This window comes from Arvicanthis niloticus, chromosome 6 (assembly GCF_011762505.2).
Source record: "Arvicanthis niloticus isolate mArvNil1 chromosome 6, mArvNil1.pat.X, whole genome shotgun sequence".
Taxonomy (NCBI): Eukaryota; Metazoa; Chordata; class Mammalia; order Rodentia; family Muridae; genus Arvicanthis; species Arvicanthis niloticus.
Genome location: NC_047663.1, coordinates 61,555,902 through 61,697,538, shown reverse-complemented (window position 1 = coordinate 61,697,538; position 141,637 = coordinate 61,555,902). Strand labels below are relative to the sequence as shown.

At 46.6% G+C, this 141,637-nt stretch overlaps 5 protein-coding genes and 1 long non-coding RNA gene across 22 annotated transcripts in view; 3 read left to right on the top strand and 3 right to left on the bottom strand.

The window, feature by feature from the left end:
• Nucleotides 1–21,346, top strand: part of Mprip (myosin phosphatase Rho interacting protein) — a 124,709-nt gene extending 103,363 nt beyond the window's left edge. For 6 of the 11 annotated variants that reach the window (XM_076936734.1, XM_076936736.1, XM_034504916.2 and 3 more), the window contains 9 exons: nt 1–1,934; nt 5,261–5,408; nt 6,324–6,441; nt 7,461–7,620; nt 8,966–9,085; nt 10,268–10,354; nt 10,941–11,103; nt 12,615–12,700; nt 16,113–21,346. The exon at nt 1–1,934 is cut by the window's left edge and continues 1,867 nt beyond it. In XM_076936734.1, the coding sequence (XP_076792849.1) occupies nt 1–1,934; nt 5,261–5,408; nt 6,324–6,441; nt 7,461–7,620; nt 8,966–9,085; nt 10,268–10,354; nt 10,941–11,103; nt 12,615–12,700; nt 16,113–16,184 (2,888 nt within the window). In that variant the 3' untranslated portion in view covers nt 16,185–21,346. Of the gene's footprint in view, nt 1,935–5,260; nt 5,409–6,323; nt 6,442–7,460; nt 7,621–8,965; nt 9,086–10,267; nt 10,355–10,940; nt 11,104–12,614; nt 12,701–13,134; nt 13,201–16,112 lie in introns of all 11 variants that reach the window. The other 5 variants (XM_076936735.1, XM_076936732.1, XM_076936733.1 and 2 more) reach the window with 4 other exon arrangements.
• A 1,935-nt stretch (nt 21,347–23,281) lies between these two features.
• Pld6 (phospholipase D family member 6) lies at nt 23,282–28,657 on the bottom strand. 2 transcript variants are annotated; one of them, XM_034504910.2, is made up of 2 exons: nt 28,087–28,654; nt 23,282–26,099 (listed from the first exon to the last, which is right to left on the bottom strand). In XM_034504910.2, exons 1-2 carry the CDS (start codon nt 28,538–28,540, stop codon nt 25,852–25,854), a joined length of 702 nt encoding a protein of 233 aa, XP_034360801.2. In that variant the 5' UTR covers nt 28,541–28,654; the 3' UTR covers nt 23,282–25,851. The 2 variants fall into 2 exon arrangements, with proteins under 2 accessions (XP_034360801.2, XP_034360802.2); XM_034504911.2 differs by having other exon boundaries at nt 25,924–26,099; nt 28,091–28,657.
• Nucleotides 28,658–33,875: 5,218 nt separating this feature from the next.
• On the bottom strand, nt 33,876–53,852 carry Flcn (folliculin). Its single transcript, XM_034506549.2, has 13 exons — nt 53,537–53,852; nt 50,150–50,262; nt 46,834–47,104; nt 45,895–46,041; nt 44,621–44,842; nt 43,507–43,667; nt 42,097–42,188; nt 40,401–40,591; nt 37,657–37,770; nt 37,023–37,146; nt 36,153–36,284; nt 35,963–36,068; nt 33,876–34,926 (listed from the first exon to the last, which is right to left on the bottom strand). Exons 3-13 carry the CDS (start codon nt 47,080–47,082, stop codon nt 34,725–34,727), a joined length of 1,740 nt encoding a protein of 579 aa, XP_034362440.1. The 5' UTR covers nt 47,083–47,104; nt 50,150–50,262; nt 53,537–53,852; the 3' UTR covers nt 33,876–34,724.
• An 8,380-nt stretch (nt 53,853–62,232) lies between these two features.
• Cops3 (COP9 signalosome subunit 3) lies at nt 62,233–84,688 on the bottom strand. Of its 4 annotated transcripts, XM_034504490.2 has the most exons (12): nt 84,521–84,684; nt 81,927–82,056; nt 78,616–78,728; nt 78,471–78,520; nt 75,823–75,915; nt 73,761–73,940; nt 72,104–72,244; nt 70,063–70,236; nt 67,004–67,090; nt 64,434–64,547; nt 62,833–62,913; nt 62,233–62,541 (listed from the first exon to the last, which is right to left on the bottom strand). In XM_034504490.2, exons 1-12 carry the CDS (start codon nt 84,573–84,575, stop codon nt 62,488–62,490), a joined length of 1,272 nt encoding a protein of 423 aa, XP_034360381.1. In that variant the 5' UTR covers nt 84,576–84,684; the 3' UTR covers nt 62,233–62,487. The 4 variants fall into 4 exon arrangements, with proteins under 4 accessions (XP_034360381.1, XP_076792842.1, XP_034360383.1 ...); XM_076936727.1 differs by lacking the exon at nt 75,823–75,915 and having other exon boundaries at nt 84,521–84,685; XM_076936728.1 differs by lacking the exons at nt 62,233–62,541; nt 62,833–62,913; nt 64,434–64,547; nt 67,004–67,090 and adding exons at nt 69,564–69,609; nt 69,833–69,880 and having other exon boundaries at nt 69,977–70,236; nt 84,521–84,688.
• LOC143442792 (uncharacterized) lies at nt 84,684–90,946 on the top strand. The gene is made up of 3 exons (XR_013111283.1): nt 84,684–85,996; nt 86,079–86,434; nt 87,340–90,946. It is a non-coding gene; the product is annotated as an uncharacterized LOC143442792 (long non-coding RNA).
• A 3,468-nt stretch (nt 90,947–94,414) lies between these two features.
• Nt5m (5',3'-nucleotidase, mitochondrial) lies at nt 94,415–122,938 on the top strand. Of its 3 annotated transcripts, none has more exons than XM_034504489.2 (5): nt 94,415–94,767; nt 99,566–99,666; nt 108,121–108,181; nt 120,955–121,069; nt 122,198–122,938. In XM_034504489.2, the coding sequence occupies exons 1-5, from the start codon at nt 94,525–94,527 to the stop codon at nt 122,338–122,340; spliced, it is 663 nt and encodes a 220-aa protein (XP_034360380.2). In that variant the 5' UTR covers nt 94,415–94,524; the 3' UTR covers nt 122,341–122,938. The 3 variants fall into 3 exon arrangements, with proteins under 3 accessions (XP_034360380.2, XP_076792845.1, XP_076792844.1); XM_076936730.1 differs by having other exon boundaries at nt 94,624–98,527; XM_076936729.1 differs by having other exon boundaries at nt 94,624–99,439.
• Nucleotides 122,939–141,637: the final 18,699 nt, after the last annotated feature.

The window sequence follows — 141,637 nt, the reverse complement described above, 5'->3', positions numbered from 1 at the left end:
TCCAAGCCAAAAATAGCCAAGCCCTGACATGCTTAGAAAACTGCTGGGAAAAGCTAAGGTCTTTGCCATGGGCTGACCAGGAGAAGGGCCAGGATGCATGTGCAGCCTCCCTGGCTAACATAGAGAGTATGCTTGTGAGTGCCATCAAGGCCCTTCAACCGTGGGCTTCCCCTGCAGAGAGCAGGACACAGGCTGAGCAAGAGAAGGGGCAACCCATGGAAAGCGGTATGGTAGCCCCTGTGCAGCAGCCCTGTCAGCCTGTCTTGAATGAGCAGGAGCACAGGAAGCTGCTTTCTGCTCAGATAGTCCTGGAGGCCTCACTCATCAACAAGATAGCTGACTCTCTAGAACATACCACTTCAGATGTGTATGGTGTTCTCTGTGAGCTTACTCAGTCAGGGGAGTGGCCACTGAAGGAAGAAAGTGCTGCCCCCTCTGCTGAGGCTTCAATGGAGATCTGGGCCAAGAAGGTACTGGTGAATGGTGAGTTCTGGAGCCAGGTCGAGTCGCTAAGTAAACACCTAGGGACACTGGGAGAAGAAACAGCCTGCACATCAGGAGACAGGCAGCAGCATACTCCCCAGAGTCTGGCTGATGCCACATGGATTCGTGCAGAGCTCAGCTGTGCCACACAATCAGTAAGAGAAGTGTTTCACCGTAGGCTGCAGAGCATACAGGAGACCCTACAGGGGACCCAGGCAGCCCTCCAGCAGCACAAGTGCATGCTGGGAGAAATCTTGGGAGCCTACCAAACCCCAGACTTTGAAAGAGTAATACAGCAGATCTTAGAAACCCTCAGGCATCCAACTGGCAGGGAGGACCAGGTACAGACATCCTGGGACCAGAGCCCATTAGGAGAGGTACTGAGGCCAGGCACAGATGGCTCCCAAGAGCCTTTGCAGGCTTTGCATCAGAGTCCTGAAGTCCTTGCTGCCATTCAGGATGAGCTGGCCCAGCAGCTGAGAGAAAAGGCTAACATCCTTGAGGAGATTTCAGCCGCCTTGCCAGTCCTGCCTCCCACAGAGCCACTTGGGGGTTGCCATAGGCTTCTGCGGATGTCCCAGCATCTCTCATATGATGCTTGTCTAGAGGGCCTTGGTCAGTATTCTTCATTACTGGTTCAAGACGCAATTATTCAGGCTCAAGTGTGCTATGCAGCATGCCGAATTCGGCTGGAGTATGAAAAGGAGCTGAGATTTTACAAGAAGGCCTATCAGGAGGCTAGGAGGGCTTCTTGCCAGAAGCGTGCACAAGCAGTTGGGGCCCTGAAGGAAGAATATGAAGAACTTCTCCACAAGCAGAAGAGTGAGTACCAGAAGGTTATCGCCCTCATTGAAAAGGAAAACACTGAGCTCAAGGCCAAAGTGAGCCAGATGGACCATCAGCAGAGATGTCTACAAGAAGCAGAAAGCAAACACAGTGAGAGCATGTTTGCCCTACAGGGCAGGTATGAGGAAGAGATCAGGTGCATGGTGGAGCAGCTGAGCCACACTGAAAATACACTGCAGGCTGAGCGTAGCCGGGTTCTCAGCCAGCTAGACGCCTCCGTCAAGGACAGGCAGGCCATGGAACAGCATCATGTGCAGCAAATGAAGATGCTGGAGGACAGGTTCCAGCTGAAGGTCCGGGAGCTGCAGGCTGTGCATCAGGAGGAACTGAGGGCCTTGCAAGAACACTACATATGGAGCCTGCGGGGAGCCCTCAGCCTCTGCCAACCCTCACACCCAGATTCCCCACTGGCCCCTGGGTCATCTGAGCCTAGAGCTGTGCCAACAGCTAAGGATGAGGCCGAGTCCATGACCGGGCTGCGAGAACGTATCCAGGAGCTGGAAGCCCAAATGAGTGTCATGCGAGAGGAGCTGGGCCACAAAGAGCTGGAGGGTGATGTGGCTGCCCTGCAGGAGAAGTATCAGCGGGACTTTGAGAGCCTCAAGGTCTTTAGCACCGTTTAATTTTTACAGCCACTTCTCTTTAGTGATGCTAGAAAGGGGACATTCTGGGCAACTGAGGTCTTGGATTCGGGATAAGAGATAGTTCTTAACTCTCACTCAGCTGCTACACAGGCAGAACTCAGTAACATTCTTGTGCTCCTCTATTTCTGACCCAGAAGGGAAGCTAGCAAGGAAAGCAGCACCCTTGTGGGAAAGGAGAGAAGTCTTCCCCTTACCTGTCCATGCCTCCAGGCATGCACACCCTTCACCTTCTTATTCTCACAGAACCCCTTCTGGCTTCAAAGTTGAGGCATCAGTATGAGGACTGCCTCACATCTCTGAAGGATTGTCACCCACCTGACTCCTCTCAGAGAGCAGGGTTTGGACTTCACAACACAGGAATATTTGCAAAGCAATGTCAAGGGTTCCTTCCTTGCCTAGCCTAGCTTCCTAAGGCAGAGTTGACATGATGAGCACTGTGTCTGAGAAGGCTTTCCCACACCCTGTCTCCCAGCCTGCCTGTCATACTTCTGTGAACACTACTTTATCTTAGACTACATAGTGTGTGGCTGCCTGGCCATAATCATGGAAGGTCTTAATCATCTCTTAGAATCCAGAGGTGGCCTGGTAGTTGTGTCTTCTTCATCTTCCCCACTAGAAGGTGGACAGACCCCAAGGTTGCCTGTGCCAGGTTCCAGCTGTCTTTTTGCAGGCCATTGTTCCTGCACAGTGTCACAGCTGTAGCTCAGCAGGGCATCTATGACTGTTGCCCAATACCCTTTTTCTCCATACTGAAGGGAAATAGTGGAACATTCAGGCTGGAGCTTTCCCTTTACCTCTCTCCCTCTCTGACACAGGAGAGCCTGATGATACTTTGAGGCACTAGTTCTCAACATTCTTTTCCTGACTTTTGTCTAGACTTAAAAACCATTAAGCATTGTGTGAAAATCACAAATTGTGTATTCAGTGATCCTGTGAGGAGCCTGGGCCACCATCACCTGCTCCTCTTTGCAGCTGCAGGAGTCTCCACAGCCTGGCAGGACTGTAAGAATGGTTGTGAAGGGCTCAAGGTCACCTAGTGAGAGAACACCGTAGAAACAAATGGTTAAGAGGAAGCATTGGACTAGACCATGTATGTATGTGCCCGAGAACTTGAGGCCCTCTGTGGGGCTTGTGGCATAGCTGCACAGCAGGCTGTCTTGAGAGCTGAACAGGGAACAGTTTTTCTCTGGATTTCTGCTCAGATCAGTAAGCCTGGGCTATTGCCACTGCCTCACACCACTTATCATGAGTCCACATCTCAGTCACTGAAGAACTTGTTTTGATTCTAGGGATGATTTAAAAACTAAAATTTGGAGCTGGAGAGATGGCTCAGTGTTTAAGGTACTTAGCAGCAAGCTAAGGACAGGAGTTTGAACCCTCAGCATTCAGTGTAAATGCTGGGTTGGCACAGTATGATGTGGTGGTCCCCTGTACTTCTAGCATGAGGTAGATGGCAGTGAAGGATCCCCAAAGAAAGAGAAATAGCTAAAGCAGCAGCTCTGAGTCCAAGTGAGAAACTCTGTATGAGGTGGAAGCCATCAAGGCAGATCAACAGTCAGTGTCAGCCATCAACCATGGCTTCCATAAACATATGCACAAATACACACTCAATTTTTTGTACTTCTTTTGATTGCTTTTTGGAGGGTTGTTTTTTCTTGTTGCTATTGTTTGTGGGTTTGTTTGTTTTTGTGTTTTTTGTTTTTTTTTTTTTTGTCAGTTGGTTAGTTTTTTTAGTTTTTTCAAAACAGTTTCTCTATATAGCCCTGGATTTCCTGGAATTCACTCTGTAGACCAGGCTGACCTTGAACTCACAGAGATCTGCCTGCCTCTGCTTCCTGAGTGCTGAGATTAAAGGCTGTGCCACCACTGTCCATTATACTCAAAAAAAATTTTTTTTAGATTTATTTATTTTATGTATGCATACACTGCTGCTGTCTTCAGACATACCAGAAAAGGGCACCCAATCCTATTACAGATGGTTGTGAGCCACCATGTGGTTGCTGGGAATTGAACTCAGGACCTCTGGAAGAGCAGTCAATGATGTCAGTGCTCTTAACCGCTGAGCCATCTCTCCAGCCCTCAAAATTTTTAAATTGGTTTAGATTGACAGTTTTCAAATGTAATACATTTAACAATGAAGCAACCTAGTTGTTAAAGATACATTAGTATATCTGTTATAGGAATTTTAGACCCTATCTTCATATATTCCAAGATGATCAAATCAAAAATAAATGGAAGAGGCTTCCTATAGGATAGGCGTCCATTATATGGACCTCACAATTTGAATTAAAAAAAACCAAAATTTAAAATATTCCTAGCACTAATAGACTTCGACAAGCAGACACTCCCACAGTAGACATTCTGTGATAAGTCCCATTTAACCTGCAGGCACAGTAGACAGGCTGTGTGGAGAAGGTGACTGGTACAGCACACACACTGCACTCAGCCCCAGGATGGAAGCAGGAATTTTAAAGTTGCTGAATAGAGGGTCTTGGAAACTCCCCTCAGTGACAACAAGGCTCAGTAAAAAATATCAAAGCCTGGATTGGATGCTTAGTGTTCTTTATTGAATCCATTAGCAGAACGATAGGGTATGAACACAGAGTTAGAGCCACATTCCTTCAGTTTTTTCAAATTATGAGAAAGCTTATTTTGCCCAGAAGTGGCTATCACAAGGTTAGGCAGAATGACCCACAGTCAAAGTAGCCGTGAGCTCCAGATAGAACAGGGCATGCGCTACTGCTTGGTTGGGGAGAGCAGCCCTGACAGGCCATGCCTTGGGCTCCATGACTATGAGAGATGGGGAGTGAGTACCCTAGGACTCATGTATCTGTTCTGCTTGGAAGGTAGTAAGGTTCTCAGTGGGTAGCCTCTGCTCTCCTTTAAAAGAGAGAAAGAAGGCACAGGCTGGCAGGAAAGATGTTGGTTCTGCTCTGGCTCCTGTGAAGATATCCTTGAACTTTAGTGAACAGCTGAGGTACCTCAGCTCCCAGAAATAAGCCCTGTCTACCCCAGCCCACAGAGATAACCTCAGTCTCTCCACCTAGCACATCGGTCAGAACATATCTGCCACTCTAACCAATATGGGCAATAGATGTACCACCTGGTTGTGATGCCGCATAGTCCCAGGACAAAGCTACACACAGCCTCGGTACCTGATGTTAGAATCACCAGCCACATCTTGAGACCATATCATTTCCTGGACCAAGCAGGTGGCTACCTTATTTATTACACAAGACAGCCACTTGGAGGCAAAGAAAAACCAATAAGCCCTCTCCATTCTACAGGCTACATGTGAGCGAGGCTTTGCTGCCATGGAGGAGACACATCAGAAGAAGATTGAAGATCTGCAGAGACAACACCAGCGGGAACTAGAGAAGCTGCGAGAGGAGAAAGACCGCCTCCTGGCTGAGGAGACAGCTGCCACTATAGCAGGTGGGGCTAAGTCCATGAGCACAGGTTTCTCATGTCTTAGGCTGAACCTGTAATCCAGAAGAGGATTGGCCTTAACATAGCTTTTCCCTGAGATTTAATTTTTTCTCTTAGTAGGTGTTGGTAGGCAGGGTCCTAGGCCAGCCTTAAACTCCCTAGGTAGATAGATGAGGGTAAGTTTGAACCCACTCTACTCCATTCACTTCCTCCATGCTGGAGTAACAGATAACGGACATGTATCAGCCTACCCTGTTGATGTATTGATGAAGATTAAACATGGCTTCATGCATGGTACTGGACTAAATCGGTGCCAGCCATAGCCTTAAGCTTCATTTTGGAGAGAGGTATTTGAAGATTCAAAGTGAATCAAAGAGTAGCTTGAGAAGTCTATTGAGAGCCTGCAAACTGAAAGCCAGTGCCTCAGCTGTTTGTGACACTGCAGAGCTGGTCTCCAGTAGGCGTCCCTCACTCGTAGCACTCTTCAGCAGAGCATGGATACACTCTAACACAGCAAGTGTGGGTCACCCATGTTATGTTGCACTTTATCCACATGATTGATGACAGTACAGTGGTTTATTTTAGCAGCCGGGAAAAAAAGTAAAGCAGCTGTCAGACATTCTTATTTTGTAAACTCATACATGAATAGAACATTGACATTTACCTGATCATTTTAGAGTTCTGATAGCAAATATAACATACCTATTGCCCTTCCGGGGGAAATTAGTTTGTGAATTCTCTCAGCCTTTATCTATCCCAAAGAGCTGGTCTAGGATAGACTATCCTGCTGGAATCAGTGTCAACAGGGGACAGACATCACACTAGCCTATCCTTGGCCTTGTGGAGGGATAATATAGTAGAGAAACTGCCACTTGTAGCCCTAAATTTTGGTGCTGAGAGTTGGCTGTGTCCTTCCTGCAGCCATTGAAGCCATGAAGAATGCTCACCGGGAGGAGATGGAACGAGAGTTAGAGAAGAGCCAGCGGTCTCAGATCAGCAGCATCAATTCAGACATAGAAGCCCTGAGGCGACAGTACCTGTGAGTCACCTACCCCTATGAAAGCTCTGTGGGAGAGGGCTACTTTACCAAGTCTAAAACAGCTTTAAGGTTGCTCTTGGAGAGGTGAGGCCATGGCTCTAAGGACAACCCACACTACCTTGCTCTCCTGTGGCTTAAGACTGATCCCTAAGATGCAGAGAAACAAATGTAGCAAATGACATTTTAAAATCATAACTTAAGCTAGGCATGATATTTGTAATCCCAGCACTTAGTAGCCTGAGGCTGGAAGATTGCCACAAATCTGAAGCCAACCTGGGCTATATATGGAGACCCTGTTCTAAAACAAAACAAAGTACCTTGCGCTTATTAAGGTTGACTGTAGACACCATCCCCCAATTTGTTTGGACCACTGCTACTATATCAGCACCTTAAAAAGGAGCCAGGGTCTAGCTGGTGTTTTATGCCTGGTATACCACAGCAGTTTATGTCAAAAATGGTCACAGTGTTCTAGAAATCTCATGAACTGACTACACAGATAGCACCAAGTGCAGCGTGGAAACACCTTGTGAATTTTTCCTTGATAGGAGTCACACTGCTAGGGACCCTTGGGTTAGTACCAGAAGTATCCATTGATTAGACTTTGCTGGGGTTTCTGGGATGTTCTGTGGCTGAAAGCATCAACTCAAGAAGTCCAGTAGTCATGCTTCCTGGACTGGAGGCTCATCTAGAAGGTCCTTCTTGACTCTACTGGATATGGCCCTTCTGGATGTGGAATGCTGAGAACAGTACCCCCAGGACTTGTTGTGCCAAGTGTCTGTGTTTTGAAATGATACACTGCCCAAGTGGGTGCTTTCCATCTGTGACCTCTCAGAAACACAGCCCTGCTGTCACACTGGTTCTCCCTCCTAGTTACATCACCAGTGTGCCACCCGTGGATAGCCCAGGAAAGAGTCATTTCTGCAAAGTGTCCCTGACATTCTGTGGGCAGACACTGTACTATCAATGTCTAGCTATCCCAGTCCTACGGTGAGAGCAGGCTGAACATTCCCTCTCTGCAGGGAGGAGCTACAGTCAGTGCAGCGGGAGCTGGAGGTCCTTTCAGAGCAGTACTCCCAGAAGTGCCTGGAGAATGCACACCTAGCCCAGGCACTGGAGGCCGAGCGGCAGGCCCTGCGGCAATGCCAACGTGAGAACCAGGAACTCAACGCCCACAACCAGGTAAGGACAAAAGAAACTAAGCCCCACCTTCATAGAGGCTACTAGCCATGGTCTGCTGTTCCTGAGACTTAAGAATCTGGGGACTTCTGAATCTCTAGTCCTCTAGTTGGAGTATCTCAAGTCTATCTCAGAGTTGGGGGTCTTCTGTCCTCCAGTGGCTGGGCTTACTCTCTCACATTTGTTTCTATAAGTCATGCTTTTAGAATTTAGTGCTCCTTAGGAAATTGGGGTTCTCTGGAATCCTAGATGAGTAGGTTATGATACTGAGTTCAATATAAGCTCTTCCATCAACATCCTATTTTTCCCTGCCTCAAGCTCTGTCATGCTTGCTCTCCCTGGCCTCTCAAACCACACTTGCACTGTGGGTGTTAACTACTTGGGAGTCACTGAACCACTGCAGTGGCTTGAAGAAGAGCACTTATCAGTCAGAAAGAAGGTCCAAGAAATTGGAGGGACAGTAGAATAGTCTTTGGCAGCTCAAGTGGGACCAGATAACACTACCCACAGCAGAAGGATTTTAATTTTAAAGTCTGTGAACTCTTTTTTTGTTTTATTTTGGGTTTTTTGTTTTGTTTTGTTTTGTTTTGTTTTTTTGGTGTTTTTTTTTTTTGGTGGTTTTTTTTTGTTTTGTTTTTTTTGTTTTGTTTTGTTTTGTTTTGTTTTTTTGAGACAGGGTTTCTCTGTGTATCCCTGGCTGTCCTGGAACTCACTCTGTACACCAGGCTGGCCTCGAACTCAGAAATCCACCTGCCTCTGCCTCCCAAGTGCTGGGATTAAAGGCATGCGCCACCACTGCCCGGCGGTCTGTGGACTCTTAGCTCTAGAAACATAATTGGTCTTTTGCTGCTATGAGTTCTAAATCAGTTCTAAATTCAACTGACCATACATAGGAAGAGTTCAGGAGAGAAAAAAATAGTTTTCACTGGGCATCTACTATTTTCTTATCACTACTCCCTAAATAATATATTACAACTAAGTGCTTAGGAATTACATGAATGGTACTGGATATTAGACATAATCTAGAGACAATCTACTGTATATGGGAGGATGTATGCAGATATTATGTGCTATTTTTGATGGAACTTGAACATCCACAGAATCTGGTTCCTAATAGAGATCCTGGAACCAATTTGACAGGTTATAAGTCCTCACATAGCCCATACGAACAGCTTTTATGTAGTAACAGCCTTAAATGTCTACCTTAAACATAGCACTGAACATGCACAAGGTTTGGGGGCTCCATTCTTAGGCCTCTGCACACTACTGGTAAGAAATGACCTCCTCTATTGTCTTAAGCAACTGTGTGTTGGGGTGGTCACTATTGTATTGTGCTGTTGTCCCCCAGGAGCTGAATAACCGCCTGGCTGCGGAGATCACACGGTTGCGGACACTACTGACTGGAGATGGTGGCGGGGAGTCCACTGGGTTGCCTCTCACACAGGGCAAGGATGCCTATGAGTTAGAGGTACTGTAAGAAGCAAGGCACTGCCTTATTCAGGAGCTCCTGAGTCATACAAGAGCTCTTTATCTTAGAGTCATTGAGGGACTAGATTTTAAGGAAGGCCCAGAAGGGCACAGTTCAGTAGTAGAGCTCCTGCTTAACATGCAAGCTCTGGGTTCATCTCTAACTCTGCAACCCACTAACATGTATGAAAGCTGTGGGAAGGCCCAAAGTCATCAGGGATACCAGTTAGCTGACAGGTACCCTAAGGTCCACAGGCAGGAGCAGGGGCCCCTCTAGATGCCATGAGGATTTTCAGTCCCACCCTTCCCCTTACCTGCCCACAAAATTAGTCTCATAAAGTGCCCTATTTCAGGGCTACAGGAATCCTGCTGTTCTCAGATTATATCATGACTTAACTTCTCAGAGTCCAGGATGTTTGTTTGCAATCAGAACAGCTCATTCTGTGGCATGTACCTATAATCCCAACTATTTAGGAAGCTGATGCAAGAGGACTCCAGAACAGTCTAGAAAGAAAAGGAAAAAACAAAAAACACTGTTGAAAGAGGGAGAGAAAAAGGAAAGACTCTAATGTGTGTAGGGTCGTGGTTCTCAACCTGTGGGTTGAGACCCCCTCTTGGGGGACATATCAGGTGTCCTGCCTATTGGATATTTATATTACAGTTCATTGTAGTAGCAAAATTGCAGTTGTGAAGTAGCAACAAAATAATTTTATGGTTGGGGGTCATCACAACATGGGGAACTGTATTAAAGGCTTGCAACATTGGGAAGGTTGAGAAGCACCAGTGTAGGGCATCCTCAAGAAGACCCCAAGTAGGCTGAGATTTTCCTTTATACACGACTCCGACTGTACCATACTGACAGGTGAGTTGGGGGAGCTGGGTAGGATTGGCAGAAGTTCCTATAGGAACAATGTATCTAGCCATTGACAGCTATGTCTCAGGGAGCAAGCTAGTAGTGGGAACTCAATGTAACCCTCATGCCTCTGGCCCCAAGTTCTCGGAACTAGCAAAGCTAACAGTATTTTCCCCTTTCCATTTCTGTAGAAGCACTGAGCAGTGTTTAAGTCATGTGTTCAGTAAGGGTTGGCTCTCTTCTCCCTAGTGTATGAAGCAACTGTCTGCCAGCCATCCTGTGAATGCAGACTACAGGATACCTGGTTCCTCATTTTCCCTCTCCTTACAGGTCTTGTTGCGGGTCAAAGAGTCAGAAATTCAATACCTGAAACAGGAGATCAGCTCCCTCAAGGATGAACTCCAGACTGCCCTGCGGGTAAGGGCCAAGTGTTTGGAGGCAGGACAAAGAGGGGGAAAAGCTGAGAGAGGTCTGGCCAGGTCCTGCTGGGCTCATTTTTGTATGGCAGGACACTCTACAAAACCGCGGTCCTAAAGTCAGGTTCTCTTAAAACACCAACCTCTCTAAGCATATGCTTCAGAAGTGAACAAGGAAGTCTCCCTGGCTTAGTGGTACTTCCTGTGTTTCCACGCATTTGCACAGAATGCTAAGTGGGAGAAGTGAGGGTTAACCTGCCATTCAGGCTGGTTGGTCTGGTTGGACTCATCTCAAAGGGATGAGTCTGGAGTCAGAAAGTAATAATGGAATCCTTGGTGTGATCAGGTCATGTAGCAAATCTAAAAACTAGAGGCTCTCCCTGGCTGACTTCCACAAGGAAGTGTTGGGCAGTCAAGACTACAGCAGGCTGCCTGAGCTTGCCCCCTGTATTTGTTGTCTATCTGTTCACTGCATGTTTTCTTCAGGATTCAGTCTTTGCCCGGGGGCAAAGTTCTCCTAGTACATCAGCCCCAAGTGAGCCTGACACCATCTACAGCTGCCACTCACTTGTCCCTTTACTCTCCAGGATAAGAAGTATGCTAGCGACAAGTACAAAGACATCTACACAGAGCTCAGCATTGCAAAGGCCAAGGCTGACTGTGACATCAGCAGGCTGAAGGAGCAGCTGAAAGCAGCCACAGAGGCCTTGGGCGAGAAATCTCCTGAAGGCACTACTGTGTCGGGATACGGTGAGTGATCTGAGTGCTCCTCATGAAGATGGTTTGGCACTTGAATCAAACCCCTAAAAAATGTCTTGAGCCATCCCAAATCTCCTTGAGGGGCCCCACATGCACAGGCTCCCCAGAGGAACTGCTCCTCCCATATCCTTCAGCCCCTTTACACAGAGCTGCTTCCATAGAAATAAGGGGTTATACAGTCTGTTTTCTGAAAAACTTAGGTAGGGGAGAGTTCTTGCTAGTTCCTTGATCTAAAGATTTTGCCATAAAATCTTTGAGGGCCACTGGCAAGCAGAACAGAACGAACCTACAGCCTGCTCAAGAACAATAAAACTGACCTCTTTGTGCTGGCTGAAAATATCCAGGCTCTGTGCAGAACATCTGGGAAAGAGGCTGCAGAGCCATGTACTGTTGGACGCTTTGTGATAATTTAAGATTTTATCTTACCTTCCTCGTGACCCTTTCTTTGTAAAAGCCCCACACACTGAAAATCTGTCCAAATCCCCTAATGTCTCTGTAATTCAGCATTCCTTCGGCAAGTTCAGGAAGTTTCCATGACAGCATTCAAACATGCCTGGTTGGAACAGTCCTCTGTGTTGATTATGGGATACAGACCCCCACTTTTTTGGAGGGCTGCTAACAACAGCACAATTTACAATCTAGCTTACTGTAAAAGGGTGCTCACCATGGTCACTGGATAGGAAACCAATCCCGTGGTCACTGGATAGGAAGCCAAGAGCCGAGGCCTTAGAGGGAAGGAAGCAAAGTTAGAATGGGGAAGTGCGTGTGCTTTCGTCCTGCCATGACTGCTAACCTCTGAAGAGCAAGCACAGGACGCTGCATCTGTAGATAAGACTGCCCGTTGCAGAGTGCTAAGCATCTTCCATGGACAAGCAGCCTGCACAACAGTGCACACTGACTGTTGGTAGCTGCAGCCTGCACAACAGTGCACATTGACTGTTGGAAGCTGCAGTCCGCACAACAGTGCACACTGGCTGTTGGAAGCTGCAGGGTGCAGTTCTTAGGAAGACAGGAAAGGGTTTTCGTGTTGATGTAAAGAGAATTTTGTGAGATTTTAGTAAACAAAAATGAAAGCCATGACATACTTTGTGGTATGACCCAGTATGCATCTTGGACATCTGTATTTAAGATACTGTAAGAACTGTTTTCTTGATGGGGTGGGTCATGAAAAGAATTTGGTCTGATTCTTTTTGGTATCAGTCCTGTGTCAGAAATAAGCCAGAGATAATGAGACCAGCTGGTTTGCCCAGAAGTCGAGGTCTGATGCCAGAGTAAGAGATCCTAGCCTTTGTTGACAGCATTGTGTGCCTCAGGAGTTGTGACTTAAGCCCCAGTAGGAACCCAGGACTCTGGTGGTTGGTTGTATCCAAGAAGAGCATACTGTGGATTGGTTATTGGATTTAGGAAATGTACTATACTAGTGAACTCAGAACCTTTCACCCATTCTGTTTGGTTCAGAAGATTGTAGAAAGCAAAAGTAACGAGTCTTTCTGTTCCTTCAGACATAATGAAATCTAAAAGCAATCCTGACTTCCTGAAGAAAGATAGATCCTGTGTTACCCGGCAACTCAGAAACATCAGGTCCAAGGTGAGTGAGGTCCAGCTTATAGAGGAGATGGGGCTAGAGGATACTGGAGAGATGGAGCCCAGTGCAGGCACTATCCCAGCTGTGTAGTCACAATGTTTGGATGATTCTAGTGACTTCAAGGTCCATGTCCTTGTCATCAGAACCATCTCTGGGCCAGGGCTTCAAAAAGCAAGACATGAAGAGATTTGTGTCTCACACGAATCTTGAGCCTCACAGAAGGTGGGGTAAATCTGACCTCTTGGCTCCACTGTATGTCTGTTCGCTGCACATCTGTCATCACACTGACACTGCCCAACTTGAAGAAATGAAGTAAATGATCCCAGTGTGCTCTCAGATGGATGTGTCTGGGGGGATGGGCGGAGAGGGCCTGGCCAGCATGCTGCATTTAGAACTGATTGTGTGTGTGTCTTATTTTTTGCTCTTTCCTCTGACAGTCCGTAATTGAGCAGGTCTCATGGGATAACTGAGTCGCGCCCGCTTCCAAGTCCCCTGTCGTGTAGGTAAACCACTTCTCACTCTGCCCACTACCCGCACAGGCGGCTCTGCATGCACTGCTCACACCTCCATAGCACACCTCTGTGTAATTCTCTTCATCCTTCTCCAACAACCATACACAGTCTACATGAGATCTCAATAACTGTCCTGGAAGTTGGCACTCTAACCTCTTCACAGAGCTGAGCCTGCCCAGGGCCTCCTCAGCTTGATGGGTGGGCACAAGCCAGCATGCATACTGGGTGACTTGCACAACACTGAGCTCCTGTCTCCTCTCTTGGAAACAAATTGCACAAAGATAGCAGATACCCACTGTGTCTGGCAAGCACTTTGCTCTCATGAAAGACCTCATCCATCCAGTTGGTAACAAGCTGTTTCAGGAAGACCCCTGCAGATAAAACAGACCCCAATTGTGCTGTTCTGTGTGGAACTGATCAATACTACATGGGTAGAGTCTGAGAAATTATTTTGTTCCTAAGGGCCTGGCAACCATATACATAGGGCTAAATATGACCTGCTTTTGTTTTTTATGTAATACAAAAGTCTGTCTCTCCCATAGAAGGTAGTAGAGTTGGCTGTGTGCTGGGATGCTGTGCCCCAAGTATATGTGTTGACCTTCTCTATGCAGTGATAACAGCTCAAGGACTCTGGCCTGGTTGTCCCCACTGGCAGTTAAGGACCCAGGCGTGCCAGTTCCTGCTATACATGAGCCTCCCTACCTTCCAGCAAGACAGAAGCCAGCAAAGGCAATCAGCTTGAGACAAAGTAGCCTTAGGGAAGAGTATTGAGAAAGCCCAAGGTTTTTTTCCTCTCGTTCTGAACTTATATGCAAATGTGGTTTAAGCATATTGGAGACTACTTTCTGCAATATGCTGAGTTTAACCTAAGGTTAACCTCAGCTCTTGCCCAGAACCCCTCAGAAAGCACAGTGGTCACTATGAACAAGTGAGACTTTGGGGTTAGAATGAGAAAGAACATCCAGGGATGGGCACCATGAGGAAGATAATGTAGTGAGGTGTGAACTTGTGGGGATACTGAACACAGGGCTCAGTAACAAGGGACTGAGTGGTGGTAATGCTAGGAACAAGGAGTCTCCATTCTAGCTAGATCCCTGTGGCAAAGACAGCCTTGAGAACCCTTGAGAGCTGCTGTAATCAGCTGGGTCACTAGTCACACAATGCCAGGGCAGCTCTGTGCTCATGGAGTCACTAGAGCCATAGTAGGTGGGAAAGGCCATTCTCAGAGGAAGCAGGAGGGCAGAAACCTAGAGCTGTTTCTCACATGATTTGTCAGGATTTGCATGGGGACCCAGTTCCATTGTTGTGCTTTGTATCCAACCTCAGCATGCGCACATGCGCACATGTGCACGCGCACACACACAAAGTGGGGCCCAAGGTGGCAGTGCACTTGGAGCTTCCCATAAGCCCTGTTAAGAGAGAGACTGAAACCTGTGCTGTGTCATGACTGGGACCTCCATCAGATGCTGTTTCATCTCCTGTCATGGTCAGTTTGCATAGCAGCAGCATGGCCTCTTTTGAGATCCAGAGCAAAGAAAGGATTCTCCTCAGTGTTGTCATGGGATGGGTGTGGGATGCTGAGCCCTAAGGGTGACAGGCTGTACCTGAGGCCAGACACCTCAGAGAAATGACACTTCTCAGGGGTACGGGACAGTGGGTCTTGAATGTTCTCTTCCCCTTACACCCTTGAATGTCTTGAATGGTAGTGAGTATAGTGACTAGGCTCACATCTTCTCTAGGCATCAGTTGCCATGTAGGGCCACTGTGGCCATTCAGAGCCTGCTTCTGTCACATGAGGGTTTTCCTCCAGCACATGGAGCCCAGTCCTAGAGCACATTCTGTCCAAAGGAGTCTCCAGACAACATGATAGTAAGTCCTCAGCTAGAACAGAACATTTATGGCAATGCCCATATCCCCATTCTCCTGGGGGATAAGTTGGTTTGGCCAGTTGCTGAGTGGTAAGCCAAAAGGCCTATGTAACATCTTTTGGGAGTCTGGCTGACATGGAACTACCTGAACTCAGGAGGAGGTGAGACTTAAAGATACCTTGAAGTAGGTGTGGATGTCATTGTTCACACATAATCTTTCAGTAAAAAAGACAACTATGAGAACCTAACTCAAAAAACAAAGTCTGGGAATCTGGTGGTAAGGACACCAACCACAGCCCAGTTCGTTCTTCATACCCTGCAGGAAGCTGGGGCTCAACCTCAAGAAGCACCCTGACTGCCCCTTTCCTAGTATAACCTACATTTATGGTGAGGCTGAACCTGACACCAAGGCTGATTGCCAAAAAGAGTCAATGCTGACCTGGGCATGCTAAAATATGTTGATTGCCAGTTCTCTAGCTGGAGTTTGTTTTTTTTTTTTTTTTTTTCCCCAGAAAAGAAAGCTTTGGGGAAGAGGAAAGATATTTAAGGGAGATGTGGTAAATATTCTGTTCCCCAGTTAAAAATGTCCTTTACCTTAAGAAATAACACCAAGATCACAGGAGTAAGTCCCAGTGTGCGTGTGTGTGTTGACAGCTCTATCTGGTGGTCTGTCAGGGATGCCTCTTGTCTTCAGGAGATCAGTTCATGAAGACAAAAGAATGAGATGTGCATGATAAGTGCCCAGGTTTCCAGTTCTCCACCCAAGTGTTTCGTGGTTTTGCCTGAAGAACCAGCCCTAGAATTGAGCTATGAGACATCATCTTGTTTCTCTTTATTTTTTTTCCCCTTTCTCACCTAAGTAAATTTCTACAGGAGAAAGCAAACTCCAGTAACACTACTTCTCAAGGGATTTTCTCAGGGCCTTCGCCCTCGCATGCCCACTAATCTCAGGATCCCTCACCTGCACCTGCTACTGAAGCCCGCTACACTGCTGCACCAACATCTAACTGCTTCTTCCTCCTCTGTCTCCACCAGAGTCTGAAGGAAGGCCTGACGGTGCAGGAGCGCTTGAAGCTCTTTGAATCCAGGGACTTGAAGAAAGATTAGCCGCATCCATTCCACTGACATCCTTCCCAGCTGGTGGCAGCACAAGCCAAGTGTGGCTTTCATCTCCATCTGTGCTTTCTCATTGTTGCTGTCATTAACTGTGGGTATGGATGCATGAGAGACTGCTGTGGGGTGTTTGCTCCATTCCCTCCTTGTTAATTCCAACTTCCTGTTGTCTTTATCACAGCTTTTTTTCCCCATGGTATTCTCAGATTAGTCACGCGCAAGCAGTAGAGTGGGGAGGTTTCCCCACTGATACCTGAGCAGCCCCCTTGTCCTCCCAGCACACTCACTGTCAGTATTAAGGCACAGCAGCCTGTTAATAAGCTAGCCCTGCCTCAGAGTGCACATGTGGGGACCTGCCAGTGGCTCTGCTCTGCCGCACACAGTGGAGCACCACCCTTGGTCAGAACAGAGCCACCAAACGTTCTAGGCTGGCCTTGTTTCTGAAGGGCCTAGGATAGTGTCCAGCATGGCCCACTTCCTTTTGATGTGGGAGGAGGACAGCATTTTGTATTTGGCCCACTAATGCAGCTTAGAACCATACCCAGATAATCCTGGCAAATCTTTCACAACCTGGAAAATGTTGAAAGCAACCATTCCTATTTTGGTTTTTTATTAAATCTTGCACAAAAGCCCCGACCCTCTCATTCCTTCCTCCGCTCGTGCCTCCCTTGCTGTCCTGATCCTGGTCTTCTGGTGGCCGAGAAGAGTGACCTGCAGCCTGAAGCTTCAGCCTTGTCAGGGGTGATGGAGCCTTCTCAAGGTCATCTAGAGGGAACATGGCTGGTTTTAATCTGTCTGAAAAGAAGCTGTCATATTGCTTGGGGAAGGATGAGGAGCAGACGCTGTGTGAGATAGACTATCAGGACTAGTGAAAAAAGCAGCATTTGCTCAGGACTGATTTGTCTGGGCTCTGGAAGGTTCCCTTGAATTGTCTGCTTCTCAGGGAGCCATTGACAGGGAGCCTGTGCTAACTTTGCTTTTTTAGCTGCTGAACCAGTACCTTTCTAACTACCCAAAGCATTTTACAGCATTTACTTGAAAAAGAAAAAAGAAAAAAAAAAACACTTTTATTTCTATTCTCATAAGAAAGCATTCATACTGTAAGATATGCAGCACACAAAAGAAGCCCCGTGTCAAACGCGAGAGTGGCCTCACAACTAGATTCACGTCCTGGCTTGTTAGTGTTAAGTGGGTCAGATGGTCTCTGAGTATACAAATTCAACTCGTGAGTCCCCGAATGGTTCTACATGAGTTGATGTTCAAGGTCATTCACAATGTCTAGCTGGCCTACTGATAGACAGGCAGGTCAAAACTTCAAGATAATGGATTTGTGACATACCAAAGTGTTCCACTGACCAGACAAGCCCTGAGCCTCTGTTTTTACAAGATTTTAAGTTGTACACTGGCACATGCTCAGTGACCATTTATGTTTTCAGCATGATGGGCAAGTCAGATCTGTTAAGATGAGCAGCTGTTGAAACTGAGCTTTGAGCTCAGAGTGGGCTGGCCTTCAGGAGCTGTAGTCCTGGGGTGAGGACTCCTGTTCTCTCTGATTCGGTTTCTTTGCAGCTGTCCTGCTGCCCTTGGGACCCTCTGGCCCCACTGCAATTATCTTCCTGCCTTGTGGTTCCTGGAATGCTACAAAGAGCCTGCCGAAGAAGCCTACCATTCAAAAGGACATTTGATCTTTTGCTGTTCACCTCAGAATCCTAGGATATGAACTTTGCTAAAAATACAAGTACCTGGGCGTCAGAAGCAAGGGCTAGGAGACAGGCATGCTACACTTAATCTGTCACTCAAGGCTCCTACTGCAGGCTCATTTTTGCCGTGATATAGCATACCACACTGCTCCAGAGCTTGGTTTCATGTGTATTTGATATGTTAGCCAAATGCTGAACTGGTACAGGACAGAGATTCCTGGATCATCTCCCACTGTCCAAGCCAGTCTGAACAGTAACATGTGGGTCAGGGTACATCTTGAGTTTCTTGGTGGTGACACTTCTGGCCTCTGGCAAAAGTGAACCAAACAAGCAGCTGGTCTTCCTGAGTCCCTGATGGCCATGCAGGCCCACTGGAGCAATTTACTTTGGACTGACACATGTCCTCTGTCCATTCCCTCACTCCTTGAGCCAGGTTCACTTTTGCCTGACCTCCCAACAGACTTCCCATTCCCTGGAAAGAGGCTGAAGCTGATATATTCAGAGAAGAGATATCCAATGTGCAGGTGGAGTTGGTCCGGGCATATGTAGAAGAGGATGCTTGGCTGAGGATGGTAGTATAGATCAAGAAGTCACAGGCTGCTCCCAATCCAGTCAGCCAGTGGCGTGCTTTCTTTCCCCACTTGATGGTAGGAGCAGAATTTTATTTTCCCATAAATACACATTTGTGGTCTGCCAGCATCTACAAGCAAACTGCCATTACAGGGAACATACCTGACTGCATTCGACAGCAAATGTAAACATGCTAATTACATCATGCCCATGTGCCTAGCACCAGAGCAAACAACACATCTGTCACACGGGGCTACTAGCTGCACCTTTTCCAGTATGGAAGTAGAGAATCACCAGAGGGAAGAATGCTGGGAATGTGTGGATTCACTGAGTGAAAGCAAAGGTCAGGGTTGACCTCCACTGGATCCAGCAGAACACTGAGCTGGGTGCAGTGGTTTATGTCTATACTGCTACCACTCGAGGCTCCAAAGTACCAGGTCAGTCTAGATTATATAGCAAGATGGTGTCAAAATACAGGTGAACTAAGGGGAGATCGATCGATCGATCGATCGATCTATCTGTATCTATCTATCTAGAGAGAGAGAGAGAAAGAGAGATCTGGGGTTCAACTACAGCACTACAGAGAGCACACTTGTGGTCTTTGGAACATTTGTCCAAAAAGAGCCCAAGGGATTTGACTAGGAAACAAACTGGGTGTGAAAAGATATTTGATGGAATGTGTAGTACTGTTAACTTCCCTATAGGGGGAGATGGTGCACTGACTTCTTTCTACCCTGGAACTGCAGAAAACTAAGCATACTCCTCACTGCTGACACCTAGCTGGTGCTGAGGGAAGTAGCTGGATAGCACACAGCCTATACTGTTTTATGTGAACCTGGGCAGTAGCTCAGATTCCTGCAGGCCTGTCCCACACCAAAGTGGTCTTTCTCCTGACCTCCAACTATGCCCTGGCTCTCAAAGACAAGCTGGATAGGCACCCAGAGGCCCTGTGCAGCCTTCCCACTCATGCCATACTCCATGTCAGTACCCAATACAAGCTGCACACCAAAGTCTGCTGGCAGCTACAGGTACAAACAGTTCCCAGATGCATAGTAACACCCAAACCCCAGACTCTGATGGTGGAGGAACAGTAATTACCTCTCAGCTGATTGTCCTGTACATGCTACACAGGAGGGTTAGCTGTTCTTGCTATGCTGTAAAGATGGCATCACCTAGTATGTTACTTAGAGACTATCAGTGTAGGGGTTCAAAGCCTGTCTCACAGGAACTCCCAACATACCACAGGATAGCCTGTGGCCTGCACTTCACTTGCTCAGCCTTTTCTGTATATCAGAGCAAGTAATGTTAAGTATTTCTAAGATATGGCACAGGGATTTTTGTGCAAAGTTATGGAAAGGTAGCATCCAGTGCAAATCCCTCTTAAATATCAAGACCATTAGTTAGCTAGGCGTGGTAGCTCACACATTTAATTAGCACTTGGGAAGCAGAGGCAGGTTAAGTTCAAAACCAACCTGGTCTACATAGAGAGTTCTACAAGAACCAGGGTTACACAGCAAAACCCTGTCTAAAAACAACAAAAACCGACTATATTAATAAGTAACATCTTTGAACGTTTTGGTTACTCAACAGACTTCAGAGGCTTTACCCACACTCCTGGCAAGCCCTGATTCTTGTTTAAAGTATTCTGTGAGACTTGCATGGAGCCACTCATGGAAAACCAGTAATAGGAGGGACTTCGGCACCCTGCCCTCAGGTTTCTCAGGGTGTTTTTGTTAGAACTGGCTGGGAGCATAGGCTGCTTCAGGCCCAAGTGCCTAGTTCTGACAACTGCAGGGCTGGACTTGTATACAAAACAGCCCAGCTACCCCTATCTCTAGCTGCCTTGACTATATAGCATGAGACTCCAGGTAGCTCCATGGCTGTATTTCTGTACTGGTAAGGAGCTAGCCCATCAGTAGAGCTAAAAATGGGACAGTCCAAAACTGAAGGACTTGAGGACCTCTCCAGTTTCCCATGGGTCACAGGTCAGCCTGGAGCAGCTTCCATTGTTAGGGAGGACTCCATAGCCAGCATTTGCCATAAAGAGAGGCACCACTGTTAAGAATCCTAGCCAACACAGCCCACTCCAACTTGTCACAGTCGACATGCCATTGGCTCATCTCTCCTTTAGAAGTCAAACCACACATCTATTTTTATTTTAGCAAGGTAGATTGTAAAGAACACTAAATCCACTATTATATTTTGTTTCTGTCACAAACTTGGATTTAAATGGATTTTAAATAATTTTAAGATTCACCTTCGGTATTAATGCTTTAATGCCAGGATCCAAAACCAGTTCTTTGGTTACTAACCGATGTGGCTTTCTGTAGGTATGCTGTATAGAATATTAAGAACCCCAGTCACAGTGGCTCCTTGACAATCAGAACTCCAGGTGACCTTCCATTACTGCTGCTTGACTGGGGGTGGGGTGCGTGTTTGTGAACAGGGTGCCTGGCAGGGCCTCTTCACTACATCTCAACAGAAACAGGCTTGTACCATCTCACCTGCTATTTAGGTATTTTGTTCTAATACAATCAATCCAGTTGCCAGACTAAAAATTACACATGGAAGAAAATGGAGCCTCTGAGCCAGAGAGCCTTCAAGCACAGCTTCTCAGAGCCAGTTTAGGCCTCCAGGTGTATGCACAGTGTGTGGCTTCCTGCAGATCAAGTGTCCCCCAACTCATTCAAGATTTTATGGTTCAGTGTAAGGCATTTCCTACAAAGTTTGTGATCAGGTTCACTACAATTGAAATGTTAATTTGTAGAAGTATTTATTCCTTTGTGTGACAAGCTAGAGTCCTTGGCTATAGCTGACCATTTTTATTGTGTAAATACTGCTTGGTTTTACATGAACTGTATCATAATAAACTATTTTTGCATTGCCCTCTGCATGCATATGGCTGCTGACTCTGCCAGTCAAAGAGCAGAACCTAAAGTCCTGAGTCGTAAGTGTACTAGAGACTAGAATGGGCTGGATATAACCTGCTGCTTTTCTCTTTACAATGTTCCCCTGAGTTCTTGTTTTCAGGATATTTACATTAGATTTCACATTAAAAGAGATTTTACATTTTCACATATAAGCCATAATATTTTATGTCTAAAGTCTATGGTACTTTTGGTATAGAAACTTCAGGGGTTAAAGGAATAGTAAAAAATTCTGATGGGGATTCCTTCAATAATCAAGATACTATAACTCTTCATCGTAGCTCTCCTGTGTTTTTATTTTGTGGTGCTGGAGCTGGAGCCCAGGGTCTCAAGCATGCTAGGCAGTGCCTCTACAACATGAGCCCTCAAGTTACAGCTCACACTGGCCTCCTTAGCTTTAGTTCATGGAGTACCAGTGTGCACCACTCTAGCTGGCCTGTCCTTCACAGATTTACCTGTGATTATAATTCTGTCTCATTTTTTGTTTTGTTTCAAAGCATCATGACCTAAAATAGACAACCCAAATAACAAACCAGTGCTCTCCAATTGAGGTAAATCCTTGATGGCTCTATTTCATTGTTTGTTCATTAAGTTCAGAATAAACTAGGCAGACATAATGGCTGCCAACCTAGTGAGTCCAGCCCATGAGAGGCTGAGGTGAGAGGTTTCAGTTTGAGGACAGCCTGGGTTACACAGCAAGACCCTGTCTATCCCCATAGCAACCCCACCCCCCCAAAAAAGGTAAGATAATAACTGGGTTTCTCAATAGTCACAAACCTTATAATAAAAGTATGTGGAGCTGACTGGAAATACATAAGTTGTTTCTACTAATTAGAAATCAACGTAAGTAGTTTATAAAACAGCAAATCAAAGATGTAAAACGACAAAAGAATAAATACTTTTTAGTATGTTATTGCAGTCGTTTAGGGACTTTTCAGTAGCTTTTTGTCCATTAGAAACTATTATAAACAAATGTACATAAAAAAGAAAAGCTTGGGGAACTGAATTGATATGATCTGTAGTTTTAGCACATTTTCTTTTCTTTTTTAGAAGAAAGGTGGGAGGAGGGAAGAGATCTGCCGAAACATGTGGGATAGGAGGAGAGGGAGGGAGAAAGGGGTCAGAAAGAAAAAGGTCAGAGAGAGCAAAGGGCCAGAGACTGTTTTAGCACATTTTCTTGAAAGCTATGAGTTCAATTTAAAATTAGTTGGCAAGCCAAACAGTAGTAGTCTTTTATGATTAAAATTGTTTCAAAAAATTGTTAAAAAAAATCAAAAACCATGAAAAGAATCACCCTTCACACCCTGCTTATCACAGTAATGAAAGACTGCCATTTCCATTCAGTATGGTAAGAGGATCTAACCAACACTGTTCAGCAAGAGAGAGGCACTGACTGAAAGGAAATAAATAAAACTCTTCCTTTTAAATGAGGTCTGCTTGGTGTTTGTGTTAGGTAGGCAGCCAGAACGCCAGAAACCCAGGAGGAACAGATGAGGTACACATTAACACCTCAAAGGGGAGTCTGCCCTGCTCCCTCAGAATCCCTCAGTACCTGTGGCTCCTCCAGCTCTTCTCACGCTGCCCCTCACCCCAAAATCGCCCTTCCTGAGCAGGTTTTCCACATTTTGCTTCCCAAAACCTGATCCTTAGCCATTTTGGCTACATGGATCTTTGGCCTCTGCCTACCACCTGTCTTGGTCAAGAGCTCCTCTCTCGCTCGCTCTCCTCTGGCTTGCTCTCCTCTCGTGGTCCTGTTTAGTCCGCAGGCCATTCTCAGCCTGGTTCTCCTTCTCCACCTGAGGCATGTCCTCCTCTTTTTCTTCACTTTTTTCTTTATTCTTTCTTTCTTTCTTTTTTTTTTTTTTTTTGGGGGGGGGGGGGGTTCAAGACAGGGTTTCTCTGTGTAGCCCTGGTTGTCCTGGAACTCACTCTGTAGACCAGGCTGGCCTCGAATTCAGAAATCGGCCTGCCTCTGCCTCCCAAGTGCTGGGATTAAAGGCGTGCGCCACCACTGCCCGGCTTTTCTTCACTTTTTCATTCAGTTAGCACTACTAAGTTTAGCAAGTTAGGCTACAAGGCTCAGTTGTATTTCTGCACAGTAGTTTTGAAGACTGAAATAAATTAAGTCCATTCACAGTAACATGAGTAATAAAAAATACTCGAAACTATAAACACTGCTGTGAGATACTCCAGCCACGTGAACAAAAATCAAACCAGATGGGAAATACTTAGGACCACCAACACCAAGATTAAAAGATCAAAAATATTTCAAAAGACAGAAAGGGAAAGCAAAACAAAAAAACTTTAAAACACCAGAAGGACCTAGTTCTGTAGAATACTTAAAAGAAAATGCAAGTAAGTATAGAATTGTGTACTGAACAGCTATGGGCACTACTGGGAAATCAGACCCAAAGAGAGGAAAGGAGGAAAGATCCAGTCCCCACTAAGACTGAGCGCTGGTGACTCGGACCTCCAGCTTTGACTTCAATCCATCCAGCCCAGCTAGAAGTCATCTCTTATCTTCCTAAGGTGTTTTCCTTTCACTCTTGTGATTCCAAGAACACTGCTGCTGCTTTATGGATGTACATGCCTCATCTCTTCAATGTTTCCTTGCCTTTGGATCTCTTTAACTGCCCAATCAATTTTTGAGTAAACAACAAAAAACCTACAAGCATCAGGAAATTAAAGATAAAGCCAGATATATATGCCCAAGGATCAGAAAATTCAAGATGGCAGCCCCACTTGATCTATAGATTCAACCAGTGATGATTGACAAATTGATGTTCACATGGGATATAAGAGGCTAAGGATGTGTTGGAAACAGAGGGTTTGTGTTGCCAATTCTCAAAAGAACACATCTAGGCTGCTGCTGGCATTACCACAGTGAGATAATGCAGAGCCCAGACATAGACCATTAAAATTTATGGTCAGGTGATTTTCAACAAAGGTTTTTGTTAGGGAAAATCATCTTACTGTTGCTGAGACACGTGGAATGGATGTCCACGTGTACTGTGCCCACCTCAGAGCTCTCAAAAGTGGCTGTGGTGTGCACACTATGCCCAGTGCTTATTAAGTGAAGGGCGGGAGGGTAAGGTCAATCTTACAGCCATAATGAGTTTGAGACCAGCCTGGTCTACACAGTGAGAGGATCTTACACAACGAAAGATAAATAGATGAAGTGATGTTACTTCATAAGTCTTCACACATTTCTATAGATAACAAAGCTACTCTACTAAGAATAACCATATTTGAATGCAGCAGGCTAAGGTAGACATGTAGCAGTTCAGACTCGAAAATATTTATTCAAATATGCCAGAAGGTAAGGGTCCTCAACGACACTGTCAACTCAAAGGACACTTTGTGATCTTATACACACACACACACACACACACATACACACTCCTTCCAGAGTACACACTTAAGAATCCACAGGCTCCAAAAGGGTAGGCACTTATCCAACATAACTAATTCTGAGTATATTATACTTTACAGTTTCTGTTAAATCTTTTGGAAAAATCAACATCAAGTCTACTTATCTAACACTAAGTAAAAGGAACAATAAAAAGTGTGAAAACCGCTGGGCATGCTGGTGCACGCCTTTAATCCCAGTGCATGAGGCAGACCCCTGCAGATCTTTGTGAAATGAAGACCAGCCTGGTCTACATAATGGGTTCCAGGTCAGCCAGGGCTACACAGTGAGACCCTCCCCACCTCCACCTCCTCCCCCTCAAAAACTTTTTTTTTTTAATGAGAAAACATACATTGTGCGGTATCTGCTGTTAAGCTAAAGGACACTTCACTCAAGACAGACCAAGGAGCCACATGACGCTTGTCATGCACACAAGCAGGAACAATGATAAACTAGCTCATGTCACTTGACCTACTTGCATACAAAAAATAATTTGAAACACGTCACAGATGGATGTGAGAAGCTGTTCCTCCGACTCCTGTAAATGCCCACCAGGTAACAGCCTGGGCAATCTGCTTACCTCCAATATTCCCTTTGTCGTCAACTTCTGATCCATTACTGAGTAAAAAGCCATGAGTAAATCCACTGAGTCCACCACAGGTGCTAGAGGCGAGGTCACTCCTAAGTCCACAGTATTGCTCTAAATGTGAGGGGCGTGGAAAAGCAAAGCCTGGACACAGCTACAGGCATGGCCAACTGGTAGTGCTACCAGTATCTACTCACTGCAGGGAGACAATCCCAGTTGCTGAAGGTCAGCATACTATGAGGCATGTCTAATGATGCCCAAAAGCCACTGGGCCCAGAAGAGGATGCTGCCTATCTAGGCAACTACTAGGACAGCCTACAGCACTGTCCAGCACTGTCACCTCCTTCCTAACTTCTGGTGGGGATGCACGCACAGGAAGACTGTCAGCTGCCCCCAGCTGCCAGGAAAGGCTCATGCAGAGCAGGAAGAACATCGCAACAAGTTGGAAGACTGAGCAAGGCAAAGCAGGTCAGTGCCCTCGTTGCTTTTGGGGGAAAAAGCTGTACTTGGTGGGGTCAAATTCTTCCCAGATGCGCTCAAACTCCTCCAGGAACAGCCGTACATACTCGGTGTCCTCCATAATCAGAACATTCTCACGGTTGTTCTGGATGGCCTGTGTGGTCCAATTGAGGGAGCCGGTGATGAGCACCTTCTTGTCGACGATGGCAAACTTATGGTGCATGTAGCCTAGGTCCTGGTCATGCCGTACCTGTATACCTGTGGAGCCAAGGCAGCCTTTATTTCACCCACCCAGGTACAGCTATCCCCCAAGCTTGCTGATACCCTGTGTTGGAGACAAGGACACCCAGGGGCTGTCCCAGGGTGGTACTGAGATTACAGAGAGAATCTGAGTCTGTCATCCAGGTCAGCACACAGAAAGCAAGGTCTGGATACCAAACACTCCTCTGGGGACAGCACACTTTTGGGGAACCCATATCAGCCCCACTAAGCCTAAGGTCTAAATACTACCTCAAATCCTGCTGGGGAAGGAGTCAGGTATTTGACATATCCTTGCCTTTCTTGTCACTCACTCACTGGAATGGATATGCTGGAGGACAGAACCTAGACAGAAAAGGATTGCATGGTGGCTTTGGCTGGCTAATTGAACCACCACCTCCCAGGGTGCCTCACTAACTGAAAGCAAAAAAACCTATGCCACGTCCAAACCTGCTGTCCTCACAAAAGTTCTCCTTTCGGCTTCTTCCTTTTGAGGGTAAGTTGTTTGGCAGGGATGCTGCGGTGAAACCCAGGTCCTGCACATGCTAGGTAAGTGATCTGTCTCTCCTTTTCTCCAGCCGCTGTCCCACTCCACCCAGCTCCTGTTGTCACAGCAAAGCCTGGCAGCACCCCCACACACACTACAGTTCACCTTAGGCAACAGGACCTCTTGCTTCAGTCAGACCTCAACAGCTAGTTCCCGACTTGGGCAGTTGCAGTGCCTCTGTACAGCCATCCTAGCCACTCACTTCCTACATGATCTTTGTGAAATCTTCCAGACCTTTCTGATTGATGTGTTTCCTCACAAATACCTGGTTGTATCAAATACTAGCACATGGTGCACTTGATGGAATACTCTGGAACTCAGCCAGCTGTGGCCAGAACATCAGTGGAAGTTCCATCTGTGATAGCATATTGGTTCTTTCCAAATCTGAGGTTTTATGACTCTCCAAAATCTAAATACAGTGACACCATCCATGCCTGATATCTACTTGTCCACCACCATAATGATGACCTGACTAAAGATCACTTTGTGACCACCAGTAAGAGGGCAGAGGGGTAGCTGTCAGACTGACAGGGCACTTCTGCTTTGCCCACTGAGCTGAGTAGGTGATACATGGCAGGCTGGTGCTGTGGTGCTGTTCCTTTCCCTATGAGCTACCTGGAAGCAGACCTGGTTTCCAAAGGCTACACCATCCCCAGAAGTGGGAAAACAGGCTATGTGTTTTTTAAAAAAAAGCCTCAAGAGCCGTACAAAGCCTGGGCATTTCCCAAGGGCTCCCCCAACTTGCCAGCCACTGTGGGCACAGAGATTAGGCTGGGGGGGAGGGGCAGGCGCTGACTCTTGCATAATGGAGGGATCTAGCAGTCAAAGTTTGTGTTCCTGCAGCCCTAACCACTTGAAGAAAGACAAACAAGGGCCACAGGTTTAGGGAGGATACTGATCACACCTGTTGTCTGGACAGAACTGCAGGCTGGCCAGACATACCTGTAGGCCCAGAAGTGATAGTTGAGAAGCAAGTATTCACCACACTGTAGGGTCCATTTTCTAATGATCTAATGAGAGCCTAGTGGGAAACTCACTAATCAACATTGTCACTCCTACTCCTGTGGTCTCACAGCAGCTAAGAGTTTCTCACTGTTGACTGGGTTCAAACTGACTTAAGTTTTATCCTCCATGCCTTCACTTCTGTCAGCCATTATCAGCCTGGAACAATCATAGAAACTGAGTCTAAACATGCCTCCAAGATCAAGGCCAGAGTCTGGAAACTGTTGGGAATTCCCACACACCTTACTCTCATGGAGAGCACGGACATGGAATATAAAAAAACTAAGAACCTTGGCTCCTTGGCCCGATCATCTCTGCCTGCCTGCCTGCCTGCCTCCACCTTCTCCCCGAAACGCTACCCGCTCTGGACAAAGTCAGCAGGGGCATCAAATAAGTCCTCAGCCCCTCTGCCAGTGTGCACCCTCGGCGGCGGTTTACCTGCCTTGCGCAGCAGGCCGATCTGAGAGCCGTTGAGGGCCATGTAGTCGCAGTCGGTGATGACCCGCACGCGCACCCCGCGCTGATGCAGCAGCTGCACCGCACGCCCCAGCTGCGGGCTAGAGAAGGCAAAGAGGCAGAGCTCCAGGCTGGAGCGGGCGGCCAACAGCGCGCGCAGCAGGCGGCTCAGCGAACTCTCGGTGTGTGGGAGGCTGCACGGGCAGCCCGAGGAGGGCCCGGGGGGCAAGCCTGGGGCCTGCAGTATAGCCTCCGTGCAGGTCACCTGTGAGGGGAAGAAGAGCACCTCGCGCCGTGGCCGCCGCCCAGCCAGCAGCCAACGCATCAGCCACGGCAGTGCCTCTAGGGCGAGCGCGAGACCGGCACCAGCCGCAAACACCAACCGCCAACTCGAGCGCCCCATGGCCGCCACCTCAAAGGTCAGCCGTAGCACCATGCGCTTGCGCGCCCAACACGTGCCAGCCCGCCCCCAACCCCGGGTGTGCCACGCCCCCTTGTGGGACCCGCCCCCAGCCAAGAGCTAAGCGAGCTGTTGCCCACCCCACCCAACCTGGCCGTGAGCGCTTGGGGAACGCGCGCTCATCTGTAGACCAGGCTGGCCTTGGACTCAGAGATCCACCTGCCTCTGCCTTCGAGTGCTGGCATTAAAGGCGTGTACCTTCATTTGACTTCTTTTCCTATGTGTTTCCCTTTAATTTCCTTCCCTTACCTGACTGCTCTAGCTAGAGTTTCAGCATCATATTGAAAAGAAATGGGAATAGTAGAATGCCTTGTCCTGATTTTAATGGGGTTTGCTTTAAGATTTTCTCCAATTACCATGTTGTTTGTGAATGTGTACGGCCTACAGGAAGGAGTTATGCACGGTACTATACCTGGACATTTTGGGATCCTGATGCCCTTGAGTCAACAGGCTAAAAAAGGGAGTAACTGTTAAGACGTGTGATTAATGTGGTTACTAGGGGGAAATCGGACAGCTATATCACCATGCAAGTAAGAGGATATGTGCAGATGAACATTGGCAGAGGGCTAGCTGGCCAGAAAGCAAAGGCAAGGAGAGGAATTTATCCCCTAACTCCAAGGGCATGGTATCAGTAACCAAATGACCTCCCATTAGGAGCTCTTAAGGACATAGGTCCTCCTAAACCAATGGTTCTCACCTAATTAGGGTTCCTAATGCTGGGGTCTCGTGTTGTGGTGACTCCAGACACAGAATTGTTTTGTTGCTCCTTCATAACTATAATTTTTCTACTGTTATGAATCATAAATATTTTCAAAGAGAGGTTTGCCAAAGGGGTCACAATAATGCCACCGTAATGTACTCCCTTGACACAGGCCGTTAATATGTTCGTGGACTGAAACCTCCAAAACTATGGGCATAATAAGACTATAAGTTGGTTACCTCAGGCGTTTGTTACACTGGCAGCTTCCTAAATTGAGTCTTCAGATTGAGAACAGCTGTCCTAAACAGTGCTAGGCTGAGACATGGACTGAGAGGACACAGTCAATGCTATTCTTGGGGAGATATGCACAAACATCTGCTCACCCCAAATTAGGAGCTGACAACAGGCTAAAGTTTGGATACCATCCACTAGATACCACCCAAAGTGAACCAATGAGTTTTACTGGAGTTACTTACAGAAGCAGAAACAGTTCAAAGATGACTGCATCACCAAAGCCCATCCCAACATGGACTCACCGATGATTTCTCAGCTCCAGCTGACCAGCATCAACTGTTAATCACAGCTGATGCTTTAGCTGCAGCTGACCAGAACCACCGATTCTTAAAATAGCAAACAGCCCCTTCAGAGTCAAAAAGGTTTAGAGGGTCTCAACCTTCGCTCTGAGACCTCACCAGCCAGGCCTGGCTGCCTGCCTCGCTTCTCACATCCCTGTCTCTGAGACCTCACCAGCCAGGCCTGGCTGCCTGCCTCGCTTCTCACATCCCTGTCTCTGAGACCTCACCAGCCAGGCCTGGCTGCCTGCCTTGCTTCTCACATCCCTGTCTCCAGGCTCCAGCAGAGCAGTTCGCCAAGCCTCCCACGAGAGTGTCTTTTCTGGCCCAAAGTTCAAAAGTCTGTCCAGAATCCTCCCAAAAACACATGATCTGTTACAGCAGTACCCCGCTATCCTGGTACCAATCCCTGTCCTAGTTAGGGTTACTATTGCTGTGATAAAACATTATGACCAAAGCGACCTTGTGAGGAAAGGGTTCATTTACACTTCCACATTACTGTTCATCATGGGAGGTCAGGACAGGAACTCAAACGGAGCAGGAACATTAAGGCAAGAGCTGAAGCGAGGCCAAGGAGGAGTGCTGCTTACTGGCTTGCTCCTCATGGCTTGCTCGTCTTGCTTTTGTATAGAACCCAGGACCACCTGCCACAGTGAGCTGGGGTCTCCCTAATCAACCACTAATTAAGAAAATGTCTTATGGGCTTGCCTACAGTCGGACCTTACTGAGCCCTTTTCTCAAGGGAGGTTCCTCCTTCTCTGATAACTCTAGCTTGTGTCAAGTTGACATAAAACATGCTACCACATGCACGTTCTGATGGTTGAGTCAATCCTTAAGAATTGTTTTCAAGGGGCAGGTCCACAGTGGTCCGCACTCAGCATCATGTCCTTTGTCCCTAATGATGCAGCAAGTTTTACTTTCTGATGGGAATGCAGAGTGCATTCCCTCCTGTGAGATGAACTCAGAGCTGCCTCAGGTTGCATTCCTCCTTACTAAGAGGCTCAACAGCTGAAACAGCAGATAATCAGAAGCAGACTTTCAGGGGATGTTACATGCTGGAAGACAAGAAGACCTCTTATCCAAAACTTGGAAGACACAGACAGACATCACTTTCCTTTATCCCTCCAGGACCACCCAGGCCAGCATCACTTCCTACTCTGAGCTGGCTGGGGCACCCCCATGTTCCAAGATGGCCCTCTCATACCCATGCCTCTGATACCTTCTTCTAATCTGTAGAGACTGACCTAATTCCTTAAGCTGAGCACCATTAGACAAACAGGTCTTATTCTGTAGCATAGCCTGGTTTAGATGGTCTCAGACTTATAGCAATCCTCTAGCCTTAACCCCAAGAGCTGGCAATTATAGGACTGAGCCATCATGTTCAGCCCTGTTAACAATGGACCACATACACAATGCAAGCCATGTAAGATTCTATTGTCTGAATCCATCTGAGCCTGCAGGTGTACCCTATGAAGCCTCCCTCAGCCCACTGGTACACATGATACACAGTACACACAGCTGCATCTCCTCGATGGAACCAAATTGATTAATACTGTCTGTCTTAGGGTTTTACTGCTGTGACAAATACCATCACCAAAGCAACTCTTATAAGGACAACTGTAGCCACCTGCGGCCACAGATAACTGGGTTCACCTGAAAGGAGGGCTGGGAATCGAAGAAGGGACAGAAGGACGGGAAGACATGAAGCCAAGACAAAGTTCTCTGATCAAGGCTTGAAGTTTAATGTTCTGCTTTCAAATAAAAAGAGGAATCCCTGCCCCCACCACCAGAACCCCTTCTTGAGGGGAATTCATCCTTAATCAGCCAGAGGTGTCTCAAGGCAAGCTCAGCAGGCAGTCTATTCTTCTCAGCTCCTGTAGCAGATTGTAGGCACTAAGATGGGTAACACCTCCTAAGTCCTATTGTTTGGTCTACAAGATCCTTCAGGCCTGCTCAAGGCTGGGGGAAGGGCATAGACAACATTTAATTGGGGCTGCCTTACAGGTTCAGAGGTTCAGTCCATTATCGTCAAGGCAGGAATATAGCAGCATCCAGGCAGGCATGGTGTAGGAGGAGCTGAGAGTTCAACATTTTCATCTAAAGGCTGCTAGCAGAATATTGGCTTCCAGACAGCTAGGGAGAGGGTCTTAAAGCTCAAGCCAACAGTGACACACCTACTCCAACAAGGGCACACCTTCTAATAGTGCCACTCCTTGGGCAGAGCATATGCAAACCATCACATTCCACTCCCTGGTCCCCATAGGCTTGTTCAAATTTATGAGTCTACGAGGGCCATACCTAAACATAGCATAATGCAAAATACATATAGTCCAACTTTAGAGGTGCCCATAGTCTATAGCAGTCTCAACAATGTTAAAAGTCCAAAGTTCAAAGTCTTTTCTGAGATTCATCCAATCACTTAACTGTAATCCCCAAAGCGAGATGGAAAAACAGGTGGGCAAACTCCAAACTCTGCATCTCCACGTCTGATGTCAAAGCGGTCTTCAGATCTCCAACTCCCTTTTCATCTTTGTTGACTGCAACAAACTTCTTTCTCCTGGGCTGGTTCCACTCCCTGTTAGCAACTTTTCTCAGCAGATAGCCCACGGCTCTGGCACCTCGAACATCTTGGGGTCTCCAAGGCAGCTTTAATGTTACAACTTCTCGTTTCAATGTCTGGGATCCACACATGATCTTCTGGGCTCCTGTAAAGGGCTGGCGTCACTTCTCCAGCTCTGCCCTCAGTAGCACTCTAAGTTAGGTTGATCTACTCCACTACCGCTGTTCTTGGTGATCATCCGATGACACTGGCATCTCCAATACACTGGGATCTTCTGCTGCAACTAGGCTTCACCAATAGCCTCTCCTAGGCTCTTTCTTCATGGTGCCAAGCCTCAAATCCTTTGCATGATCCCTTCAGTCCTGGACTGTCAACTGCAACTGAGGCTGAACCTTCACCAGTGGCCTTCCATGTCCTCTCACAGTGCCAGGCCTCAGCTGCTCCTCATGACCCCTTCATGCCTTCAAAACCAGTACCACCTGAGTGACTCTTACACATTATCAAGTCCAGCTGCAGCAAGAGGTACAACCTTGGCTATCTCTGGAACACAGCTTCTTTTGTATTCTCAGAAAACACTTCCCAGGAGATTTCACCTCAGTGAAGCTGGTCTCTTCTTAATAACCACTAATTCCTTAGCTCCAGCTAACCAGCATCAGTTGTTCCAGTAGTCCCTTCTATTCTTAATTCTAAAGCCAGAGCTACATGTCCAAAGCTGCTAAGTTCTGCTGCTTGCTGGGGCTGGAACATGGCCCCCTGGTTCTATGACATTATCACCAGTTTTCTGTTTTCCAACTTCTTCACTGCCAACTTCCAACTTCTTGGAAAGTTGCCACTTTCCAACTTCTTGGCTGTTCTGGAACTTGCTCCATAGACTGACTTTGAACTCAGAAACAGTCTCTCGGCCACATATTAAAGTTCTTCTCCACTGAAACCTCTAGGGCCAGCAGGCCTACACAGTTCAAATCACCCTCAGCACCATTGTCTTCCATATTCCTACTAGGATGGCCCATTAAACCCCACTTAAAACATTCCATGGCTTTCCAAATCCAAAGTCCCAAAATTCACATTCTTCCAAACAAAAGCATGGTCAGACCTATAACAGCAATACCCCAGTCCCTGGTACCAACTTCTTAGTTAGGGTTTATTGCTGTGAACAGACACCGTGACCAAGGCAACTCTCATAAGGATAACATTTAATTGGGGCTGGCTTACAGGTTCAGAGATTCAGTCCATTATCATCACGGTGGGAGCATGATGGCATCCAGGCAGGCATGGTGCAGGTGAAGGAAGAGTTCTACATCATCATCTGAAGGCTGCTAGCAGAATACTTGCTTCCAGGCAGCTAGGAGGAGGTATTAAAGCCCACTCCCACAGTGACACACCTACTCCAACAGGGTCACACCTTCTAATAGTGACACTACCTGGGCAAAGCATATACAAACCATCATAGTATCTAAGATAAAAACATGTAGTCAGTGGTTTACAAAAATACAGATTTATTGTGTTTCAACATTCTTGCAACTGTACAGAGACCAAGACACATAGTCTTCATGTTAAATATAAACAAACACCAAAAATATTATAAAAACAAATTGGGAAAGCTTTCAGGAAATCTTTCCAAGCTGCATCCTTATTAAACTGCAATGATGAGAGGTGGTCTGTCTTAACACCGTCACAGTCTGTAGTCGCTGGCTAACGCTACACCAGCAACAGAGAAGAACACAATGTAATGTTCTGATGGTTCAGTTCTGTAATCCCAGCACTTGGGAAGCTGAAGCAGGAGGATTGCTACAAGTCTGGAAGTAGCATAGGCCACACTGTGAGTTCTAAACTGGGATAAGATACAGAATAAGACCCTGACTCAAAAACTAAAATTAAAAAAACAAAAACAAACAAAACAGCCATGGTTTTGATGTATCCACAAGCTGGCAAGCTGAACAGAGGCCACGGGTGTGCACATGACCTGAGAAGTCATCAACCAAAGACAAACGATCCAGGATGCTTGCTGTCTTCCATGGTGGGAAGGTGTTGTCCTAACCCCCACGAGGACACCCTGCAACAACAAAGCCTCAGAGGCAGGCTGATCGACCCTCTCAGTTCCCAGCCTTTGTCCTCAAAAGGCACAGAGCACATCTCACCAGTTCCTGACAGGACAGTTTGATGCAGGGGGACCACTGTCTCTGTGTCCCCCACATTTCAACATGGGTTGAGAGAGCCTCAGAAGGAGGGCAAAGCCTAGCCCATAAGTCTTCACTCCTCAAATAGGGACTCACCCCAGCAGTCAGAAACCCAAGGGCAGCCTTTCCCACAGAGCAGGTGTTCTCGGAGTCAGTTCCGAGCCTCTGCTGCTGTGGGGCTTCGGACTGTGGACATGAGATGGGATTTGTAGGTTTTGCTCAGACCCGTCATCCAGAACTTCAGAAGCTTAACGTTGTCCTCCTCTGATGCGCCCAAGACGCTCAGAAGCTTCTGTGTGTCCTCCTTGGGGCGACTGTCCACCTTAGTGAATTTAAACAGGACTTTCACTTTGCTGTGGAAAACAAAGACAGACACTGAGAGCCACAGCTTAATCAAGCTCTCCTCATGCGGCCCAACTTCCAGGCCAGGGAGAGGAGCTCGGCAGGTCCCACTGGAGCTGCGGTATGCCGAGCTCAGCAGGCGGCTCACCCCAAGTAAGGCTAGGTCACCACTGTGGCTAAAGAAAACAGCTGTGCTGCAGTCTCAGCTGCTCAGGATTCCTTGAACCCAGGGACGTTCAAAGCCTGCCTGGCTAAGATGGGGGGGCGGGGGAGGGGTGATCCCTCTCAAAAAAGAAGAAATTTATGAAGAAATACTATTCCTGAGTTTTCACTATTTATCTGAAGATGCTCAATTAATTTGATAAAATATTGCCAAGACTCAAGGCATAAGGCACCAAGTGACCTAACTTTTATAAGCTGTAAGGGCGCCTGCCCAGCTGCACCTGACTGAGCCTGTGCCTAGGTCGGCTGGCCACCTAGCACCCTCCACCCCTACAAAACCAAAAGGGAATTAAGGAATAAGGAAACAGCTCTTGCTCAGAACCTCTTTCACACACCAGCATCAAATCTCAGGAGCTGCAACCTCTTCCTAGGACACAGGGTCCAGGGCAGGAGACACTGGATCACTTCCCAAGGCCGCAAGCTCCTAAGGAGCAGGGCTGGTGTCTGAACCCTATTCTTAACTCCACTCTCATGGGCTCCCGCAGGCCACAGCCTAGGGTTTCTCTGGGCAGTCCTGGCTGTCCTGGAACTCACTAACTCACATTCTCTCCTACCCCCCCCCCCCCCCCCCCCCGTAGACCAAGCTGGCTTCAAACTCAGATATCCACATGCTTCTGCCTCCTGAGTTCTGGGATTAAAGGTTTGTGTCACTACCACCTGATGCCTGGCCTCTTTTAACATGCACATTCTACTTTTTGACATGAAAGCCCCCTGCTCCACCCCTTGGCATCCCCACCCTTAACCCCACCCACCCTCCTACCTACCCCTTCCCCGAACCCCCCTCCACACAGCTGGAGAACCTGTCAAGGCAAGGCTGGGGCTTACTTCATCCACTCCTCCTTGAGACAGATGAGGCACTGATCCACCACATCCACAGACAGGTTCTGGTTGGTCAGAGCTGCTTCAATCTTATTCAGGATAGTGGGCCCAACTGGGGATACAAACACTGGGTGAGGCAGAGGCCCTGGTGACACCCCTCCCCGCCCTGATGAATGGAGACAGCAGTGTCACCCACCTCTGTCTGCAGCCACAGGGCTACCACTGGTCACCACAAACTCATACTTGCTGAGGGACTGGTCGTCCTCACATCCAGAAAGGTGGAGGTTTGAGCGAGTGGCTGTGTGTACCTCCACAACAACTACGAACTCTGTAGAAACAAAACACATGCTAGCTTGTAAAGTGTCCCTTGACCCCACTGTAAGCCCTCCCTCCCCCCAGGCTTAAACATCAGGGACAGGCCTCCTGTGAGCAAAGGGGCTTAATGCCTTTTTCCACGTAATTCATTAATTGAGTTAAAGGGTAATTCTTGCCTGAGTTAAACTAGAACATAAATTACGTATGTAAACTCATTCTAAGCAGCCCTCTGGGAATGGTCTCACTATTACACTAGCCTGTAGATCGGTGGTTCTTAACCTGGGGGTTGTGACCCTCTTGGGGTTGAATAACCTTTTCACAGGGGTCTCCTAAGACCACTGGAAAACACAGATACTTATATTACAATTCATAACAGTAGCAAAATTACAGTTGTGCAGTAACAACAAAAGTAATTTAATGGTTGGGGGGGTCACTGCAACATGAGAGTCACAGCATCAGTGAGCCTGAGAACCAATGCCGCAGATGCAAACTGCCTTGAGGGTTCGGGGCCACACAGACACACAGCTGGTGTTGTGGGAACCTTACAGTCAAGCATCTCTGCACAGACTAGTCCTACTGCAAACAGAGGGCATGGCTCCAGGGGCTCGGGACAACCCCAGGACGTCCTAGCTGGAGCTGCAGAGTACTGTCTTGCCTTAATATCTGTGACTTGGATCCAGGTGCACCCCTGTGCTGGATACAGGAGCCTGTCAGAGCAGCAGGCAGTATGTGTCTCACAGAGGGTACTTACCCGAGGCCAGAACATGAGCAGGAATAGGCACGGGAGGGCTGAGCCCTAGGAAGTTGCAGCGATAAGCCTCCTCATACTGGCTGCTGTAAGGGATGATTCGGACACAGCCTACAGGCAGCATGGTCTGTGGACAACAAGGCTGCTCAGAATCCAGCACAAATACACCCTCTGCAGCTGGTCCACAGCCTCCCTCCTCAGTGTGTCCATGGTCTCTCAGCCCATATGTCATCTCCCACCCAGATGAGCCCAATTCTGGTCCTGGGGGGCAGTCATAGATCAATGCTGACATGTGAGGCCTCTTCCGGGCTCCTTGCCCACTGAGATGCTCACTGCATAGAGAGGCACTTGTGTGTTCTGGCAGCTGGCAGACATGCTGAGGTGCTCGTGGTGACACCTCCACCCCAACTTAACAAGAGCCCCGCAGCATCAGCAAGCACCAGTTCTTGCCCAGATAACTTCTCAGAAGAATTTCAGATTGAGGAAGGGGAGACAGTGTAGCTGTCAACAGTGACAATGCAGACTCCTTCCACGGGAGCACCAAGGCAAAGAAAACCAATTCTGAGGCTCTGCACTGGTGGCACCCCTAAACAATCTGCCCCAAGTTACACAACAGCACACAGGGGACGGTTCTCACCCGGAGGACTTCAAATGCGGAATGGACCAGATTCACATCTCTGCTTTTCCAGATCACCTGATTTCCCATGAGGACGTGCCAGGCCAACATACGGAACGATGGTGCTCCCAAGACCTGAAATATAGCACATAGTTCTTTAGGCTTATTATAGAGCTAATGTAGCCTCACATACTCAGAGACTACAATCTCTTTACAGTAAAGAAGATGACAGTCAGGAAAGGGAAAGTTAATTCTCTTTCTAGGGATACTGGTGACCTGCTAGAGGCTGACAGGGGGCAGATTCCAAAGGTATTAAATTTTTAATATACCTCCCCACACACTATGAGAAGTATGAAGCAAGCCAGGCGAGCAGTGGTGGTGCACACCTTTAATTCCAGCACTGGGGAGGCAGAGGCAGGCAGATCTCTGTGAGTTGGAGGTTAGCCTGGTGAATAACTTTTGCAACCCTCGCCCTCTCTAACACGCTGTCAAGCTGGAGAGCCTGGAAGTGAACGTCACACTGGCTCATCACACCAGCACCCGGAGGAAAGAGAGCTCTGCTTCCACCACCAGGAGGTACCCACATCCTGGCACCTGCCCAAGCCAGCTGCAATGGCCTTCTTTATGACAGTTCCTCAGATGCTGAGGCCATCAGGAGATCAGGCCTGCTCTTTGTTTGTGGTATCTTTGCTTTTAATCCAAACAGCCTCCCCCGCCCCCAAACTCCCGCCTGTCAGTAATTCCTGCAACACTGACGGTCAGGAGGTAACCTGTTGTTTCTTGAGGCAAAACATGAGGTTGAAACTAACCAAAACTAACAGAAACAGAGGCTACAATATGTACTTTACAAAACCCAATGCTAGCCAGGCAGTGGTGGTGCACGCCTTTAATCCCAGCACTTGGGAGGCAAAGGCAGGTGGATTTCTGAGTTCGAGGCCAGCCTGCTCTACATAGTGAGTTCCAGGACAGTCAGGGCTACACAGAGAAACCCTGTCTCGAAAAACAAAAAACAAAAACAAAACCCAATGCTGCAGAGCACCCCATCTGTAGCTGGAATGCAATCCTGCTACTGTTAACCTCAGAAGAATTCACAAAGCCAGCACAGCTCCTGGAGAACAAACGTCTCCCAAGCTGAAACCCTAGGGCTCAATCCATTTGCCTGGGGTCAAACTTAGGTCTTTATGGTTGCTAGCACCTTTACCCTGGGGGTCATCCCACTAGACTCCCCAGTCTCCAAAACAGAAATAATTCCTAGCTGGTCAAACTAATACTCATTGAAAAAAAAATAAGATGAGAGAGACGACACAGCAGATTGGGAGAGAAATTTTCCATGTGAGGTGGGTGTCCAGACAGAACCCACATAAAGTAGGAAGGAGAGATGCCACAGAAATGGCCCACTGTGGCATGTGTACCTCCACACACAGTGATAACAGCAAATAAAATTTAAAAATTCTAGGTTAAAAAAAAAAAAAGAAATATAGTACAAAAAGTAAACCTGGGGCTGGAGAGATGGCTCAGTGGTTAAGAGCACTGACTGCTCTTCCAGAGGTCCTGAGTTCAATTCTTAGCAACCACATGGTGGCTCACAACCATCTGTAATGAGATCTGGTGCCCTCTTCTGGCATGCAGGTATACATGCAGGCAGAATGCTATAGACATAATAAATAAATAAATAAATAAATAAATAAATAAATAAATAAAATGAATGAAAGAGAGAAAGAAGGAAAGAAGGAAAGAAGGAAGGAAGGAAGGAAGGAAGGAAAGAAAGAAAGGAAGGAAGGAAGGAAGGAAGGAAGGAAGAAAGGAAGAAAGAAAGAAGCAGATGCTTGTCTGCTTAAAAAAAAAAGTAAACCTGGCATGCTTGCACATGCCTATAATCCCAGCACTTGGTAAGCTATATAGTGAGGTCAAAGCCCACCTTGAGACCCTATCCCAAAGAGAGAAGAGGGGACAGTGTGCCTTCACCTGGAGCAGCCCTCGCTTCTCATCTGACCCCATAAAGCATGTTCAATCTCATGACTTTTTCTATCTCTGCGAGGCTTGTGGACATACCTCCTGCTTCATGTCACCTGCTCACTCTGAGGCGCCAAGTAATACTCCACCATCTACACACACCAATAACAGCTAAGGTCTGCATGTGGATCATTCCCAGTTTATTACAGGACTGACCATTGCTTTAAGGTCTAGCCTGTACACTACACAGGCAATAGTGCTTTTTTGACACCTGCAGGAGGTTCCAGGCTGACATGGTTTGAGAACCTCAGGGACTTTCCAGACAGATGCTGGGCTGGACAGACAGCTCAGCTTCAAAGTACGAGGACTTGAGTTTATACTCCAATGCTCATGGCACATACTTGCCATCCTACAGTCACAGAGGCTTGGGAGGCAGATCCCTGGGGCACACAAGTAGGCAAATAGCATACTGGACAAGTCCCATGCCAGTGAGGGACACTGTCTCAAAATATAATATCAATAGCACCCAGAAGGATGACACCCTGGTCTGTCTCTACATACATGTGCATATACGAACATGCACACATGCATGTGAATGCACGCAAACAAACCAGATGCCTAGTCTGTCACTAAAAGAATGCTGCTCCCGCAAAGACAGGCTGATATCCTCTGTGCCCTCAGCCATATACCCACTCAGAAGTTTCCAGTGTGTCCCCTGCTCATGGATGTGGAAGAAGATCAGACATGGAGAACTGGTACCCTGCAGAGTAGCCTGGGCTCTTCTCAGTTTGGACCATGACCCCTCTGCTTACCTGTCGCATATGTCGAAGGGACTTGAAGACGGAAAGCTTTGGGGGCTGCCAGCTCCCACAGGCTGAGAGAAAGGATGAGTCTGCTGGGCAACTCGTCAGTTCCCGCCCCTCAGCACCCTCTGGCATAACAGGGGCTTTTTCCTCCTCTTCAGCCTCTGAATTGTCCCAACTTTCTGATTCTTCCTCTAAGTCTACAGGACAGACAAACAGGACAGGTATGGAGTGAGCATCCCCTTAGATGCTACAGTTTGGTTCTGTGGCCGTTTCTGCCTCCGGGTATCTACAGCTATAACACCAATTCCTATCACATCCCGGAGAGGTCCGAAGACTACGTGCTACTGACTAGGCATCTGGAGTGAAGGAAGGAAGACTTGGGCAGAAGAGACATCTTAGAAGCTCGACAATGCAGTGCAGGCAACATGAGCTTATCAGCACTGCTTGGCCAGGGCCAGCCTTGTGCGCCACACACCATGTCACCCCGTCTCCCTCTACCCAGACAGGACACACATGTTTTACTTCCACTAGTCCTCATGGCAGAGCTTCACAATAACATCTCTGCTGCATGTCACAATGAGAACCAGATGGCAGAGGCAGGATTTGAAGCCAGTTCTATCCCGACTTGAAAGCACTCAGATCCTTCATGACACAATCCAGTCTCAATACGACCGGTCTGCCCACACATCTCACTCTTCTTGCAGCGAACACAACCCACCAAGACATGACTTTGATCGTCTGCAGAACCTTTGTGTTTGTGAGCTGCACTATACTAAAACATTTCATGACTGGATCAGTCATGGATCTCTATGGATCACTCGATCCGTGGGGATAGGAAAGCAACTCTAAGGTTGACTTGACACACTTCTGAATGTGGCTGGCTCTTAAGACCTCACTCCAGAGTCTCTTCATTTCTGAGTACTTGTCAGAGCACAAACATGTGCAGAGTGAGTGCCGACTAGTGACAACCTGGAAAGAACTCCAGCTGCTTACAGTGGAGGAGCAGGTAGCGCCGTTAGTAACAAACTATGCACCATGTACTGTAAGTGACTGCTGCTTTTCCAACCTCTCAGCTGTGGAGGAGGGGAGAAGGGCGAATGAGGCAGGCCAGTGAACTCCAGAACTCTGAACTCAAAACAGTCACTATGGAAGCCGAGTCAGACCTGAGGGTTGCAATCCTGTATTGGGGCTATCCTAGGAAATCAGCCACACAGGAGTCTAAACCCAGGGTGCAGAGATTAAATCATGGTTGTAGGGATATTGTACAGTGATTTCCTCTGAACTGAAACATTCCCTCCAAGGTAAGGCTCATGAGATACAAGTCTCAGGAAGTTCCTGAAACTAACACGATTCACAAGGCTTCTCTTCAAGGTTACAGAAGCAAGAAACAATTGCTGAGGAGGAGACCAGCTGAGGTACCTAGAGGAAACTCTGGCAAGCAAAGCTGCCTGGAGACTGCCCAGGGTAGCTGCCTGCAGGGGACTCTCTAGGGATCCCCAACCTACTTGGGAATAGGCACCATCAAGGAAGACAAGTCAGAATCCTAACAATGTCACTAAGGTCATGGGCAGTGGTTGTCACAAAGGCTCATTATGCTCATTCATATCCAGACTCCCTTGTACCAGCTCCATTCACTGTGGCAGCCACAAGCCAGGGGCGCTGCTGCCACTACAGATGGCCCAGCAGAGATAAACAGACTTACCAGCAAGCTTCTCCATCTGCACCAGGGTGTCCTCTGTGGGTGCACCCTCTAAGAGCTTTTCTGTCAGCCTGCTACCACATGCCTTCAGGAGCCTAGAGAATAAATGCAATGTCAGTCATGAGGTATCCTGCCAATGGGAGAACTGAACCTGAGACTTAGTAAGCATTGGTTCAACCCTCATGGCTCAGAGAAAATGGCCTATACAAGCATACTCCAGGACTGCTACTCCAGGACTGCTTCCCAACAGCCCCCACCCCCAAACCCAGCATCCACCACTGAGGAAACAATCCTTAAGACGTGAGTTTGGTCCACTCTATTAAAGGGGATGAGAAAAATGGAGTATGGGAGGTTTGAAGGAACTATTGTTTTTAATTCCAATTCAGAAGTCACCTTTGAGACAAAAGGGAACCCTGAACCTAAGTAGCACACCAGACAACTCTTTAGTTCTGCTAAATGAGCTAAGATCCTCATGGCTATATAATAGGTGTAAAAACACAACCAAAAACATTCTAGACCATTCTCAAAGGAAGAAATTACAAATGACCAACAAGTATGTGAAAAGGTATTCAATGTCCTTAACTATCAGGGAACCACAAATTCAAACTACCTTGACATTCCATTTCACAACAGAATGCCCATCACTAGGAAAACCAAGGGCAGGGGCTAAAGAGACAGCTCAGTGGTTAACAGCACTTGCTGCTCTTACAGAAGACCCAGGGTCAGTTCCCAGCACACGCTCGGTGGACCCAACTCTTCTTTCCTGTCTTAGTGGAGAGGTTCCTCCAAATCCACACCCGATACACCACTCCCGGGCATTAGCTGACGGACTCCAGGCCCTCCACCACAGCAGAGGTCCCTAAACACTTGTTTACCGCTGCTCTATTCACAATGGCCAAGGAACAGAGCCAGCCTAGATGGGCATCGGCTGACAAATGTGGTCCGGATGAAAAAGCATTCTAGAAGGAGCAGTACATCCCTGCCTCACTCAGGGCTAAGGCTCTGCAGGTCCTGTATGCCTAGGCTACTCGGTTTAAGGAACAGGACCTCCCTGTTTGGAGCGCACCCGTACACCAGACCTTCATTCCAAACACCAGCTGACAGCTGCCCACCAGCAAAAACTCCCAGACCTGAACCCAAAGCACCAGCTACTGGCTCGGAAGAGGCCTGAGCCAGAAACCTTTTGTCATCTTCAGAGAGGAGACTCAGTGGTCTTCACACAGAAATGTTCGTTGTGTCAGTGCAAAATGAGTTCTACATCAAAGTGTTTCCATCCAGTGGGGAGACAGATGAGAGACCTCTCTGGGTTGGAGCAGACCCACAGAGGCACGAGGGCCAGCCCCACTGGGAGGCAGATGGGTGACTTTGGGTTGTTCTAATGGCTCGCAGGTGCCAGGACCCAGGATTCATTACCAGGCAAAGGAAGTGTGTAGACATGCCCACAGGTTGTCATCACTGGTCAAAGAGGTAAGGGAGCGGGCAGCGTTGCCATTCCTCTGGTGCAGGAAGGGCGTGAAGGCAGTGTTCATCCTTTGGGCACGCTGTGGACATCCAAATTGCTCTGCCTCAAACACCTGAATACAAAGGGTGGGGAAGAGGGCCTCTTCAGGGATGGCTACCACCGAGCCTTTCAGTTACCTCCCCACCTTCCCAGATTCTCACGCTCTGTTCTCTTGACTCAAAACAGTCCATGCTAGCAGTCTGGTTCTGCTGACCCAGAGAGTTCTGTGTATTCCTCTCTGCCCCTACATGGCTCCCCTGGCCGGCCTCCCCCGACAGGCTTATTCCACACACACAGCAGGTGATGGACACATGACTAACTGCTTATAGGAGAATCCTATGTCTTCCAGCCACATTCTAACATAGTGCGGCTGCGTCACCTATCAGGATGAAGGATAACCAGCATCCTCCTCTCCTGCCCAAGGACAGAGCAAGGACAAGGAACACGCCACTGAATCTAAGAGTCTGTGACCAAAGCATAGCCAGGCCTGCCTGCATGCCCTTCTGCAGCTGGAGGAGGTGCTGTAGGTAGGGGTCTAGACAAGACTAGCAGACAGTATGGGTCCTGAAGAGTATAAGAAGTAAATATATCAGGCGAGAAGCCAGAGGTTGAACATCATTTAGGACAACTGGGTGGCCGGGTGGAGGTGATGCTTGCCTTTCCTAGAGGCAGAGGCAGGTGGATTTCTGAATTCAAGGCCAGCCTGGTCTACAGACTGAGTTTCAGGACAGCCAGGGCTACACAGGGAAACCCTGTCTCAAAAAAGCGAAACAAAACAAAAGCAAAAAACAACAACAACAAAAAAAAAAAACAAAAACAAAAATCCAAGACAACAGGCTGAAGGAGCGCCAGAGTAGTGGGTAAGATGAAACCAGGAGGGTTACAGGCTGGTTGGGAGGGTCACCCTTCCCCACCACTGAGGCCGAGACTACAACTCAGGCCCGTAGCAGAGGCAGAGCCAAGACAACCACTGCTGGGCACTCAACGTGCACGCCAACAGGCCAGAGCCCCCGCTTCAAGCATCACCTTGAGGGCCTTGCCCTGGAGCTCACTGATGATCCCGCGGATCTTCCCCAGCAGGAAGGGCCACGAGTTGATGAGGTAGATTCGGTCCATCATGATGGCAATGATGCTGTACCAGCGCTGGAAGCCTCTGGCCAGGCTGTCTTTGATGAAGAAGGTGTGGCTGAACACAAAGCCATGTTGCTCATCACCAAAGAAGATGGGGCCTTCACGACCAGGGCATACCTTGGAGGGAGCCACAGTAACTTTAGGGAAAGTCCTGACTTTTACCTCAAGCCTGTTGGGCCCCTTTGGTGGTGCTAGGGTTAGGACTCAGGGCCTGGACAGAGCAGGCCAGTGTCCTATCACTGAGCCGCACCAAATGTTCCAACTTGATTTTGCCGGACAGACTGGAGTGCCAGCAGATGCAATGGCCACTACTGGGCCTGTAGAGTAATACAACACGCTCTTAAATTCTGGGGCCCATAGTGCACCCCATTTTTAGAGAGCCCTTTGGTCTTTCCCTCCTGACAAATTTGCTGAATGCATGGCTACTGTGCGCAGGACGTGTGGCTGCTGCTGAACATGCAGCAGGAGCTAGTATAGAGCAACACTGAGAACAAGAACATGGTGGCCAGGGATCCGTAAGGTGGAGACGGGGCAGTGAAGCACGGAAGCTGGACCATAGGTGCCTGTGTGACAGATCAATCCTGAAAGCTGAGAGCCGGGGCCCCACAGCAGGAGTGCAGGAGCAAATCACTCTTTGTTTGTTTGTTTTTAACCCTTTATTTTTTATTCTCGGCTTATGAGTGTTTGCTGGCATGTATGTCTGTGTCCCACATGCATGCAATGGCTATGGAGGCCAGAAGAAGGTGTCAGATCCCCTAGGAACTGGAGCTATAGACAGTTCTGAGCCAACACGTGGTTGCTGGGATTGAACTCGGGTCCTGTCAAGAGCAGCCAGTGCTCTTAACCACTGAGCCAGCCCTGCAGCCCATTGCATTCATCAGAAGGTTCTAAGCATTCCATCATGGTGACTCAGCCAATTGATACAATGTAAAGATGACGCTTCATGCAGCAAACTCCACAGCCTAGGAACTGTGGTATCTTAGAAACACGCTCATCAAGAATGCAGATGAAAAACCTAGTCTGTTGTTCAAACAAAGACTTACTCTTCAAGCTCTAACAACTGCAGCCATGTTCACACAGCCCTGATGAGTGAGCCCCTAGTGGTCTATGAACAGCAATGAACCTAGATTCCCATGCATTACCCACAGACAGTCTGACGCTGGCCTTACCTCACAGCTCAGGCTCCGGACACAGGCCTGGCGGACAATACTGAAGAGCTGTGGGTGGTTGGGGTGCTGGTGACTGACGTACTTAATAGAGGTCTCTTTATCGTGACTGATATAGCCTGGGTGCCCTACAGCAAGTGATCGGCAGCCCTGCACACAAAGGAGGACAAGAAATCTCTTGGCAAGAAGCAGGCAACACATCTACATACAGGAAACACAATTCCTTTTTACATTTTTTAAAAATCATTTTCTGGCTGGGCAGTGGTGGTGCATGCCTTTAATCCCAGCACTAGGGAGGCAGAAGCAGGTGAATCTCTGTGAGTTTAAGGCTAGCCTGGTCTATAGAGTGAAGTTCCAGGACAGCGTAGGCTACTCAGAAAACCCCGGTCTTGGAAAAAAAAAAAAAATCAAAACCAACAGAAAGAAAGAAAGAAAGAAAGAAAGAAAGAAAGAAAGAAAGAAAGAAAGAAAAGAAGAAAAGAAAAAGAAAGAAAGAAAGAAAGGAAAGAAGAAAAGAAGAAAGGAAAAAGAAAGAAAGAAAGAAAGAAAGAAAGAAAGAAAGAAAGAAAGGAAAGAAGAAAAGAAGAAAGGAAAAAGAAAGAAAGAAAGAAAGAGAGAAAGAAAGAAAGAAACTTACTTGCTTTTTCCCTATTTTTAATGGCTGTTGGAGAAAGCATTCTCTCTAGTTGGTAGAACTTCATTTAAGTATATATATTTGTGTGTGTGGTTTTTTTTTCAAGACAGGGGTTCTCTGTGTATCCCTGACTGTCCTAGAACTCTCTCTGTAGACTAGACTGACAGCTGTGCAGACTAGGTTAAAACGGCTCATGCTGGGGTGCTGAGAAAAATGTTCTCAGGACCTTCGGGGTCCCCCATGCTCCCACTACTACCCACCTCTCACAGAAAGACTAAAACCAGCTCATGGTCCCAAAGGACACTTGCCTCACACATGTCCGATTTCTTGGGCCCAGGGCTGCTGGACTCAGTGCTGGCACCCTCGGCTGGGCTGTGGGCACGAACCCGGCTGCTCATCTGGATGCCACCCTCTTCTTCCTCAGCCTGCTCAACCTGGCCAGGACTGTCCCCACTTCCAGCACCCTGGGGCAGGGGAGCGTGTAGAACTTCAGTGCAGAAGAGCGTGCGGGGGCCATGGAGCTCACAGAAGTGGCAGAGAGCGACAATGGCGTTCATGGTGCTGGAGAATGGCCAAGGCCTGTAAGGAGGAGAAGGTATCTGTGGGCCTGCCCCGTCCATGCCATGGATTCATGCCACGGGCTCTAACATACAGCGGTCACAAGGGGAGCTGATGGGCTTCTGCCTGGCAGAGGGATGCCCCCACCTGCCAGCACTGCTGGGCACCCACTGTGTAACAGTTGCTATATCAAGGGCAGGAAAGACACGGGGGGAGGGGGGGCAGATGGACAGATAGATGGATAGATGGGACAGGCATCAAGGAGGGTCAGCCTTCATTATCTCCCCGTACCTGTGACTGGGGTGCTTGGGGTCGGGGGGGGGGGCTCATCTACAGGGATAAGCATGTCCTTTCTGCATGGGGAGACTCAGAACACAGCACTGCAGCACATATAGAGGACTCTGAGAGGGGGTAGGACCAGAGGAGGGGTTGGCCACACAGGTCCCAGTGGAGCTGAATGGAGCAGAGCTCCCAGGCCAAGCAGGTGGGCGGAGCTGCCAGAGATGGGCAGGCCAGAGGGCAGAGGCTCATCTCATGAACAATTTGGCCAGAGCCAGACCCCTTTGTTTTAGAAATGGCAAGGCTTCCAGGGTTCTGATGAAGGCAAGAAAGCTCTGAAGGGTTCCGTTGAGAAGCAGAAGGTGCCAGATGACAGTCCCATTGCCCACTGAAGAATGATGGGGCACTGGGGGGGTGACGGTGACAGGCGGGGAGGTCAAACAGTCCCAGAGTTTCCAAAATGAGTTGGCAGACTCGGCTAGAGGGAGGAGAGAATGTGGATCACGAAAATGGAGATGGGGGAAACAAAGGAGGGGCAGGGTGGGGTGGGGCAGGGTGGGTGCTGGGGTGGGGAAGCCAGAGCCTCAGACAGGAACCATGTGGCTTCCATGGATCACAGGGCCCTCCAGGGCAGGTGACCAAAGAGCCACCTAAGCCATCCTGCTGGACCACGAGCACGTTAGTAAGAGGAAAACAGGTGTCACTCAGCCTTGAGAGTTAGGCAATCCTACAGCCTGCTGTATCTCTGACAGAATGAAGCCACGTACAAGCAGGACAAGCTCTGGCTAACCCACTGGACAGATCTGGGAGAGCTGGACCTGACCCTATCCAGGTGATCAGAGTTTGCTGGAGAAGGTGTCAGCTGGGAAAACGCCGGAGCTGAGGTGGATGATGGTGAGGGATGTGGGAATTCCTAACACCACCGAGCTGCCACACGCACAGAGAGTTAAATGCTATGAATTTTACCACAATATTTTAATAAGGCATAGGCAGGAATAGTGGCACACCCGTGACCCCAGCATGCCACTGAGGAAGAGGCCAGTGTAGTCTACAGAGCAAGTTCTGGGCTAGCCAGAGTAAGACCCTATCTAAAACAAAAAACAAACAAAACCACCCAAAACTGACCACCTGCAGAGTCACGGGAAGGTCACTGACTGGCAGTCACATGACTTCTAGAGAGAGGAAGGAGTGGGGACTAGTGCTCCAGTGGAAGGGGCAGGGGTCAACCTGAAAGGGCTGTGGTGTCTCGGAAGTCCACCTGACAGAATGATGCAAAATCAGCAGAACTTGGAGCCTCTGGAGAGAGGTGGAGGCCAGGAGGTAATTCACTCCTCTGTGTGTGGGGGGGCAGCTGTGGCAGGGTTAGGTGGCTGAGGGTCATTTGTTCCCTGCTTTACAGCTAACCAGAAAAGGTGTTAAAGATCAGAATGTCCCAGGGGTCCTAACAGCAGAAGAGACCACAGCAACAAAGGCAGAGGTGGGGACAGCCATAGCCAGCGTACCTCTCCCATGGACACTGGTAGACCATACTGGCCGGCTAGAGAAAGGTCTGGGATGAAGGGTTAGAGTGACCCTGTAGTCTTCACACCCATCATATCCACAGTCACATGTGATTTAAAAAAAAAAAAATCACCCAAGATTAAAAAAAAAACAAAACAAACAACAACAACCACAAAAAACCCTGCTCCTTAGGAGAATCCTACTCAAGGCAATGCGCAACTATTTAAGTCTCTCTATATAAGCAAGAGGACACTTTCTTCCTAGGTCCTCGTTCCCGGGAGAGCTGGGTATGAATACAACCACGGTGTGGCCCATCAGACAAGCGCAAAGTTGGAGCTCACCACTCACCACACAGGTAGTGAGTGACAGACAGCTGTGCCTTGGTCATCTCTATCCTTTGAGATGGCACTGTATCTCTAGTGTCTCTGCAGTCAACTCCCTGAGCTGATAGGCCGCCAAGCACCAGTCCTCCTTGGTTGGAATAGGGTTAACAGCAGCAGCTAAAAACAACTGATAAGGCGGGAGTCTGAGAACTTGGGGAGACACTTGCCCGTGGGGATTCTGTCTGCAGCATGAGACAGAAGAACATGCTGCAGACCTTTGTCCAGCTCGTCCTTTCTGAGTACTCGGCCTCATGTGCCTGTCCTTACAAACTAGCTCACGCAGACTGACACCCCTCATACTACCAGCTCCTGCTCTGTCACTTGTCCTAGGCTTTGGGACCTACATTGTGTGTGTTTTCCCTTCACGAATGCTAAGCCCCTCTTGGTGGAGACTTTGTCTAGTTAAATAAATCCCTTCTGTGCCCATTGAAGTTCCCAACACACAGAAGGCACTAAATGACCTGCTCATAGAGATGACCACTGTAATCAGAGAAACTGCAGGTAGCCAAGGAGGCTCAGACACGACCACAATCAAAACAGAGCCTATGAACTCAAGGGCCCAAAGGGGATTCAAGGGGCTCACTACAGCAAGGTCAAGGGTCACTATGGTTTAAGGATCCACTGCAGCTGGACATGGTGGCACACATCTGGAATGAATACACCACAAGATGCCAGCAGGAGAATTGCTTTAGCCACATGGAATGTTCCAGGCCAGCCGGGGCTACAAGAAACATGAGACAGTCTCAAACAGAAAAAGAGTCCACTGTGGAGGAGGAGATGAAGCAAGCAACAACAGGATAAAGAGGCTGGGGAAATAAGAGAAACAAGCATCCTTTCAGCAAAGCATGCATGTGAAAGCAGCCCTCGGCTGGATTTCACCAACGTGTGGAGCGTCAGTACCAACCTTCCAGTTAACAGATCACAGCTGCACCATCCTGCCTACACCAGAACATGTACAAGGCCGGCCGGACGAGTCAGGTATTCGAACTGCACTCAAATTCAAAGACTTGAGGTTGTCTAGAGAAAAAAAGAAAAAAAGAAAAAAAAATCAGACCCAATTCTGACAACTGAAGCATGGACAAACATCTGAAGTAACTTCAAATCAAGGCACTGTCAGGAGGAGCTGGAGATTTATCTGCTGTTGTGCTTTGGATCTCCAAAAAAAAAAAAAAAAAAAATTGTTAGCCAGGTGTGGTAGTGTATACCTTCTTTGATCCCAGTGCTCGGGAGGCAGAGGCAGGGAATCTCTGTGAGTTTGGGGCCAGCCTGGTCTACAGAGTGAGTTCCAGGAAACCAGGGCTACACAGAGAAACCCTGTCTCAAAACACAAGAACGAACAAAAAGACTGTTGGTTAGCACGCGTGTGGTGAAGAGATGCACGCACATGCATCCTAGGGCATGCGCGTGCAAGTCAGCAGTCAGCCTGCAGGTTACACCTGCCTTTCACCTTGCTCCGGGTCTTCTTTCTGCCACACTGTGTACCGAGGCTAAGCGCCTGCACAAGAGCTTCCCCACTATTTCCTGTCTCTGCCTCTCCTCACTACGGGAGTGCTGGGTCTTTACCCGGTTCCCGGGCTGGGACTCAGGCTGTCAGGTTTGTGTGGCAAGCACTTTTGCCAGCTGGGCCATCCCTCCGGCCATGCTTTGGATTGCATCTATCGTCCCCCCACCCACCGCCCACAGGGGAAATCATGTATGTATTCAAGGCTTGATCCCCAGCTGATGGTGCTGTTAGGGGTAATGGTGCCTTTTAAAGATGAACGGAAAGAAGTTAGGTCACTGTGTCGTGCCCTTGAAGGGATCACCGGAACTCTGACTGGTCCTGTTTCTCAGCTACCACAAGGTATGAAGTCTTACCCCACCATGTACCCCTCACCCTATCATGCCACCACCCACCATGTACCCCTCACCCTATCATGCCACCAACCACCATGTACCCCTCACCCTATCATGCCACCACCCACCATGTACCCCTCACCCTATCATGCCACCACCCACCATGTACCCCTCACCCTATCATGCCACCACCCACCATGTACCCCTCACCCTATCATGCCACCACCCACCATGTACCCCTCACCCTATCATGCCACCACCCACCATGTACCCCTCACCCTATCATGCCACCACCCACCATGTACCCCTCACCCTATCATGCCACCACCCACCATGTACCCCTCACCCTATCATGCCACCACCCACCATGTACCCCTCACCCTATCATGCCACCACCCACCATGTACCCCTCACCCTATCATGCCACCACCCACCATGTACCCCTCACCCTATCATGCCACCACAGGCTCTCAAAAGAAAACCATAAAGCAAAATCAATTCCTCTTCCTTTTAAGTGGATCATCTCAGGTTGTTGTTTTGTTGTGGTGGTTTTGTTTTTCATGACAGAAAGCTAACAAACACACTCGGTGTTCTGACCGGCGTGGGGCCTCAATCCCCCATCCCACAGTGGCTGAGTTGAGAGTGTAGCTGAAGCTTTAGGATCTTACTAGATAGCCTTTGCTGGCCTGGAACTCACTATTTAGACCAGGTTAGCCTTGAATTCACAGAAATCTGCCTGCCTCTGCTTCGTGGGTATTGAGGTTAAAAGCATGCACCATCATGCCCAGCTTTAAAAATAAATGTAAAAAAATGTTTTGAACACTTCATTTATTTATTTATTTATTTATTTATTTTGCTGCATGAATGCCTGTGTACTATGTACATGCATTTCCCATGGAGACTGTAAGAAGGCATCAGATCTCCTGAGACTGGAGCTATAGGAGGTGGTTGTTGTGAGCATCCATACGGGTGCTGGGTATCAAACCAGGGTCCTCTGGAAGAGCAGCCAGTGCTCGTAACCACTGAGTAATGTCTCCAACCCCAAACATTTTTTTAAATTTGAAATTTCCATCTTTCCAACAGCTGGCTATAACGAGACTGTTTTGGTAACGCATACACCATGCCAGTGTAACCCCTCAGACCACACCCCTCGAGTCTCTCTTCCAGTTTTTCAACTGTCATAAAGCATCAGGATCACACAGGATGTGACTAATATTAGTTTTGATAAAAAAAAAATTTGTCCAACAAGAGTTTTGAAAATTCACATTACTCTTCCCTCAGCACAGGGAGTCACTGGAAGGCAGTAACAGAACCGCAGATGGCACTCAGTGCCGGAGCCACAGAGAAACCCACTACCTGAGTTTCTAACCCTTACCAGCCGGTGACACCAACTGTCACCTCTGGAAATCCTCCTGGGCACTGAGGAACAGGCTTCTCACACTGTACTATATACCGACAGGAGAGCCCAGTTCTTCAGCTACTCTCCAATTCCAATGTCTACACATTCTTATTGAGCTGCCTTCTGTGAATATGCCTAACCCCGGTTCCTAGTAACTTCTCGAAGCTGAAGACAGTCTCCTCACCATCATATTTACATTCTTTGAGAGGCAGGCTGTGTGCATGTACACAGCTTGCTCACACTGTCTAAACCCACAAACAAGACCCACACCATCCTTCCTTGGTGTGCCCTGGTTTTACCTCATCTCTATTTCTTGTCTTCTCACAGCACCAGGCGACTCAGAGTGCCTTCCTTGTAGGCAGGCAAACAAGGGGTTACAAGGATATCCACCGAAGTCAGCAGGAGCGTTACTGTCTCCCACTGGAAACTCACTGCTCCCCACTGCCACACTCACTAGTACAGAGTGGCTAAGAAATTCAGCAGGGAACTTTATCTGCGACTTAGAACCACTCCCCACTCGACTACCGCCAACTTCTGCAGGACTTCCTTTAGAGAGCGCCCAGTCACTTGACACTAGCAGAGCAAACAGTGTCACGTGCCATGACCTCTCTACTGCTTAAAGACAATTATGATAACCCTGCACTGCCAGCAGTAGTCTGGCTGTAGCCTTTCTCTCTACAGGGCACCATGGGTGGTGCCAGGCTTCCCCATCCCCGAGAAATGGAAAGTCACCCTATACTAGCAGTTATAAGTCCTCCTAGCCCCCCACTGTTCAGGGCTACTGTGAGCCACTGGCTAATCCCAGGGCTAAACATTCCTTCCAGCGCATGAGAACGAGTTATCCTGCTAGAATGGAGAGAAATGAGGCGTCCTGCCTGCTCTATCCTCTGATGGCCATCCTGCTGGAAAACGGAGGTGGACTGGCAGGACGCCATCCCCAGCAGTGTTCAGTCAAACTAAAGCAATTACCCCGACCAGGGGGTGGAACCTGTCACCTCCCTCTCCCAGGTGTTTACCATCCCCGCTTTCCATTCAGCCCTATGGCCCAACACCAACCCAGTTGGGGCGCTCGCCGCCGTCTCCCGGATGCTGAGCTGGAACCCGCTCGCAACTGTCCTGAAGCTGTCGCCACCGCTCAGCCCCTCGCCAAGTGCTAGCCCGTTCCGCAGGCCCTTGCACCGAGCCTAGCGCGTGACCCAGCCGGACCCAACCATCCGCAGGCCAGCGGAGGGCAGTCAACGCCACCGATTAGCCCGAGCGAGCCGTGCCGCTTCCCCAACAGGCGACTAGGATGCGCCGAGCCTCGCTGTGTCACGTTAGCTCCTCCAGGCCAAGAATCCGAGCCCCTGGGCCACACGCGCCCCTCCGCACCGCTTGTCGCCCCGCGGAGAAGCATAGATGGTTCCGGCCACTGAGAGAAGCCATTCTGCAGGGGTGACGTAAAAATTAACATTTCAAAAGAGTCAGAGAGAATTAGTCAGCCCATGTCCTCGTCCCTACAGAAGAGGAAAGATAACTGGAAAATTTCCCCTGGGCTCTCTGAGTTCTTGTGGCTCCAATCCCTGCCTGTTAAATTGCCGATCAGAGACACCGTCTCCCCTTCGTGAGAAGTGGAAGGTGCGGACAGGTCCTGGGAGGGAGGAGGGTGTACAGAGCGAAGTAGGACTGCGCATGTGCGCGGTTCAGTCTTGCCCTGAGCCAGTCCTATGTTTGCAAACTAGCTTTCAAAACAGTTCATGGATTGTGGGTTTGTTTGTTTTCTCCAGGCCCTGGGTTTGGGTCCCAGCTTAGGGGTGAGGGATGAAATACTGTTTAACTACCTAAAAAATGAATTTTAAAGCTATTAGTGCATACCATGGACCCTTGAAGACATGAGAATAGAGCTCTGGGTTTGACCCTGTAGCTAATGCAGCCAGCTGTATGCAGCAGCCAGTCTCTGCGGTGCACACTAAGCTGGTGGTCCAGGAGGATGCCCAGAATGTGGTTATCAGGAAGTGGGTGAGCTTCAGATAAATAGAAGTAGTCTGTTTTTCAAATCACAGGGATCTGATTTCTTTATACTTCGGCTTTCATGTCTTGTTGGAGAGGGAGCAGGAGAATAAAATGAAAAAAAAATTGCAAACTTGTGTTTTGTAACTTTGTTTACTGCCGGGTGGAGTTACAGTGTTAGGTGTTGTCTTTTGTGTGTTTATTTTTACCAATCTGATTATTCCTGATACCGTGAGTCAGCAATGAAGACCATCTCCTGTCTTCAACAAGATTCTTCCCCACCCTCCTCCAAGAATAGAGCAAGCACACAGCAGAATAAAAAAGCAGATACGTGTCAACTAGGGGTTAACAAACAGGATAAAATAGCTCTAAACAGACTGCCACTCAGGATATAAGTGAAACTAGTTGGAACTCCCCATAGCAGTGGGATGTTATGAAGAACCAGGTCAGTGCTGACTGTGGCTCTGAGAACCGTTATCCGGAGAGCAATCAGAGGATTTGGGCAGCTAACCCAAAGCAGGCATTCCAGAGTGAGTCTGGGGGTCATTGGGGGGACAGCAGGAATGTGCATTTCCCTACAGGCTCCCCCAGGTCTCCAGGGCTGAGGCAGCTATCAGGATTCCTTTCTGCAGTCATTGAGAAGTCTTGGAGGCTGGGGTGGGAATAAGCCCCTTTGCCTGCACCCACTGATGCAGTCCCAGAAGCTAGCTGAAGCAAGCGCTTCACAGAAGCCTCAGGCACAGGAGACTTCCCAACTCAAAAGGAGCTTGTCTTCAGAGACAGGCTGGCCGATTAGAATGTCAGCACCAGTGGACAGACTGGAATGTTGCAGACCCCAAAACTAGTTTTGCCTTATCTTGAGTTAGTTCTAGCTAGCCCTCTGGAGCAGCCATTCCTTGCCTACCTCCATGTCAGAACAAATAGATAAAAACCTTGTGGAGTGTATTAACTCACCAACTCAAAAGTTCATCCAGCATCTTGGGCCTTCAGGAAAGCTCCCCCATCTAGTTATACCTGCCTAAGGTACCCACCAATGGTTTTTTGTTTTTGTTTGTTTGTTTGTTTTTGTTTTTGGAGACAGGGTTTCTCCATGTAGCCCTGGCTGTCCTGGAACTCACTCTGTAGACCAGGCTGGCCTCGAACTCAGAAATCCACCTGCCTCTGCCTCCCAAGTGCTGGGATTAAAGGTGTGTGCCACCACCGCCCGGCCCACCAATGTATTTTAAACTTGCTGTGACTTATGCCTTTCTTTCTTCTGTAAAACTATAACATTTGAGCTAGGCAAGGGTGGCACATGCCTTTACCACCACTTGGGAGGCAGAGGCAGGCAGATTTCTGAGTTCAAGGCCAGCCTGGTCTACAGAGCAAGTTCCAGGACAGCCAGGGCTACACAGAGAAACCCTATCTAAAAACAAAACAAAACAAAACAAAAACAAAAAACCAAAGAGAAATAAAAAACAAAAACTATAAAATATACATTGGAACATTTAATTTGGGGTAATCTAAATTTGTGTTCCCAGGCCATTTAAAATGGCTCCAGAATTAACTATGTCTTATTCCCTAATATGATGAGAGACCTGTGGTTTTTTTGCAGCTACAGTCCTCAAGGCAGTCTTGCTTCTTTGATAGGTGAGCCAGCAGGGAGCTGGACCCTGAAGTCTTCAGGATTCTTCCTCTGAAGAGAACAGAGGTATCTGGGGCCAGGTTCCTAGAAACAGGCTCACAAGCCTCCATCTCTTCCTTCTCTGTGGAATTCTGCAGTAACGATGCCTGTCCAGGCCCAGATTATCTTAATTTATAGGGCCTTCAGGATGCATGGTAGGCCTAATTAGTTAAATGTGGATATGCAAATAAGGTGGAAAGGGGACCAATCAGAAAAGTTATCAAACCTAGTAGGGTAGGGTAGAACCCCAGCCCTCCAAAATGTTCACAATCAAGTCCACAGGTCTCCGTCTCTGCAGAGGTGGGAAACTCCATCATCTTTGTGCAGTTGTTGCGACTGCACTAACAGAGCTGCCCAGCAGCCTGCTCTGCTGGGGACTGGTTCCAATGCTTTGAATTAATTGGCCCCCCAAATTGGTAATCTGTGTGTTTGATCCATCAATAAAGAGCCAATGGCCAATGGCTAGGCAGGTAGACTGAGGCAGGATCCTTAGATTTGTGTGGGCTAGAGACTGGGAGTAGGGAAGAGACAGAATCTCTATGACTTGGGGGAGAAAGATGGGACGTAAGAGCTACAGGAGAGAAAGCCAACCAGCCGTGTAAGAATTCTTAATCGGAGCCGGGCAGTGGTGGCACATGCCTTTAATGGGAGGTAGAGGCAGGCGGATTTTTGAGTTCGAGGCCAGCCTGGTCTACAAAGTGAGTTCCAGGACAGCCAGGCTTACATAGAGAAACCCTGTCTGGGTCTGGGGTAGCGGTAACAAGGGAAGGTTTAGGAGTGCCCTAAACCTTTGAGCTAGTCATGACATGTCAAAAATTAACTGACTCACGTGTGCGTGTGTGCATGCGTGCATCTTTCATTCCCAAATCCAGATAGCCCCTGGGTGGGTGCATGTGTGCAACCCTCTGGGAGCCAGAGCGGTTAGCCAACTACTGCTGTCTTCTGCTCCTTTGCCAGTTATCATAAAAGTGTTGAAAAGCTTTCTACTGGGGAGAGGCACCTACCCCTAACTATTGGGCTCGGTTTACTTGTTTAAGAGGTTGTTACAGATCATTTCTGGGCAAATTCTGGGCAAGTGATTTATAATTCTAGTTTTACAAAATTTTTGAAACAGGGTCTCACTGTGTAGACCAGGCTGGCCTCAAACCCATAGAAATCCTCTTGCTTCTGCCTACTGGGTACTGAGAGTAAAGGCATGAACCATCACTCTCGGCCTTAATGCTACTTTTGCCTTTAGTATGGCTGGGCATGCAGAGGCAGGAGCAGCAGGGGTCGAAATCTGAGACTATCCTGGGTGACATGAGATACTGTCTTAGTCTATGGCCATACCATCCTGAACAAGCCCTGATCTCATCTGATCTCAGAAGCTAAGCAATCAGGCCTGGTCAGTACTTGGATGGGAAACACTGTCTCACAAAGAAAACAAAACAAAAAACAACCAGGAGCTAGATATGTGGCTTAGCTGGTAGAGCACTTGGTTAGGATGCAAAAAGCCTTAGGTTGGAACCCTAGCAACACATCCCTCCTAGGGTGGCAAAACATGCCTACAATCCTAGCAATTAGAGGCTGAGGAAGGCAGGGGCTCAGTTCAGGCAGGCCTGGAATACACAAGAAATCGGGAACCTTGGCAGAGTGTCTGTAGCCACCTTGTTGCTATTACTTCCCAAAGTCTAACAGACAACATCTCTCCAACCTGGCAGTGGTGGGCACAGTCAGCACTCCTGAGGCAGAGACAGACATCTCTTTATGAGTTCAAGGACATCCTGGTCTACAAAGTGAGTTCTAGGACAGCCAGGGATACACAGAGAAAAAAGGAAGAAAGGAAGGAAGGAAGGAAGGAAGGAAGGAAATATATCTTTTGTTAAAGAGAATTCATGATGTAGCCAGATGCCTCTGTACTAATGAATGAAACATATACAACTTTCTATACACTAAACTTAATGTCCCTGGCTGGTTTTATTTTTGAATGTTTTAATTATTTCAGTGATCTTGTTTTCCCCATTTTCCTTAGTAGTATGTGTTCTTTGTGCTCCAGAAATAAATCCACACCAGGCAAGATCTCTCTGCAGCTATACTCTCCAGTCCCATGGTCTGTTGAGACTAATGCTTGTTACTGAGGATTTAACACCATTTTTTTAAAAAAAAAAGTCCTGTAAGTTTAATTCTGGGGATTGCTTTTCTGGATTTGTTTGTGGAAGCTACCACCTCATCCACATTATCCTTATTTCCGTGACAGAGGAGGACTAGTGCTGGCTATTTCAGTAAACTCCCTTCCAGCTGGGCCACTGCTGACCTCGGCACCATGGGCTCAGTCACCAATGTGTACGAGTGCTTGCCTGCACATATGTATGTGTATGTACTATGTGCATGCCTGGAGCCCACAGAAGCCAGAAGAGGGTCTTGGCTCCTATGGAACTAGAGTTGGATGGTTGTGAGCTGCCGTATCTGTGCTGGGAATCAAACCCAGGTCTTCTGCAAGAACAGCAAGTGTTCCTGACCCCTAAGCTGTTGTTCCAGCTCCCCCACTCCAAACGTTCCTTAGACAATACTTAATGCCAATATCTTTCAAACTGAACTAAGCATACTCACTTATGGGTCTTAACCATTTTTGTTTGTTTGTCTGTCAGTACTAGGGACCAGGACAGAATACGTACTAGGCAAATGCTTGACCAATGAGTTACACCTCAACCCACAGGCTCACAGTAAATTACTCAAGTTGGCCTTGTGCTTGGATTCTTCTGCCTCACCCTGCTCAGCAGCCTGTGTACCAGGCTACAGTCTGTATGCCAGGCCCCATAGTTCTTGTAACTTAATCCAAGTCTGGCTCCTTAATTGCTTCATTTGGCACAAATCCAAACAGAAACACAAATGTAATGCAGATACTGGGGTCCAGGGGAAATTAATGAGTGGTTCTAATCTAAACTTTTAACATTTGAGATTACTGTGCAGAGACAAACTTGCAAAGCTTCTCAGAAAACTGGTAGTTCCACCAATGAACAGCCACCCAAGACTGCATCACAGACATCAGCAACACCCCTAACTCCCTAAGTACAAACTTGCCAACTTCTGGCACCATACAAAAGCTACAGGCATTCACGTGTCGACATGTTCGTTCACAAAGGAATCTGCTGCAGAGAATTACCCTGAAGGACATGTCGATAGCTAGGGCCATTTTAACAATGAATGCATTTAAAAGGGCCTGATAGTGTTTCAAAGCCAAGACAAGTAAAGCCTCAGAAGCCACCTATCAGGCAACAGGTGTGAAGTCCTAAGTGCTCTTACAAGTGAGCAAGGCATAAAACCTGTGGACCACCAAGTTGGCCAAAGGAGCTGGAGTTAGGAGAGAAACAAAGATTGCACAACCCATAACCAGGTATTGGAAAAGAAAGTGGCACCAGGGGAACTCCTCAAGGGGGCTGGAGAGAGGCTCAGCAGATAGCACTGGCTGCTTTTCCAGAGCTGGTTCAATTCCCAGCACCCACATGACAGCTCACAGCTGTCCTAGTTCTAGGGTATCTGACACCCTCATGCAGGCAGAACACCACTTAGAAACAAAAACTCAAACCAAAAAAAAGAAAAAAGAAAAAAGAAAAATAACGGCAGCAGCAATAAAAATACAAACAAGACAAATCCCCAAGTCTATAATTCACCTCACAAACAAAAGACAAATTTCCTTTAAATATGTCCTCTTTCCAAAACACAGGTATACACAAGCCAAAGATGCCAGCTACAAGCAGTACTAATGGAAGAGAAGCTGAGTCCAGAGGAGTCACTGGTGGCTCATCACATCCAGAGGACCTGCCAGTATGGATCCACACTACAGGCCTTTGAAAGTTTAAGATTTCATTTTTTTAAAATACTTTTTACACTTACATATGTGTACGTGCAAGCATGCCACTGTGTGAGTGTGGCAGTGAACATGTTCTCTTCTTCCACCATGTGGGTTTTGAGACCAGACTCGAGTTATCAGGTTTGGTACCTTACACACTTAGGCATCCCACCAGTTTAAGGATTTCCTTAAAAACAAAAAACAACCAGCCAAACAAAAAAATCCCAAACCCACATTTATTTACCATGTGTGTGTGTGTGTGTGTGTGTGTGTGTGTGTGTGTGTGTATGCACACATATACCACAGCATCAAAGCATGCAAGCGCAGGTCAAGATAACAATGTCAGTTCTCTCCTCCTTCCACAAGGGTTGAAGGAACTGAACATCAGGTAATGCGACTTGATAGCAAATGCTTACCTGCTGAGCATTTTCACTGGCCCTGAGGTTTTAAATGATGAAACACTGGGGTGTGGTTCAGTGTTAGGGTGCTTGCCTAGTTTTGGGGAGACCTTGGGTTCCATACTCAGAGCTAAAAATAAGTAAACAAATACATAACAAAGGTGTCATTTGCCACAAAACCTGGAAAGAACACTAGTGAGGCAGCTGTGGTGACACATGCCTTTAATCCTGCAATGCAGGAGGCAGAGGCAAGAAGACTGTGTTCAAGGCCATTATGGTTTACATGGTATTTCCTGGCCAGCCAGGGCAACCACATGCTAGTGAGAAAAAGAAAACTTGGGACATTTGGTGGGAGGGGCACCTGACACGGTGCACAGGCCGACTTCACAGGACAAGCTACAGCAGCCTGTTCTCTCCTTTTACTGTGGATCCTGTGGTTTGAACTTGGTTCGTTAGACTCCCCCAGAAGTACCCTTTTACCCAGAGTCAGACCTGTGGCCTAAGAGACATTTTTAAAGAAAAAAAAAAATTGTGTTTAGTGCTAGAAATGAACTCTGGGGCTTTATGCAAGCTTGGCCAATGTTTTATCATTGAGTTGCACCATAGTCTATAGAGAAACTATTGTATTTTTTCATTATTTAGGGAATACATTTATATATATAAATTTATATTTTCAACCCTATATAATATTGAATAGTATTACTGCTGCACAAATCCAAGAGTTAACACTGAGACTACTTGGTCTATGTTTTCAAAAACATCTTACCACATAGCACGTGTAGGCACGCCCCTGCCACAGCACTAGTGTGGAGGTGAAGGTGATTCTGGAGAGGCAGGTCTTTTCCTCCCCTTGTCTGTAGGGATTAAAGCCAAGGAACTATCTATGATCAGACTACACAGTACTTTCTGCTGAGCCACCTCAGCAGTCTGAGAAAGGCTTTTTAAAAGACTAACTCTGTGCTGCATCTGTGCCCGTGTGGATGCAGTGGGGGCCACAGGAAGACACTAGCATCTATCTCACCCGTCACTTTCTGCCTTACTCTCAAGGCCTCGGCTGAGCCAAAAGTTCACCATTTTGGCTAGGCTGGTTGGCCAGCGCCAACCACAGTGGGAACTTGTCTTTGCTATGGTTACAGAATACACAGCAATGTCCAGCTTTGTACATGGATACTGGGGATTTAAGCTTAGGTCCTTATGCTGGCTCTTACCCACCAAGCCATCCCTGGCATCAAACTTAGTGTGCTTTAATCTGACCACTGTAGAGAGCTAGCTCAGTGACTTCTGTAAGGGACTAGGAACAAAATCTAAAAAAAACTCTGCAAAGTACCTGAAGATGGTTTCAAGAAGAAGATCGGATGGAAAATGGGTAAAGGCAATGAACGCCAAGCCTGATTATCTGAGTTCATTCTCCAGGATTTACAAAGTAGGAGAATATCTTTTCCTAAGTATATACATATACAAAATAAAACATAATTTAAAAAGAAAATTAGAGCCAGGTGGTGGTGCACACCTTTAATCCCAGCACTTGAGAAGCAGAGGCAGGCAAATCTCTGAGTTTGAGGCCAGCCTGGTCTACACAGTGAGTTCTAGGACAGCCAGAGTGACACAGAGAAACCCTATCTTGAAGAACCAAAAACAGAAAGAAAATTAGAAAAGGGAGAAAGCCTCAAGATGGCAGAAACTGCGCACATGAGCAGTAGAAAGAGCCAACAGTGCCTCACAGTCACAATCAGCTACCACCGCAACAGGGATTCTAACACTTCCATGTAGGTCTCACGCTCCCAGCCAGTTATTTCTAGTCAGAATTTAATGTATCATTAAAACCTTTGCAGAAGGGAAAAAAGTGAGAGAACACACATTAACATTCAAGGGATTAAACAAAAAGGTAACTTTAATGCAATAATAACAATAATCTGAGGATAAATAAATCCACAACAGACTCTAAAGTAGGATTTTTTTTTTTCTTTCTTTGCAGAGAATGGTTTTCTGAAAGCAATAGGACTGAAGATGTTAAAACTGAATTTCTGACTGTCCAGGAGGAATCAGCACAGAACCAGCATGGTACTTCCTGATGCCCTCTTCACACTTGCCAGGCCAAAGTTCTGTTACCTCAGGATGGGGGTTAGCTTCAAGAGTAACTGGAGGGCTTGTTTCCTGAGTCATCTTCTTGCGAGCCCATGCTCTGTGAAAGAGAAAGCAAAGTGCTGTGTTTGTGATCAACTTTATCAAGAGGACTCTTGTGAAAGCAGCGTGCCAGCTACCAAGCCTGTCTCTGCAGGAACCACCACAGAATAACAACAGGTAACCCGGGCCTTCTCTAAGCATCCTTGGGGGCAGTTCCTGAACATATCTTAAAAGGTATTTCTGTGAATTTATGGGTACTGGTTTTCAAGAACAATGAGCAACTTCACATTTAATACATGAAACCAAGTTCCTGTGCCTGGTGTACTGCCTTTCTTCCCACCCTAGTTACCTTCTGAACAAACTGGGGGTTCACTGTGATCTCCTGGTCCATGGCCTTCAGTCGCTCATCCAGCTCTATGCATTTTAGCATCTGTGCAAAAGCCATATAACCATGGTTAGTAACAGGGTTTGGTCACTCACATCTGTAACCAGCTATTAGTGGTGGGCTAGAAACTTAGTCACTGATCTGAAACCTCTTGGCTAAGGGGTTATGAAGTCAAAATATTTGGATTCAAGAGTAAATACGTGAGCCAGGAGGTGGTGGCACACATCTTTAATCCTAGCACTCAGGAGGCAGATACAAGTGGATCTGAGTTCAAGGCCAGCTTGGTCTATAGAATGAGTTTCAGGACAGCCAGATCTACACAGAAAAACCCTGCCTCACCCACCCTCTAAACCCAAAACAAACAAACAAACGGGAGGAGACTCTGTATACTGTATGTATAATACCCAAGTTGAAACAATACCTGCAGTCAATCCCATGAGCATCCTTCTCACTGACACAGACACAGACACACAGTGGCAAACACAGCATATGTGGAGGTCAGGGGAAAACTTGCAGGTGTCAGGCTCTCTCCTTCCACCATGGAGGTCCCAGGAACTGAACTCAGGCCCTCAGGCTTGGCAGCACATGCTTTACCCACTGAACCATTTTGCCAGTCCCCAAGCTAAGGTATCACTTTAGGTGACATTTTGATATCCACAAATTATAAAAAACAGTAGTAATAAAGTTCTACTTTCTACATTGTATTTTTCAAACCACAAGAAAGTAATGTAGGGAATGCATTCTACATTACCATGGGTTATTTTTTAGGATTCTTGGGATGTTTTAACAAACATGTATGAGTACTTAAGTGCACTCAGTGAACCATATGTGTGAAGAGGGCATCAGATCCCTTAGAACTGGGCTTACAGATGGCTGTGAGCTGCCTCATTGGGTGTTGGAAACTAAACCCAGGTCCTCTGGATGAGCAGCCAGCGTTCTTAACTGCTGAGCCTCCTCTGCTCCCATCCTGTCCTGGGAATTCTGCTGTTGGTCTGGTGTTTTCCGTCTTGCTATTTAGGGTTGGCCCTGGACTCAATTATCTGCCTTCCAAGCACCAGGCTCAAAGAAACAGGCAGCCACACACAGCTTTCAGTTTCTTATTTAACATGAGCTCACTCATTTCCTTCCTTCAAAGTAAGAAACACACTGTCTAGATGAACCAGCTCATTCCCAGAACCCAGAGCGATACTCAAGAGCAGCAGGCCGCTGACACAGTGCCCCCTAGATGCCCAGGACACTGCTGCTGCTGCTGACATGGGAGGTGCCTTTTGCTCTTCCGCCTGGACACCCACAGAAACAAGTCCACACACTGGCAGCTGTGGTAAAGCACAGGTAAAATACTACATCCTTTGAATGGCTTTGGAGTTAAAAGTAGGTCTTGGTAATCTACTTGGGAAATCTAACCTCCCATTTAGCTTAGCTGCTCAATCTAGACGAGTTTCAGCAGAGCCTCTTGTGTCCAGGCTGGGAACTACTGATGAGCAGGCTATCCTGGAGCACAGGAGTATTCCAACACAGCAGCTCAATCACCTGTCAAAAAGGCCCAAACCAAGCAGCATGCTTACCTCTTGATCAATGTTATGGAGCATGGCTGGGTTATTATACTTTTCAGGATTATCATGGAAACTGACCATACCATCCTTCTGGTTAATACTTGCAAAAATTTCTCCATCTTCTATCTAAAAAAAAAAAAAAAAAGAAAGATGAAAAAGAAAAGTAAGAAACCATGAAAATTTAGGCCTGAACATAAAGTGGGTGGACATAACCAAAGGTCCAAAAACAATGCCTAAGTCTTGCTGTGTTGTGCAGACACACCTCAAACTCGTGACCCTTCTGCCTCAGACACTGAGATCTGGAGTCACAGGCCTAGCTACTTCAAAATAAAACAAAACAAAACAACAAAAGCGTGTATGGATGTTTTGCCCATGGAGGGTAACCCGCTGAATTAGTTACAGATGGCTGTGAGCCACAGTGTGGGTGACAGGACTCAAACCTAGGTCCTTTGGAAGAGTAAGTCCTCTAAATCTCTGAGCCATTTCTCCAGCTCAATTACTTATGTATTTTAAGTGTTATCTATTTATTCAGTGTTTCCTAAATGTTATATGCTAGGTATCACTATAGACGCCAAGAGGATCAAAGCTGACACTTGCAGACAAAATCCTCCTGCTTCATGCTCCTGATTGCTAGGGTTGTAGCAAAAGCCACTGTGCCCAGATTTGCAGGGTGACTAATGTTTAGCCCACTTGTGAGCAATGCAACTGAGCTACCTAAAATGGCTGTTCCTTGTCTTGGAAGGTACAGTAGACAGTGTTAATAAGATAGCAGCTCCAACCCAAAGCATACTAATTAGAATCCAGAGTTCTCTAACCACACATGTTATTGCAGACTCAAACCGTATCTGGACCATGGTTCACCATAATAGCATTTCTTGTAACAATCAGAACAGAAATCAATCCAAACGGCCACATAGTTAGGATAGAAAGGTACACTGTAACACTACAGTCTGAAAATGGACCACCTAAATCTATCTACATGCATGGCTCTTAAAAAGCATGCAGTGTACACCATTTATATAAAGCTCAAAACAAACACAACTAAACTGTTAAAACCCTCTGGCTCGGTGGAGGAAGCAAACACAAACATGCACTTTGTGTTCTGTCTCTTGAAGGATGTCTGCATCTTCTGAAAATGTGTGTGGTGGGGGCTGAAGCAATGGTTCAGAGGTTAAGAGAACTGGCTGTTCTTCCAGAGAACCCAGGTTCCATACCCAGCAGCCACATGGTAGCTCACAGTGGTATAACTCCAATCCAAGGGAATCCAAAGTCCTCGCCTGGCTTCCAGGGGCACTGCATGCACATAGTGCGCAGACATACATGCAGGGAAAACACCCACATACACAGTAATTTAAAAAGAGAGAATGTGTGTAATGGAATACCTATTATGTGTGCTTCCATGCACATCACCTACTAAAGTGGCAGCTTAAGAACCCTGCCTCACCAAGCTGTGAACCCAGGGCTGGTGTGCTGCTAAGTCTTTCTTTAAAGGTTTACTTTTATTTGTATATGTGTCTGTATAAGTATGTGCATGTGTGCTCAGAGTTATAAGCAGTATGAGGTGCCCATGTGGGTGCTGAGAACTGAACTCAGGTCTTCTAGAAGAGCAGCAAGTACTCTTAACCACTGAGCAGTGTCTCTAGTCCTAATCTCTAGGCTTTAAGGCGGTGTCAGCGTGTCAAAGTTTGTCCTGTACTTTGTCAGTGCTACTCCACATGTAGCCAGACTGATAATGCCCACAACGAAATCTGGAACTAGACTCAGAATGTAAGTCAACAACATCATAGCACACTGGATTAGGTACCATCTGGGGGTTGAGGGATGGGGACAGGGAGAGACTCTCTTGATACTGACGACTGTTTTAGCATTCATACCTGAGTAGGAGAAAGATCCTATCACAGATCAACATAACAGCACTACTTCATCCTTTGTTCATGTGAAATATTTCAGGGATATTTCAAGTGACTTAAAAAGACTAAATAAGGAACATAAACTAGATACAACAATGGTGTATGTCATACAAGTCCATTAACTATTTGAGTGTCCTCAAGGATTATGACTGAAAGCTCTTTCTTCTGGGTGAAACTATTTCGAGAGAGAAGACTTTAGGAGCTGAAGAAAATGGGGGACCCTGGGTGTAGCACTGAAAGGAACTGTGGGACCTGTCTTTCTGTTATGGTTTGCTCCTATGCATGTGTCATGACGTGCCACGCTCACCAAAGGCTAGACCAGTAAGACCACATATTGGACCCAAAATGTGAGCTAAATTATCCTTTTCTCTTTAGAAAGTTACAAGTCTCATGCAGCCATGACTGGGAAATCTTACTGTAAGGAAATATGTCAACAGTGGTTGACACGGAATGTTTGCTTTTTTTTGAAACCTCTTATTTTTTTCCATAATGAACACCCACTGCTTTTATAAAAATAAAAAATCTGGCCAGCCTGGTCTACAGAGTGAGTTCCAGGACAGCCAGGGCTACACAGAGAAACCCTGTCTGGAAAATCAATCAATCAATCAATCAAATCAATCAATCAATCAATAAATAAATATCTACTAGTTAAAAATTTTGAAATACACTTACCATGTGTAGAACGTATTTTTCTGCCTCCTGAGGTCCAGATAACTGCACACGGCTTGCCATATCTTGTAATGATAGTGTTAAAAAGGTCTGAAAGTCAGAAGTAAATCACATGTAGAAATGAAAAAAGGTATGAACTAAATGTGTTCAGTATTTTTTCCATTGCTACATAAAATAAAATTTTCTTCGTGAAAATGACTTGCTGCCGACAGATGGCTCACTGAGTACTAGTGCCTGCAGCCAGGCTGACAACCTGAATTCAATCCTACATCCTAATGGCAAAGGGAGACAACTGGTTCCCATGTATTGTTCTCTGCTTTACACCAATGTGCGCACGTGTACACACACACACACACACACACACACACACACACACACACACACACACAAACTTTTTAAGCTACTTGAAATGAATTAAACCAGTGATCTGATCTTAGCTGTTACTCTCTGGCAGAGTAATGAGACACTCAGTTTCCTATACATATGCAGCATTTTCATGAGTAAGAAACAGATCAAGTTTCAGAAATCAGAAGATCAAGGGCTACTCAAATGTCAAAGAGGAAACCAAAAGGACATTCATCATAGGACAAATGTTCATTCTACCATCATTAGGAAAACGTGAGTAATGCATTTCCACTGGGGCTAGTGAGAGAGTACCTGAAGCTAAGTATCCGTGATACAGGCTTAGGTTGCCATGGAAAAGAGGATCAGGACATACTGAGGAGAAGAGCGGGAGAGAACAGTATGCTCGTAATTACAAATGACTATCTTCACAAACACACACAGAAGAGACATGAGAGGAATCTAAAATCTAATAGCCAGCCAGGCATGGTTAAATGAACCTTTAATCCCAGCACTCAGGAGACAGGACAGACGGATGGATCTCTGTGAGTTCAAGGCTAGCCTGGCTTGATGGGCAAGTTCTAGGCCATAAAGGGTTACACAGTGACACTTTGTCTCAAAACCAACCAACCAACCAATGTCTAAACAGTGACAGAAAGTAACCTCTCTACAATGGATGAAGCAGATAAAACTCCCAATGGCCCCAGTCCCTGGCCACCTTGAGACAGAGATCCCATCACAAACATCAATACACACAGTCTATCTGCTGAGGCTTCTATGAACAGCTTCTTTCTGATTTGCTACTAAGGAAGAGGCTTCATTTGACTAAAACTTCTTTTTCTTCTTCCACTATTACTCTGGCACTAGGACCTGAGGTCAAGCATAGTTATCACCACCAGAGACTTACCCTTTGAGTAAGACACTGCCCCGCCCACCTCACTTTATTGTGGTCCTCCCCTAGATGCCCTGAACAGGCTCATAAACTCAGTATGTTATCACCTACCATGAGCTAGACCATGAAGGACCCTGGACACAATGAATAAGCTGCTTGCCTCAGCTTTGGCCAGACCACCTTAGGAACCTGTTTATTAGATCGAATTCTTTTTTCTTAAACTTTGTGGTTTTTTTATAATTTTTTTTTCTAATTTTACTTTTGTGTGCTTACTTTGTTCTGGATTATCCTATCTAAACTACAAAACACATTTTATTTCACTGCTAGCTCAAAAGTACAAGCTGTTAACTATTTCAGGATATTAAGCTATGGCTGATGACTTTCATAGCAATGCCTGCATATATTAGACTGACTTCTTTGTTTGGGACAGGATCTCACCATGTAGCTCTGGCTAGCCTGGAACTCTGGGTATACTAGACTGGCCTTGAACTCAGAGGTCTGCTTACCTCTGCATTCCAAGTGCTGGGGAGCACAGGCATATGCTAGCATATCTAATCAGATTAGATTTCTAAAGCTGATTTGTCTAGTTGACAGGTTACGTTTGTTGTAGAACTTTTCTGAGTTGCTTTTCTTTGTCACATTCTTCATTTTTCTTACAAATTGACTTCTTACTAATTCTTTGCTGGTTTCTCTTTTAGTCAGGAAGCTGTTCCTTGTTCTTTCTAGAGTCTAGACTATCGGGAGGGACTCCTCCTGTTGATCAGGGAGTTCCCTGTCCCTCTTCTCCTCCAGACCCCATGTTCCCAATGGCCTGTCCATCTCCACCCACTCCCTCCCTCCCATCCTTCAGTATCCATCACACTTCCTGCCGTCATCACCAGACGGGCATCCTGGCTACAGCCTGATTTCCTACTGATGATGTGGGCACAGGTCTGGGAACATTGGGATCCCCATCATCTTACCAGCCGTCACTGCCAGGCTGTGAGCAGCCTCTTTACCCAAAAGTCAAACGCTACATAAGCTTCTCTTAGTAAAATTCCTATTACTTGCAGCACACACCTTTTAAAGAAGGGATTTATGTTTCGCTTTATAGGTCAAACACTTAATAAAAAGTATATTTCTTATTTTTTTTCTCCTCTTCAGTCAGTCTTGTAACATTGCTTGGACTAGCCTTAAGAAACCCTCCTTCAGAATTCCCAGTGCTAGGACTATGTGCACATGCCATCAGACCCAGCAGGCATTTGTTATCATCAGAAACCCTGAACATAAAAATGAAGAGCAGGACATGGTGACACACACCTGTAACTCTAGCACTCTGGACACGAAGGCAGGAGGATCATGAGTTTAAGGTCCATTTGGGCAACATAGGAAGATCCTGTGTAAATAAATAAAAACTCCCTTACCTCCTACAACTTAAGCACACATGGCTTGTCTAGCTGTGGCCTACATGGTAATGTCAGTTTTCTCACGTCAAAGCAGAGATCAGCACAGCCTGAGAGTTGAGGCCAGCGATCACTAGCCACACATGACTCCCCACCTGGAACTGATCACCCCTTCAGGGCTACCTCTCTGCCTCCCAGTGTAGCCGTATCTCCTACCTTTCTTCCTCTTCACCTGCTCCTCTTCTCAAATACCCTGCTCTAGCCCTGAAAAGACCAAAAGGTATCAATCAAACTCTTTCTAAGAACCCAGCTGCAACAGATTCTCTCTTAGTGTAGAAACGCTGCCACTTTATCCTGTACCTGCTTCCTCTGTGCTCAAGATGAAAAGAAAGGGACACCAGGTCCAAGAAGAGCCAGAGTGGCCATGGGGGCAGCCTGTGCCTCACCTTGGTCAGCCTCTGGATGTTCTTCTTGTAGAGAGACGACAAGCACTGCTTTACCAGGCCCATGTTGTTGTCTCGAGTGAACGTCTCACTGTGCTTGGTCACCAGGTTCCGCAGCTCAGACGGGTTATTGGTTGAATAAACTTGTGCCAACTCATGGTAAGCATTGCTGAGAGGCTAAATGTTTAAGGTGAGAAAAAAAATTATAGCAGTATATTTTCAGAAAATATATTGCATATTACCATAATGCTACACTTTACCCAACACAAATCCTGGTTTTCAAGACCAAGGACAGAAATTCACTATGGAATAATTGATTATCAATAATTCATTGAAGACACACATTTTTTCTCTATCAGTGGTTCTCTGTTTCTGTACTGGTAAGTTAAACAAGAAAAATGAAGGCAAAAATCTTCATTATTGCCAACTGGCCCTTGCCACACATGGACCACGTGCCCTTTCCTCCAGGAGCAGGACAGACAGCCGAATGACTGTGAAAGAATCAGAGCACTACCTTCAGGCAGAGATGGATTCAAACGCACCTTGACTAGTCTTGTTCCTAACACCCACATTCCTGTAGCTTACTAGTTCTTAGGAGTAGTGCCTGAGCTATGAAGACAATTACTCTACAAAGACATTCCTCCTACAGCAGGTCTACTGGCTGCTCAGGAGCCAATAGAATAGTAGCTTCCTATGGTTTTCTGAGTATGGCTGCCCTAAACAGAGTCCCACCCATCACTTTCCCACAGGGCATTTTTAGCTGCCTTCCTCCTCACGAGGAGACATGGCAGTCAAGAGTCTTGAAAGCCACAAGGAGCTCTCAGGCAAAGTGTAGGTGGCCATCTGTCAACTAACAATATAATACAAGACTTACATCCCTAAAACAATGATGGTCTTTTTATTTCTTTTCTTGAGACAGGGTCTCTCTGTGGAGCACCAGCTGTCCTGGAACTCACTATGTAGACCAGGCTGGCTTCAAACTCATGGGAGCTTTGCCTGCCTCTGCCTCCTTAGCACTAGAGTTAAAGATGTACACCACTGCAGCTGGTCTTAAAATTAGTGTCGACAGTGACATTACTATGATAACTTATAACTGCTCAACTTAAAAAGAAACGTCATGATCAGAAGGTATTTACCCACTTTTGCAGTGCTGGGGACTGAACCTAGGGTCTTGAGCACGCTAGGCCTGTGCTATGCCCCCAGCCAACACATATTATCCAAATACCAGAGGTCTATCTTTTTTTGTTTTGTTTTGTTTTGTTTTTCCTTGAGACAGCTTTTTTCTGTGTAGCCCTGGCTCTTCTGGAATTTGCTCTGTAGACTAGGCTGGATTTAAACTCAGATTCATCTGCCTCTGCCTCTCTGGTGCTACTGCTATCACTGCTACTGCTGCTAGCCACCTGGCTTCATCCACTTGTTTTTTGACAAGGAACATCTCACCAGGACCTGGGACACTCCATAGTCAGTGAGCCACAAGATCCACTTGTTTTCACCTAGCTCAACTTTTCACATGTGTTCTAGAACCAAACTCAAGCAAGCACTTTATCAACTATGCTTGCTCCCCAGCCCTCTCTCTATACACACTTAAAAACAAAAACCAGAAAAACAAAAACAAAAATGTCTCACTGTTTTGTTTTTTTAAATGTTGTCCCAAAGTTTGGCTGCCAGGGAACTGGAACAAGACAGTAGTTAAGTAGAACTTCAGTAAGACGCCCAACATTTGAATAAGTTAAAGTTCAATCAAATCGTAACTGTTTTCAGTATTCGACTAAAACATAATAAAGAAATACAACCTGTATGTAATGCAGCCCCTGCAAGAGCTTAAACACCTACTATCTGGAAACGGGCTCCCAAGAACAACTACGACTAACAAGGGAAACAGAATGTACACAGACTAGAACAGACTAGAGTGAACTCCTGGGCTTCCTTAGACAATCCATGCTAAATCAACATAAAATAAAATTATAAGACTGTATTGTCACAATGTCTTTATATATAAATTAATACAGAATGTAAGAAAATCACTTTTATTTTAAAAACTTACCTTAATAAATCTACCCACAATTTGAGAGGTGTACTTAGGCAGCTGTTGTACTTTGCCAAGTAATATCAAAGACACTAAAATATACTTTTTATATGATTCCAACATGATATGGCTGACGGCCATGGCAGGAGTAGTTATAGCCTGAGCAAGAGAAGACAGCAGTGTGAAGATACGGCACAGCACAGCAGGAATACCAACTGACCACAGGCATCACTTTAATTGTACAACAGTGAGACTTAAACGTCCATTACTATTAACATGTTTTATTACATCTATTTCTTTACAGTGTGTGGGCACCTGTGTATACAAACACCAGTGAATATTTGAGAGAATGCTATCTCTTTTTATTATGTGGGTTTCTAGGATCAAACTCCAGTCAGGAGGCTGGGCAAGTGCCTTTACCTGTTGAGCCATTATTTGTTATAAGGTTAAAACAAACAAACAAACAAACAAACAAACCAGGAAGGGTGTAAACAGTCCTCTCCTACTACAAATTATGCAGTCAAGTGTCCTGCAGTAGGGAAACTGTAGAGGTCAGCTTATCCCCAAGTATGATGGAGAAGCCTTACCCTGGGAACACCGGTGAGCATGGTGTCTCCCCTCTAGCTAAGCTTTAACCCTTTTGTTTATTTCTGAGATAGACACTTGCTGTACAGGCCAGAGCTGCCCTGGAACTTAAGTACCTACTGAGCACCTGAGAATGTCAGCATTCATGGCTTGTGGCAGCTTTACTGAAATATAACTCAGAGTACAAACTTTGTTCTTTGAAGTATGTCACCCGGTGGTTCCCACTACATTTGCTGGGCTATAATACTATCGTCATTACCTCGTCCACAACATCTCAATCCCTCAGAAAGACCCTCCACTCATAAGCAGCCACTTTTTACTTTTTTCACAGAACCACACTCTGCCTTCTGTCTCTGGACTTGTCTGTTCTGGACAATTGTATAAAAGTCATCATAAATATGTGATCCTTTGTGACTGACTTCTTTAACAAGTGTTCCAGCTCTGAGGTCAGTACCCCCCCCCCCCATATGGCTGAAAATGATCCCATTGTGTGGACATAAATTATCCATTCTTCAGTTAGTTGAGGATTATTCTGGGTTATTCCTACTTTTTGGTTCTATGTGTTTTTACGTGGACAGTGTTTTTTATTGCTCTTGAATATATTTTTAGAAGTAAAATTGCTAGGCCACGTGCTTAATATTGTAATTGCTTTTGTGTTTGGGATTGGTATTCAACCCAGGACCCTGAACAAGTAAGGTAAACACTCTTTCACTAAAGTGTACCCCCAGATCTTGAGGGTTTTTTTTTTGTCTTTTTTTTTTTTTTTTGGTTTTTCGAGACAGGGTTTCTCTGTGTAGTCCTGACTGTCCTGGAACTCACTCTGTAGACCAGGCTGGCCTCGAACTCAGAAATCCACCTGCCTCTGCCTCCCAAGTGCTGGGATTAAAGGCGTGCACCACCACTGCCCCGCTCAGATCTTGAGTTTTATCTTAACCGCCAAACTCTTTTCCAAAGTGACTCATTTTGCAAGCCTATGTGCAATTATGAGGGCTCTGCCTGTCTTTCAACCTTAGCTCTCCTAGTATGTATAACACTCGCTGTTTGGATCACACAAGTTCAGAACCAACCACAACTTCAGAAAACTCATTACCTGCTCATAAAAGTACAGTGCTCTTTCAAAGTTCTTCAGCCCCGTATAGATCATCCCTCCATAATAGTAGTAGCACAGGAAGTGTTTTGCATCATAGGCTCCATTCTCTTTACAGATATCCATCATATCCACATCAAGATATGGAAGGGCAGGCTTAAAGCACTTCGCTAGTAAACAAAGCTATAAAGAAATTTGTATTGAGTACATTTCACTATGGCAGGTTTTAGAAAAAATCTAGATCCCAAAATTTTAAGATAATACTGTTTTGATTCACAGATGATTAGTAACATAAATATTAACACATTATTCCATTTTCTTAACCATCTAGAATAAAAGAACATTTCCTGCTGGGCGTGGTCACTCACACCTATAATCCTTGACACTCAGGCAGCTGAAGCAGGGCTGCTGCAAATTCAAGACCAGCCTGGGCTTCGGATAAAAACTAACACTAAGGTAGAGCAAACCACAGATAAACTGAAATCAGAATTCCACGGACACAGTGCAGTACCCACCCAGCACTCACGAGTTTCTGAACAAGTAAACAAAACTGTCCGCTTTCAATTCACTGGCTCAGTGAAACAAAAACAGACAGTGTCCGTCAAGGCTTGGTGCCTATGCCCTTAGTCCCAGCAATGGGAGGCTGACTGACGCAGGTGATCTGAGTTCTAGGCCAGCTTCATTTTCAGAGCTTACACAAAGAGATCCTTCTCTTAGGGGAAAAAACAAAAGTACACAAACAAAAACTCAAAACAAGATTAAAAATTAGACCCAGATGGTGAGATCAAAAGTGAAGAACTTTTCAAAAAATTAACTCTCAAACTGAAACTTTCAGGTAAATATATAAAAAGTGTGCAAGTACAAAAAGCAAGCACACAAGGTAAGTGATGTATCAAAACCGAACAACACTGATGTCTGCAAACTCACCCAACAGCTCATTTTAAAAAATTAGGTATAATGGCAGTGATTGGGATGAAAAGTGAATTTAAAAAAATTAGATATAATTAGGCATTGCACTGTACACATGCCTTTAATCCCAGCACTTGGAAGCAGAGGCAGGCGGATCTCTGTGAGTTTGAGGCCAGATTGGTCTATCTACATGAGTTCCAGGACAGCTAAGGCTTATGTAGAGAGGCCCTATCTCAAAAAAACAAACAAACAAACAAACAAAAACCCAAAAAAACAACCAAATAAACAGTAACAATAATGAAGTAAAATAAAATTAAGCATATGCTATCGCTGTCATAAAAGCACTGTGAAAGATGAATAAGAAAATGGAACAGGTGTCAGAGGCAGTCCACACCTCGAAACATTTCAGTCTAGCTCCAGTGTGACCTACTCATATTACAGTATAAGGTGTAACATAACCCAGGTCAGACTCACCTCCAAGATGCACCAAATAGGAAAAGGTAAGACACATGAAAATTCACATAAATTTATTGGGATTTGTGGGCTTTTTTTTTTTTTTTTTTTTTTTTTTAAGAAAATGTACTCACGTACGCACGCGCTTGCATGTACAAAGTATCTGTAGAAGAAATGCACAAAAAGTACTAACATGGGTTTTCTCTGATGAGAACTGCCTCTGGCAACAGTAAGGGAGACATCATCATATAGCCCCACTTTTGGGGAGTCCTTCAGATTTTGAACTACTCAGCATAAGATAAATAAGTAAATAATGGTTGTTTTGTTTTGGGTTTTTCAAGTCAGGGTTTCTCTGTGTAGCCCTGGCTGTCCTGGAACTCACTCTGTAGACCAAGCTGGCCTCAAACTCAGAAATCAGCCTGCCTCTGCCTCCCAAGTGCTGGGATTAAAGGCACGTGCCACCACTGCTTGGCAGTAAATGTTTTAAGACATAAAAAGTTGCCTGTGTTTTTACTCTTAAGTTTCACAATTTATTTAACAGAAAATGACTTAAATTTAAAAAAAATGCTACAACCATTATAACGATCCTTTCGTAAGCCCCTCTACACCTCTACAGCACCACCTCCACTCATTATCTGCTTGGGCAAGCCCATGAACAGCCTCATATCTCTGAGCATGTGAATCACACACTTTGGCTTCGTACCTGGCAGAGATCAGCATGTACTGAGGTCAGCTGGTTTGTATTCATCTGCATCTTGTCTATGGCTTGCTTAAGGATGCCAATTCCTCGAAGGGGCTGTCAGAAATGACATCTCTTTCAGATAAGTTCTCAAAGTTGGCAGCACATTGGATCTTATGTTGTCACTTACAAATAAAAAACAACACTAATTGATAGGTTCCTTACAGAGCAGTAAGCTTTCCATATCATGTCAGGAAATGTCTGTGTCTATTCAGTCACAAAAGGGGTTAGTATGTTTCTTGGAATACTTAGATGATTTCAGTATCATACTTTAAACGAAAACCTTTCTTTTTTCTTTTACAATGATTATCACTAATAAACTGTATTGTTTTCTTGAGGCTAGAGAGATGGCTCAGCTGGTGAAGTACTTGCCATGTAAGTACCAGGATCTGAGTTCCATCTCCAGAACCCATGTACAAGCAGATATGGCAGTGTGCACCCAGCATTCCAGGACTGAAGAGCCAGAGATAGAGGGAGGATGTCTCTGGCTGCTGGCTAGCAGATCTAGACAACCAAAGACCTCTAGATTTGTCAGAGACTGTCTCAAAAACAAGGCAGAGAGTGAATGAAGAAGACACCCAATGTCAGCCTGTGACCTCCACATACATTGCACATGCACACACGTGCACACGTATGTATACAAAACTAGAGTACTTTCCTAATCATTAAACAAAGAGAATTTTTCTTCATCATTTACCACAAATTAGTGCTGTAGCTTAGAAGCTAAGCTTGTGGATGATGGTGCAGGTGGAGCATTAGCCCCAAAGAGTAAACAGCCTCTGAATAATAACCGCATTTCATAAGCAAACCGTTTCCTGCCCCCAATTATAAACAGTAGTACTCAGCCTCAAGTGAGGCCTAACTCTCTGAAGATCAGAAGATGAACCTATAAAATACCTACATAACCTTATCGATTTTTTTCTTTCTTTGGAGGGGATGGGTTTTGGAGATAAGAGTTTTTCTGTGTAGGCTTGACTGTCCTGGAACTCACTCTGTTTTCCATGTTGGCCTCCAACTTATAGAGATCCACATGCCTCTGCTTCCCAAGTGCTGGAATTAAAAGCATACACTACTACCACCACCGCCATTTGGCTAACAGCTCTTTCAATAAAGACGAGGCTGGTTGGTAATAGCTTTCCTCTCAATACTCAGGAAGAGACATAGTTGTATTTCCCATCCCAAGACAGGGTGTAATGGTTTGTATATACTCAGCCCAAAGAGTGGCACTATTAGAGGGAATGACCCTGTTGGAGTAGGTGTGTCACTGTGGAGGTGACTTTAATACCCTAGTCCTAGCTGCCTGGAAGTTCAGTATTCTGCTAGTAGTCTTCAGACAAAGGTGTAGAACTCTCAGCTCTGCCTGTATTATGCCTGTCTAGACACTGCCATGCTCCTGCTTTGATGATAATGGATTGAACCTCTAAACCTGTAAGCCAGCCCCAATTACACATTGTCCTTATAAGAGTTGCCTCGGTCATGGTGTCTGTTCACAACAGTAAAACCCTAAGATACAGGGTATCATGTAGCCCAGTTTAATCTTGAACTAAACATGTAGCTAAGGATGACCTTGAACTCATAAACCTCCTGCCTCTCTTTTCCAACTGCTGGGGTTACTCAGCTTTTTATTTTTTTTTTTTGAACACACACACACATACACACACACAAAACACAAAACATGGGTTCTGCCTGCATGTATGCCTATGCACTAGATGAGGGCCTCAGACAGTGCTTTTAACCACTGAACCATCTCTTCAGCCCCACAGCTTTTAACCAAATTATTTAGCATTCCTAAAGAATACCAAAGCTCCTTCTGCTTTTAGCCTCCTTCCTTTAACTTCTCAATCAAAAAGAAACACACAAACTATAATTTGTGCCAGCATCACCAAAGGCAAAGTCTAAACACCTTTCAAGGTGACAGAGAACCATCAATGTATCCACCTACACTCTGACGTCTGCTTTCTACAGAGAACATCAATCATCTTCCTGGCCACATCTGGCCAAACTGTGATTTTGTTGAGCATTATCTTAACATCCATTTCCAGATGTTGACCATCTTCACTGTGGTCTACACCAGAGTGTAGAAGGCACCCATTGAACTATTTAGGATGAGGAAAACATGTCTACAATTACTTTCCAACGGTGCCGTGAAACACTAACACTGGGAGAATTTAAGTCAAGAGCACCTAAGACATTGTTATGTGATTCTTTCATCGTTCTAGGTGAAATCATCATAATTAAAAGCTAAAAGAAAAAAAAAAAAAACAAAAAACAAAAAAAACAAAAACAAGAAATAGCATCATTATAACACAAAGGCACTAGTAGTTTTTTAGTTTTTTTTTCTTCTTCCAGTGCCGGCATGGAACCAAGTACTTCATACATGGCAAGCAGCTGCTCTCCTACTGAGCCATACCTCCAGCCCAGACTTGCAGTTTCAAAATAACCAGCACTACCAGTCACCTCCTGGGGGCCTCACATGTAGCCAACAGCTGCTCTCAAGGAAGCACACATATGTAAGTATTGGGATGCTGAGTACTGACCCTAGCCTTTTCTAGACTAGTTTGTGAGTCAAACACACATTGTAACAAAACTGGAATAACTTGAATATTTCTTACCTGTTTTCTTTCCACAAGTGCGTTTGTTAGTTGATGGCAAAGCCCAGCAACTAGATGCAACAAGAACAAAAACAATAAAATATTGAAAATATAAACACTGCAAAGAAAAATACATTCAGGAAAAGAAGAGATATTATTAGCTTACATGTATCTGTTGCGTATCGAATGTGCTCGCCATTACAAGTACTAATGAAAAGCTGAACCTGTGAGAACAGTGTCTCAAAGTCAGGAACACTGGGCATCGAAAACTTCACAAACCTAGAATGGGGAGAAAAAGAGTCAATAATCTTGCATCTCATACAGTAAAGAATAAAAACAGCTCAAGTTTCACATCCATCTGGGCTCCGAAATTAACTGCCACAGGGCTGGAGAGATGGCTCAGTGGTTAAAAGCACTTGTTGCTCTTGAAACAGACCTGGGTCCAATTCCTAGCACCTACATGATGGCTTATAACTGTAACTTCATTTTTAGGGAGATCTGATACAATCTTTTGATCTCTGCAAGAACCAAGTAAACATGTGGTACACATACATACATACAGCCAAAACATTCATACACAATAAAAATTATCTTTTTAAAAAATTAAGTATCAGAGTCCACTAAGTTTTCCTGGACTGTTTTCTCCCCCCCCCACCCCCACCCTCTTTACAGTACAAAACAAAGATATAGAGGTTAAGGAAAATATACTTAAAAGAGGACAATAATCATAATAAAAAAAATTTTTTTTTTGAGACAGAGTCTCTTTACATAGCCATGTGTGTTCTAGAACTCACTTATGTAGACCAGGCTAGCCAGGAACTCACAAACGCCCTGCCTGCCTCTACCTCCCAAGTGCGTGGATTAAAGGTGTGCGCCAGCATGCTCAGCTTCTTCCTCTTCTTTTAACCCCAGTGTGGTCAGGACATTTATTCAGTTAAGAATCAGGTGCTTTAGGGCTGGTGAAGTGCTCACCAGATAAAGGCATCTACAGCCAAGCTGGACAACCTGAGTTTGGTCCTCAAGAGTAACATATTGGAAGGAAACCAACTCTAGCAAGCAAGTTGTCCTCTAACCTCTATACACGTGGGACATGTGTGCATCTCCATATAAAAAAAACAAACATTTTTTAAAAGAAGAATCTGTTGCTTTTCCTGTTTGGGGTAGAATGCACTCAAATATGGCAAAGAGAGTGGGGGTGTAGTGGGAGGCTAAGGCAGCAGCTTAGGGTCAAGATGCTGTGGCTAGCTGGATTTCTACTTGGAATACTGAAAGAACCAGCTGACAGACAAAACAAGAGAGGAGTAGCTAGAACAGGGAACACAGATGACCCATCCTGACTCAAGGGCAGACAGTGCCATCAGCTGCCATGGGACACTTTCAGGAGGGCTTGCAGAGAGTCTCAGGAGAGAAAGCTGCCACCACTACAACACTGCATTAAACAAATGTTGTGGTTTTTTTAAATAGTAACTACTGAAATTAGTTAAAAACATAAAATGATGCTTCTCCATCTTTTAGTTCATCTATACCAGCAGTTCCCAACTAGTGGTGTCTACCCTTTGGCAAACCTCTGTCTCCAAAAATATTATGGTTCATAACAGTAGCAAAATTATACTTGCAAAGTAGCAAGGAAAATAACTTTATGGTTGGGGTCACAACAGGAGGCCCTGTATTAAAGGTCACAGCATCAGGAAGGTTGAGGGCTGCTGGATTACACAGCAGTGTACTTAACAATGTCACTACTTAACAATGTCACTTTTTACTTTGTAATTACAAAGATGTGCCAGAAACAATTTCACAACAGTCAACAAGCATTGTGATTTCTATTTTAAAAAGCAGCAGTACAGGGCTCCACATTCTGTAAGTGAAAGATCATGGACTGAAACGAGGCTTTAGACACATGCTCCAGGTTCTTTGCATGCAATATTCGCACATGACTAATATACAATGGTGAGACACTATAGAGTATCAAATGTTTTCATGGCTGCAGGCATTAGCACTAGGGAGGCTAAGGCAGTAAGATGGTGAGTCCAGGACTGGTCTGTATTGAATGCTGAAATCCTGTCTCAGAGGAAAAAAAGAAGAAAAGAAAAGCTTTCTGAGCTGAGGAGCTGGCTCAGAGGGTGAGGGTGCTTATGGCCAGGTTGACGACTTGAGGTTGATCCGGGAAACCCACATGGTAGGAAAGAACCAATTCTCACAAGTTGTCTCTGACCTCTGCATGTGGATGTAGACACACACAAATAAATACTTGTAAAAAGTATGTGACATGTATGTGTGTGTAAGTATATGTGTATATAAAATACACAAATTATCTGCTCTTTCATATCAGTAAGAAAAAAATACACCTTTGTCTCAAAATTCCTAATTTGACTAGGGCCAGAGGTTTATTATTTTAAATGCCATGACAACATCCCCATTTATATGTTCTACATGTACTACAGCAAAACAAATTCTGTTCACACATTGTTACAAAGAACTGGAGTTACAACAGATTTGGAAATCTGCACCAGGCTGTCAGATACATCACTAACTGTAGACCACTGTACCCTACTCTATAATATTACATATCTGCTTTCAAAGTTAGAAAACATGGCCAAGCTTCTGAATCACATGAACATAATATTGAGATAAATGCAAATTATAATGCCTAGCTGTTTTTTAAAAAGAAATTTCCAAGGAGCAAGATGGCTCAGAGATTAACACTGCTGTTCTTGCAAAGGACCTTAGTTCAGTTCCCAGTACCCACATCAGGTGGCTCACAGCTGCCTGTAACTTCAGCTCCTCTTCTGTCCTCTAAGGGCACCCCACGACACAAACATATAAATTTAAAAAAAAATCTTAAACCAGCCTGGTTCAGGACAGCCAGGGCTGTACAGAGAAATCCTGTCTTAAAAAAAAAAAACCAATAAAAAATTAAAAAAATTCAAATTTGTACATACATACATACAATGAATCAAAATGATATTAGAAGCTGGATCATTCATTCTGCAGTTAAGAGAACTTGTTCCTCTTGCAGAGAGCCTGGGTTAGGACCCAGTACCCACATGGTGGCTCATAACTACCCATAACTCCAGTTTCAGGGGAATCCAAAACCCTCTTCTGACTTTTGTGCACACCAGAAATGTATGTAGTATACATGGATACATGCAAGCAAAATAGTCATTCACTTAAAATTAATAAATCTTTCAAAAAAAATTATAAAACTGGTGTCAGATGTAGTGGTGCACACCTTTAATCCCAGCACTCAGAGACAAAGACAGGTGGATCTCTTTAGTTTGAGGTCAACATGGTCTTCTCAGTGAGTTCTAGGACAGCCAGGGCTATAGAAAGATCCTGTCTCCAAACAGATAAAAGGCATGGAACTGAACAAAATATAATAATAATAAGCAACAATTTGTTGGAACACATGCACACACACTAGAAAACACTGACTGTAACAAGCACAAACCTATACAAGAAAAAAAAAATGCCCCTTACAGAACAGCAAGGACACCCAAAGAGTGTTCTTGAACATCTAAAGCCCCAAGCACAGTGTCCAAGTGGGACAAGTTCTTCGCAAGGAGTTCTCCACTCTTGTTGATGAGCTCACAAAGCTGAGTCATTTGCCCTGCAAAACAGAACACTCAAATTCAGTTAGGGTACAACCAAATTAAGAACTCTAATCAGACTTCCTTCTCAAATACTTAGATGATTTGTTATGTCTTCCTCTAAGACTAGGATGGGAACAAACAACTTGTCCCTGCCTCAACACTAGTCAGAGGAAACACTATACCTCCCAATTCCCTCTGGTGTCCAGAAAGCGTCTGCAGTTCCCAAAGCCAGAAGTTTACATATCACTGTCACTGTCTTTGTCAGAACCAAACAGGACTTAAGTTATGCTGCAAGCTCCTCAGCTCCACTCCTTTCCCTTTCGTGTCTTAATTCAGAACACTATCAGTTCTTGTACGGACTGCTTGATATATCTTCTAAATGGTATATATGTATGCCATTACTCCAAATTCTACTTCATAGTATGCAAACTCAATCAAATTACACCAAAGGCTTTAAGAAATCCAAACACTCCAGCTCAGTTTCCAGAGCCAACTTAATAACTGGTTTCTACTGACTCACCTCCTGGTCACTCATCAACTTAGGCCTTCTCTCTGCCCTCACCATACTCCATTCCCAATGACTCACTATCCACCTCCTCTGTGCCCTCAATGTACTAAAAGGGACTATGGTGACCAGGTAATTCAAAGTAAATGCACATGTAAGGGTCTACTGAGCAGCTAAGAAATAGCTCCTTGGATTAATCTCCAAACTGTAAAAAAACAAAAAAACAAAAGTTCCATCTAATGGCATCATAGTGTGGCTAGGAGGCAAAGGCAGGTGGGTCTCTGTAAATACCCCACCAGACAGGATTACAGAGTGACACCCTAGCTCCAATGCAAGCAAAAACACGAGTGCATGTTTACAGACAGTATGTCTACAAAACCAAATAGAAGCCGCCTCCATCCAGATTCTATACTCCAGCTATCCTCACTCTTTTCTCAGAAGCAGCACAGTATCACCAATGAACGTCTTAAGGGTCCTTCTAAAGGCAGTCCACATGTATAGGAATGCTCGCCCATGTATGTATGCAGTCTTTCTATCTATTCACATAGATGGCACTGTGCTGTGTACACTGTTAACCATCTTCCTGCTATTTAATGATGACCCCAGATTCCTTTTCAGTTCACAAAAAATATATCCACTTTTCTTTCCACAGCTGCATAGGAATCCATTTGTATGGCTGTGCTATAATTAACTTTATTGTAATTTTAATTTTGTGTCTGTATCTGTATGTGGGTATGTGCATGGAAGTGAAGATGCCCAAGGAGACTGAAGAGGATGTTGGGTTTGGGATTCTTTGAAGCTGTGGTATAAGATGTTGGGTGTCCACTAACAATGCTAGGAACTGAACTCAGGTCCTTTAAAAGAGTAGTATACGCTGAGAGCTGCTCTCCAAGCCCATTTCATTAACTTATTTAGAGAAAAGGATCTCATTGTGTAGTGCTGGCCGGCCTTGAACTCAAGGGATCCACCTACCTCTGCCTCCAAGTTATGGGATTAAAGGAGTGCACTCCCATACTCTTATCTAATTCTACTTCCATGGTATGGATGAATGATTTATTTAAGAAAAAAAAATCACTCAGAGGTATGTAACTGGCCTGTGAGCTTAAGTCTATCACTGATAAGGAAAACGAGAATTACTATTTATTTTGCACGGTTTCATCATTTAAACCTTACAGCAGTTAGGTGGACAACTCCCAGGACACACCACATACCTCTCCTTTTTTTTTACAAATGAAGAAATGAGCCTAACCTCAAGGAATTTCCAGATATCAAAAGCATTTTTACATGCTTTCTCCACTCAACTCCCTTAACTCTATTAAGGAGCGATCACATTCTTCTGGCTCAAGATTACGTGTGTTCAAGTGAAGAGATGAATGGACCAGATGGTATGTAAATTAAGGAGGGAATAAAGTAACAACTGTACGCCCTACAAATGGAGTCTGACTACTGAAAGCTCCCTTGGAGCTTGGTACGACCAAAATAGGGGCGGAGGATTCAGAGCGTGCGCTGCTGGCTAGCCAAGACTCAAGCCTTCCAGCCAAGGAGCCTAGAAAAGACTCCCCTCCAGCCGCTAGAGAGGCCTGGTCAGGGGGTGGCCCGTCAGGACGGATAGGACACTACACCAACCACCGACAACCAGGGATGGCCAAGGGACCAATGGGCGCTCCAGAATGCCCCTAGCGGAAGTCACGCCCCCAAACTGTCAAGCGGCGCACCGTGGCTGGGGCCCGAAAGGGGGTGGGGGACAGGAGGTGGGGAAGGGGGAGGGGAAGGAAAAGTCTCCAGGGCCCGAGACAGGGGAAGGCCAAGGTAGGGACTACGGCGCCCGAGTGCACGAGCAGTGCTCCTCACGGCCGAGCGCTCCACCCTAAGTACCAAGGCCTGTACAGGTCCAGGAGAGGCTAGAGCTAAGGGCGGTCCTAACATCCGCACCGGCGCCAGGGCATACCGGCCCAGCCCTGCGGCCCAGGCCTCACCTTGAGCTGAGAGCTGACGGACACTGTTCACGAACTGCTCCAGAGCAGACGCCATGTTTCCCCGCTGGTGGCCCAAGCAACAGAGGTAGCTCGCGCGGGAAAAGGCGGCCGCTCTAGGAGGAGGGGCCCGGCGACCCACTAAGGCCTGGAGGGAGGTTGTGTCACTTCCGCCGACCAAGCGCCGCGAGATCTTACCTGGCCGAGGCCCCTCCTGTCTCCATGGAAACAGTTCCGCTAATCGCCGGAAGTTAGTTCCCTTCGTCTTTCCGTGTAGTGACCTCGTGAAATCTCGGCTCATGTTAAATGGAAATAATGAAGAAAGGAAGGAATAGTACTTAAGCACAAAATTTCTGGGTCCAGTTTTGCTTAGAATGACTGAACTTTTTTTAACCTAGATACATACTGCCGACACGGCTCCATTGCCACTTCGGAAAGGTACATGTCAAAGGAGAACCGTACCTTTTTCCAGAGGCAAGGGAAATGACTCCTTTTGGAGGGTGGGGAACTCATTTCATAAGTTCCTAAGGAATAGTGCCTTTCATCTAATCACCAGAAACCCTTCTGTATTTGAGGTTGTGCTCATTTCTGGACATACACAATGCCTGAGACCTAACAGCTTAATGCTGACAAGTTTCCCAAACCAAATCAAACGTATAACATTAGGAAGGTTTTGAATTTTTCTAAAGCTGAAAATTAAACTCCAAGCAATTCCCCGGGTTTCCAGCCTCTCCAGGTCTAGACTGAGACATTGGTTTTTCTCATTCCATCTTTGATTTCTTATATGACTCTTCATCTTCTATCTGTAAGTAACAGTTAAACTCAGGTTAAACTTTCTACAAACTTCTCCCTCTGAAGAAAGTACGGAATCTAAGCTGATAGCACCGCACACTTTATGTTCCTGCTTGGCTAGCAACTAATTTTCTTTCCTAGGGTTTAGCAAGGGGGGGGGCGGTGAGGTTACTTTGTATCACTTCATAAAACCAATGAAAGTCCTTATGAAATGAGGCTTGAGGGTGAGTCTGTGACTTTTGAAACGCAACAGGGATCCAGAGTGTGTTAGCGTTACAGCTCCCAGCTCCGAGGGGCAAGTTTTCCCTAATACAACTGTTGCAGTTCTGAGGAGGAAATCCCAATGCGTGTGTCACAGCTCGGGAAAGGCTTCTCCAAAGGAAGTATGGAAGCATTACACTCTGAGGGGAGAGGTTTCCCTTTTGTAAGTGTTGCAGCTGAAGGGAAAGTTATCCTGGCAGTCTGGAGGCAAGGAATGCCACATAGTCACATGGCACAACAAACCTCACTGGAGATTTACTGGGAGAGACACACGAGTGCTTGCTGACTCTGCTCCTAGGAGAAGCAGCAGGGAACTGGTGAGGAGACAAGCTCATACAGAGTTTCTTTGGGAAGTTTTCCAGGATGAGGATTGGTGAGATTTCAAGCCACACTCAAAGACTGGTGAGATTTTGTGCTCAGGGATTGGTAAGTTTTGGAGCTGAGGAATCGGTGGGGTTTGGTAGGTTTTCAAGTCTGGAAGTAGACTTGTGTCTTTTACCTTACACAGGTTCTTAGTTATACCCCAAATCAATTTTGTGGCCATTCTTCCATGTCAAGTCTTCTGGATGGAGTGACAAAACTTTTCCTGGGAGATGCTGTACACACGTGTACTTACCCTCGATGAGGATTCCACAACAGACCAAAGGAGTGGACACCACCAAAGTCTAACTTGGTTGAACCAATAAGCTTTACTGGGGTTGTTTATAACAGTATGATCGAGGGGTTACTTACAGGAGCAGAAATGACCCAAAGACAGCCACCCCAGTATGGATGACAGCTCACAAAAGCTGGGACCAGGAACACACTGCACAGCCTGAAGGCAGCTCAGCAGGCTGGAGAGAACATCCTTTCTTGCTGACTCTGGTTTGTATGTTTGTTTGTTTGTTTGTTTTTATAAGCCTCTTCTAGGCTGCCAGGCTGGTTTGTTCTCAGAGTTGTCTTTTCAGCTTGGCTTCTCTGAGACTCTCAGTCAAGTCTTTATTGCTTGCTCAGCAAGAGAGGAGCCTAGTGATTCTGCTTAGTTTCAGGGACTTCCTGAAGCTATTTTGAGTTGTTAGCCTTACTGTTTAAGCAGCTCCCTTGTATGATGGAATGTCTCACTCTTGGAGGAAACTGTCACACAACAAGGATACTTAACATGATTATAGGTTCCAGGTTTACAGTTGGAAATAGCACTACCCTCTGGAGGAGTGCTGTTTTATCTTCATCCTTCCAGGTGGTCAATGAACCACAGCTCCAATAGGGGCAGAAACACCAGTCCTGGCATATCTAGACATAACTAGAACTCTTCACTCATGTACTTACCATTAAACCTAGACTCTTGTTCCCAATATAGACCCACATACGGTTTCCTTTAAGTTGACTGGGCATTACCTATGGCATCACACATGTCACAGCATAAGGATATTGGCTCTTTGGGGTCAAGAACTTGGATTCGGTTAGTCTGGTTACACTGGACCATTTCCAGACTTTTATCTACTTCTCAATGGGGGGAACACTGTGAGTTGAAACAAGTATATTGATCTCCTAGTTGGCAGATGGAACAGGTAGTCCTATTATGTCTGCAGGCCCCTAAGACTTTTTCTTGGCAAGTGAAACGGGTGTGATAAAGTAAGGTTTTTGTGATGGCCTGGTCATGTGGAGTGGTGCAGATTGCATGAGATAGACTTAAGTCTAGAAACAAGGCCCAGATGGGTAGCAACCAGTAGCAACAAGTTATGCCCACAAGAGGGAAAAGAACACTAACAAGTCATTTGCCATATTTCTAGTTGACAAGAGCAGTCTCTGCCAACCCTATGGCAAAGATGAGAGCAAGGGTCACAGCAACAGATCGTGGACAAGAGATGACAAGAGAACTGATATGGGAAACAGTGTCTTCGTGCCACCAGATGGCTCTCTTCAAGCTGCTGTCACACACGTGACTGAAGTGAGCTGCAGTCCTCTGTGGTATCTGGCACACAGCTGTCTTCCTCCAGATGACCAGCCTGTGTGGTGTGATGAGCAGTCCGTGCATTCTCAGTCTCCAGAAGCTGGTTTCCTTCTGCTGTGTTAGGGGACTACCTTTGCTCACTACCAAGTGAGACCCTCCAAAGGGACTTTAGGGCTGGACATCCCAGCCTTTTACCCATATAGCATCTCCATCTGTAGTCAAGCTGGCAGGCAACCACTTCTTAATTGGATGGTATATAGTAGTCAGGGATGAGCCAAGAGCCTGTGTTTGCTGTCTCACAGTAATGTTGCCCAGCCCCTGTATACTCTGATAAGGGGAGGCAGGAGTCCATAAAGGATAAGGGGAGAACCCTATATGTCTAGTAGTGCTAGATTGGCAACAGCTGGTCCCAGACTGGGGGACACTCAGTGAAGTCCACAACTCTATTTTCAAATGGGGCTCCTCCAACACTCTGTACCCTAGAAGAGACATTAGGTCCCCAACTCAGATTATTTTGGATACATATTTCACATTGTATATCACCTGGGCTATGCTGGAGAGTCAAAGGATGGACAAATGTTAGCTCAATGGGTCTTTAAGAGCTTCCCAGATAAGGTGGGTCTTCTGGTGCAACTGTCTGACAGCACCTGAGATTATGGCCTCAGGAATTAGCTATTTTCAAATCCCCACCATCCACCTGGGAGACAGATCCCACTTTCAGTCTTATACCGAGTGTTCATGATGTGAGTTGCTAGGCTCCCATTCTGCCAATGGCCTAAATCAGTGCACAGGGCACCGCTCTAGTTCCTATTGTTCCCTTGAAGGCTGCAAGCTTCACTTCTCAGTCTTCTTTAGTTTCCTCCCTTGATGTCCTCCAAAGCATACAACTGTCACCTAAAAGTTCTAGGATTTCTTATGTTAGCTTTGGCTTTGTTTGTTTGAGACAAGGTCTCACAATATTGCTCAGGCTTTCCTGGAACTCACTATGTAGACTGGACAGACCTGGAACTCACAGAAACCTGCCTGCCTCTGCCTCTGAGTGCCTGGATTAAAGGTGTGCACTACCACTCCGGCATGAGTTTAAGGATTTCTTTGCCATGGTTTATATCTTTTCTTTCTGAGTTGATTAGGCACTTTTTGTTCTATAAGGCTCATGTATGTGGAGGGTGGAAAGCATATTTAAGAGTCCATGTGTATATTGATATACACCACAGCTGTAGTAGCAGGGCCCAGGTCAGTAAGAAGTTCTGCCTTTGGCAGAGATATCAACTCAATGATGAAAATCAAGTTGACCACGGAGTACCCCAAAAGATACCCCTTCTCTTTCACAAAACTGCCACCATTGGTAAAATTCTCAGCATCCAGGATCTAATTGGTTAGAGAATACCTCACCCACAACTGATGCAGTCATGGTCTTGATGGCCTAGACCAACAAATACTGGGGTCTTGAGGTTTGAGGTCCATAGTACTTCTAGGTGAATGTGCAGGTTCTCACACATTTCCTGGTAGCTGATCATCCAGGCATTAGCTAGGCAGGATTGTCCCTTGTATGTCATTGTCAGCACTGTGAGTATGGGGCTAAGAGAATTAATTATTTTCCCATAATCAATCTGCCAGTCTTTGACACTATGATGGCAATGGCAGTGAGTGCCCAGAGCAAGGCGACCAGCCTTGCACAACAGAGTTAAGCTGCTTGGAAAGGTCTGCCATTGAGCAATGCCATGACAGCAACACTTGGGTCAGGACCCCTACCCTAACGCCAGCTTTGACAAGATGAGAAATTAGGTATTCAGATTCTACAAAAACCTGTGGCCCCAAGGAACTCCCAAACCTAGCATTACATAGATGAACCTGGGATAATCAGACAGCCTGCTTTCTCTCTGGGATACATGAAAACCAAGGCACTTGACTTATTCTTGGCAGACTTGTGCCTTTTTTTTTTCTTTTTTTCTTTTTTCTTTCTCATGTAGCTGCCTCCCACAGGAGGGTAAAGAGCAATTGTATTAATTACCAATAACCTTCCTGCACCCATCTGAATGCAGTATTCAGCCATGTTGGTCTGCTTCTAAATAAGAGGCTAACTCAGAGCCAAAATGGTTCAAAAATTTTTGAGTCTTTGAGGCAATCTAGTCCATGTTAACTGGCCCGTCACCAGTTTCAGGATTCTTCAGGAAGGTGAAGATTGGTTGGCTCTGAGGGGCTGGGAGGATACAGAAAAGGATACATACATATACATATATATTTAAATTTTAAAAACTTATATACACTAGTGTTTTGCCTGCATATCTGTGTGAGAGTTAAATCTACTGGAGCCTGAGTTACAGACAGTTATGAGCTGCCACATGAGTGCTGGGAATTGAACCCTGGTCTTCTGGAAGAGCAGGTAATGCTCTTAACCATCGCTCCAGTCCTGAGAATGGCAATCTTAAGGTCCAGACATGTGATGAACGCAATCTTCGGCAGGGATGAGACCTAGGACAGGGTAGAAGTTACAGACAACTGGGTGTAGGGTAGCAGGTGGCCTTGTTTACTGCTTATATGTCCTGACCTGGCCAACAATCATCTGTTTCTGTTTATAGCCAGGCAGGAGAGTTGTGTTCCAGGATGACTGGCAGGGTCAGAAAAGTCATGATTACAGCAAAATTCCTAAGACCCAAGCAAGCTTGGTGTTTCAGAAAAGAACAAATTCTGTTAGAATATAGTACACGAGAGAAGCCTTGCTCCTCTGTAGCACGTGTAATAATCTATTAGACTTGTACAGCTGTTAAGCAAAGCATTTGGTAATGTGTGCAGGTTCACTGTGTGACTTGAAAGGGCAAGCAGGTAATCCTAGAGGAGGCAGGAGCAGTATGATGCCGGTGGGAACTGCCCCCAAGCCCTACTTCTCTTCAGAAGTGTGTCTGGAATACCGGACTTGGCACTTACAGACCACATTTGTAAGGCCAATAAGAGTCCTGGCTCCTGAGAGCAGATTTCTGCTCACAAAGTACTCTTGGCCCCCAAACCAAGTCAGGGTTGGGGTTTATAAGGTCAAACCCCACAATTAACATTGTACCAGAGGCGGGGGGCGGGGGGGAGAGGTATCAAAATTTTAAAGGTTTCAGGTCAACTGATTAAAAGCAATTTATTTTATGTTGTAAAACAACAGATATCTATTTCTGGAAGCTACAGGTGTAGCAGCAAGAGAGTTGTCTGCACAGAGAATGTGCTTGGCAAGGTGTTGGGGAGTGGTTGGGTGAGCTAAAACTAGGACAAAATGGAGTTACTTTGGGCAGTACAATATAAGATGCTGAAGTATTTGAATGTGAGAGATGCACATCCTCCCTCAAACTTCCCTAGTTACATTTAATAACAATACAATGTAATTGCTGTCAATTGTTGTTATGCTGTATGGCATAAGGGGAAAGTATACTTGTGTCCACTACAAATGAAAAGTTTGTCTATTATTTATTTATTTGTTCATTTATTTTTGAGACCCTGTCTCATGCAGCCCAGGCTAGCCTGGAACTTGATTTGTCGACCAGGCTGGCCTTGAACTCAGAGAGCTCTGCCTGTCTATGCTCTACTTCCCAAATGCTGGGATTAAAGGCAGGAGCCACCATGCCTGTCTCAGAAGAAAGGTTTAAAGATTATTTTTGAACCCTGGTTAATTGATTCTTCAAATGGAAAAGCCTGGTGGTACCGAGAGCAAATAGTATCTAAAGTACAGAGACAAAGAAGTGAGTCCTGTGGTATCCTTGAGTCCCTAGGGCCCATCTTGTCTGAAACAATCCTGTTCTGGACTCTTTAGCCAAAATATATGGTTCCCCTTGTAATAATCCACGTGAGAAAGATACAGACAACCACACTGATTAAGCCAATTAAAAGTATATGAGTCCTTTATTAGCCAGCAACCAAGAATAGGCCCAAGTCTCAAAGTTTCTTGTTGCCAAAGCTCAGGAGCACAGTGTTTTTAAAGGCAAAACCCACAAAGACCAAAATTTACATGGAGTTAAGTAAGGGTCACAGTAACCTTGAAACATTCCTTTCTGGCAGATCATAGTAACTATTTTAGATATAACAACGTCACCATTACTTATGACTTGTACCTTTTTTTAGTCGTTTTAGTTTAAGTTTTTATAAACATTATTTTGGTTAATGCATCTGGAAATCCCAATTGCATTGCAAAGCTAGATGTACTGTTCAGGGTGTAGAGGGCTAAGAACTGTTTAAGAAAACACCACATGGGGTCAGAACAAGATGGTGCTGCCTTTGCTGATTCACTCTTATCACTGAGTTGTTTAAATCTGCACTGTTTCCCGTGCTCTAGGCTGGAAGTGTCCTGATAAGGCTGTACCTACAGTGATTCTTTCAGGCAAGTGTTGGTGTGTTACATGACTTTCCAGAGACACCATTCACCCCAAATAAGAAGGGCACAGGCAGACTGAAGAAAGAAAAAGGTCAAGTTCCACTTGGCAAAATAAATGAGTTTGATTAATAAGATTTAATTATAGAACCATGAAAAAGCCCCAAGCCCTTAAGCTCCAGTTTTATCTAGTGCTGTCTACAGACACACACAGATGTGCTTCACTATATCTCATGTATGTGCTGCTAGGAATCAGACGCAGGACTTAGACATCAGGCAGTGCATTCTGTTTACTGAGGTTACAGTCCTAACCTACAGCAGTATTAATGCAAACCTAAGTTCGGATGGCTACCTGGTGTTAATGCAGCAGATGTGACTACAGGCTCAGCAAATGTGAGGCAGACAAACCAGACTCTGGGAAAGTGATATGCTATGTGTATCACTCTATCCCAGCTCACACCAGCATCCTGCTGGGCTCAACAAACACTGTCCCAGGAAAGATGGCCTTTCCTGCTGCAGGCTGGTACAGGGACACTAAATGACATCCCGCTGAGAGACAGTCACCCTGGCCAGGATTTCCAGGATTGCCAACACTGCAGTGGGAGTCACGCAGACAATTTGCTACTGTTCCAATTCTTTTTGTTCTACCCTTTTTGAAGCTCCCGGTGACCTATGCTACTTTATCTGGCCAACAAAGCACAGTTGAAGTGACGTGTTTCATGGAGTGTGCCGTGTGTCTTTTCCTGGAGAGACATGGCAGACCAAAGAAAATATTTTACCCAAGGCTAGCTTGGTGAGCCGATGAGTTTACTCAGATTACCAACACTCACAAGGGTGAGGGGTTAGTTAGAGGCGCATGGATGACTCACAGCTGCATTAATAAAGGGTGCAGCTCGGCATGGCTCTTGAAAACTGCAACCCTGCTGCTCCCTGCCCAGCTTGCAGGGAGCCCCCAGAGAAGAGCCGCCTCTCCCCAGCTCTTGTTTGTTGCCTTGAAAACATTGTGAAATAAGAAGATCCTTTACTGTGACAAGCTCTCTCCCTCCAGGTGGGCTTACCTCGGGAGTCAGGGTTCAAGAAGCTCATAATCACAAAGCTTTTACTGAGTCAGTGGCTTTAGATTCTTGTCTCATGAATTTCAAGAGTGGATTGCATAGATGACAGGGTGGGTGAGTTTCTTTTAAAGATGTTTACTTTGAATGTAAGAAGGTTTTGCCTGAACGTGTGTATGGGTACCACACACATGCCTGGTGCCTGAGGGGGCCAGAAGAGAGTGTTGAATCTCCAGAAACTGGAGTTACAGACTAGTGTGAGCCACTGCCTGGGAGCCCGGTGACATTTCTCCCTTCCATGCTAGCATGTCTGTCAGTGGTTCCTTGTTCTGGTCTTATTTAGGCAGCCATATTATGGATGTGTTATGTGTGAGGTTTCCCTATCATCTTAAGAAAACATAATCTCACAACAGATTGCCTGGTTCTTTGGCTAGTCTCATTGTTCAAACCCCATTTAACTTGTTTGGCCTTCTGGGACATGAGCTTTCTAGCTTTGTCTTTATCTTTCTTATTTTGGAAACATCCAGCCCTCTCCTCTTTTTTTTTTTTTTTTTAAAGATTTATTTCACTTATATGAATACACTGTAGCTGTCTTCAGACACACAAGAAAAGGGCACCAGATCCCATTACAGATGGTTGTGAGCCACCATGTGGTTGCTGGGAATTGAACTCGGGACCTCTGGAAGAGCAGTCAGTGCTCTTAACAGCTGAGCCATCTCTCCAGCCCCCAGCCCTCTCCTCTTTAGGAGAGTCTTTTTAATCTTAAAAAACTGCCCTCCCGCCCCCCATCTCAATGTGTTGGATGTTTTGTCTACATGTATGTCTGTGCACCGTGCATGCAGTGCCCAAGGAGGTCAGCAGAGAGCGCTGTATGTATCATCAGGGATCGGTGTTAGAGTTGTAAGCAGCCAACAGCATAAGGACCAAGACTTAACATACACAGCTCTTTCTTTACCAAAAATACCTTCGTGTTTGCATCCTTTGAAATATTTTTTCTACCTACTAATTCCCTTTTCAATACATGAGGCATAGTAACATCACTGTTGAATCCAGTGATGTTAGGCTGGACACAGAACACCTGTTTTTCTTAGAAATTTTATTTTATAGATTTTTAAGGCTTACCTTCTGATGTCTTTAAATCTTATAAGATTATGGTTGCAAACAGTCAGCATCTATGACCAATGAGGACCACACACAACAGGTGTATCTGCCTTTACCTGTGCCTAAAACTTGAAATCCTCCCTATCTATATTTGGGAATGACAAGCAGTTTAAAAACTTCCACAATCCGGGATGGCTGAAACTTTGTTGGGTTCAGAGCTCAACGAAGTAAGCTCTCAATAAATGCCTAAAGACACCGAGTTTGTTCCTCCGGGTGATGGATGGTCTCCTCCATCTACCACTGCCGCAGATGGAGGAATGCTCCAGTTTGGTTCTCACAGGCGACTATAACCTGGGACTGGATGTCCCAGGGCGATCAGCACCCACGCCGCGCTCACCTTCTCCGGGCGCGTGTCCCTTTAAGGACGGCGGGGCTGCGCGCGGGCCTCGCTCTGGGCCGGAGCCTGCGCGTCCGTGTCCGTGGCGGAGGCTGCGTTTGCCGCGGGCCCCGGGCGAGGAGCGGGGCGATGCATAGGCTGCGCGGCTGCTGCGCGCGTCCCCGCGGTGCCCCGCTACGGTCCGAGCGGAGCCGGGCGAGCAGCCGCGCCCTGCGGGTGCTGGTGGATATGGACGGCGTGCTGGCGGACTTCGAGGGCGGCTTCCTCCGGAAGTTCCGCGCGCGCTTCCCCGACCTGCCCTTCGTGGCGCTGGAGGACCGGCGCGGCTTCTGGGTGTCGGAGCAGTACGGACGTCTGCAGCCTGGGCTGAGCGTGAGCACCCGCCGGCCCCGCAGCCGTGCCCCACGGGAAGGGAAACTGAGGCCGCAGCTGTCCAGCCCCAAGCCAGCCCGACTCCTCCATGACCTTTGACGGGTTCTTTTGTACCACAGGGATCCTGGGAGGACTAGGGCCACAGAGCTAGAGGGACCCACCATTCAGCTGCCGCTGGCCTTCCAGCAGTCTCCTTAACCCCTCCCCAGCTGTCGATCTTGACTCTCCCTTTCCCCCTCCCTCAGTCCTGCCGCTATCCCTCAGTACACACTTCCCCTCTGTATTGGAGGTTGAACCCAGAGTCTCCTGTAGACTAGACAAGCTCCCTGCCACTGACCTACGTCTCTAGTCCTCTGGCTTTTTACTCTGCCCTTCACTCTCACTAGCTTCTCTGGGCCGCCCTTGAACTAACTCACTGTGTAGCCTAGGGAGCCCTTAACATTCTGATTCTCCTGTTTTAGCTTCTCAAGAAGCCGAGACTGCAGCAAGCCTGTAACGCCATGCAAGGCTTGAATTGTAAATTCTTGGTGTATTTGGCTTCAGTCAATTTGTTAGATGAAAAAAAAAAAAAAATAGACCAAGCATTCAAAGTCTCCTTGCTCTCACACAGACATGGCTATTCCTCCCAATGAAATTGACAGGAGTGTCTTTGCCCTCCTGTTTTGCCCCAATCCATGGAAGCATAAGTGTATGATAGAGACTGACTTTCAGAGTATCACATGGGGAGTTAGGCTGGGTAGAGTGAAACTTCCCTCTTGACCAGTATAAGGCTTTTGGTGAGCCCTTGGGCACCCTCCCCATCCCCCAACCCCGCACCCCATGGCTAGACAGATTATCCAGGCTTTTTGGTAGAGTGTAATTTGGAAACTTAACTATTTTATGAAAGGAATAGGGGGATTTGCCCAGCATAAACTTAGAAACTCTGGCATTTCTCAGTTGGTTGTCTAAGGGACATAGCTAGAGGGCTTGATGATTAAGAAGGTTGGGTTTTTGTTTTGTTTTTTTAAATTTATCAGGTTTGTAACATCTCGTTCTTCACAGCCTTCCAGGACTGATGGCAGTGAGGTGATGAAGAAAAAGGCACACAAACAAAGCTGGGTTCAGTGGACTAGGCTCTTTGCTGGAGAAACCATAGCACTCCTGGAAGCTCGGGGTGTTTATAGCCTTGAACAGAAGGGCAGGTGTATACTGATGAACAGGGATGGGGGCGGGGGTAGGTGTAACTAAACAGGGTAGAGGCAGTCTGCAGGACAGCAGTCTGCAGGTAGTAAACATTCAAGGGAGAAAGCTAAGGTGGTCATTTTCTGCACACACTGTCAACATCTATACGTGGACCAGAGGGAAGCTTTTTCATGCTTCTGAGCCTCATGCTAGGGGTGGGGTGGGGCTTCCTCACGGGACTGAGGTTCTGGGGTCCTGGCATAGCTCCGCCTATGTCAGCAACACATATTCCCTCGGGACTTGACTCAGCGCTTTCTCCAATCCCTTGTCTTGCTGTGGGAAGATGCTACTGTCTCCACCTTGCACAGGAGGAACTCTGCCATTAGATCATGGGGTAGTAAGGAGCAGATGGGATTCAAGCCCCAGCAACACATCTGCCTGCTCCACACAGTTCTCTCACACTACCCTAGCGTCCTATTATCTGTTCTGCTTTCTACTTTGATTTCAACACAGTTTGCAGGGCTGGTAATACAGCTCAATGGTAGAGAACTGTCTAGCTAGTGCAAGACCCTAGGGTTCTGTCCTAGCACTACAACCCCCGGCCCCTACCCCCAGCTCCCAGGCCCCTACATGATAAATAAGGCACCCCCACAGTAATTTGGTTTACTGAGGGACAGGTATTTAAAGGGGACATGGGTGTCATTTCTGTTCATTCACAGATGGTACTGCTGCAAGCAAGTTCCACAGAGCCCAGATAGCTGATCTCTCTCATGCTGAGAACTATGAAAACTTTAAACCTAAGGAAATGTTCTGTGTCACCTCTGATCACCTCAGCAATCAACTGCTGCACTGTATAGGGTTCACTTACAGATGACTGACCAACATTTGAATTTGGAGGACATAATTTTCTTGTAGGAATATATTAAATTTAGATTTATGTATGTGAGTGTTTTGCCTTTATATATACATGTACATTATGTGCAGTCCTTGTGTACGAAGGTCAGAAAAAGGTATCTAAAGCCTTAGAACTGGAGTTACCATGTAGATGCTGGAATTGGACTCAGGTCCTCTGCAAGACCAACAAGTACTCTTAACCTCTGAGCCATCTCTCTAGACCCGGGAATATATTAATGGGATAAAATGAAATCTACCCAAACACTGCAAGCAGACTTGCTTCAAACCACACCATAGGAGGAGGAAAAGGAGGAGGGAGTTGAGGAGGAAGAAAAGGAGGAGGGAGTTGAAGAGGAAGAAAAGATAGAGATGGAGTTAGAGGAAGAGAAGGAAGAGGAAAAGGAGAATACAACGAAGGTTTAGGGGTTTAGCTTACTAGTAGTGTTTGCCTAGAATGTGTGAGGCCCTGGGTTTTCTCTTCAGCACCATAAAACAACAAAGAAAAGGAGGAGTGACTCAGTAGCTCCTTGTATAGCAACCCCAGGCCCCAAAGGACTAATTTCTGACTTCCAACTGCAAGGTGAGAAAGTGTGGGGCAAGAAGGGGCTGCTAGGATGGGAGGAACCTACTGGTTTCCTCTCATTCCTTTTCCAAGCCTCTGCTCACTGAAGAACACCCAGAGCCTCCCCATGGCCTGGTTGTCTAAATATCTGTGGTTCAACCAAACAGTCTAGGTATAATAGATGCAGCCACTTTCAAATTTATATTCTTGCTGCATGGTATTGGGGGGTCCAGGACTCCTGGGATATCAAAATCTACAGATGCTCCAAAGTCTGTCATGTAAAACAGCATGGTGTTTGTGTATGACCTGTGTGATTCTATATAGCTCAGCCTTCTCTAGTGGCTTATAAGATGGAGGGCAGTGTAAATACCGCAGAGATGATTTTGAATGTTGCAGGTAAGGAGAAATGACAGAAAAGGGCCTCTGTCTGGATATTCAGTGCAGACAGTAACTTTCTGTATTTTCTGTGGTTGTTTGAGTCCATGGATGTTGACTCCATGGCTCCTGAGGGCCAGTTGCACCTTTGTCTTCATTCCCCGTGGTTTCCATAGTACTCTTGGGGGAAATGGGCAAAGGTGGAAAGAAACTCTCATCTCAACTGACAGAATCCTCAGCTGTTAGGACAGGGAACTGAGCTGAGAGAGGGGATTTCCTCTACCAGTGCTTCACAGCGACAGGAGGACAGGGAGCTGGGAAGTCGGCTCTATAAGCTTGGTGTTGGAACATCAAATCTGTTCTGTCTCACCAGGACTTTGGGAGGGATGGGTCTTGTCTTCGTGCTGTTGGAGAGAAGCTCCATGAGGTTGGTGGCCAGCCCAGAGTTGACCCACAGCAAGGGTCATAATGTCTCCAAATGTGTGTTCAAGTCCTGATGGTGTTACCCCTAAGTGGCCTTGAAGAAAACCATGCTCAAATTGTGGTCCGGTAATCCTTAGTCCTTGTAGATTGTAAGATTGGAACTTGAGAATGTCTGTAATAGTGTGTGTTTGCTCATGTAGTTGACTGAGGTATTGGTGCTCTCTTAACCAGGCAGTGGTATTTCCTGTACTGCACACATGTACAGCACCGAGAAGCTCCCTTCTCAGAGGCTGAGATGTCTGTCTTCCCCTTGCCTGACCCTGGGAGAGATCTGGCACTGGGAGTGTGAGTTCTGGCCTACTCGAACATGGTAGAAAGGGAAGCCTTACTCAGCCACTGCTTTTATGTGTGACATCAGTTTTCTTATACCTAAAAAGAGTGTTCTTATTTCTTTCTTTCTTTTTTTTTTTTTTGGTTTTTTCAAGACAGGGTTTCTCTGTGTAGCCCTGGCTGTCCTGGAAGTCACTTTGTAGACCAGACTGGCCTCTAACTCAGAAATCCGCCTGTCTCTGCCTCCCAATTGCTGGGATTAAAGGCGTGCGCCACCACTGCCCGGCTCGCATTTCTTTTGAGACAGGGTTTTTATTTTATTGTTCAGTCTGGCCTCTTGAGCAATAGAACTAGCATGGGCCACCATACCTGGCACAGTTTGGATTTTTGGCTTTCAAACTTTACAAGCAACAAAGTCCCTCTTTTGGGGGGGGGATACAGAAACAGGTAGATCTCTGTGAGTTTGAGGCCAACCTGTTTTTAAAAGAGAATTCTAGGAAAGCAAGATTTATACAAAGTGATCCTGTCTTAATAAAATAAAATAAAATAAAATAAAATAAAATAATGTGTTGGTACTTCACACATAAACCAGGCAAGATCAGAGCTATTCTGATTGGTGTGATGAGGACTCTCCTAGTTGTCCTTTTTTCAGCTCCCCATACTCCTATTCTTATAGTCCTTATAGACCAATGTTCTTGGTTCCTTCAGCCTCTAACTCTAGTGACTATTTTTGTGGCTGCTCTGGGCAAGCCTTGCAAATGTGCACTTTTGTAAAAACTATCCTCAACTGGAGAACATTGGGTGGCTCTCCCAGAGCTGACACTTTAGCTTATCTCTGCTAGGCCCCAACAGAAGTCACCTCCTTCCCTATAGAGGGGCCCAACACATGGAGACTCCTTACATTCCTCCCCAGGAAACAGGTCTGGGGTGAGTATAGGGCACGTTGAGCCCTCTTTCTACCTAGCTGCAGCCCCGCCCAGCTGTGTATGTTTCCAAGAGGAGGGTGGTGACACAGTGGGATCCTGGAGGTGACCTGCTTTTTTGGCTTCTCAGGAGAAGGCCATCAGCATCTGGGAGTCAAAGGACTTCTTCTTTGAACTCGAGCCTCTTCCTGGAGCTGTGGAAGCTGTGAAGGAGATGGCCAGTCTGCAGGAGTAAGTATGTCTTCCTGCCTCAGCCTCGATCCAGGCCTGCACCTGCATCTCGCTGTCTGAGTGTGAGCAAAGGTCAGGGGTGTCATTTTGTCCTGGTAAACTGAGAGCTTGTGTGGATTGAAGCCCTCACTCCATACCTACCCTCCGCAGTCCTCTGAAGCCTGTTGGAACCTGTGCAGTGTGCTTCCCTGAGATCATACCCACCCTCCGCAGTCCTCTGAAGCCTGTTGGAACCTGGGCAGTGTGCTTCCCTGAGATCTTTTACAAGCACAGCCTTACTGACTTGTACCCCGTACCTTGAAGCTCACCCATTTCAAGTGTAGCGTTCACGGGCTGTCAGAACACTTGCAAAGCTCTTGAGCCATTGCTACTGTCAGTTCCAGAATTTTCTCATCATTCCCTAAAAGAAAAGTGTCAAACTTTTTAGCACACTGCTTGTTCCTGGCCTTCTGTGGTTCCTAAGAACCACCGATCCACTCTCTGACTCCGGGGCTGTGCCTCCTATAGGCAGTATATGTAAGTGCCTACCATCTAGCATGTGGTCTGGCTTCTTAAACTTAATGCTTTTTAAAGCTTATTTATTTTGTAGTATCTGTCAGTACTCACTTTTTTACTCTATAAATGTATGTGGCTGGGGATGGATTTTTGTGTGACTTATGTATGATAGGCAAGTGCTGTAACCATTGAGCTATACCCCCAACCACACATTTATGCTTTCGACAATGGAACAGTCAATTGTATAGGTAGACTGCATTTTATGTGTGTCCGGTCATTACTTGATGGACATTTGGACTGTTTCTATCTTTTGATTTTATAAGTAGGACTGCTATGAACATTTGTTTGAACAGCTGCTAGTAATTCTTTGGGACATATACCTCGGAGTAAAACTGTGAAGTTGTAAGTAATTCTATATTTAATGTTTTAAAGAACCATCAAGCTATTTCCCATTAACTTCAGAAAGGCTGCAGTTTCTTGACATGTTTGTCAGCACTTGTTATTGTCTTTTATTTTGACTAGGTAAATGCTTCCATCCCTATAGCCCCTTTTCTTTCCTTCCTTCCTTTCTTCCTTTCTTTGTCTTTTTTTTTTTTTTCTTTTTCATAAGAGTCTTACTATGTAGCTCTGGCTGGCCTGGAATTTCCTATGTAGTCCATTTCAAGACCAGGCTGGTCTTGAAATAATGAAGACCCATTTGTTTCTACCTCCTGCCTACTAGGATTAAAGGCACACGCCACCATACACAACACACAGCTCTCCTCTGCGAGCTGTCAGCTGTGTTAGTATTTAATTAGTCTTGCACCTTTTGTTGGAAAGACTATTATTTTTCTTGTTGAATTGCTTGGCACTCGGTTTAAAGTCAGTTGACCCCAAATGTAAGGGTTTACCTTGAGATTTTCCCATGATTCTATTTAAATTTAGCAACAATTTAACAAAATTGTGTAACAAATGTAATATGGTCTTCATTGTGCTATAATATAAATGCCTCTAAAACTATCCACTTTAATATTCTAATACAAGGCTGGCGAGATGGCTCAGCAGGTAAAGACACTTGCTGCCAAGCTTGAGGTTAACCCCAGAATCCACATAGTAGAAGAAAAGACCTGATTCTTGTAAACTGTCCTCTTGATTTCTGCAAGCATGCACACGCACGCACGCACACATGTGCACGCGCACACACACACACACACACACACACACACACACACTGTAAATTCAAATCTGACTAAACAGGTACAAGGAAAACAAAATGCTCATAGTTGGAGTTGAATTGTAGACCTTGTTTGGTTAGTGCTTTATCTTTGGGCTTGAGCGCAGGCCATGTGTTTCCTTTGATTTGAATTTGATTTATAATGATCTATGGCAAGATTTTGGGAAGCAGGCGAGGCTGACCCTCCATACTTGTGAGTTCCTCACCTTTGGATTCAACCTATTTTTATTATTTCTTTTCTTTCTAAGATTTATTTATTTTATATATGTGAGTACACTGTAGCTGTCTTCAGTCATACAAGAAGAGAGCATTATAGATGGTTGTGAGCCACCATGTAGTTGCTGGGAATTGAACTCAGGACCTCTGGAAGAGCAGTCAGTACTCTTAACCACTGAGCCATCTTTCCAGCCCTTATTATTTATTTTCTGAGACTGTAATATAATTACATCATTTCCCCTTCCCTTTCCTCCCTTGCAACACCCCCATACACCCCTCCTTGCCCTCTTTCAAATTCATGGCCTCTTTTAAAATTAATTGTTCCACAGCATACATATTCATGAATGCACATGTGTTATACACACTACTAAATACAAAAGTACAAACTGCTCAGTCTGTATAATGTTACTTGTATGTGTATTTTCAGGGCTATTTGGTATTGGACAACCAGTTGTTGTTCTTGGGAAAGACCATTTTTGCCCACTCTTACATTCCTTAGTTGCCTGTGGTTCTCTGTGTAGGACAGAGGCTTCCCCGGCTTTCCCTCATCCATGTCAGCCAGTCTATTGTTACTTTTCTTGCTCAGCTCACATTTAGGTAGTCCTGTTGGTGAGACTCTATGGCTGTGTCTCTGGCATTACTAGGAGACACACTTAACAGCAAACTCCTTATTCCTCTGGCTCTTTAAACCCTTCCAGAGTCCTCTTCCAAAATGGTCCCCGAGGTGCAGGAACACTGTTGTAAGTGTTTCCACTGGGACAAGATTACATAACTTTTGATCCATTGTGAGTTTCTGAGATGGTGTCTGTCGGTTGTAATGAGGAGTTCCTTGCTGAGGGATGATGCCTACACTTACCTGTGGGTATAAGGACAAATATTTAGCACGTAGTGAGACTTTGCTGGCTTGTGGACTTAGAAAAGTAGCAGTTGTAGGTTCTTTCCCAAGACTCATGACTTCAGGTGCCCTGAGTAGTTGGCATGACTTCTTCCTGTTGAATGGGTTTTATGTCCAAGTAGAGAGCACTTGGTTTTCCGTGTGCCATTACTGTACCATTAGGGTTCAATACTATTACTGCAGTGCCATACTTATCACTGTTGTGGGTCAGAGGGCTCATATCTGGGTAGGACTGTGGTTGCCTCCCTCCTTTGGAAGCTTGCATGGTCTCTTAAGGTACTGTGAAAGTTAGTCGTCAGGGAGGAGGCCTCTGGCTCAGCTCCAGCTCAGAGTTTGCAGGCCTTCTTTCTGAGGTGCCTGCTGTCCTCAGCATTAGCGCTTACCTTCCATCTCCGGAGCACGGGGCCAACCAAAGACAGGAGCAGGAGCTATTTGGAGTCTTTTTGGGCAGCCCTGACCAACAACTCAAGGGAGGGTTTCTTATACCTAGTATTGGGGTCTTTGATTGTCATTGGCTCTTGGAGGGAGCATTGTAAGTTCAGATGGAAACATTTCACTAGGTCTATATGTATATTTATAAACCAACTTATAGCTTTTCAGATATTTTTATTATTATTTTTACTCTTACCCTCCTTTGAACCTATTTTGAATAAAAAAATTTTGAAAGAAAAGTTATATTGGGAGGGATAAAAAGAAAAAGAAAGAAAGAAGAAAGCTTAAGGATGGAGGGGTGAGATTGCTTAGTAGATGGAAGTACTTGCCACTAAGCCTCCCTGATACGAGTCCTGGAACCCACGGAGTGGAGGGAGAGAGCTAACTCCTGTGAGTTGTCCTCTGGCCTCCACATGTGTACACGGTGGCACCCCCATACTAAATAAATAAATAAATAAATGTGAAGTTTTTATTTTTTTAAAAAAGAGTTAGATGGACAAATCAGAATACATTGTGTACATGTATGAAATTGTCAAAGAATACATTTAATCAGTAAAAGGTTATATGTTTAATAAAGGTGTACTTTGAGTATATCCAGTATGCTCGTAGGCCGATTGTATTAGCGAACTCTGTGCTACTGCTGTATAAAACGCCGGAGGAAATCACTGTAGGAAACAAAAAGCGTTGGGGGCTTGAGAAGTGACTCAGCAGTTACTCAGGCACTTGTCTTGTGGAGGACCTGGGTTTGAGTCCCAGCTCTCGAAGGACTGCTCACAGCTGTCTGTAACTTCAGTTTCATGGGATTTGATGCCCTCTTCTGACCTCCTTGGGCAGCACGTATGCACACTGTACATATAGGCACATGCAGGCAAAACACTCCTAAAATAATAAAATTAAATTTTTTTGAGAAGAAAATGGTTTGTTTGGGCTCTTGCCTATGGAAATTGTAGTTAATAGTCACATGTCGTGTTTCTTTGAGTGTGGTGGCATAGAACATAGCAGCTGGGACCATGTGGTGGAAGAGGCCTGTTCACTTTGGGTTGGCTAGGAATTAAAGAAAGAGACAGGAAAAGGCAGGGTCTCAATGTCTTTTCTGAGGATACACTACTTTCCTTCCATTATTCCCAAGGCTGGGGACCTTTGGGGAGTGCTCCAGATCCAGACTGTAGGACCCGATACAAGCTGTGTTTGCAATGAGCATGCATGGACTCTTCCAATTGTACAACCAAGCAGTACAGTAGAAGTGACTACACCACAGTGGCACTGCTTTAGGCCCTCAGTCCACTGATGTTGGTGAAAGGTACACCGAAGATGTGTACGGGTCACATAAGGGACCAGAGCATCCCTAGTGGTTGGTGCCCACAGGGCCTTACAGCCCACTCCTTTGGGCACTAAAGGAAAGCTATGCCAGCACCTATGCTTTTCAGAATCCTCCTTATCACCTCAGTCTATGTGTACTGAGCTGTTCAGCCACGTTGCCATATCCTGGTGCAGGGCTTTTGAGCAGGGTCTCGGCCAGCTCTCAACCTTCCTGAAGCTCTGTTTCTTAAACTGTTTAAACTGCAGCTAATAAGAAATTAGCCACAGGATCGTACTGTGGCTCCTGCACAGAGTAAGGTGCTCAGTAAAAGCAGCAGCAGCGGCAGCTGTTACCCATGGCAGTTAGTAGATGTGTACACAGAGGTTTCAAGCGTAACTGCTACATTCATACTGCAGTGTGGCTGAGCCTACGAAGCCATGATGCTGAGGGGAGGAATCCAGACACAGAAGCCATACACTGTATGATCCCAGTTACACAAAATCTCCGCCACTGGCTGATCATCGAGCCCAGGTGCATGCAGATCAGCTGTCTCCAGGGGCCGGCAAAGGTGGGAATAGCTACTGACAGCTTAGTAGGGTCTCTTTGTGGGTGATGAAAATATTCTAAAAATCAAGTTTCAGTTGTGTTTGATAAAACACGACAGATATATTAAAATTTATTTAATTGTATACTTTATTTTTTATAAATAGATAACTCTTAATTTGACTTAACAATTCTTTTTTTTCATTTTTTATTTTATATTTTATTTACATTTCAGATGCCATCCCCTTTTCCCATTTCCCCTCCCTAGAAAACCCCTATCCCATGCTCCCTTTTCCTTTTTGCTTTTATACTTTTTTTTTTTTGGTGTTAGTCAAAGGCTTTATACGTTTGGTAATGCTCAATCAGAAGTGTAACCCAATACCCAACCTAGATATATAAACTGTCTTTGACTGGTGGAGACACGTGGACATCTGCCTCCATGCCCCCTCTCTTTCTCTCTCTTTCTCTTTTTTTCTCTCTCTCATCACCTTGCTTCTCCTCTCCTTCATCTTCTCCTCTCCTTACTCCATCTCTTCTTCTCGGTATTCCTTCCCCCTTAGCTCCTCCTACATATCACCCTTCCTGTTAAAATAACACTTTTCTATCAAAATACAATTAGAGCATAATTATTCCTATTTGTACCAGTGAGGTACAAGATAGTCTTAATACCCAGTCCATCATTTTGTTGACTAACCAGAACCTCTGTCGTCTCGCCTAACTAAAACATTTAGTTTTGAACCTGGCTTTTTTCTTGGCTTAGAATAAATGTCAGCTGAAAACCTTCCACTCAGATCTTTACACAGAATAGGGGGAGGGGAAGTGAGGGTGGGGAAGGGGTAGTGGGGACGTAGTTGCAGGCACTGCCTCATAGAAGCATGAGGAGGGGGGATGGGATAGGAGGTTTCTGGGTGGTGGGAGGAAGTGGGGTAAGGGGATAAAATCTGAAGGGTAAATATAATACCCAATTTAAAAAAAGATAAAAAAAGGAAAAAAAGAAGAAAAAATGGAAAAAAAGATAAAAAAAGAAAGAAAAAAGAAAAATAGGAGATTTAATAACACAAATGGAAGGATTTAGAAATTTAGGAGGCAGTTATGTTAATGGAAACAGCATCATAGAAACTGGAAAATCACACCCTCATAGAAGCACAAGGAGGGGGGATGGGATAAGGGGCTCCTGGGTGGTGGGGGGAATGGGATAAGGGGATAGAATTTGAAACATAAATATTATAACCAATTAAAAAAAGGGAAAAAAAAGAAAAGTTGTTAGAACCAACATCTTTAAAAAAATGTCAGCCCTCTAGGAAAAAAATTTTTTTCTTGATACTAATTGTATACTTTAAATGGGTCAATGTTACATGGATTATCTCAGCACAACTTAAACAGTAGTGGTATACACCTTCAATCCCAGACCTCCGGAGGCAGAGGTAGGTGAATTTCTGTGAGTTCAAGGCCAATCTGGTTTACATAGCAAGCTCCTGGCCAAGAAGGGGTGCATGGTGAGACCCAGTTTCAAAAACAAAGCAAACAACACCAAACCCAAAACAAAACCAAACCTTAAAATTGGTTTGCTTGATTTTTAAGAAGATACAAGCAGCTGGTGTGTTTATTTAAAGGTGCGGGTGAATAGTTCACTGAGTGCAAGAAGCCAGACAGAAAACACACTCCAGATGCTCTAAGACATACAAAGCAATCTGTAGCTGGAGGAAGCATCTTGGTGGTTGCTGGGGCTCTGGGGTCAGGAGGTCAGGAAGTCAGGCAGGGGCAGGTTGGGGAGAGTGTTCTACTCTTGGCCGTGGAGATCTGCTTATGTGGTGTGTGTGTACCACAGCTTATCAAAATTTCCCCTTTTAGTAAGTGCTGTTTTCAAAGACTTTTACATTTTATGCTTATGTGTGCTTACCTGCATGTATGTATGTGTGAGCCACATGCATGCTTGCATGGCAATTCTATCCAATAAAGCTGTGTGGAAAATGATCAGTTTGAGCCGGATAGCACCTCTGTAGACCCCTCTACTCAGAAGGCTGAGGCAGAGGGATTAGATGAATAGATTCACAGCCAGCCAGGGCAACATAACATCACTCTGTCCTGTGCATAAAGATCTAGCATAAAGATCTAGCTTAACTGAATGGAGGACAGCATGCAGGGGTCAGGATTGACCAGGCTGTCTGTTTTGAGGCCAAAGAGTTGAGCACAGGGACTGAGATCCTGCCAACGTCATTGTGAGCTGTGGGGTAGGCAGCGTGTGGTGGCAGCAAGGCAGGGAGCGTGAAGGTCATACGGCCTGAGCCTGGGCAGTCAGGCTTTGGAAGGAACCAGCAGAGAAGAGAGAAGGCAGTTTGCTTGCTGGCCCTCCCTCTAAGGTTTGGGTGGTGTGAGGAAAAGCCAGTCTGAGGCTAGACCTTCATGTGAGGCAGCTTCCACAGAGACTGGGGCAGATACTGCCAACCATGTTGTCTCTCTGCAGCTGCTCTTTTTCTGAACACTGAGCAGATACAAGCAAAACAACCCAGAGACCACCAGACAGGCTTCTACAGATCGTCCCAGGGACTACTTTGCTAAAATGTTCAAGAAACACCACTCTCATAGCTCGGCTTGATGGGTCATCCCATACAGAGTAGAACACAATGCTATTACAGTTTGAAATGGGGTGGTAGTGGTAGTTGGGAATCCATCCTGTGGGTGTGGGGAGGAGCAGGCACCTGGGAAGCCCTTCTTGTTCAGGACGATGGTGCAGTTATCATGCAAAGCCCATGCTCCTCTTGAGGCTGCATGCCGGAGAGCTTGTATCAGTGCAGCCTGCCTCCCTTCCTGTGCAGCCTGTGGCCCGGGGATGGAGGATAGATTCCTTTCCCTACTCCTTTCAGGCAGCTGGGGATGACATTCTCTTTCAGCTGTCTGGCTCTGCAGTATTTTTTTTTTCTTTATTCTTTTCCTTCCCCCCTTTGGTGCTGGAGATGGAACCCAGGGCCTTATCTATTGGATACACCTTCTCTACCATTGCACCTCTGGTCCTCTGCATCTGTTCAGTGCTGTGCTTGTTGGCAAATGCCCATTTCTCTCCCCAGTTTACTCAACTAGAGTGTATGCGATTAGCCCAGCTAACCTTCTGGGTCTAGTCCTGCAAATAGTGCCCCACCTCAGAGTTGGTTGCCTGTGGCCAGGGCAGATCATCTGTGGCTACCCAAGACCTTTGGTGGGTGAGGATTGCAAGTTGTAGCCTCTTGTATGGGAAGACACAGAACAGTGGGGTTTTCCCATGACAGCAGGCTCAATCCCTCACAGGGCTCGGCTAACAGAGGTGGGTGGGGTGCAGCAGCATGGAGCTAGCTGCAGGGCTTACTGTCCTTTCTCTTTTGGCAGCACTGATGTCTTCATCTGTACGAGCCCCATCAAGATGTTCAAGTACTGTCCCTATGAGAAGGTAAGGAGTCCATCCCAGGCAAGGGCTGCTGTGTGGCACAGGGTGCCGTCTGGCTCCCTGCCTCTGCACCAGCCTGAGGCTCTGTCTCATGGATGGATGGGCTTGCTCCAACATGGGCTTGGTGGGAAGGGTACTTGCCACATTAGTCAGATGTGCCTGGCCCATAAGGCTGGTAAAGGAGGCAATGGGGATCAGAGAGAGGACCATGCCTAGGGAGGGGCTAGAAGCTCACAGGTGTCCTGTATGAACAGATCCCCCACCCCCTTCTCATTCTCCCCCCACCCCGCTCATTCTCACACTTACCTCTGTGGTACTGGGAATGGAGCTCAGCATCCTACATGGCAGGCGAGTGCTCTGGCACCTAGCTGCGTCCTCAGGCTTACATGGAAAGTCTACAAGAGCTGCACATAGTAGTGAGTACCCGTAACCCCAACACTCAGGAGGCGGAGACAGGGATGGCAAATTCCAGGCAACCCTGTGCTACATAGTAAATTCAAAGCTACAGTGAGATCTGCCACATCCCCCTCCCCAAAAAACCAAAACAGAAAGAAAGTCTAAGCAAGGAAATGTAAGTTTGTTTTTCTGTGTGCTCTTTTGTCTTTACTGAAAGAAGTAGAGGTACAATGGGGAGCTTTGTGTACTGTAGAAGCTGCCAGTTGCTTTCTGTGTGGGGAGAATAGGGTCACCACACCTTGCAGGTTTCCCAGAAACTCCTGTGGACTCAAGAGACTGGGTTCCCAGTCAGGTTTCCCCAACTCAGGCTTCAAATCATCACGAGGAGGGCTTCTGAGAATTTCCACCTTCCTCTCTTCCACCCAGTGCTGTGCTCAGCCCAGAGTTGTTATATGCCTTGCTTAGGGAAGTTCTCATGCCATGGCAGATACTGTGGGTTATGTAAGCAGTTGTCATGCCAGCTGGGGTCATCCCGACCCCTCTGACTTCCCAAGGCTGAGTTCATTTCAGCATAAGGGAGTGGGTGTTAGACCCATGGCTCCTGGGGGGCAAGTGAGGAGTGAAGGATGGGTCCCCCACTTTGTATCAGAGCACCTATCTCCCAAGGATGTTCTAGATCGGTGGGGTCGACCTCCCCTGGGGACTGGTTAGAAATAGACACTTTCAGTAACGCTGACCTTTTGAGTCAGAAACTCTTTGTGCCAGTGCAGTCTTAGCCAGCTTGCCAGATGACTCTGCTGGACCCCTGCATTTGAGCCGTGAAGGTCAGGTGACAACTTCAACTTTAGCTGGCTCAAACAATTGGACACCTGGCTAGAACAGGTGCCCTGGGTGACTGTCAAAATCTGCAGGCACTTGAGCTCCTTATAGAAACTAGCATGGTATGCACACATGGTATCCCTGAGCCTGAGTACTTATGCCGTCTCGGGTGACCAGTACCTGATACAGTACAAATGCCTTTGCTGTGGCTGCTCAATAGTTTTGTGTAGGGAGTGATGGTAGGAAGGTCTGCACTCAGTCAGTTCAGCTGTCGTTCGTGGTTTCTGTTGATTGTAGTGAGCCTGGCTGTATACTGGCTCTACTGGTGTGGTCCATCCCGCTGCCCCCTGCCCCCACGACAAGTGAAATGGGCCATGCTTCCTGTGGACTCTCTTTCTGAAACAGACCTGGCATCTGTCTGTTTCTCTTCTTATTACGGCCACTTTAAACCTCTGTGTAGCATTAATGTTACCTCTGAAACTTGATAAGGTGGATCACATCAGCCCCGTGGTAATTAGCTCCCTATGAAAAATAAGCCTGGCCTAAGCCTGGCCTAGCCTCAGAGTCTGCTTTACTCTGCATCCGAGATGCTCCCTCCCTCCGTGACTTGTATTGTAGCTCAGATGTGAAATGTCCTCGATGGACTCATGTGAACCCTTAGCCCCTAGTTTGTGGTGCTGGGGTGGGAGGTTGGGGAACCTTTGAAAGATGGAGCCTGGCTGGTGATAGAGAATTACTGAGAGGCAGGTTTATAGGCTAGAAACCCTCCTTCCAACCTGAGATTCTCTATCTCTGTTTCCTGCCCCCCGCCCCAGATATGAGCAAGCTTCCCCCATGCCTTCCTTCCCATAATAGAGCTGTCCCCTCAAACCCTGAGCTAGGACTAGACCTTTCTTCCTTAAGTTTGTTCTTTCAGCACTGACAACAAGGTAACCAGTGGGGTTGGTAGCGACCCTCTCCTCTGTGTGACTGTACTCAGATGGCCAGCACATTAGCTGGCCACCACATCTAATGTCTGTTCAGCCTCTGCCATGTCGTGCTCTGTCTCAGCACTGGTTTCCTGTATAACGCCACTGCTCAGAAAGGCTCTGTTTCATTGTTTCTGGATTATTTTCTGTCTCTTACCAGACTGAGGTCTGCAAAGATGCACTACCATCTTCCCCAGTGAAGAGCTAGGCATGCAGGGAACTCTTGAATAGATCCATTGTTCAACAGAGAACTATCAAAAACATCTTACAGTTATTTTGAGGGAGGAACTTTGTACATGAGTATTGTGCTTACATCATTTCTACCCATCCTCCCTCTCCAATTCCTCCCCTGCCGTCCCTCCCTCCCTTGCAAATTCGTGAGCTCTTCTTGAATTATTTAGTCTCTGTGTGGGTCTCTCTCCCTATCTGTCTCTGCCTCTCCCTCACTCCCTCTCCTGAATCTGTTTAGTGTTTCTTGTATACACACGGGCTCAGAGCTGGCTGCTTGGGATAGGATAACCCATGAGGGAGCTCATCCCTGGAGAAAAGACATTCTCCCACTCCCATCAGCCATGGATTCTCAGTAGCTCTTCATCTAGGCCTGGGGCCTCCTAAAAATCCCCCGACTCACACGAATGTGCCACCTGGTATTCTCATCACGTAGGTCTTGATTAGGTAATCAGATTGTCAAGCTTTTATGGGTAAAGCTTCTTTGTTATATCTTAAAGACATTGTTTCAAAGCGGGCATCTTGGTCTTTGGGTTCTTACAATCTTTCTGGCTCCTCTTCTGTTGTTTCTCCTGAACCTTAGATGTAGGGGTTGCGTCACAGATGTAGCAATTGGGGCTGTATACCCACTGTACATTTCCATTTTGACCAGTTGTGGCTCTCTCTAATAGTCACTATCTGCCGCAAAAAGGAGCTCCTTTGATGAGGGGGGAGAGCCACATGTATGGGTATGTAGATACAAATTTAGAGTGCAGCCAGAAATTATACGGTTTAGGAAGATGGCAAGGCTCTGTGGCCTCTAGCCACAGGCAGTAGGCTAGATCTGTGGCACCGGTCATGGATTCCCTCCTGCTGAGTAAGCGTTAAGTCCTGTTAGACAGTTGTTGGTTATCCCCATGGTAAAAGTGCTATCGCTGTACTAGAGATGTCTTACCAGGCTTTATTGGGTTCATGGACTTTACACCTGGGAAGGGCTACGTATCGTTTCCCCCCTGGCAGCTTGTGCAGCACCCTTGCAATACTAGGAGAGTTACTTCTCATTGAAGACGCTTCCAGGTCAGTCCCAACTAGGTTCCTCCAGATATGTGGTGTCATCATCAGTCACACTGCCCACCCAACCCCGCTTAAACTCTTAACTCATAGTCTTCCTCTTCTCTACTTTGATATCTCACGCTGGACATGTTTTAAGCAAACAGCCCTCTATTTGGAGATGAAGTGATCAATCTTTGCCTGGTTTTTCATTGGGTTGCTGCAAATCTAGTTGTGAGAGTCCTCTCTGTATTCTAGAGACAGGCTCTTCCTCAGGAGATGTGTTCTGCAGGTATTTTTTTCTAGTCTGTGGCTCTTCATCTACTTAGGTTTTTAAAAATTGTTGTTTTTAATAAACATTTACTTATTTTCTTTTGTTTGTGTGTGTCCACAGAGCCTCATGCTACAGTGCATGTATGTTGATCAGACGGCGGCTGTGGGAGTCCGGGCTCTCCTTGCACCACGTAGGTCCTGAGCGTCAAACTCAGGCTGTTAGCCTTGACTGCACACACCTTTACCCGATAAGCCAGTTCACCTTAGTAGATAAAGTGAGGCGGGATTTCATTGTGTAGTCCCACTGGCCTGGAACTTGGCAATTCTCACACGGTGGCCTTCCATGTGCTAGGACTTCAGGGGTGTAGTTCCATACCTGGTTTAACAAAGTCTTTACAATTTTTTAATGTAACATATAGTCGCATATATTTGGTCACATTCTCCCCCCACTCCCTCCAGTCCATCCACTTCATATACTAGGCTGTTCCCTCCTTTCTCGTCTGTCAGATTCAGCATATCTGGTCTTATGTTGACATTCATGATGCATTTGGATTGGAGTTTTGTGCAAGGTGATAGATACAGATCTATTTCTATTCTATTCTACTTATTCTGGCAAACTATTCCTGAGCGTACAGCCTGCCCTGGGATGTGGTTAATCTATAATTAAAGAAAATAGATTTTTTTAAAACTTCTACCAGTAGCTTTGAATTGCAAAAAGTTTCTTCATTAGAAGTGGGACCCTGTGCCCACTTCCCCCTCTTGATGCTGGGATTTTGTCTAGTTGGAACTTGTACAGGTCTTGTGGGTGGTCTTAGTTAAGGTTTCTACTGCCATGACCAAAAGCATAGGAGGAAAGGGTTTATTTGGCTTATATATCCTGAATCATGATCCGCTTAAGGAAACCAAGACAGGGACTCAAACCCAACAGGAACCTGTGAAGGAGTACTGCTTACTGGTTTGCCCCTCATGACTTGGTCAGCTTGCTTTCTTATAGAACTCAGGTCCCAGAGGTGTTACAACCTACAGGGAACGGGCTGGGCCTCCCTCCATCAATCTAGTTAAGAAAATGCCCTACAAGCTTGCCTACAGCCTGATTGTATGGAGGCATTTTCTCAGTTGAGGTTCCTTCATCTCAGATTAACATAAAGGTAGCCAGGACAAGGGCACTGTCACAGTCTCCGTGAGTTCATCTATGCGTTAGCTCCGTTGCATCTGGAAAATACTATTTGGAGCTTTCCACCACCTCTGGATCTTAAAATCTTTCACATTCCTCTTCAGCGTAGATACTTGAGCCTGACAAAGAGTCTCTGACTCCTCACACATTATCCAGTTTCGGATCTTTGTGTTAGTTACAGTCTACTCCAAGAAGAAGCTTCGCTCTGAGGACTGAGCAGTGCATCAACCTATGGTTTTAGCTGTATGCCATTAGCAATTGTTTTATTGCTGTGTTCTTTTAGCAGCATAACTGTAGATTTTTCCTCAGGGCCCATGAGCTATAGAGTCTCAAGTTCTTGGCCTCATTAGCCATCTCAGGAATGGGTCCCACCTCGTGGAGCAGACCCTATAGCCAGTCAGAAGCTGGTTGGTTACTTCAATAACATTCGTCGCTGTAGCACCAGCAGGTAGAGCTTGCAGCGGGTTGTTGTTGTAGTTCTCAGGGTTTGAGACTGACTATTCTTCTCAGGTAGTATGTATATTACCTTCTAGCACTACAAACACTGGTCTGTAGCAGTGAAGCCTCTAGTTGAGCATCAACTTCCATTTCCATTACGTGTTTGATGACGTAAGTATGTGATGTCTTCAGCAGTAGGGCTGAAGATTTTCTAGATATCAGCTCTCTGACATTTATATAGCTGATGAAGATTTTTTTCCATTCTGTAAGCTGTTTCTTTGATCAATGGTGTCTTTTGCTGTAAGAAGCTTTTTATCTTTTAATTGAGTTGTTTTCTTGATGTCCAGTTTTTGAGTGCTTTATATATTTTAGATATTAGCCCCCTGTCAGATGTGTAGGTGGTAAAAGTCTTTTCCCATTAGGTAGTCTGCCACTTTATCTGAATGATGGTGTCCTTTGCCGTACAGAAGCTCCTCAGTTTCATGAGGTCCTGTTTATTGATTGTTGATCTTAGTGCCTGTGCTGATGGTTTTCTGTTTCAAAATTTGTTTCCTGTGCTAATGAGTTCAAGGCTATTCGATCCTTTCTCATCTATCAGATTGAGGGTGTCTGGTCTAACACTGAGGTCTTTGATGCATCTGGGTTGGAGTGTTGTGCAAGGTGATAGGTACAGGTCTATTCTTGTACATGCTGCCCTTCGGTATTAACTTATTTTGAAGTGCAGAAGTTTTATACTTTTACCTCTTATATGAAGGTTATGATCCACTTTGAGTTAATTTTTTATGTGGTGGAATATTAGTAAAAGCAAAGGCTCTGATTCAGTTTTCAGGTGTATGCTTCTAGTTGTTTCTTTCTTGGAAAAGCAGTCTGGGATTTTTTTATACCCTGGTCAAATTCTGACACTCTGAATAGGTTCATTGATCCATGTTTCTCTCTTTTGGACTGTCTTGAAAGTTTCATAATAACTTCAAGATGGCAAGTTTTCCATCTTTTAAACATTTAAAATTAATCTACAGTTATAGCCAGGTGTGGTAGCACATGCCTTTATTCCACCCAGCACTTGGGAGGTAGAAACAGGTAGATCTTCGTGAGTTCAAGGCCAAATTGGTTTACACAATGCTTTCCAGAAAAGACAGGGCTACATAGAAAAATCCTGTCTCAAAAAACCATAAAATATGATAAGATAAAATAATAAACTATAGTTACATTACTTCTTTTCCTTGTCCTTCCAATCTCTTCCATGTCCCTTCTTTCTCATTTCCTATCAAATTCATGGCCTCTTATTCTTTAATTAATATGACATGCTCAGTCTATTTAGTGTTGTTTGCATATTTATGTTTTTAGGGCTGAACACTTGGTGTTAGCAAACCAATTAGGGGGTTGCTGCTAAAGTTCATTCCAAGAAGAAGACAGAAGCAATGTCTGTCCTTCCCCTACAGTCCCAGTGGTAAACCGAGGCACAGTTCTGGCAATGTACACTCAGGCTCCACCCCTTCTTCCAGCTGCTACATTCTTTTTGTCCCCTTCTCCTGCAGGGGCCCCTGAGCCAGGGATGGGGTGGCATAGATGACTCACAATATTTCTTCTTGCTTTTCTATCTACTCCCCCATCTCCAGACCATGGTGGTTGCGGGGTCATTGGTATTTCTCCTACTATAAAACAAAAGTGAGGAAAGGACAAGAAGCAGGAAATGGAAAAGCATCCAAGCAGACACGGACTGCAGTAATAACCCATGACTGAGAGCACAGATGTGGGCTGCACTGTAGCTGGTACAACATTTAGTGAGGCAACAGCACTTGCTTCCCACTGGACCACAGCTGTGTAAGTTCCCAGTACTGGACGTGACTCTCCCCGCAGGATTGGCCTTGAGTCCGTTCGGAAAGTTGGGCTGGCTATAACCACGTGTCTGCTATTGTACTAGGTGACACATCTGACATTTCTATGATGAAGCATGCAGGATCCACAGCTGAGTAGGACTTTGGGCTGTAATTCTCCCCAGCATTCTTAGCAGGACTTCTGGCGCTGCAGGAGTTGCTCTCAGGGAGGGGAGACTTTGGACTCAGCCCTAGCTTTATTTCTCCAAGTCAGCAGCCAAAATGTAAAGCCTCTTCAGCAATAGGAGTTACCATTCAGGCCTGGAATGCAGCCCGCTGTGGCGAGAGCCTTTATTGTTTTAGGGCTCCTAGGGCCTCTGTGGCCAACGACTCCTAGAGAGGTTCCCTGTTCTTAACACCGGTTTTCTCAGTTGACCACCTTATGGCTTCTGGGTGTGTACTCTTTAGCATTTACGGGCATGGGGCTTTGCAAACTTACCCCATCACCTGAGTGAGTGTTACTGTGCCTTACCCAACCATAAAGCTCCCAAGAATTCCACAGCAGCCCCTGGCCTTCACCCCCTTTGTGAACTAATGCCACACATGGCTTCTTCAGGTACACTCACATGTCTCTTAAATGAGTCTCCAAATCTGCAAAACACTTGAGGGTTAGCCCTGTACTGTCTTTATGCAGTAAAAACTCTCTACACAGGATAGGCAGAGCAGTGATCCATCCGGTCCTGATCCACCATCCCATAATGAGTAGTGAGACTATGGAGACAACCCTGGTGAAGCACGTGAAGAACGTCAGTTGTCAGGTGATCACAGAAGTTCACTAGGGAGACACTAAATCAAACATATGCAAAGTCTAACAGCTGGGCAGACTTTACCCATTGGTATCCGCTGTTCCCCCCACAGAGCCATGCTGGGTGCAGCAGCGTGGACGGGAGGCCCTGGCTTGGCAAACTGCCTATACCTCTAGCGCCATTTTCTTTAGACAGGTCCTCTGGTGGACATGTTCTTTTGGGATGTTCCCGGGAGGAAAGGTTTTATTTCTTCTCTTAAGTCTCAGATCACAATCCATCACTGAAGGATGTCACACACACACATACACACACACAAATAAAAAGATAGATGTAGCCGGGCGGTGGTGTCGCACGCCTTTAATCCCAGCACTTGGGAGGCAGAGGCATGTATGGCAAAGCCACTAAAGCTCCACGCCAGCCTCCAGGTCCTTGCTAATCAAGTCTTCCTTAAGTCTCTGGTGAACACCATCCTCTCATACCTAGTTCCCTCAGTAGTGCCTGTCCCTCCATATTGTCCTCCAGCCCCGGATACCTATGGGGACCTTAGCTGCTTGACGACCAAGCATCTCTAATGGCTCCTAAGAGCAAGGACTTGTTCCTTGTACTACCTCAGGCTAAGTAGCTCCCTCTTATGTGTCCCTGAGTTATCTAAGAAGGTGAATCTCAATTGAGAAAATGCCTCCATCAGATTGCCTCGCCTGTAGCACATACTCTTGATGTGAGTGGACCAAGCTCACCGAGGGCAATGTTACCCCTGGCCTCCAGCTTCCAAGTAGCTGGGACTTGAGATCTTCATTATAAGTCTGGCTTAGTTAAAAGCTTTTAAATGTGCTAAATACATATACCATAGAAGTTCTTCTTGTAGACATTTCACCTGAATAGTTCAGGCTATTTCAGTTTATTCTTTATAAAACATTTTTGCCTAATTACAATCTCCAGATGAATAGAAATATAAGTGATTTTGCATATTGTATCATTTACTGTTAATAGTTCTAATTTCTTTGTAGATTATCTGGGGACTATTAAGGTTCAGTTACAGTAATATATACTGGACATTAGTAGATGTTTGTGTTAGCCAGGTTACCACCACTATAAAAAATACCCAAGATAAATCAGTTTATAAAGAGAAAAGGTTTTTCTTTGTTCAGAGGTTTGATTGGTTGGCTCCCCTGCCTTGGTTGCGTCTGTGGTAAGGCAGCCTGTGGTCATGGCAGAAGCCATTAGAGAGCAAAACCACTCCCCTCATAGCTAGAGAGCAAAAACGGGGAAGAGAAAGGCCAGGGTTTCACAAACCCCTCTGAGGCCTTCAGTGACCCAAAGATCTCCCACAAGGTCCAGCCTCTCCCGGGTCAGCAGTCTTCACTGTGCCACCGTGGGAAAGAATCCTTTACCACAGAGGCCTCCGAGGGACACTATAGCATTCCCCTACTTTAATTTAATCATGCCAACTCTATCCTGAGGGTGCACAGTTTTAGGAGGTCCCAGAATCCAGTCATTGTCAGAACCATGGAGTGGGTAGGACCTGGGGCCTCCGATGTGTGGTGAAACCCAGAGCTAGAATTCTTCCTGTGCCCACTGCATGCCAGGTGCAGTGCAGAGGCTTCCACACACATCTTCCCACCCATGAGACAGAAAATGCTTGAATTAGTCAGGGTTCTCTAGAGGAACAGAATTGATAAAATGAATGTGTGTGTGTGTGTGTGTGTGTGTGTGTGTGTGTGTGTGTGTATACATATATACACACACATCTCAGATTTATTAAAGTAGCTTACAGGCTAAAGTCCAACAGTGGCTGTCTACTAATGGAAAGCCCAGGAATCCAGTAGTTGTTCAGTTCACAAAGCTTCAGTACATCCTGAATCCCAAAGAAGTAGGCTGTAATGCCAGGGAGGGGATGGACTTCTAGTGAGAGCAATCAGGAGAAGAATGCAAGCTTCCTTCTTCCATGTCCTTTATGCAGGCTGCCAGCAGAAGGTGTGGCCCAGATTAAAGGTGGGGGTTTTCCACTTCAAATAGTTTAATTAAGAAAAATCCCTCACAGGTGTGCCTAGCCCCTTGGGTTTTAGTGTGGTCCTAATTTCTCTGTAAAAAATTAGGAGCTAGTAAAGTTTAGTTACAGTAATATGAATTGGCACTAGTAGATGGTTATGTTAGCCAGTTTCCCATCAGTATAAAAATATCCGAGATAAATCCATTTATAAAGACATAGTCAAATTGACTACCAAGAACAAGCATCACAATGTTCTACCTACCTCACATGGATCAGGCAGCTTTCCAAGGACAAGCAAGGGTCCGAGGCAGTGTCCATTTAGAAACTAGCTCTGATTTTCCCGGCCACAGTACAGTCAGCTCAGTCAGGAACCCGAGCTCTTCCCAGCTCCAGGGCCAGAGAGTGCAGTGGTCAGCTCAGTCAGGAACCCGAGCTCTTCCCAACTCCAGGGCCAGAGAGTGCAGTGGTGGTTGCCATCACCAGTCCCCTTGGAACTTCGGTTTCTTTTCCTGTGCAGGACCTGTGGGTCCCTGTGCTGCTCCTTTTGTGCAGCTGCTCCTCTGTGGTTTGTAGTCAGGCCCTGCCAGAGAAGAGAGACCCAGAGACTGGGCGTGTGGGACCAGACACTTGTGGTGACTTGATATTGATGCTGCATCCTATCACGAGACAGTCACTCACAGAGCTGCTGGCTACAGAGGATTGGAAATTAACAAAGCGAAGAGAGATTTCCCCAGCTCTATGACCGGTTTGAGAAACATGTGCTCAGGGTCCGACTCTGTTCTGCCTCAGAACCCTATGCCACTGAGCCTGGGCTGTGGCTCCTCTGCTTGGAAAAAGCTTGGGGCCTCCCAGTTTCTTCAGTGTGCCTCATAGCAGACAGGGCCGAGAGCTGCAGGAGTTGGAAGGATGTATGCATCTGGGTTGTCATGGGGATAAGGAGGCAGTGGACATCAAGTACACGTACCTTAGCATCCCTGGTTTCTCTGCCTTGCATTCTCACCTTGTATCACTGCCAGCACCAGGGTCACTGGTGTCTTCTCCCCAGCCTGACCCCTGGTGGTGATCCAAACCCCACTCAGGTAAGCACTCCAGAGACTCAGCCCAACCACCACACATCTGCCCAAAGCAGCATTTTGACCCTACTAAGCTACTTTATGAGACTAATGGGTTTCCCTGCGGTGGGGTATCTTTCTGGAAAGATGGTCCATAGGAACCACATGGCTTCACTGAGGCCTGGGCCACAAAGCCTTCTCAGTCAGAGTGACCTCAGGTAGTCTGTCCAGAGAGGACTTCCTCCTTTATTGGCTCATTTGGTTATTTGGACAGGTAGCCACAGTCCCTGTCCTAAAGGATGTCAGAGGCCACTGAGGCAGCGTGCAGGGATACAGATAATGTGGCTACCATTGTGGGCATCGTCTGGAAGGAGGAGGAGTGTGAAGGTGGAGAAGGTAGAGGAGTGGGAAGCAGGAGTGGGATGTAGAGGAACTTGCTGTGTCAGGAGTGTGTTTGTGTGTGTGTGCATGTGTGTACTTGTGCATGTGTGTGTGTTTGTATGTGTGTGATATGTGCATGTGTGTAGTTAAAGGCCTGAAGAGGTAGAACTGTCTGAAAATCAAGGTTGCCGTCGTGAGGCCTGGAGGTGTGGGTGGGCCAGGGCCAGGCCATGCAGCCCTGTCTCTATAGGCTCTGCTCTCTAAGCCCTTCTTGTGCTAGAGGTCAGTTGGAGCCACATGTAGTCTGCTCATGTCTCCAAGTCACGTAGACTACAGCTGGGATGAACATGCCTGAGGCTTTGCTGCAGGCCCATTGGTGACTACACAGCCTTTCTCTCTGGAGGTCATTCCATATGAACTAGTACGTGCTTACAACCATCTTCCTCCGGCTTCTGGCTGCTGTTTGTACTCCAGGTGGGACCAGAGGAATCTAGGCAAAGGCTCCTGTTCCCTTCTGCGGGAAGCTGCCCTGACTAAAACCCATACCTGTCCTGGTCTGTGAGCAGACAAGGGAGAATGTAGAAGGATAGCCAGGTGGCAAGATGCAGCTGCACTCAGGGCAGAGTGGCACAGCTGGGAGGGAACCTTGCCAGGGCCCACTCATCCCTCTCCTAGATCTTCTGACAGAACCAGACCCAGGCTACTCAGACCATATCTGCTGCCAGCCTCACTGGGGTAGTGAAGACAGGAAGACTGTTTCCCAATATCCAAAGCATTCTAGGAAAAGGAGGGGCCATTCCGAACCCCACAGTGTAGCCTGCTAGACTGCACACTGTTCTGTCAGTGGTAGCTGTTTCTCTGGTCTGATAGTCAAACTTTCTGCCTGTCAGTCGTGCAGACTCCTGCACTTTTCCTGTGTTCCCAGGGAACAGCACCCCCTTTGCAGTGGTGTGTCAATCAAGGTCCTTGTAGCTGTCCTCTTTCCCAGGCTACTGCTCAGCTGCCCCTCCCCCTAGTACATCACACATAGTTTGAATGCACCTGTCTCGGCTTTAAATTCCTAGCAGAGATATTGAGCAGATTTGCTGGTTGTTTCTCTTGTGATTCAGCCACCTTAGGGAGTTACTTAGCCCCCCTCCCCCCCCAGGACTCAGTGTCAACCAGTATGACAGACCTTATCAGAATTCTATGTAGCTCTGGGGTTGTCAAGTCCTGGTTTGAGTTGTGACCCTTCTGAAGTCTAGGGGACAAGTGTGCAGGTACAAAGCTCCCAAGTGTCAAATTCCTGGGCACAGAGCTGCCTGAGCTGGCCATTGATATCTGCCTCCTTCCCTCCTGAGTGCTGGGGTCCTAGGCTGAACCATCCTCCAGCTCCATCTGATGCTGTAATCTCCTCTGTTGCCTCCAGTATGCCTGGGTGGAGAAGCACCTTGGCCCTGACTTTCTGGACCAAATTGTATTGACCAGAGACAAGACTGTGGTCTCTGCCGACCTTCTCATAGATGACCGGCCGGACATCACAGGCAAGTGGCCCATGGCAGGGAAGGGGGTTGCAGGGGGAGGGTGGATAGCACTGGTTGCATTCTCCCTTTTCCTAAGTCCCTTCTCCTGGGGTCTCCTTATCCCACCCCACCATCACCAGGTGTTTATCATTACCCAGCCAGGAGCTTCTTCCTGTTGGAAAGCTCTGTCTGCACGGAGGGACCGACAGGGTGCTACTGGAAGCCAGAATGTCTGTGGCTTGTCCAGACTGAATGTAACCTGCTGGCCTCCCTGAGTCAAGTGAAGACTCAGCTTTGATTTTCAAAACCTTCATGTTTAGTAGCTTCCGGCCCTCTGTTTCCCCTCAGAGGTAGTTTGTGTAAGTTCCCACGACAGGACATCACGGTATGGTGTCTCTGACTGGCAGTGGCTTGAGCATTGTATTTGTCCGTTTTTTTTTTTGTTCTGTTCCAGCTCATGACCCCTTCCTAGAAAAGAAGCAAACCAGTACCTTGGCTCATGTAGCTGACAAGGCAGGGCAGAGGGAGGGCCTTAGATATGGTGAGATTTGAGAGTTCCATTAGTAAGTCCACAGTTTCCTCCCTGGATGTGTTCTGCCTCGGTTTGCTACACTGGACAAAGCCTCCTGGTAGTTCTTATGAGTTTTCTGGACACATCAGTAGGAAGACACAATTTCTATCCTAAAGCTTGCTGAATGCCAGGGAATCATGCCTACTTGTCCCAGTCCCTCTGGTGGGACATCCAATCTGTCTGTGTGATTGGAGCCGTCCTCTCTCAATCCAGAATCTTCCAGAGGAGCTGACAGGTCACAACCCAGGAGCTTATCCAGTCACAGCACAGTGTAGAATTGTAGGGTGTGCTAGCCGGGACTTCACACTTGAGGTAGCACAGGATGGGCATAGAGGTGACTGGCAAGACACAACAGTGTGTGATGACAGAGCCCACTCAGCCTCACTCTGTCACCCTGTGCACAGTACCTTGTTTCGCCCTCAGGCCTTCTGTAAGGCAGGCTAATAGAGCATTGTCACTTTTTGGACAAAGAAAGTGAGTCAGGTGAACACAACACCTACTCGTGTGGCTCTTGATTTGGTCCCAGCAAGCTACACCTACCCCCAGTGTCTGGTCTGAGCTGCTGCTTCCCTCCACAGGGGCCGAGCCACACCCCAGCTGGGAGCACATCCTCTTTACCTCCTGCCACAACTGCCACCTGCAGCTGCAGCCCCCTCAGCGTAGGCTGCACTCGTGGGCAGACGACTGGAAGGCCATCTTGGACAGCAAGCGGCTCCGCTGAGGGCTGTGCTGTGGCTCTCTCGTGGTCCAGTGTGGGGCTCGCAGCTCATGACTGGACAGCAAACAGCTCGCTGAGGGTTGTGCTGCGTTCCCTGGTACTTCCGGGAGGACCCCAGTGAACACTTTGGTCAAAACAAGTTTGGACACACTTCCCTTCTTCCCCTAGCCCAGCAAGGCCTTAACTGATACTGGGACAGGGCTGGAAGACAGGCATGTGCTCCCAGGCAAGTTGGTCTGACCTCAGGCAGAGGCCCCACGCCACTGCCTCCCACTGCGTACAATAGGGGTGTTCTCTGAGACACGGGAGTACCCTGGTCCAGGATCTGCAAGGTGAGGAGTGCCAGGGTCAGATGACAGAGGTTCCCCTGGCAGGCATGTGCCCATCTACCTCTACCGTAGAATCTTGTCCAACTTACCTACTTAGTCTTTCTGGCTTTCCATGGCCACCAGGCTCTTTTGGAGGCCAACAGTGATCCTGCTTATGGCCAGTGCTGCCGTCTCTTGCCCTGGTGTCCCTAGATCCCATTCACGACCCAGAAAGGAGTCAGCAGGCTCGAATATTTGTTGACGACATGAGAAATAAATGCTATTCACACATAGCCCGTGCCTTCTCTAAAACCTGCCCCAGGGTCCTCTAGTGTGCTATCTGCTTGTGATGTAAGCATACAAGAGTCGTACACAGGATGACTGATAAACAGGACAGAGGTGGGCATAGCTCTCCCACGTGTACCTTGCATGGTTCCATATGGGGACAGAGGTAAGATGGCCTGGATCGTGGCATTGCTGCAGCCATCCAAGGGAGACACTACTTCCCTCTTGCCCCTCCCCCAACACTTTATCCATTTTTCCCTCACCTGCAGGCAGGCACAGCCCCATCCCTACTCCTTTCCCAAGGCCAAGTATCCATAAGACCCAGAAACTGCTGTTACAGCTGCAGCATGTGTTCTCTGAGTGGTGACGCCTGACCAGCCACCTCCCAACTGTCCTCTTAGTAATTCGGAAAACAGTGCCCTTGAAGGCCAATTGCAGCCTCAAAACCCTGGCTTAAGATGGGCCCAGTGATACATGTCTGTTTCCCAGCACTTGGGTTGAGGCAGGAATATTACTGTGAGCTCAAGACAAGCCCGGGCTACACAGTCAGTCTAGACCAGTTACATAGCAAAACCCTGTTTAGAAACATTTAAACCCCAATTTGTTTCTGGTCCTACATGCTGAGGCTTCACACTCTGCCTTTTGGTTCTTTGGCAGGTGACCTTTAGATTGCCTGGGGACAGGGTTAGGTAGAGAAAGGGACAAGGAGAGAGCCCTGGTTTCAGAGCCGGCCAGGGATTCCATTCCCCATCTTTTAGTCTTAAGCACTCAGCTCTACCCAGGCTAGGCAGGGCGATCTAAGGTATCCATTCTCTAGCCAGACTAGGAAGGATGCCCCAGGAACCCACTGCCTGTCCTGGGCCCCTACTGACTTGGCCACATGTGGCTTTCCATAGTCCTGCCCCATTGTTGCTCCTTGGATTGGTTGGTGGCCCTGCCAACATCCTACTGCAAACATGTGACAGTTGTGTCACTTGATTCTGGAACTCTGCCACAAGCAGGGCAGTATCTGGTAATGCCCTGACCTGGGTGGGCTAGAAGAAAGCCAGTCCCTAGAGAGTGGGCTTCGTACCTACTCCAGAGAGCCTTTGACACACACATCACTGCTTAGCCACAACCTGTCCTTTCTTGTTCATCCCCAAGATTACACATTAATATGGACAACATAGTATAAAATTTTTTCAAGCTTAAAAGCCCTACAGTCTTTATAAATTCAAATGCTTTAAAATTTTTTCAGTCTCTTTAAAAATCTAAAGTCTCAACTGTGGAACCCTATAAAATATTTTCAGCTTCACCCTCTGCAGCACACACAGCTTGTCTTCTAGGCTCCAACTGGGTCCACTTCACTGCTGCCTCTTGGTGGTCCTCCCATGGTACTGACATCTCCAGAATGCTGGGGTCTTCTGCTGCAACTGGGTTGTGCTTTTATCAGTAGCCCTTTCCGGGTTCTCTTCATGGTGCCAAGCTTCAACTTTCTCCTCGACCTTTCAATCCAAGGGCTTCCATTACTACTCCAGCTGCGCCTTCACTAGTGGCTTCTCTTGATCTCTCAAGTGCCAGACTTCAGTTTCTCTCCATGATCCCTTCATGCCTTCAAAACCAGGAGCACTTGGGAGACTCTTATCCAGAACCAAATTTAGCTGCCAGTGTGAAGTACAACCCGGGCCACCTCTGCACAACAACAGCAACAGCATCTGTGTGCTGATTCTGAGGAAACACTTCCCAGAAGGGTCCACCTCAATGACGCTGGTCTCTTCTTAATCACCAATAAGTGACCAGCAGCCATTGTCCCAGCAAAGCAAAGGTTTCACTTTAGCGTGTCTGGTCTCTTGTCAGTCACACCCAGTTCCTCAGCTCCAGCTGACCAGACACCACAGATTCTTCACACAAAAGGCCCAGTGGAGTCTTTTCTTCCTTGAAACTTCAGAAGCCATCATACCCTACTCTCCTGGCACCAGCTTGTCTTAGGGTTTTATCTCTGTGCTGAAACACAATGACTAAAGCAAGTTGGGGAGGAAAGGGTTTATTTGTCTCTTATGCATCCATTGTCCATCACTGAAGGAAATCAGAACAGGAATGCAACAGGGCAGGAACCCAGAGGCAGGAGCTGATGCAGAGGCCATGGAGGGATGGTTTGCTCCCTGTGGCTCCCTGTGGCTCGCTTGGCCTGCTTTCTTACAGAACCCAGGACTACCATTCCAGGGATGGCACCACCCACAATGGGCTGGGCCCTCCCCCATTGATCACTAATTAAGAAAATGTCCTACAGATAGAGATCTTACGTGGACATTTTCTGAATTGAGTTTCCCTCCTTTTATATAACTCTAGCTTGTGTCGAGTTGACATTAAACTAGCCACCATATCTGCTGAGGTTTGCAGCCCTATCTGGGTTTCTCCCTCCTGCCTCCTGCTCAGGGAGTTTCTGGTCTCAGGAACCCTTCATGAAGTGGCCTACTGTCCAGTCTCTACTAGTCCTCCTATTTGTGCTATTTGTGGATGAAACCCATGGTGATGCAGGAGGACCAGAGGGTCCTCTTCATCAGTTAGGGGCACTCAAGAAAGGCCCCCTTAGGCAAGCTCCTTCAGGGCCTGAAGCTCTGCTACCCTTCCAACAAATGGTGTTCCCCGTCTTGGAGGCTCTAGTGGGTATGAGGAGGCCCCAGCTTCCTGTCTGTCCTCACAAAGCCGTGAGAGTTATGCGCTGGATCCTTCTAGAGGTGCCCCAGGAGTCTGAAAGCCGTCCCTGAAACACAGGCATCAATGCTGCATTTATCTGCTGGGATTCTGTACCCAAGAAGCACAAGGGCTGGCGTTACCTCGTCAGTGCGGCGGAGGAGGAGCTTCCAGTTAGATTCCTGAGTTTGGCTCGTCAGACAAGCAGCCATTGAGCACCCATAGCCGAGGACTGGCAGGGGAAGTGGAAGCACCCACTCTCTTTCTCTGCCCAATGTTGTGCCTGCTTTTAAAAACGACTCAACAGGACAAAGACATATGGAAACTACAGGTAAACAGCCTTCCCAGTGAATGTATCTGCTGTTTGAAAAATTCTTGATTAGATCTGCTACAACTGGCTTGAATGTACACACTGAGTTTCACAGAAGGCCAGCAACAACCAGGCTACTCACCACTTAATGAATGGCTGCCTGCACAGACTACTTGTGGGCCTAATGCAAACTCCAAGAATCTCTGCATTAGTTCTGCTACTGGGTAAACTCTGCTGGTTCTCAACCTGTGGGTCGCGACCCACACACTATAGCAGATGTTTACACTACAATTCATAACGGTAGCAAAATTAAAGTTATGAAGTAGCAACGAAATAATTTTATGGTGTGGGGAGGGATCACCACAACATGAGGAACCTGGATTAAAGTGTTGCAGCATTAAAGGTTGAGAACCACTGAGTAAAAATCTGACAGAGGAACTACAGTTCGTAATGGTGGCCACTTGATGGCGCCAGAGGACTGGCTCCGGGACCTTACAGCCCTTTGTGCCTCCCTGGAGCCTGCAATCATCCCTGGGAAGTCTCAGGCTGTTGTTCCCAACCACTCTGACCTATGCACTTTCTGGGCTGGGTCTTGGGACCTCAGGCACTGTTGTCTGAGCACTGGGATATGAATCACATCAGCTGATACCTCAGCTGAGAAGCGCCTGGCACTATGGGATGTGTCAGCCTCCAGACTAAGCAGAGTGCAGTTCTTTTCTCACAGACTCCACCTCCAGCTTGGAGCCTCTGCTTTCCTTTCCCACAGACCCCAGGCCTATCCTGTCCTCAGGCCCTTCCAGTGGTCATTCTCCAGAGTCTCAACCTTCTGACAACTTACAGCACTAAAGCCACAGGACTCCAGGGGAGGAGGCACTGTCTTATGCAAGGGGGAGAGAGTCAAGGGAAGAGGGCAGAAGGCCCCAGTGCTTCCTGAGCATATGCTGTGTGCTGTGATATCATAAGTTTCCCCAAGCGACTATGAAGCAAGGGTAAGATAAAAAGAGGAAAGGTTTACTTTTGGTTCATTAGGGGCTAAGACCAAAGGTTTTAGTCCATGGTCTGCTGGTCCTTTTGCTGTTGGGCCTGGGATGAAGAAGAACATCATGGTATGATCACATGGTAGAGCAAAAGTGTTCACGGAGGGAGGGGTGAGGGTCCCATTGAGTATCCCTCCCAGTGACCTAACTTCCTCCCACTAGGCCCCATGCTCTATAGGTCATCACCCCCATATTGCCAGCAGGACCACACCTTCAACACATGGTGTTTGGGGGGTGTTGGGGGGTATTACAATAAAAGCTAAGGCCCACACTGACAGACTGAGCTGAGCTTTCCCATCACCAAGTACACGCACAGCCAAGCAGAGAACACAAGTATGGCGTGTCTGTTTATTTATTTATTTATTTATTTATTTTGCTGCTGTTTGTTGTTTTTGTTTTTCAGACAGGCTTTCACTATGTATTCCTGGATGTCCTGCTATTCGCTCTGTAGACCAGGCTGGGCTTGATCTCAGAGATCCATCTGCTCTGAGCACAACACCCAGCACAAAGTCTGTTTAGTTGGGGTAGGAAGAAGGTATGGGTACTCTGCTTGAAGAAGCAGGCAGTGACCCAGAGGCTGGTGACGTCCAGGGACAATGACAGTTTGAGCACAGAGTCTGTGGTACTGTTGGTGGAATGCTAGTGGCTGGTCTACAAATGGAGACAGGAGGAGCAATATGGCACTGTGGTGTGAACCATGAGCACACTTAAGCCTGGGTAATTCAAGATGCATGCGTGCACGTATGCATTCTGGGAGTGAGGTGTGATCATCTAGGGACCACTGAGTTTATCCTATGGGATAAAGGATTGGACATCCCCGAAGAGAAGAACCAAAACACAAACAGAGCAACTGTGGCAGGTGCTAAGAAAGGACGGAACAGAGGGACCTGCAAGCAGCTTGTGGTGAGGGAAAGTGCAGGTCACCAGCGGGAGCAAGAGGTAAGAGCCTCTATGAGGAAGGAGGAAGGAGAACAGAGTCATCCAAGTTCCGTAGAGAAGACAAACCGTGCCACTGGGGAGTGAGGGACCTGCCCTTTCTGGACTCCTTTCCTTTCTCCCTCCTTGGTCCCACTTGGAAATCCTCCCTTGGATGGGCTCTCCCCCCCACCCCCACCCCCACCCCCGGGGCCTTCGTACACTTTTCTTCCTGCAATTTGTAATAATCTGCTACCCATTTAAGGTTTTGGAGTGGGAAAACTCCCAGGAGCAAGAAACAGCCCCTCTTACAAGATCCTGTTCCTGCTTTCCTAATAGGTTTAAATTCTCTAGAACCTCCCCCCCCCCTTTCTGCTAGGAACACATCAGCAACAAGCACATTTCAACAAAACACATTAAAACCGAACAAGGGACTTAAGATAGTGGAGGCTTTTCTTTGGGAAAAGCTTGAGGGAAGAGAAGCCTGTAAGTATCAGAACCTACCATTCATTTACAGGGTGGAAGAGGGTGAGGAGGAAGTTTGCAGCCCTTTTTGGCTTGCAATAGACCATTGCCGGGGTGACTGGTAAGGTAAAGAACGGTAGCTGATTGATAAACACCTCAGGGAGGGCAAATGTCTGGTCTGCAGGGGTAGGGATAGGAAGGAGGCAAGCAAGTTACTTTAGTTTTGGAGTACTAGTTATGGTGGTTGGAGGAAATAAATAAACTATCACTTTTTAACCAAAATGGGGGAGGGGTTTTAAAAATGGCTTGGTCTTGGCTATCACACAGTAGGTGGCAGGCAGCTGCTCCAAAGCAAGAGAAGTGGACACAAGGACAGGGACGTCACTTAGACAGAGCAAGAACTCAGAGCAGGTGTAATAGTGCCCTCCGGGAGATGCACAGAACAGCGTCCTCAATAGATCAAGACTACGGTGGAGACTGGGACAATTAAAACCAAATCGTTAAAAGGCCTCAGGAAAAGAGCTGAGCAGCAGCGCAAACACTTCTGAAGAGATGAACAGTCAGGGGCCTGAGCGAAGACTTCTAAAATGCAGCCCAAAGAGGGGGTGGGAAGAGGAGGAGACTCGGCAGACAGAGCAAAAGCTTCTTTCTTATTCCAGAAGAACGTGGAGCACAGAGCTGACCCTGACGGTGCCTCAGTACCCTGAGCCAGGGTTGATGCATGAATAGAGATTTTATACTGGGCAGATATGTTGAACATTTACAATCTGAGGACAAAATAATTCTAAGTGTTTTTGGATACCCTCTCTACCCCCAACCCCCCAAAAGAGGAAAAAAGAAAATGAGATACTTATCTTCAAAATCTGAAGGAAAATAATTTCAGACTCAACCTCTAGTTTAGTTTTGTTTTGTTTTTTCGAGACAGGGTTTCTCTGTATAGCCCTGGCTGTCCTGGAACTCACTCTGTAGACCAGGCTGGCCTGGAACTCAGAAATCTGCCTGCCTCTGCCTCCCAAGTGCTGGGATTAAAGGCGTGCACCACCACTGCCCAGGTAGACTCAACCTCTGAATGGAGCCAAATCTAAGGGGAAACATCCCCCAAGAGGGCTTGAGAGATGGCTCAGCTGTTTGTTTGTTTGTTTGTTTGTTTGTTTGTTTTTAAAGATTTATTCATTTATTTTATGTGTATGAGTACATAGTAGCTGTCTTCAGACACACCAGAAGAGGGCATCAGATCCCATTACAGATGGTTGTGAGCCACCATGTGGTTGCTGGGAATTGAACTCAGAACTTCTGGAAGAGCGGTCAGAGCTCTTAACTGCTGAGCCATCTCTCCGGCCCCCATTTTTAAAATTTTTATGTTTGTGAGTGTTTTGTCTGCATGTGTGTCTCTGTACCACAAGTGTGCCCAGTGCCCACAGAGACTAGAAGGGAGCATTAGATTCCCTGGGACTAGATTTATATATGATTGTGAGCTGCCTTATGGGTACTAAGACTTGAACCCAGGTCCTATGGAAGATCAACCAGTGTGTGTTCTTAACCGCTGAGCCATCTTTTCAGCTCCTGAAAAAGTTCCCTTTTGAAAGAGTTACCAAGTTATAAACTTTAGCAAGAAGGAAAAGAAACTGTTAGATGCCCCGCCTGCTTCATGAATTCAGCCATCATAGGTAAGATAAGGTATAAACAGGTTTTCCTGCCTCTATATGTCTAGTCCTACAGACCCCAATTTGCTATTTTGCATAGACTCTGAGTGGTTATACTATGTATTGAGCCTCAAGTGCCAGAGACTGACATATGACTGGACAAGATGCACGCATTGGGCCTGAATGGCCCGCTGTGGTCCTCCCTGTGAGTGCCTGGCTTCAATTCTGGCCCAGAGGCTGAAGACCAGGTCCCTGGTGGAGGAGAGCTTGCCATATAGCGACCATTCAGTGGGTTTTGTGATGTCATGGGCTCCTTTCCCTCTACTTACAATTTGACACCTTCAGATTGTCCATTTGTGCAGTTGTCTGTGCTGTAGATGCTTGCTGGTCACCCCATAGACAGGTCTGGCCCCAGGATCCCTGTGTGGCTTCAGCCCCACATCACACTAGCCCTCTCTGTTGAGTTGGCCTCTGGGACAGGATGGGGACCAGCACGAGGGCTCCTGCTTCTGGGGGAGGGTTGCACGGACATCCATTGATTACGTTATGGACTCTGTTTATGTTCAATATCAACAGGGAGCCAGGGTATCAGTGGGGTGGAGTGGGACTTCCCTGAGGAGGGCTGTGACCTCAGTTCCTATCACCCACTCAGCCTGTTTCCTGACACTGTCTGATGTCAGGTTCCACCAGCTTTGGCTTCCAGCCCATCTGCTGTCAGTAGTTGCTGGGGCTCAGGTCAGCTTCGTGCTGAGCACCTGTACACCCTGTCCCCGGGATCTCAGCTGAGGTAGATACCCATTGTGTGCACAAAGCCTTTCATTACTGCCAAGTCCTCATCTCTACTTCCTGCCTGCCGAGTCCAGCTTCTCTAGCCTCACCAGCTACTCACCACCTCCTGGAGCCTGTATCCCACCACAAAGTCTCTGCACTACTCTTCCCTCCTCCAGAGGCAGAGCTGGGTACAGGCTGCCCTTTACCAGTGTCCGGACACCAGGTCTTTCTTAAATGGCATCCTCTGCCTAAACTCGGACCTCTCCACTTCCAACTTCTGGGCCACCACTTGCCACTGTCCTTCATTTGGGGGGAAAGGCTATGTCCCTAACCCCAAAGATCCCAAAGAAGCAGAGATGGAGAGGAAAAAGAGAGACAGACAGATATTTAAATAGGACACAAGAGAAAGGGGAATTTGCAGGGCAGGGGAGGTGATAAGAAGAGCCATGAGGAAAGGGCCCAGTTCAGGAAGACAAGGCTCACGTAGCCCTGAGCAGAAGAGTGGGCCAGTGGGAGAGGGTAGAGGAGCAGGGTAATGGCATCTCCAGCCTCCTGTGACAGTGACACCCTCACCTTCCCAAGCACTATAAACATCCTGAAGGGAGGCATCACTCGTAGCCTCCCGCCACCACACAGAGATATCCTTGTGATAGCACAGGGCAATGTTTAAACAGCTGTAGCCATTGGCAGCTGGTCTCACATGGAGGAGCCCCAGCCAGAGCCACATGAGAACAGGAGCCTGCAGCCCCAATTAGCCCTGGACCCTTGAGAAAAGCTTCTAGAGGAGGAAGAAGGGCACTTAAAGGACCAAGGCAGGTAGACAGAGAGCACAGGGCCTGGCGCTCTCCTGGGAGATATGGCACCGGAAGCATGGGGGGCTTCTGGGAAAGGCAGACATGCTTGGAGGCAGGTGCAGCCTTTCCTGGGGCTTCTGACCATCTGTTCAGGCCTGAAGCCTGCATATTAGTTCCCGTTGCCCTCCTTGCAGGGTTTCCTCTCTCTGGAGCCCCAGGAAGTAGCTGGTGACTCTGCCTGGCCATTAATTCACCCATTTTGTCCTTCCCCAGGCTCTGAACCCTGTGCTGAATATTCAGACTGGCTGCCTGATTTACCCCTGCCTGCGTTTGAGTGGTTCTATTTATAAAGCCCCAAGGACGGCTGACGAAAACGGGTGAAGAAGAAACAAATTTTTCAGAGTTTAAAGGCACTATGCCAGCTGTTTGTTTGGAAAATAGGATGACGTCTATCCTCGGTTCCTTGCCTTCCCTTGGGACTGGAGAAGTCAGATTAGGCTCAGGCTTTGCTACTAACCGGGGAGAGCTGGACCACACATCATGTCCTTCTGTACCCACGACTTCAGAAACATTGTTTCTCCTTTGCTGACCTTGGATATTGAAGGATGTTCTCCCTGCAGAGCACTGCAAATCCTTCCTGGGTTCTCCTATTCCATCCTTCTCCATCCCTTTAGCTAAGGCACCCTGTCTTAGTGTTCTAGTGCTGTGTGCTGTGAAGTGACATCATGGCCAGTGTACCTCTTATAAAGGGAAACATGTCATTGGGGCTGCCTTAGTTTCAGGAGTTGAGCACATTATCCTCATGGCAGGAAGCATGGCAGCATGCAGGCAGACATGGTGCTGGAGAAGGAGCTGAGAGTTCTACAACTGGATTATACGCGGCAGGAAGAGACAGAGCCACTGTGCCTGGCTTGAGCATTTGAAACCTTAAAACCACCCTTCCTCCAACAAGACCACACCTCCTAATCCTCCTCAAATGGTGCTATTTCAAATATATGCGCCTATGGGGGCTATTCTTATTCACCCCCTCACCCCAATAAAGCTCCACTTTTTCCCTGAAGAAGAGTCCTGCTAGGTCCTTAGTTGTGAGTTGAGGAAGTCTTGGGAATCTGCAGCTTGGGTGCCATGTGATGCTGTGCAAAGCCTTCTGCTCATATCTGGGAAAGGGGTACCTGACCTCCTGGTCATTTTCTATGTGGCACATCTTCCACAGCCGATCCTTGACTTGCTGTAAGGTGTGATGTGTTATATATATTTACTTCACCAAATGGAGTGCTTCTCAGTTTGGTGTCTTCCCAGGCTGGTGCTTCTCTCCCTCCCCCGCTCCTCTGTCTCTCTCCTACTTGTGGATCAGGATGTGAGCTCTCCGCAGTTATGAATGCTAACCCTCAGAAGCCATAAGCTAAAGTAAACACTTCCTTTTATAATATGCCTTGGTCATGGTGTTTTGTCACAGCAATAGAAAAGTTACTTTAAGACAGAAGTTGGTGCCAGGGAATGGACTATAGTTGTGTCCTGACCATGCTCTTTATTAGAGGAATGTATAAGACTTTGGGACTTTGGACTAGGAAGGCAGTTGAGGGTTATAAATGGGGCTTAATGGGCCATCACAGTAGGAACTTGGAAAGACAGTGAATAGTGACACGAGACACATTGATTATGGGGCCTCAGCTCAAGGTTTCAGAGAGGAACAATATTAACAACTGGATAGAGGCCATTCTTTTGCTATTTGTGCAAATATGGCTTTCTGCCTTGTCCTAACAATTTTCCTGAGGTTAAATTGAAAGCTTTAGACTAATTTCCTTAGTGGGGGGGATTTCGAGACAGCCTAATATTAACTCTGTCAAGTGGTTATTAGTGATCACTGTTATGCAAGTCTACCATGAAAGGGAACAACTTGGACAAAGAGAAATACAAAATGTACAGTTTGAGGAGAAAAAATAATGCCAGGAAATTTAATATTAGAGCCAAGGCTGGTTCTGAAAGAGGTGAAAAGATTAAACAAAACCCTGATGGGAATGGATTCAGGGGAGTGGTGTCCTCAAACCAGGCCCTACCCAGCTGAACTTCTAACTTGGAAAAAAAAGGAAGTCCTGAGGAATTTCTGCAACCAAAGAGCAACAAAGGAAATTTGCTGCACGTGTGACTCCAGGGGCCAGGCTCCGTCGAAAGCCAGCTCAAACCTGGCACTGTTAACCAAATGGTCTGCCCTTTATGAATGATATATGAGAAAAGGGGCTGTGGAATCTTCTTCTGCAGTTAAGGAAAGCTACTGAGGCCAGTTGTGTGTCAGGAATGTCTCTTCATGGATGCCCCAAGAGGCCATGACACGAAGTGTGAAAGTGAAGCCTGGATTGCATTGGAGGCCCTAGGATGGTGTAGGTTCTAGAGCCAAGGGCTGGCTGCCAGGGAGAGCTGCACAGAGGGGTGGAGCCATCCCAAGAGAGAGAGGTACACTGTGGGCAGCACTAAGCTGAAAGAGCTGAGCCATCTACGCCCTTTGATGTCAGACATGGGGATGCAGAATCTGCCCTGCTGGGATTCAGCCTTGCTTTGATCCGCTATGCTTAGATATCTTCCTTTTGAAATGGTAATGTATACTCTGTGCCATCGTATGCTGAAAGTATGTGATTTGCTTTTGGATTTTATAGGGGATTAAAACTAAGAGATTGCCTTGAGTCTCAGAAGAGATGTTGGACTTTTAAACAAGGTTGGACCGTGAAAGACTTTTGAAATTGAACTAAATATAGTTCACATTATGATATAGCCACAAGCCATTGAGGTCAGGAAGTGGATTGTGGTGGTTTAAATGAGACTGGCTCCCCCATAGGCTCCTAAGTTGGAATACTTGGTTCACAGTCAGTGGAAATGTTTGGGAAGGATTAGGAGGTGTGGCCTTGTTCAAGGTGGTGTGTCACTGGGGGCAGGCCTGGGGTTTCAAAGGATTCTTAGTGTTTGCTTTCTCTGCCCGCCTGCTTTGAGGGGTTTCTGCAGGTGTCAGGCAGGTAAGAGAACCAGCAAGAGATGAGAATGAAAACTCAGTTCAGATTGACCTGAATTAAGACTTCAGAGAGTCTAATGTCAGCAGGTTCATTGTCAGCATATTTAAAACATGGTATAATTTTCCTGTTGTAATACAATCTCTGGTGCACAAGACAGCATAGTCACACTGAACTTCTACTGGGGTACATGTCATTTCTTCCTAGAAAATGGTTTCTAGGCTACCTGCACTAGCTTAAGGGCCTAAGGAAGGATCTGGCCTGGTCTGTCATTTGTGAGACCCATTCCATTGTGGATGATGAGGTCATAGAAGCTGGTATCCTGGAGTCCCATCCTCAGTTTACCTTTAGTTGCCATGGATACCAGGATGAAGTTATCTTTACCCCAAGAAAGAGATAAGATTCATTACTTCAAGACCAGGGGTGTCGGAAAATCACAATATAGTACCACTCTGCCCATGAAGAAACCTGGGGTATTTGGAGCTTCCCGAGGGGAGAGAATAGTGGTAGGTTTAGGTGTAGCCAGCAGCAACATCCTGTCCAGCCAGTTAGGGTGATGAAGGGGTTAAAGTGAAGCAGCATGGTGGTAATACTGATTGTCAGATAGGTTCTTGGGTCACTCAGACAAGCCTCTGGGAATACCCGGCTCGGTTAATCGAAGCCACAAGACACATGCTGACTGTGAGCATCTCCGTTCTGTGGAGTGGAGTCCTGGACTAAATACCAGAGAAGAACGTGATATGAGAGTCGGCTTTGTTGCTCTGTACTTCCTGACTGTGGTGACAGCGGGACAGGTTGTCTAACCTGCTTCGAGTTCCAGCCGCCTTGACTTCTCCACCATGGTGGACTGTACCCTTGGACTGTGAGCTGGTCCTTAAACTGCTTTTGTCAGACTATTATATCATAGGGACGGGGGGGGGGGGGGAAGCATGGTCTTACACACCTTCACTAGTGTTGTAAATCATGATGGCATCTGGCAGCTGGGTACTTTCACCTCACTGTGTCAGCTCACTATCATTGTAAGCCCAAAGTGGGCGTGGTTGCCAGAGGAGACATGGGCATCAGAGAAGTACCCAGTTGGCATGGGCATACACCTGGAACCCCAAACCAGACTCATTGTCAGGGCCTTGCTCCATATCTGTGTCCAGCTTCCTAGAGTTCCCGAGGGGATAGAAGGCAGGTAACAGGAGGACAGTGCTTCAGCTTCTTTGTCTGCAAAATAGGCTCATGACTCTCTCCGGAGAGTTCTCATAGAGATCAAGTCTCCAATAGTCCAAGATGCATGACCTAACCCTGTCATGGTATTGCATGTCCTAAAGTCATTGCAACCATTAATCTCTGGAGAGTCTGAGTTCAGGTTGAACTGACTCCAGGGTAGGCTCCTGGGTTAGGAGACCCTCCTCTTCTGAGCTGGTCTGAGAGAAGAGGTAGGGTGGACTTCTGGGTGAAACAAGAAAACATTTGGAAGGTTTTTTCCAGTCCTGGTCCCCTGGGATTTTGTATACACAGTATGTGTTATCTATTCCATAACGAATTATTAAAAAAAAAACACACACACAAAGAACTGGACTGGCAAGGTGGTTCAGAGGGTAAAGGTGTTTGCCACTAAGCTTACAGCCTGAATTTGATCTCCAGGACCCACATGGTGTAAGTAAAGAACTGACAGCCACAAGTTATTGTGATTGGTAAGTCACAGCAGTGCCCCCCCCATATATATATGTAAAATAAAAGTAAGCAAGCAAAAATCCACCAGCGCCCACAAAGAACCTGTACACAAGTATTCACAGCTGCATGATAGCCCAGAGGTGGAAATGGACACATAACCATCTGCAGGTGTCTGCACTGGAGGATGAGGAATGTCAGGACAGTTTGACTTGTGGAGGAGGGAGATGCTGTCACATGTCCCAACAAGGGTGAACCTTGAGGACACTGCTCAGTAAAACGTACAAGTCACAAAAGGAGAGACACTGCAAAATTCTGTTCATATGAGGTACACTGTGTTGGTTCATCTTCACACTTTAACTTGACTGGATTTGGAATCACTATGGAAACACATCTCTGGGTGTGCCTAGGATGGCTTTTTCAGAAATGTTAACCGAAAAGGGAAGACTGATCCTGAATATGATAATACTATCGGTGCGCTGGGGTTCTGGGCTGAATACGAGGAGAAAGGAGCTGAGCAACAGCCTGCAGCATCTCTCTCCTCCTGACTTCGGACCATGTAGCCAGCCCCTCATGCTCCTGCCACCATGGACCACATGGATTGTGATGGACCGCATTCCCTTGACAGTGAGCCAAAGTAAACAGTACTTTGCTTCCTTAAGTTGCTTGTCAGATGCCTTGGTCATGGCAGTGGGGGATGTAACTATCACAGGCACACATAGGCACAACCAAAATGAGAGTAGTCACCGGTGGGTACTTAGATCCTGGGGAAGCAGAAGGGTGAAGATTATGATGAGTTTGTGAAGAGTTCCAAAATTTACCTGTTGTCTACATGAAGGCAGTTGACACACATGTCCATGTCATTTTTTTTCTTCCAGTACTCAGCTTTGACTCAGAGCTCTAGGCCTGCAAAGAATGTGCTCTAACCCTGAGCCATGTCATCTCAGCCTCAAGAATGCACTTTAAGCAAGACAATCACCTGATTTGTGAATTATCACACAGTCACTGTTCTGGGGTGGTGGTACAGGCATGTAATGATCTCAGTTTCTTGAATGGCTGAGGCAGGAGGATTGCTTAAATAAAACAATTGCAAGATAGCTCAGTAGGTAGAAACACTTGCTGCCAAGACTGATGACCTGAGATTGACCCATATTGAAAAGAGAATCAACTACTGAAAGTTTCCCTCTGGTCTCTCTAATATGTAAATGCCTGAGACAACATATATGTATTCTAGGGTTTTGTTTGTTGTTTTTTTAAGCTTTCTTTATTATGTAGCTCTGGCTGTCCTGGAACTTGCTTGGCAATCTGGCCTCAAACTCATAGAGATCTACCTATCTCTGCCTTCTGAATGCTGAGATTAAAGGCATGTATTTATAACAAATAAATATTTTAAAAAGGAGCTTCTGATCCCCTCATGTGGCTTCACCCCTCTCCTGTCCTTCAGATGGCCCCACCCAACCCCTGACAGCCAAGGCAGCTGTGTCCCTGGGATGCACGCACAGATAGGCAGGACTGCAGAAAGCCTGTGGTCGACAGCCAGGGAGCTGTGTACGAACAGTCCAGGCTTCTGTCCGACTGTTTTCCTCTAAGCCTGTGGTTCTCAACCTTCCTAATGCTGCAGCTTTGTAATACTGTTCCTCCTGTCCTGTTGACCCCCAACCATAACATTCTATCTCCTTGCTACTTCATAACTGTAATTTTGCTACTGGTGTGGACTGTAATGTGAATGTCTCATATGTGACCGCCCCCGCCCCGGCTGAGAACCGCTGCTCTACACCGTAGCAGACAGCCTAGAAGGCGCTTTCTGATGGTGTTATTGGACCTCTTTGCTATTTCTCTCTCTTGTTCAAAAGCTTGAGCAGTAGTACTGACGGCCGCTGGCAGCACTGAGGGCTGTGAGCAGGCAGACAGACAGAGCAGTGGGAAGAGCTGCCTGGAGCTGTAAACTGGTGGAGAGACCCACACAGTTGCCATGGCTGCTGCTCCGGCTGCCTGGAGAACTGTTTCCACTGCTGGCTGAGGGCTGATGACTCTCTCCACTCCAGGCAGCTAGTGTTAGTTACTGTGTTTCATGATTTCTATATGAAATATGAAGAAACTTCAGCCAACTGGCAATAATCCCCCTGCCTTGCTCTGTCCTTTCTCCCCCGCTATGATTCCCCAGTCATGTTAGATCTGAGGTCAGTGACCCCTCGCAGAAGTCCAGATGCCAAGAAACATTATTTGGGACACCTGCCCCTGGTGACCTCCCACAGACCAGTGTGGCTGCCCTTGTGAACCCTGTGCTTGGTGTCAGCAGAGCTTCCAAGGAAGTAACTAACAGGGAGAAGCCAAAGGGAAGCCATAACCTGGTTTCTTTGTGGTAGTAGAGGCCTAGGCAAATGGGAAAACCCACCTTGTGGGGAGATCCAGACTTCCCAGGGGCCAGACCTTTCCCTCAGCAGGCTCAGTTGAGAATGGATGTCAGCTCAGCTTTTCCTCATCCCTGCTGACTCACTGGCTGTAATGGTTGTGCCTGGAGGGGCTGTTTGTCTGGGGTACTAGAAACTCCTGGTCCCAATTTTGACTTTTGTTCAACCAACTGTGATGGTTCTTATTGGTTGTCAACTTGACTATTTCTGGAATGAACTACAGTCCAGAAATGGAGGGTACACCTGGGATCTGGATTTTGAGGCCGAAAGACACATCCCTTTAATCCAGATCTTGAGGCGGGAAGGGCTGCGCCTTCTGTTGGAAGCCTATATAGGGTCATGGAAGAGGGAAGCGTTTGTTCTTTGCCTGCTTGCCCTTGCCTTTTCTAGCACATCCACCCTCTACTGACATTGGAGCCGACTTCTTCAGGATTCCAGCACAGAAGCCCAGCTGAGATGCCCAGCCTTGTGGGACTGAGCAACTACTAGATTCTTGGACTTCACAGCCAGTCATTGCTGGATTAGTTAAACTGTAAACTGTAACCAGAGAGAGAGAGAGAGAGAGAGAGAGAGAGAGAGAGAGAGAGAGAGAGAGAGAGAGAGATTCATTCATTCCATTAATTCTGTGACTCTAGAAAACCATAATACAAAAACTTTGTCCATCTGTCCACAACAAACCCTCTACCCAAATCCACCCTCCCATTGTTCCCAGGAGTTTCTGATTCCCAGAACTAGGGCTGTTGCTGGGTAAAAGTGCAGCTGCTTCTCTCAGGAGCCCAGAAAGAGTCTCTGGTTTTGGACCACACAGCAGAAGGATGTTCATGGAATCTTAAGAAAGCTGCAGAATCTTAACCCGAGTATCACAGCCTGAATATCTGTAAGATGAAGGGGGGTAGCTGAGCCAGGAGCCAGGGCCACAGAGACGGAGAAGAGAGACAGAAATCCAGAGAGGACAAAGCCTGGAGAATCCTGAGTGGCTTTTTTAGGGGAAGCGAGTGTACTTCCTGTTGGCTCTGCAGTCCCACAGCAGGAGCACAGGCCACGCCCACTCTGCATGAGGGGAGGAGCCCAGAGCCTGCTGAGCTGCATCCTAGCCCTGAAATAGGTTTTACTGTTCCTCTCCACCAGGTACCTTGGAGACATGGCTCCATCCAGGCACACAGGGAAGATCAGAGCTGAAGTATTACATTTGAATTGTTATGATGACCTAGAAGAATGCTGTGTCAGAACAGTACAGGAACCACCCTGAAGCAGATTCTGCCAACCAAATCAGGGATCCTGTGAGCACATAAACAGTGGTAACTTCCAATTATAACCTGCCCACGGAGACAGAAGTGCAAGGCTTTGCAGATGGAATCGAGGAATGAATATTGAACTGTGATGAGCAATGGAACATTACATCATCCCCAGGACCTTTCCCCCATATATTTGCTCACAACAAAGGGAAAGTGCATGACTTCCATGGGAGAAGACTGCAGACACATCTAATCAAGCAACCCCCTACTCCCAACCACTCTTCTCAACCTTTACTCTCCTGAGCTGGGGCTTTGCCCTCCTCCCCTTTCTACCCACTGAAACCCTGACTGTGAACTTGTTTCATAATCTCTCCATCACTCCACCCAATGTGGCATAGAAACATATTCTATTTATTCAGCCAAGGCTATTATGCTCCTGATATCCTGAGGAGGAGGAGGGTAACGCTGGGGACCCAGCAGCATCAGTTGGGGGCTCTCCAAGGTGCTGGGGCTGGTGGGTTTTTTAATCTTTCAGAAGAGAAATGGTCCAGCTTCTGTGGGATGCTGGTGCTGAGGTCAGGTGTGATGGAGGTATTTCAGGTGGGTGTGGCAAGTTAATTGTTCTACACAGAGCTATCCCAGGGTCTATGTGCCACCAAACACTCCCCTAGAAGCCAAGCAGTGCTTGGTGGCCCAGGAAGCCAGTCTGCACCTTTGTGTGCTGTGTGACATTAAGGGAGCCATTACAACAATTTGAGCTTCTACTTTATATTCTCACGATCAGGAGAGGCTGGGTTGGACAATGTGGGTAAAACTGAGCCAGCCCTAAATTCTACCTCTGTGAGGAAAACTGGGCCAGCCCTAAATTCCACCACTGGGAGGAAGTATAGCCTCAAAGAGAGAGTCAAATTCAAGTTTGTCAGCGTCAAAGAGCTTGAGAGCCAGGTCAAAGGGCAGGTTAGGAGCAGGCAGGCAGTGGGCCTAGCTGCCCCTGGGCTGCAGTAGTGCTTACTATGTAGTATGTAAATTCCCCAATTCTCTGTCTGTCTGTCTGTCTGTCTGTCTGTCTGTCTCTGCTCTTTGTATACACACACACACACACACACACACACACACACGTGTACATACATGCATTTGTGAAACCCAGCAACTCATTCACATATAACAGACCATACTCCAGAAGGAATGTGGGGGGTACTCATTCTCTTTGTCCTGACCATCTCTGTCTTTTTTTAAAAAACCCAAACATCTATTTGCTTATTTGTATGTGGCACACACACACACACACCCCACTGAATGAGTGTGGAAATCAGAGGCAATTTGAGAGAGTTAGTCCTTTCCTTTTATCCTGTGGGTCCTGGGGATTGAACTCATATCTTAGGGCTTGGTAGCAAGCACCTTTACTTGATGAGTCACCTCACTGGTAGCAAGCTCCTTTAACAAGGCAATTCTCATGTCATGTGGGTGTCATGGTGCCTGGCATGGAATAAGAATGCAGGTAAATCCAAGTGTATTTACCCTTTACAGGGCGGAGGTGGCAGAGAACAGACATGGAAGCCCTACCTATGGAGTGGACATTTTAGTAGAAAGAGACACACAGCAAATCTGTAAGCCTGTCAGAGGAGTGCCGAACATCTGGGAATCCTGGCAGGAAGCAGAGCTGCCACTGAGAAGGAAGGCCAGTGAGGCCAGGCTGAGAGGCTGCCTGTGGAAAAGATCTGAGGGAAAAGATATTTGCATCGAGTGGTTGACTGATTTTTTTTTTTAAAGCAAAACTTGTCTGAGCAGAAGC

Bases quoted from the DNA above. Each gene is read 5' to 3' on its own strand.
- Nt5m (XM_034504489.2), top strand. From the start codon at position 94,525: ATGCATAGGCTGCGCGGCTGCTGCGCGCGTCCCCGCGGTGCCCCGCTA. The intron at 94,768-99,565 runs GTGAGCACCCGC...TTGGCTTCTCAG, and splicing joins GTCTGCAGCCTGGGCTGAGC to GAGAAGGCCATCAGCATCTG. The intron at 121,070-122,197 runs GCAAGTGGCCCA...TTCCCTCCACAG, and splicing joins TGACCGGCCGGACATCACAG to GGGCCGAGCCACACCCCAGC.
- Pld6 (XM_034504910.2), bottom strand. From the start codon at position 28,540: ATGGTGCTACGGCTGACCTTTGAGGTGGCGGCCATGGGGCGCTCGAGT. The intron at 26,100-28,086 runs GTAAACCGCCGC...TTGGCTCCACAG, and splicing joins CGGCCTGCTGCGCAAGGCAG to GTATACAGGTACGGCATGAC.
- Flcn (XM_034506549.2), bottom strand. From the start codon at position 47,082: ATGAACGCCATTGTCGCTCTCTGCCACTTCTGTGAGCTCCATGGCCCC. The intron at 37,771-40,400 runs GTAAGCAGAGGG...GCTATATTTCAG, and splicing joins CCCTTCGACATATGCGACAG to GTCTTGGGAGCACCATCGTT. The intron at 36,285-37,022 runs GTAAGTACCCTC...TTGTTTCTACAG, and splicing joins TGCTCATGTTCTGGCCTCGG to AGTTCGTAGTTGTTGTGGAG.
- Cops3 (XM_034504490.2), bottom strand. From the start codon at position 84,575: ATGGCGTCTGCTCTGGAGCAGTTCGTGAACAGTGTCCGTCAGCTCTCA. The intron at 73,941-75,822 runs GTACGAAGCCAA...ATTTCTTTATAG, and splicing joins TACATGCTGATCTCTGCCAG to CTTTGTTTACTAGCGAAGTG. The intron at 70,237-72,103 runs GTAAGTTTTTAA...TTAAACATTTAG, and splicing joins TTGTGGGTAGATTTATTAAG to CCTCTCAGCAATGCTTACCA.